The following is a 139648-nucleotide window of genomic DNA, read 5'->3' on the forward strand; positions in this document are numbered from 1 at the left end:
CAGCATCTTCTCCAGGGTATCCTGTCGTCTCATGATGTGGCCAAAGTACTTCAGTTTTGCCTTTAATATCATTCCCTCAAGTGCGCAATCTGGCTTTATTTCCTGGAGTATGGACTGGTTTGATCTTCTTGCAGTCCAAGGCACTCTCAGAATTTTCCTCCAGCACCACAGTTCAAAAGCATCTATCTTCCTTGGCTCAGCCTTCCTTATGGTCCAGCTCTCGCAGCCATAGGTTACTACGGGGAAGACCATTGCTTTAACTATGCGGACCTTTGTTGTCAGTGTGATGTCTCTGCTCTTCACTATTTTATCAAGCAAGAGAAAACATAGGGATATATTTATTACATAAATTATATTTAATATAAAATGTATGAAATATATCCACCACTCAGAAGTAAATCCCACTTAGCTCATCTGGTCCTACTCCCACACTACAGGCTTGCAGTCTTAATTAAGCCAACGTAGCTCCCCTAAGTATTGATAAACGGGATTTAAAAACAGCCACCGACCCAGCGCTCCATTTGACCTGCCAGCGTCATGACGCACGAATCGCGCCCGGCCAATCGGCGCACGCGGGAGGGCAAGGCGGGCGTCGGCCGGTTGAAAACGCCAGGGGGCGGCGCTTCGAGGCTGATCCGTTCATGCGTCCTGGCAGGGACCCGGGCGTGCGTGAGCACGCTGTCTACGCACGAACGTTTGCGTGCCTGAAGGCGGGCTGGGGCCTGGCAGGCCTGACCCGTCCAGTCAGTGAATGAGGAGCAGGGAAGCGAGTTGGCTTCCCCTCAGGACGGCTGCGTGGGGAGGGGGCGCGCACGCGGGCGCGCTCTTTTGTCCCCCTCCTCCTCCATCTCCTCCTCCTCCTCCGTTTCGCTCGCACTGACTGGACTGCCTGCGCTTCACGTCGCTGCGCGCGCTCTTTTTTCTTCTCCTTCCTCTCCCCCTCCTCTCCCCTCATTCTCTTCCGCCGCCACAAGGAGTTATGTGTGGGGAGGGGGAGGGGAAGTAGTAGCGGAGAGGAGAGTCGCTTCCGCCGGGGGTGGGGCCGCCCCGCAGCTGAGGGAGAAGTAAAGAGCGCGCGAAGGGAGAGACCGGCCGGCCGAGCGAGCAGCGAGGCGGCGGCCGCCACCACCACCACCACCACCAACTCCGGCCCTCGCTTTCCTCTTCCCTTTCCCTCCCCCTCCCCCCCTTCCTTCCCGGTTTAACCTCACGCCGCCGCCATGGAGCTCATTACTATCTTGGAGAAGACGGTCTCGCCAGGTAAAGGGGAAGGGTTGGCTGAGGTAGGGAGGAGATCCTACAACCCCCCCCCCCCGGTCCGTGTAGATGCAAGGGAGAGGCTGGTGTCTGGGGAGAAAGAACCGTCTCCCCAATGTGGGGAAGGGGACAGTGGGCTTAGGGGGTCGAGGAGGGGGGACCCCCCGAGGCGTGGATGTGGGGACGGGGATAGTGGGGTATCCGCGGCTGGGGGGATATGGATGTAGTAGGGGTCGATGAGAGGGATCCCCCCCAAGGCGTGGATGTGGGGAAGGGGATAGTGGGGGTATCCGCGGCTGGGGGGATATGGATGTAGTAGGGGGTCGAGGAGAGGGACCCCCCAAGGCGTGGATGTGGGGAAGGGGATAGTGGGGGTGGCTGTGGCTGGGGGGATATGGATGTAGTAGGGGTCGATGAGAGGGATCCCCCCCAAGGCGTGGATGTGGGGAAGGGGATAGTGGGGGTATCCGTGGCTGGGGGGATATGGATGTAGTAGGGGGTCGAGGAGAGGGACCCCCCAAGGCGTGGATGTGGGGAAGGGGATAGTGGGGGTGGCTGTGGCTGGGTGGATATGGATGTAGTAGGGGTCGAGGAGAGGGGACCCCCCGAGGCGTGGATGTGGGGAAGGGGATAGTGGGGGTGGCTGTGGCTGGGGGGATATGGATGTAGTAGGAGGACGAGGAGAGGGACCCCCCAAGGCGTGGATGTGGGGAAGGGGATAGTGGGAGTGTCTGTGGCTGGGGGGATATGGATGTAGTAGGGGTCGAGGAGAGGGGACCCCCAAGGTGTGGATGTGGGGAAGGGGATAGTGGGGGTATCCACGGCTGGGGGGATATGGATGCAGTAGGGGGGTCAAGGAGATGGACCCCCCCAAGGCGTGGATGTGGGGAAGGGGTTAGTACAGGGGGCGACATGTGGGAGTGGGTATGGGGAAGGGGGAGGTAAGGGTACTCAAGTGTGTGTGTGTTTGGTCCCACCCCCCCACCCCCGGATGCGGGACGGTTGGAAAAAAGCGGGACTCTTCCTCTAATGTGGGGAGATAGGAGGTACCACTGAAGGCCGGGCAAGCGTGAATTGAGATAACTTGGGGTGGGGTGGGGACGATCCTCTCAGCCCCTGTGTGGTCTTACGCGGTGGGTCAGGAAGGAGGTGGTGGTCAGGCATAAAGCGGCCTCCTTCCTAGGTCTGTATTGGTAGGAGTCAATCGGGGAGTGTAGTGATCACACGTGTGGTGGAAGGTAGCTGGCGATAGGAGTAAATGGTCTCCTATCGCAAAAGTGGGGTGGGGTGGGGTGGGGTGGGGTGGGGTAGGGAGAAGAAAACGGGGGAGGAAAGTCGTGGGGTCCTGCTAAGGGTGGGGATGGAGTCGCCGCTCGAGGCATGACGAAAAGGGTGGGGTGAAGATCGTCCCTGCGGTGGCGCTTGGCATATGGCTGCGGGGCAAGGCTTCTAGTACTTGTGCCGGAAGGGTGAGGAGTTTCTCCGGCGATGTGCTTGCCTGCGTGGGGGAGAGGGAAACTGAGGGGAGGGCTATGGGGTCACGTAGGGGTGCCTAAGGCCAGGGTCTCCGTGCACGGGAAGACGGGTCTGGCGCGCGGAATGCGAGCGCGCGCCAGGAATGCGCGCATGTCCACAGGAGCGTGTTTATTTAGGGGCCCGGCGTTTGTCTACGCCCCAGTCGGTGGGGTGGGTGGCAGTGGTTTGTAACCGATTGTCAAGAGTTGTGTTAGCAGCGAGGTTGCGGGGAGGGGGGGTGTAGGCATGTTTCAACACAAGCTGATGGAAGTTTAGTGCATCTCTCCCCCCACCTCCCCAAAAGTATGTTTAAGGGTGGGGGGGCGGGGGCGTTTTCTATTCGCTGTAAAATAAGACTAGCTGTGGAGTGCTGCACCGGCTAACCAGGCAAGGTGGGTTAGGGAAGACCCCTCCCTTCCATCCGCCCTCAAAAAGAGCATGGTTCTCTTTTTGCCTCCCCCTTCAACACTTCTGAGCGAAAGTGACAACCCCCCTCCCCCGATCTTCGTGTGCTTCTTGCTGGTAGAAACGAAGTTTGACTGGACGCTGAGGCCCTCTGTGTCTGGAGGGGTTTGGGCTTGGACGCCTTGTGGGAATGTGGGTATGAGAATCCTCATGCGGGCGTGAGGGGTGGGTGTCGGTGCCCCGATTTAGGCGGTTGTGGAGCTGGGGAAGAGGGGCGAGGGGATGCGGGGTTAATGCTGGGCTGAGCCGGGGGCAGCCATTGACACCCCCTCGTGTATCTTTTCTCCCCAACCCCATCTGCTGCAGACTGCACCGAGCTCGAGGCGGCTCAGAAGTTCCTGGAACAGGCAGCCATCGAGAACCTGGTAAGAGAAAAACCGGGCTTGGGCTGGCCTTGGGTGGGGTTGGAAAAGCGGGATCCCCTCCCTGTGTGTGTGGTTTAAAAAAAAAAAAAACCCATAGCAGGCCGAACCGCCATAGAGGGGCGCAGCCTAACCGAAGGTGTTTTTTTCTCTCTCTCTCTCTCTCTCCTTTTTTCGGGGAGGGGGAGAATGAAAGAAGCAGCCAATGGCAAAGCTCTCGGGAGTCGCGCCACCCAATCCTGAAGGCGAGCCGGGCCCGCGGGAGGGAAAAGGAAGGGGAGGGCAGTTTAGCTCGGCCGCGCTGCATGCATGGAGGGAAAGTGGGGGAGGTGGTTAGATGGGGCCTGCGGGGGCCGGCCATGTGGGGAAGCCGGCATGAGTAGTTATCTAGACGCACCCGGAGGAGGAGACTGCCTGCAACGGGCCTTTCCGCCTATGTGCTCGTAGGCGGGCCTACTTTAGGTTTCGTTTTTCCCTGCTGCGTCCCCCCCCCCCTTAAGGCTTGCCATGCTGTGCCTCCGGAGGCTCACCCAGCTGCTTCACTGTTCTCTTCCATTTTCGTCCAGCACCCCCCGCCCTGCCTTTCCTACTTTCCCGGTGTTCTTCGCTTTCAATCGGTTTTACTCAAGCCTTCCATGTACTTTCATCTTGTATCTCGTTGCTCTAAAACGAATGTTTCCCCTGGGTGTTTTTTTCGGGGGGGGGGTGGCCAGGCGAGGCCACATTTTGAAATTGGTCTTTTACAACCTCTCAAACATGTTCTACCTCTTAATGCTTTGTGAAATAACCATCCCTGCTTCCAAAAAGCTTGCTTTAGAGTAAGATTGGTAGGGATGAAGGGCAGAAGGGGCCACATCCAAGTGGGAGTCCGGGGTGTGTAACTGACTAAACTAATGTAGAAGCATGGTAGCTTAAATGTACCTAAAATGAAAGTACATAAAATATAGTGACAGTATAGATCACTGTGTATTTCAGAATGTATGAGAGGAGAAATGGGCAGCTTATACCTTTTATTGAATAAATTTAATATTAGTGTATATTGAGTTTAATGGCTGGATCTCCTCAAGTGGAACAGAAAGGTTAATTGAATGCAGTCTAGCTTGTTCATAAAGGTGGCTGAATCTGTGTTGATAATGGGCTGCTTAGACCTTTAGGAAGGATTGTACAGCATATGTTGAAAACACCAACAGCATGTCCCAGACAACTATTAAAATGATGTTACTGAGGATGAATTGTTGCACATAGCATTCATCTCTTGAGAGGCTCTCTCAGTGGCTCATCATAACTAACTGACTTCTCAGATTCCAGGGACGTTCCTTTAAAGACTATGGGATTCCTTGAGGCTTTGGGTTGACTCTGGCAATCCTGGAGGGAGAAAAAACCTGTCAGTTGCACATTGTGGGTTGCATTAGTGTTGTCGGCTGAGCGTATACAACAGACACTTTGATATCTTAGTCTTCATACAGGTGCTTAGAATATTTCTCCTCCCATCCCTCACTGGTGTTTAATTTGCAGGGCCATATTCTGTGGGTGGGTTTGCTTTGAAATATTTTGACACTCACACAAACTTGTTACTTATAAAGGTCTCGGTGTAGTTTTTCTACACTGTAAATAAAAGTGGGATAAAAATATGAGGAATAAAGATGGTTGCAGCAATTAGCTTTGCTGCTGAAAAATTCATGTTACCAAAGCAGTGGCCTCCCCGCCCATGTTTCTGCCTATAGGGTGTGATTTGCTTCTGTAGAAAGCTAAGCAGTACTTTGGGATGTTCTCATATGACTTCACATGCTCTTCTAGGGATGGGTGGACAGTGTTCTTGGGGTTAAAGCTTATTGATAGAGAAGTAAACATACTCGGGTGTCAGGGAATCTTATCGGCACAAGTGCCTTGCTAAGAGTGTGTGTGGTGCCATGCTAGTCTACTTCAAGCACTGTATTGCTGTGAGAAATGCTTTTGGCTCTAAAGAGCTCACCTGTTCAGTTCTAAGTGTTAAAAGCAGCATAAGCTAATACTGAAAGGCCTAGTGCCTGGCTGTCTTACTGCCTACCCAATAAATGTTTTGGCTAAGGGATTCCCCTTAGTACACCGCTCACCCTCCCAATTGGCAGGGTGAATGGTGCACTAAGTGCTTCATCTGCCCAACATTTTCTAATGGGGAAAGCCCACACACAGTGAAACTGGGTCCCAGACCAAGGCGCCAGCTGGAGGAGCGCTCCTCCAGCTGGCGCTTCAGCCAGGGCTGAAGCGCCTAGTCTGGGAAAGCCCCTGTCTAGTGAAGCCAGGTCCCTGAGTGAAGTTCTGTCTGGAGGAGCTCTACATGGTGCTTTGACCTGGGACTAGATGATATGGGTGTGGTACCACGCCCTGATGTCATCCGGTCCATGGAGGGTTTGGTTGGACATCATCCACCCCCCAGATACAATTACCCACCCCTGCCCTTAGTGACTAGGAGCCAGCCATGCACACAGATAGAAAAAAGTCAGTAATTGGGTACTTTCTCAAAAGTGTTAGTCATCAGAGATTCCTTTTAAATACCCTTAAAACTGAGTGAGTGGAGGGGGGTGGAGGAAGCAGAGCAGAACCACACACTATAAGGCAAATACTGGGTTTCCAGTAATTTTTATTTATTTATTAAATGTATTGATGTAATTAATTAATTTTGCTCACATATGGCCTTCAGATTATGTTTAGCCGGTTTCACTCTCAGTGTTTCTGAGACAGGTAAACCTGTCTGAGAGTTGAGTTGCAGAAGAGAATTAGGGAAATGAGCTCCCCCCTCATGCACTAATTCACCCCTGCTGACACTACTACATTACTCTGACAGATAATGGTTTCAAATTATGCTTCACCAGGGTAATATGTAGCTCTACCTGTAGTCCCTTATCGGCATAGTAGACATGGCAGCAGATTAACTTTGTGAGATAGGACTGGCTGCAAATGGGATGTGTAACATGATGTTGAACTCATAAGTTATAGGATTTGGGATCTTGACCATTTTTTCCTCTTTATGAGCTGCCATTTACCCTTACAACATTCGCTGTCCCTTAAATCCAGAGTTCCATATGTATTTAAAAGCTATGTATAATACATACAATATTCACAAAATACATACTTATTAGACAGGAAAATAAAGAGGGTTTGGGGGAAGGATCTGAAAGTAGCCTAGTGTAACTCTAAGGCAAGGCTCAGCTTGGCCCTGGATGCTTCAAATTGCGTTCCCACCTTAATTGGCCACCCTACAGATCAGCTTCACCATCACAGAAACATAACCATCTCTTTCCTCCTCAACTCCCTAAGTGCATCCCTTTCATCCATATAAATATTTTTCCAAGCCCACTTCACACTTCCAACTGCTCAAAGGTTTAAGAACTGTGGGGGATAGAAGTTGAACGTAATAAACATTCCTTAACCCTCTGTGTTCTAAATCAGATAGGTAAGTTGGTACCCTCCAGATGTCTTGGACTTCAGCTCCCATAACCTCGCCATTGGCCATGCTGGCTGAGGCTTATGAGAGTTGTAATCCAAAATACCTGGAGGGCACCAGGTTGCCTACCTCGGATTTAAATGGTGGTGCATGGGTCTCTTCTCACCTGCTTGTCCAGACTCTCTTCTTGTGCCCCTTAGGCTAAGGAAGAAAGTTCATCCATGTCTCAGTCCTGGGTAAAAGCAGGAATAAGATATTGGGATATCCCAAACTGTGTGGGCATTATGAGGAAAAACAATTTGATAGACACAGACACAGATAGACATGGGGGGGGGGAGTTGGGAGAGGACTTTGCAGGGAGGCTGATAAAATAGTTAATATTCTAGTATCGGATTGTTCAGGCACCAGCCCTGGATAGCACTGGGTGGGTGGGAAGCTGGGATCCAAAGAACTGCACAATTCCACATGCACAGGGAACTTTGGTGTGTGCTTCTTAAACAGCAGCTGTCTATCTGAGGGGACTTTCAATAGCAGCTTGTGATAGGGCATGAGAGACTGAGCTGTTCAAGAAAAGGTAAAAAAAATCTCACTAGGCAAGCCTAATTCATTTGAACTCCTCTAAATACTGACCAGTCTCTGGTTCTTATTCAGTAGTATCAGTCTTTTAGATGTTAGCATATTAAGATTTCTTTATACTTTTTTAATGCCTGGCTGTGTTGTGCACCTCTGTCAAATTGGCCTGTGGATGTGCCTTAAGTGAGCATCGAAGTCTGTGCTCTGAGAATGTTTGACAGTCTTGTCCTGTCCCACCCTTTGCACATCCAAACTTGGTAAATAAAACCTAGCCAAACTGAACACCCCACCTTTACCCTTTCTTGTTCGTGTCCCGTCCCCCTGACACATGCATACTTTTTCTGCACTTATCAGCAGTGGAACTTTACTCTGTGGCCAGCCTGCCAGTGCACCCTGATGTAGCTAGAAATCTCGCCTTTTCCCAATACTGGGACTCAAGAAATAAAGAGGGACTTTAAATCAGATGGGTCCTTTTGAGCAAATTGTCCTTTGCACCCATGCTGGTATCTCTGGCTATATTTTTACAGAGCTGTCTTGGCTGAAAGTGGTGTGGTTTGGCTAAGAATTTCCCAGTTCGTTGCAGTAATCACAGACCATAGGGTGACCTTACTAAGTTTCTTTATTAGAAGGTTATATTGTAACACATGAACAACTCCCATATTGTTGGTCAAACAGCCTGCTTTAAAAACCACTGCTAGTGACTTCAAGGCTTTTGAAGTCAAATTTTAATTTTTTATAGCTGGATAGCTTATTCAATGCTGATGTTTCCATGAAATTTTATGATCCAAAGGGATACAACTAATTAGCATTTTTGTGAATTTAACTTAATTTGCATACTGTGAAGATTGTGAGGCAAACCACAGTTGATGGATGCGATGTATTCTGTGACTGGCCCTTTGATGCCATGATAATGCACACTTGAGGAATGAGTCTAAAGTAATTTTGGTTTTTCTTAGTTGGTATGTAGGAACATAGCTCCTTCTCTCTTTCCCTCCCCATCCTGCAATTCTGTTAGAATCCTGAGGTGCTGTTTTGGGGGGCTGCATAAGTCCTGTCTTGCTTGCCTTTATAGTAAATTGTGCACATTTGGACTGGATTTTGATAGTCCTTAAGAGTAAGTATATGTTACCTTCCAAACAAGTTAAAGGAAGATTTCATTGCATGCAATGGAATATGAGAAGGGAGCTAAATGGGAGGGAGAGTAATTGGGAGTTGAACACTGGAATGTAAAGATCTGGAATCAGTGTAGAGACTTGAGGAAAGAGCTGCTATCTGGGCTTATACTGCCATGCAGCAGGGTGAAGCAACCTGCTTCAGGTGGCACCATGAAAGGGGATAGATGAAGGCAGAAATCAATGTCTGAATAATGTAGCAAAACTTTTTAAAGAGTTGGCCCTAGCATGTGTGTGCCATTTGCTGCCTGAAGCAGAGCCCAAAATGTCTTGGGCTAGAATGATCATAGATGTACAATCTCTGGATTGACTGAGGTAGTGAGAAAAAGTCAGTTTTGCAGTTTTGGTGCAATGGACTAGGGTTTTTGAGAGATGGGTTCAAGTGTGAGCTTGGACATGAATCCAAGTCACTGAATGACTTTGAGTAAATCACGGTGTCTCATTTCTTGGAGTGTGATATAAAATACATGCATGCGGATACTCAACTTGAGTTGTTGCGATTATTCACTAGTTCATTAGTTATTTGGGGCCCTTAGGTTCAGTTGAAAATACTGTCAGTTAAACTCTTCTAAAGCTTGGAGTTCAGGCATGATTTCTTCCCTAGTGGGAAGGCTGTAGTTGGTTTCATTTATTGAAGTGTCTTCACCTCTTTTCTTGGCCAGCCTACTTTCCTTGTGGAACTGTCCAGAGTGCTGGCAAACCCCGGAAACAGCCAGGTTGCCAGAGTTGCAGCTGGTTTGCAGATCAAAAATTCTCTGACATCAAAAGATCCTGACGTAAAGGCCCAGCATCAGCAGAGATGGCTTGCAATCGATGCCAACGCTCGCCGAGAAGTCAAGAATTATGTACGTAAAACTCCAGCATTTTTACTTCCTAATCTTGATAGTTTGTTCAAATAGTCACCTTGTCTTTCTATAGTGAATACACAATATGCTTTTACATCTTTTTTTATGAGGTATTGCTCTTCAATGTACTTTTCTCATCCTCCCAAGTCAAGAAAAGCATCTGTTCAACCTCCAGAGGTTGATATTGCTTTCTTGATTTCAGGAGGCATCTTATGATGATCTTTGAGAAGCTGTAGTATTATTGAAAGTGCCACTGTATAGTCCTGCTGTCTAGTGCCAACAGTATTCTAAGTGGTAGACTCATTGCTGGTATGATGACCCCTTCCCCTCTCTCTTACAGGTTTTGCAGACCTTGGGTACAGAAACCTACAGGCCCAGCTCAGCATCACAGTGCGTTGCTGGCATCGCCTGTGCAGAGATCCCCATGAATCAGTGGCCTGAACTTATTCCTCAGCTGGTAGCCAATGTTACAAATCAACACAGTACAGAGCACATGAAAGAGTCAACATTGGAGGCCATTGGCTACATTTGTCAGGATATTGTAAGTGCTGCCCTCTGTGTCTGCAGTGCTAAGTCTTCTGCTTTTCTACATGTATCTGTTCTCCTGCTCTTGATGGGTTATTTTGAATCAGAAATGCAACCCAGTGGGCTCTTTTCCCAAATTTATGAAGTGTCAGGGCTCAACCCTGCTATGCATAACAAAACAATACTGCCTCTGAGCATGTGCTAAGTCTTTCCAACACCATAGTCTTAACTACCTCCAAACTTGAGGAGTGAAGGCCTGGACTTTCAAGCTAGCTGGAGATTTCAGCTTCAGGCATGATAGCAATGAAAAATGAGAAGTACAGGTGTTTGGGACTGTCTTTTTCATCCACCTTGACTGAGATAGATGCAAGCTATTCCATCATCAGGAATTGTGCATCTACCCACTGGGGAGAGATTCAGAAGTTCTGTTTTGGGTGAGATAGAAGTATGGACAAAGTGTAAGGCACTTGTGCTTTCTTCATCTGTCTCCATCATGTTTGAACGTGGTCTGAATCTTACAGGTCTGTAGACTGTTATGCCTGTTTGTCTGCCACTTCAACAAAGTATAAGATCTCTGAGGCATGGCATCCTTAGAGTATGACTTGCAGTCCCCTCTGTTATGAAGGAAAGATCACTCAGAAAGTAGGTAGGGATGTTCCACTTTAAGAAGGATGCAGACAAAATGGAGAGAGTTCAGAGGAGGGCAACAAAGATGATCAGGGGACTGGAAACAAAGCCCTATGAGGAGAGACTGAAAGAACTGGGCATGTTTAGCCTTGAGAAGAGAAGACTGAGGGGAGATATGATAGCGCTCTTCAAGGACTTGAAAGGTTGTCACAGAGAGGAAGGCCAGGATCTCTTCTCAATCATCCCAGAGTGCAGGACACGGAATAATGGGCTCAAGTGACAGGAAGCCAGATTCTGGCTGAACATCAGGAAAAACTTCCTGAGTGTCAGAGCAACATGACAATGGAACCAATTCCCTTGGGAGGTGGTGGGCTCTCCCACACTGGAGGCATTCAAGAAAAGGCTGGACAGCCATCTGTCAGGGATGCTCTGACTTGGATTCCTGCATTGAGCAGGGGGTTGGACTCGATGGCCTTGTAGGCCCCTTCCAACCCTACTATTCTATGATTCTATGTGTGTATATTTTCTCCAAAACAGTTTAGTAGGAGTCTGAAGCTGGTTCCTTCTGCTTCACTTCCCATCTATCTACCATGTCCACTATTATACAGGTCCTTTTGCCATAAATCCCCGTTAGTTCTTTCTCTGCCCCACTATTCAAGCAAAATACTTTTCTGGGAACATAAATATTGAAGTACTATCATTTGTGTTCTCTACAAAGCCTGGCATGCTGCTGGCCTGAAGAAACATTTCTGAATGATGTATAAATTATGTGCTTGTATGGAGTATGCACAGTTGTAGACTTGAACTTTTAAGTGAGTTGAGTGTTCAGCCATTGTGTGAGACAACTCCATGCTTGTGATGCTCTGGCAAAGAATCCCCTTTTGCAAAATATAATGCAAAGCTACTGCTCACATAGCTCACTGTGTTCTGATACCTGTTTCAGGAGCCTGAACAGCTTCAAGATAAGTCCAATGAGATCTTGACAGCAATTATCCAGGGCATGAGGAAAGAAGAGCCAAGTAATAACGTGAAGCTAGCGGCTACCAATGCACTCCTGAACTCTTTGGAATTCACCAAAGCAAACTTTGACAAAGAGGTAAGTGGGCAGATTGTGTGGGGTGGAGGGCAGAGAGTGACTTAAAAGGGAATCCATCAGGGACCTGAAACATAATCCACGGTCTGTGATGAGAAACCATGCACCACGCTGAATTCTGATGGACTCCCATTTCTGCTGAGACTTGGATTTGTGTGTTAGAAGCTGGCTGTGAAAAGCCTACTTCTACTGTATCATTTTAAAGAATATTAAATAAAACAAAATGGAGCACCATTAAAAAAAAATAATCCCCAGGCTTTTAACTGACAGTTGTGGCTACTGGAGAGACTCTAGCAACTCTCTAGTAGGAATGCTTTGTAGTTGTGAGCTAGCATAGAGGGCACCTCTTTGCATGCCCTTGTTGGAGATCACTTTGGTACATTGGGAACAAGGCAATCTCTTGGGTATGCAGGGCCTGCAATTTGCTGTCTAAGCAGTCTGTACTCTGAAGCCTGGTTTGCATGTTTTTCCCCATCATAGGGTGTGATACTGCCAGTGGTTGAGTTCCTGCCTCTGAATATACACACACAACCTATTGAATTTGCTGCATGCTATTTTTCCAACATTGCCAGTATACTGGCAAACAGGAGCTCATGTGCTTTAATGTCTTTGAGAGTCACTTGCACAATATTTGCCCACGTTTCCAAGCTGAGCAGTTGATGGTAGTGATCCTTTGTCTTGAAAGTGTAATGTAGACCAGATCTTAAGAGCCAATATGGACAATGTTGCCCCTGTCCTGAACCCTTGAAATACCTTGGAAATTATTAAAGATCTGGTATCCAGATTTTAATACTGCCTCTGAAATGCTGATGTTAGGGGCCAGATCTTTTTTCCTCTAATTGGTCTAGGCATTAAAGAGGCTCTCTGTTAGCCTAATGCAAGTCCTTGGTCCTTACCTTTTTTGTATTTTTCAAAAGAAAAGAGTTTTCAAAAGAAATTCAGGTACCTGTTCAGTTGGTATTATAATGGGCACAGTTATTTCTTCTCAGTTCCTTTGGTGAAGGAGTCTACCCTGTTAAGATTGCTCTTCTCGGTTATTCAAGGCCCAAGTATCCTGCACATGAAAATGGAAGTGCTGAAGTAATCTCTCTCCTTCCTATTGTATCTAACCCTCCCAGAAAATTTAGAGATGGCCCTACTTGGGTTCCGAAAAGATTTAAATAGCTGCAATATTCTGAGGAGACAATAAGTGATTCGTAAATCTTCTTGCAGAGTCAGCTAGGATTTAGTACTGTAGTTGGTTTCTCATCTGTGAAAATTAGAGCTCTTGTGTTTAAGTAGATATATTTTTAGTAAAATTTTATATCCTGCTTTATCTTCAAAACAAAACCAAGAGTTAACTGAAAAAAGAAATTAAAGTGTCCAAATCATAGAATCATAGAATAGTAGGGTTGGAAGGGGCCTACAAGGCCATCGAGTCCAACCCCCTGCTCAATGCAGGAATCCAAGTCAGAGCATCTCTGACAGTCTACTAAGTGCATTCAGTAAATGTCCAAATGTTCTCCTTTCCAGATATTCTCCTAATGTCATGTGTAAATGTTAAGATTCATTACACAGTTTTCTGATGCTTTCTACTGGGCCTTGTAGAATACTAAGAATTATTGGTGAATATCAGCTTTTATCATAGTGCATATTATACTGATGAGCCGTTGCTAATTCCTGTAAAGTTCATATCTAGCAATGGGTGACCTATTCAGTGCTAAGGGTTATATCAGAAGTATTACAAGCTGGAGAGTGATGCAAAATCATGCATATTGGCTGCATTCGCATGTCATGATAAACCATGCTTTATGATATGCACAAGATAAAGCAAGCCTCAGGCTTGCATGCTCTCTCTCCTCCTGCATGACTGGGAGGAGTTTAGGAGCTTTTATTTTAGGATTTAGTTAGCCACAGCTTCCCATCTCGTCTGACCCAGGTGCCGTGGTGTGAAAGCTTGAGGCCTACAGAGGCAAGGAAAAGAAAAAAGTCAGACCTAGAGGCCTGCAGGTTTTGTTGTTGTTGTTGGGAGAGGGTAACTCTGAGAAGAGTAGTTTCATTTCCATGGTTTAATTTCATTTTCCTGAGTTAGGTTTCACTTCTCCAGGTTTGAAACAGTACTTCTGGTTTTGGGGAAGGAGGGGATAAAAAGGGAGGGAGAGAGACAGGGAGACCAGAGAGTACAAGTGCAGCTAAGGTAGAGGAACATGCATTTTTGCAGCCTTTATTTTCTCAATGCCTTTTGTATTACTCAGCTCTGTTGAGAAAATTGTGATTTGCTTTAGTTGTGACTTGCGTACTTTAATTTACCAGTAGACTGTTCAATTTACCAGTAGACTGTTGTGGTTAAACCCCAAGTGTCTGAAGTGCCAATTGCCCCATGTCTATAGGCTCTCCCCTATGTTATTGGGAAGGGGAAGTTTAAAGGAAGGAAGGTGGGACTCTTAAGAGATCCTTAAGTGGTTCGGGGTCCAGGTCATAAGGGGAACCCTGACACATGGTCAGTTTCAAAAGAAGCCAACTCATACCATGAGTTATGAAGCTGGTTTGTTTTAACTATAGTTAGTTGTAAACCATGATCTCTGGTTTGGTCAAAATGTGAAGCTGTGGCTAATCAAGAGGGGAGGGAGGGAGCACATGAGCCCAGTGGTCACTGCAAGTTGTGTATGTCGCTATTAACCATGGCTTACCATGATGAGTTAATTGCCTATCATTTTTCTGAAAACAGCACTTGTCTGACTATATGTTATACTTGGTGGACAACATCCAAAACTTGTTGCCTTCTAGCTTGATCTTGCAACCCAGCTTTTGAAAAATCTTAAGATGCTGAATATTTCTTCAGTGGAATTGTATTTACTGAAATACTTTGTTCCACCTTTGCATCTAAGCTGAGGGCAGCTTACAACAAAACAAAATAATGTGAAAAACAATTAGAGACCAAGTGACAGTAGATAATTAATTAAAAGGTCATATTGTGGGGAGTATAAAGCAATCACCAATTTGAGAGGCCAAACGCATGTCTTGAGGGAGTGGTTTTCACAAGATGGCAGAAAACCATCCAAGAGTGGGCAAGGTTGGCCTGTCCATCAGGGAGTTTGAGAGCCACGGAGAAGGCCCTCTTCTGAACGCCAACTAGCCACTGCTCAAACAACTGGATAATGTATCAGAGAGCCTTTCAAGATCTTACTTGAGTGGGCTGGCTCACATAGGAGGCGGTTCCTTACATATCCTGGCCCCAAGCTGCTTAGCACTTTGAAGTGGACTAGAAAGTAGGAAGCTGAAAAGAGCGTCTCATACTCCTAGTAACTGGCTTCAGTCAAAACTCTTAGCTTCTACATTCTCAATCAGGTGAAGTCTCCAGTCTCTGATGTTAAACTGGAGTCATTTTAAAATCATTCATTAATGTTTTTGTATGTTGAACTAGGACTCTCAAAGGGAGTCCATTGGACCCCAATATCAAATTGGTACTATTTTTAAAAAAAAGTTTGGAAAAGTGGCAAATTGCTAATGGGTGGTAGTAATGGCTGCCCCACTACTGTCAACCCTGGCAATAAGTGGTGGCACACATTTATGTCCCAAGCAAACAGAAGTTTGAGTCTTTTCTGACAATGTCCAAGTGAAGTCTGTCCCTGCATATTGACAACCACAGTTTGAAATAAAATTGTCAGGGTTCTAGCACGAGTATGTAGACTGTATTTGCAACTTCCAGACCTAATTCTGTATATTTTTCTCTTCTCCCCTTCCAAATTTCCAGTCTGAAAGGCACTTTATTATGCAAGTAGTCTGTGAAGCGACACAGTGTCCAGATACAAGGGTAAGTTAAGTCCTAAACTGTTGTTTAGAAGAAGTGGCAGCTAATACGGTCTCAGCGTATGGAACAGGCCAAAGCATGAGACCTGCCTTTCAAAAACCAGGATGAGAAACTTCTTAAGATGATCCTTTTATTAACAGTACTTTATACATGACCATCATCAGCATATTTGGTACTTTACAGAGTTTTGTAAACAAAAAAGACAGGTAACTGACCCAGAGGAGCTTAACATCTGAAATTGACCATGGGGTAGGGATGTATGGATTCCCCACCTTGCGTTCCGGTGGGGAATCCACCCAGGGGGGAGGCAGTCCATTCCTCCCCACCCCGGGAATCCTCTGGAGCGGCTCCGCTCCACGAGGATTCCGCAGAGCCGCACTCCGGCTCCGTACCGCTGCATTTACCTCGGCTCTATCTAAGAGGATTCAGGCCGGAACAGCACTAGGGCTCCGGAGTGCTGGCGATACGGTAATGGCAGCCACCATTAGTGTATCGCCAGCACTCCGGAGCCCTAGTGCTGTTCCGGCCTGAACCTTCCTAGAGCCAAGATAAGTGGAGCCGTTCTGCGGCGGATTGTGGAGGCCAGATTCCAAAGGATCCAGCCTCATTTGAGTCTGCAGCGGATTTCTCTGACATCCCTACCATGGAGTAGACAAGAAGTGTGAGGGGGAGATACGGGTAGGCAAGGGTATGAATGTGAGCAAATTCAGTAGTATGTTCTTAAGCTTGTTCACACTTAGGGGTGAAGACTAAAAGATTAGCCAAAGGCTTCACAGAGAGCAGAGGCTTGAGAAGAGCTTCGGTGGAAGAGGAAGGGGTGGCATCATGTTCAGGGATGACTTCTAGCTAGGGCAGTGAAGGAAAATGGGGAAAGTCCATCAAGAGCTGAGTCTTTAGGGCTACTGAGAAAGAGAGGATCAAAGGTAATGGACTCGGATATAAAGTGGAGTAAGTGCATAGGGCTGGACAAGCAATGCCAAGGAGAGCAAGTGGTGAAATTTTTGCAGTGCTGTACAAGGAGCAGCAATACGATTTGACAATGTATTGAATTTGGAGAGAAAAGAAGAGGGAGGTCTTGTGTTCTTGTTATCAGTGTTATTGTTTGCAGTCCCCCCTTGTTTTGTTTTGCTATAATTGCAAATAAACATTTTTTTAAAAGAAAGAAGAGGGAGGAGTCAATATAAAGCTGGGGCTACATGTTGCTGCAGAGATGATGCTTGCCAGTTGTTACTAAAGGTCTGTCTAGTCCAGTGTTCTGTCTCCAACAGTCACAGCCAGACACTGCCTGGATGCTGGCAAGTAGGTTAAGAAAGACGTGGCAGTGTCACTTGTTTTGTCTCCAGCATCTGGTAATCCAGATCATGCTTCCATTTTCTTGCAGTGGAGAAGGATATCCTTGGATGGGCTGCTCCTCCCACTTTTTCCAATAGGCAGGCATATGCAGATTAGGCTTGAAGTGCACTCCCTAGGGGAGGAGCGATCTACTTCCAGTTTTGTTCCTGCCTAGCTTCAAGGCAGATGTTTCTAGGCCAGATCCTGAGATCTGTATCTAAAAAACACGTTTCTGATGAGAGTGTAGCTACTTCATTACAGTGATGACGTTCTGCAGCTTTTTGGTGTTAAAACCACCTCTGCTGCTATTATAAAACATAGTGAATCAAGACAACCATTCCCCATGGTAACATACTTATTTACATCAAATGATCCTCAAGGTAGCTCACAACAGATTGCGTACATACCATTTAACAACTGTGTAGTAAGCTATCATTCTAGTAAATGGTGAAGAGTTCTGCACCTGATTGGAAATTGGAAGCACCAGGGTGGTGCATTTATCCTTACCACTTGGCAGGATCACTAGCTTATCACAAGGTTACTGGAAAGTGTCAAGATTCTACTTGGGAAATTATTGTATTGTATACTGTCCTTTGAAAAATTGCTGTGTGTTTTGACAAAGTAATGTCTTGAAAGATGGTAGGAAATGAGCCTTTCAAGAAGTGATAACTGAGCCACATGGGTATTTTATAAGAGCTGATGCTTTAGAGTAAGACAATGGATAGGATTGGTTACTTCTTTCCAAGCCCTTCAATATGCTCTTAAACAATCCTGGGAAAATGGCAGACTTGGAGCTATTATTGCTTTTTTGGTGTCCGGGCTCTCTGCACTTTTATGCCTCCTCCTATGGATATTTTTCATAGCTAGTAAGGCACATTTTTGTGACATTTACAGAAACGCTACATGCACTTTTCCCCCATTTCTGAAGCACCTGTCATCTTGTTCCTTTCTTTGTCTTTAGGTGCGTGTAGCTGCCTTACAAAACTTGGTGAAAATAATGTCCCTTTATTATCAGTACATGGAGACGTATATGGGTCCTGCACTTTTCGCTGTGAGTATTCAAGACAGGGAGTTCAGAATGGAAATGTAGCTGCTTAATGAGTGTATTGTCTTGGTGGAGCATAAATGATGGTCACTCTGAAACACCTTTTGTTCCTCTAAAGATCACAATTGAAGCCATGAAAAGTGACATTGATGAAGTGGCTCTGCAAGGAATAGAGTTCTGGTCAAATGTCTGCGATGAAGAAATGGACCTAGCTATTGAGGCATCAGAAGTGAGTTGAGGACTCTCCAACTGTGTGTTCTCCAAATTGTGATTGACCAGAGATTACAGTTCTGACGTCCAGCAGCCTTTGGTCCATGATGAGACACCATGCACCACTCTGACTTAAGTGATGCATACATCTCCTATGAATGCTGAGACCGAACCTTGCTAACAGTAGAAGTAACTGTATTTTTGTTGCTCTGGAATGTGTATTTGCCTGAAGGGTTCTAAGTGAGTTACTGCATGTGTGTCTGCTATGGCAGAATACATGTGAAAATAGGTTACAAAGAACAACATACATTCTCCTTTGTAACGATCCTGTGATGGTTGGTTACTCATATTTTACAGGTTAGGGAACTGAGGGTGAATGAGAATTCCTTGATCAGAGCCCATAATTATAAAGCTCATAGTTGAGCTGGGACTTGCATCTCCTTTCCAAGTTTCTTTCCTAGTTGTGTACAAATTGTCTGGTACTTAAAAGCCACAAATGAAATTGGATTAGAAATCTGGTTGCAGTTGTCAGCATTTGCATCTATTCAGAACCACTTGGGCACTTTAAAATAACATTTTGATGTCTTTCCAAAGTGTCTAGTACTTCAGTGTGAAATAGGTAGACCTATTTCAGGTGCTTGGATAGTTGGAACTGATGGCGATTTGTGTGAATTTTTCTTCTAGGCAGCCGAGCAAGGAAGGCCTCCAGAGCATACCAGCAAATTCTATGCCAAGGGTGCACTTCAGTATCTTGTCCCAATTCTCACACAGACACTGACCAAGCAGGTAAGTGGTGGATATGTCTGTGGCACTCCAGAGTAGCAGGTTTCAAGGCCTACATTAATTCCTGTGAGAAGTTGGAAGGCAATGCTGAAATATATGCAGCCCTCCTAAAAAAATAAATGGCATGTTCTTAGCAAAATAATGTACCCTTTTCAGGTGTCTGAGTGTTCCTGTGACTCACTGCTGGACAAGAGGTCTGATACCCATGGCAGTCCTTCGTCTTTGAGACTGCATTCACCCTACTGATCAGCAATCCACCATTCTCGTTACTTATCCAGAACACTTAGATGCTCTCTGCTCCATCCACTAGGAAGCAGGCTCTTTAAAGAAAGACTTCGTTCAGGGGAGATTTAGGAGGCACCTCCCACTTCTGCTGTGAAGCTGGTCTTTTTCCTGCCTCCACAGTGAACAGCCAAGTGAAGCACCATTTTGGTGACCTGAGACTGTCCTCAATAGGATTTGCTACTCCTGTTGTATCAAGTTGTTGCATCTGTATTTCTAATTGTAAACTACAGAACTGGAGCTTCAGAAGGATTGGGTCAGTTGTTTATATGTAGTGGAGCCTTTTGATTCAGTTTAAACCTCACCTGCATTTGCATTGCTGGTGCTCAAAACACGTGTTCTGTGTGTGTGTCTGTCCTTGCCCTGCACCAAAGTAGCACCCATTTCCACTGTATGAAGTGTTGGGCTCAGAGTCAATGCATCATGGTTCTGCACTACCCTTAGAGGAACCATTCATCCTACTACCGTTCTCTAGGTCTTTGCTGTCAGCTCTACTTCATAAACAATGGGACTTCATCATTTTAAAAACATCACTTTTGTTCTGTATAGCAGCTACCGCAAGAGAGTGCTCCAAGCTTAAAAAATAATTCACCCACTTATACTGGACAAGTAGTGAATACAAAGCTCCATTCATGTGGAGCACAGGAAGCTGCCTTATAGTGAGTTAGGTGATTGGTCCATCTGGCCCAGTATTGTCAACACTGACTGGCAGTGGCTCTCCAGGGTTTCAGGCAGGAATTTTTCCAGCCCTACCTGGAGATGCCAGAGACTGAACTTGAGATCTTCTGCATGCACAGCATGTGCTTTACCACTGAGTCATGGCCTTCCCACATGTTTTACTTGAGCTGTGAGGTAGTCTTTGGGGGCTTGGATTATCAGTCCTGACTATTGCTTGAGATGGTTCTAAAATGTATAGTTCAGCAGAGTAGCTGTATTTCCATGGCAGCAGAATAAAAGGATCCTGATTGTGTTTTTAAAAAGGGGGTAATTTGCCTAGAGAGAGATTTACTTGGGTGCTGTCCCTCTCCCTCTTCACCCCACTTAGGATGAGAATGATGACGACGATGACTGGAACCCCTGCAAAGCTGCCGGGGTCTGCCTCATGCTTCTGGCAACCTGTTGTGAAGATGACATTGTCCCTCATGTTCTACCCTTTATCAAAGACAACATAAAGAACCCTGACTGGCGATATCGAGACGCAGCTGTCATGGCATTTGGATGCATTTTGGAAGGACCAGAGCCCAACCAGCTCAAACCCCTTGTCATTCAGGTGAGATACTCTAGTGTTTATATGTATTTCCGCTGGATCCTCAGAGCCATGATGGCATCCATTTTGTAGGTATGGCCTTGCTAGTGTATTCAGTTGAGTGTTTCCTTTTGAGCAGAAATCCTTTATTACACCCTGGCAAGTAGGAGATTTGGGAGTCCTTGTATGCATTTGTGGTCATGTTAGGTGCAGACCTTTAGAATGGTGCTGCTTCACTTTAAATGTTTTGGGCACTTTTTGTCTAGCCATTCCTGAGATCAAGACTCATGCATGGGCTGGCACAGCGATAGAATATAGTGTATGTGTTGTCTTTTGTTTTTGGTAGAAAGTCTAAAGCCTTCCAATTTGTAAAGTTCATTTCTTACCCTGGGACTGAAGAGGGACAAGAGCCACTGGGATATTGCACCTCCCAGAAAAGAACACCAAGACTAGTCAGTTGCAGAAGCGAGGAGGGGAATATCTTGGCCTCTGCCACTGGTCAGAGGCTTGATTGATAGGGTTATATCTTACAATTTTAAGAGCTTTACACAAGAAAAATGAGACCTGATTACATCATTTCAGATGGTACGAAGAGGTAAGTCTAAGAAAAGGGAATGGGGAAGAAAGAAAATTCTAGGCAGGGTAGAGAGACATGGAGGTAGAGCAGCTGCTTGAGATGTTGTACAGTATCATGCTGTTCATGCAGTTCAACAGGTTGTTCCCAGACCACCTCAAATATATTAGTTCTCCATTTATTGTAAACCACTTAGCCTGTCCTCTGTGTACTTGAGTTTTTTGTTTCTAGTTTTATATTTTGCTCTTCCTCCAAGGAGCTAAGGTCAGCATACATGGTCCTTCTCCCCCACCGTCACAGCAACCCTATGAGTTAGGCTGAGAGAGGGATTGGCACATCACACCCATTTTATGAAAGCTGCACTGGCTAGCAATTCATTTCCATGCACATTTCAAGGTGTTGGTGGTTACCTTTAAATGGAGTGAGTCCAAGCTGCCTAAGGGCCTGTGTCTTCCCTTGTTCTGTCCGTTGCATAAACTCTTCTCCGTGGTCACACCCAAACTGGCTGCCCCTTTTCTGATGGCCTGTTTGGCTGCTTCCCCTACTTCCTGTCTTTTGTCATCTAGTTTAGACTTTTAAAGTTCAGACTAGCTTTAAGTCGGTTCCTAATGGCTGATCCCAGTATCTTAGTTGGCTTTTATCTCCTGCTGTTTAATGTTATGAAATATTTGTATGTGTTTTTAAATGATGTAAGCCACCTTGAGTGCTATTTTTACTATGGAAGGGCGGGGGGCATATAGGAATGTCCTTATATAAATTTCCCCAAGGTCATCCAGTAAGCTTCCGTGGCTGAGTAGGGAGTTGAACTTGTTTTCTGAGCCTAGTCCAATACTTTAACTGCTGCACGGTCAGCACATTGAACCCATTTTCCATATGGTTTGTAGGGACGTGTGAGTTAGGAATACACCTCCCCATACAGTGGACCTGGGAATCTAACAGAGCCCCCTTGGGCCAGCAGGCCAACTGTAGTGTTTTTTTAAAAATTTTGTAAGCCACCTTGAAAGGTTTCTAAAAGGTAGGATGTAAACCTATTTAGTGCATTGTTTAACTTCTTAATTGCTTGCTTTTCTCTTAGGCTATGCCTACCCTAATAGAGTTAATGAAGGACCCCAGTGTAGTGGTCAGAGACACAACTGCGTGGACTGTGGGTCGGATCTGTGAGCTGCTCCCTGAAGCGGCTATAAACGATATTTACCTTGCTCCACTGTTGCAATGTCTAATTGAAGGCTTGAGTGCAGAGCCAAGAGTGGCCTCCAATGTATGCTGGGTAAGACTTGATCCTTTTTCTGGAGTGAGACTTGACTGGTTGGGTTCAACAAAAAAAATGTGGCTAGTGTTTCAGTCCATATGCCTCCTGTTCCTAAGCTGGGGGGGCAGGTGGTGGTGGTGTTACTGGTGAAATATCAGGGAGTGATGTAGTCAGCACAAAGATGCAAAATGTTTGTGGTGACAGTGTTGTAATTCAGTTTATGTAATAGTGGGGAGGGGATCAGAGAAGTTATGGAGAGGTCAGAGGAGTCAGGCTTGGACTTCAACACTAGGGAGTTGATGGTTCAAGCTGAAAATGATTGCATATTAACAGGACAAGTTTTCCTGAAATGAGTTCCTTCTACGCTGACTTCTGCTGTCTTTCAGGCTTTCTCTAGTTTGGCAGAAGCTGCTTATGAAGCTGCTGATGTGGCTGATGATCAGGAGGAGCCTGCAACATACTGCTTATCCTCGTCATTTGAACTAATAGTTCAGAAACTCTTAGAGACGACAGACAGGTAACTAAGCCATCCCCTCTCTAGTAGACCCTGAGCTGTTGCCTTCTTATAGTGAGTGAGCTTCTCTAAAGGATACTCCTGTTGTGAGGTTTAGACTTCATTAGGGGTAAGGCAGCATACCACTAACTTCATTAGAGACTGGGCTCCACTTGTGTTGGGATTCAGCAGGAGTGGAGAAAAGCCACAAAATGCAGCTTCCCAAGAATATCAGCATGTATTTTTAAAAAATCCTAGTTCATATTGTTGCAAAGATGCGCTCACGGGTGTGCGAACAGTGTCTACTGAAAATCTCAGAAGCCCGAAGAGTGGCTAAATAAGAGTTCCAGTGGTGCCGTGTCAAGCTCTTACTCATGACTAGCAGAGGCAGCATAGATCATGTAAAATAGTAAAATGTGCAGAATTATGCCTAATTATGCAGGTTTACTTAACTTGCATTACTTAATGCAGCCTGCAGAATTTAAACACCTTCTGACAGAAAAGCATTTCTTTAGCTTTTTCTACCACTTTGGGGACCACAGTTTGAGTGTGGGGAAATCAGTGCCTTGGTGAAATATTTACTCTATGTGTGGTGCTTGGAGCAATCTGTATTCTCGCCATCAATATGAACTTGTTTGTAAGCCCCTCTATTGAGTACAGCCTGTGATTTAGGACAGCAGGAATTGAAGCACGCTTGGCACATTTTCCGTTAGCTTTTTCAGGCTAACTAGGTGTTCTCATAAAAGGCCTGGGCAGTAGCCTGCCATGTCCATTGCCAGAGCGACTTTTGAAGCCATTATATATCTGGTATTACCAGTGCCATTAGCTGGGAAGCTGGGTGAGCTCCAGATGTTGCTGAACCCCATCACCCAGAAGCTCCAGCAAGCGTGGTTAATGATCAGTAGTGATCGGAGTTACAATCCACCAACATTTGGAGAGCCACAGGTTCTCCAGCCATGTATTAGTCTGAAAGGTGTTTGAGATGCTCATCACCTTTCAGACTTTCTCAATCGCATTTTGTCTCAGTGCAAAGCTAATGAAGTTGCCAGCTATTGTAAATGTCACTGGGGAGATCTTCTTGCATGTCCAAATTCTAATTGCCCAACTGGATTATTTTCCATGAAGTAGCAACTGCCCCCAAGTGAAGCATGATCTGCTCCTGACCTTCTAAGTGTGTCTGGCAGAGACATAGACATAGAATCATAGGGTTGGAAGGGGCCTACAAGACCATTGAGTCCAATCCCCTGCTCACTGCAGGAAGCCTAATTCCCAGGCGGTCTCCCATCCGAGTACTAACCATGTTTAGCTTCCGAGATCAGGCAAGATCAGGCACATCAAGTTCATGTTTTCTCATCTTTGATGGGCTGCCATCAAAATAACATTTTTGAAATACTAGATCTTGTTCTGATCTAGTCATCAGCCCATTGCTGTGACGTTCTGTTGAGGAACATAGGGTCATTTCCTTCTTGGTCTTATTCCTTGAATGTCATGTCTGTGTTGTTGAATCTACGGTGTAGTCTGTTATAAACTGGATTATGGTTCTATGATGTACAATACCATTGACCCTGAGGAAACTGGACCAAATCTATCAGGAAATTACTCTGGCCAGTAGAGCATGTTTCTCCCTCCATGAAGAATCATTTGAATGACCACTGAGCAAATGTCATGTGCAACTCTGCCTGGCCTTGTTAACCTGCCTGACCAACTCTCTTGGGACAGTGTGTTCATGTCCTAATGGGGAGAACATGTGAAGATCTTTGATTCCCACTTCTCACCTACTTTCAGTTGTAAGAATGTTTTAATTCTACTGCTAAATAACTTTGTTTTTGCAATATCACAACCTCTACCCTAGACCAGGACATTTTTTTGGAACCTGCCATTTATCCAGCTTCCACAAGCTGAGATACCCTCTGAACAGTGCTAGCAATTATAACATGTACACTATCCAATAATGGTAAATATAACAGCTCTGCTGCAGCTTTTACAGACAGCTAAGTTCTAAAGCCACATGAGTGCAGCATTTATCCATAGCACCAAACTGTAGCAAGAATGCTTCCACTGGAAGCAATCTATTTACTGCAGAACTCTTTGCAATCTGGACCTTTATTTCCATAGTCCATTGCTGGCCTTTAACTTGTTCAGCTGCAGTTTGCATCCGTTGCATTGTCCTCCTTCCCCATTGGAGGCTCCTCATGGTCTAGAAGAGTATTATGCTTTCTGGTTGGGGTCCTAGATAAATTGGTATTAAAAGCAATTAGGCTAAGCTGCCAGTATGGCAACTTGAATGGGAATACTGGGATCTTGTTTAGTAACGTTATCCCATCTTCAAACCTAAACTGTTTGAAAATGGGATAAACGCTGGCAAGAATTTTGGGAAAACCAGAACAATACTCTTTGTGCACAAACCAATACTTTGATTGTTGACTAATACATTCCAAAACAACTATAGGCAAGAAGCTGTTCTGGCTCAGCCAAAACGGGATGGGGGGGCACTCTACCTGTGAGTGTGTGTGACTGTGTTAAATATGTGTTGCTTGTGTCCATGTTTTTCAATTTTGCATGCCAGCTGCGCACCCAGCTATCCCAACTGAGCCTGTGGGCCTTCATCTTATTTCTGAATGAACCAATTAACATGCTTTACAATTTTAAAAAGAATTGGCAGACTAGATTATCGCTACTTCCATTGAGAACTGTGTTTCGAACCAGTAGTTGCCCTGGGATTTCAGAAGTGAGGAGAAGGGCACTTGGACCTCTGCTGCTTGTTAGTGGAACCTGGGCCATTGGGAAGTTGCAAACCCTTCCTGAAAAAAAGACTGTGGCAAGGGAAAGATTGGCCACTGGCCAGGGAACGAACAGCTGCAGTCATCGCGTTTTACCCTTACCCTGACAAAAAACACTGGTTCAACTAGCAGTTGACCTGGGACTACCAAAGCAAAGGAAAGGACATTATGGTCTCCTGCCATGTGAGAAGAACTAAGGGTGCTATGTAGAGTATTTTTGTATTGTGTTAATGTGTGTGAAGCCACCTTGGAGATCATCTGATCCAAAGGTGGGTTATAAATAAACTATTATGACTAGGTTACTGGCAGAAGAAAGCTTTATACATAAACAATGAACAAAAATGTGAAGATAACTGCTTGAAACATTTTAATGGTGCATTATGGCCTTGATAACCCATGTACTGTGAGAGTTCTAATCTCAACTTCTTGGCTTTTCTCACCCTTTAAGAACATAAAAGCCCTGCAAGATCAGACCAGAATTCTAGTCCAGCATTCTGTTCCCACAGAGACAAACCTATGGGAAGCTCACAACCAGGACATGAGTGCAATAGCACCTTCCCTGTCATGTCCCCTAGCAACTGGTATTCAGCGGCATACTACCTCTAATACTAGAAGTAATATATAGTCATTATGACTAGTAGCCATTGATGGCCTTAGCCTCCATGAATTTGTCTAATTGCCTTTTAAAGCCATCCATGTAGGCAACCATCACTACGTCTTGTGAAAGCGATTTTTGTAGTTTGCTGTGTGAATTACTTCCTTTTGTCTGTCCTTTTAAATCTCTCATTTAGATTTGAGAGATGGCCTCATGTTCTAATATTATGAGAGGGAGAAATCCTTCTTTCCACTTTTTCCGCACCATGCATAATTTTATACACCTCTATCAAGTTCCCCCTTACTTGCCTTTTTTCTAAGCTAAAAAGCACCAAACAGTGCAATCTTTCCTCATAGAGAAGTTGATCCAGAACTGTACACAGTATTCCAAATGTGATTACGCTATAGATCTTTAATCAGTTACTGATCCATAAGAGGACTTCCCCTCTTAGCGCATGACTGCTAACTTAGCTCAGGAGACTTTGGTGAGGGACACCATCGAAAACTCTTTGAATGTCCAAGTAAACAATGTCTGCTGGATCATCCTTATTCACATGCTTGTTGACTCTCTTTCAAAGAACTGTAGGTTCCATTTGCAGAAGCCATGTTGATACTTCTTCAAGACTTGATCTTCTACATACTTCATGATTTTTCCTTTCAATGAAGCTTTCCACAAATTTATGTGGAACAGACATTGGGCTAACCTGCATGTAATATCCTGGAAGCCCCTGAGATAATCTCCTCTTTAAAACAGTTGCCCAGTTTTCCAGTCCAGTACAGAGCCCAATCTTAAGTGACATACTACATATTTTTATTAGAAGATCAGCAATTTCACATTTGAGTTCTTCAATCACTCTCAGATGGATAGCATTCGTGATTTGTGTATTTGTAATTTGTCAATAAGATCTAGAACTTAATTTTTTTTGTCACCACTATTTGCTTCTCAGTTCCTCAGGCTCCCTGAAAATGTCTATTCAGGCATGGGTATTTTCTACAGTGAAGACAGAATGAAGAATTCCTTCAGCTTCTCTGCAATCTTCTTAACCTCCATTAGTACTCTAACTCCCTTGACATCCAGTGGCCCAACCACATCCCTATCAGTTTCCTGCTCTTGATGTATTTAAAGAATATTTTATTGTTAATGTTATAAGTGATCTTCAGAATCCTTTTTTGCATCCTTTGTCTCCTTTGATTTCTTTTGTGCAAGTTTCCCTTTTTGTTCACATTTGGGCAAGACTTCCATTTTCTGAAACAAGTTGCCTTTTCTCTTAATAGCTTCCTTGACACTGCTTGTTAACCACGCTGGTGACATCTTGGTCTTAGTGGTACTTTTCCTCACCTACATTCTCCCTGAGCTTCTGTGGTTTTAAGTAACCACCAAGTGCAACTTCCTTTTTACCAGCCCCCTTTTTTGAAAATTTTCTTTTGAAGTCAAATGTGACTATGTTGGACTTGGCAATTTCCCACTTACATTGTTTGATAGCACTGTGGTCACTATTTCCAGTCGGTCCAACATCACTTAACACCTTGCATTAGGTTTTGGATGCCACAGGATTAAATCCAGGATCGTGTCCCATCTGGTGTCTGTTTGAACTGTTCTTACGGATATTGTTACCCTCATATCTCACTGTCATGGTAGAGGGGTGAACAGACACTACAAAGGGGTTAAAATAAACTATGATGGCTGCAATTTAATTGTAGCTGTTTTCTAAGAAACTTCTAAAATGTCTTTCCTTTTTTTTGCTTCAGGCCTGATGGACACCAGAATAACCTGAGGAGTGCTGCATATGAAGCTCTAATGGAGATTGTGAAAAACAGCGCCAAGGACTGTTACCCTGCTGTCCAGAAGACAACTTTAGTCATTATGGAACGACTGCAACAAGTGCTGCAGATGGAGGTTGGCTGAATGGCAAAAATGTGTTCATGTTGGAGATATGGGTGCCCAGTGGTGTAGTACATAATCCTCCCCTCCCACACACAACATTTGTTTATTCTTTTATGCTTTCCACAATTTCTTGCCAGATTCACCTAAAGGGGGTGGGGGACAATGGGGAGGAATTGCTAAGTACTAAGATAGAGGTTTGTTACCTTCATTCATTGCCTATTCTGAGATTTATCAAGTGCACATATGTGACCATGATACAGTTATCGCAGTTGTCACTATTGTGCCCCATTTAAATGTGTTTAGCTGCTTCTAACCACCAACTTCACCCGTAGCCCTCTGGAAGATGGCCATGTAAACTTTGGTTTGCTCTATTCACATGTACAATTGTAAATGAGGGATTTGGTGCCAGAGTTCGTTCTAGCTGTAGAACTACCAATACACTCTGCTATTTCTAATCATGACTTAGATGGGGATTATGGTTTTTAAACATTTTAAACCTCCTTTTGAATGCTAAAGAATATCATCTTTCCAGTCCCATATCCAGAGCACATCTGACAGAATCCAGTTCAACGATCTTCAGTCATTGCTGTGTGCCACTTTACAGGTAAATACTTGTTCTTTAACAACTGTTTGCACTGGGAGGACATACTAAAAGTGCTGAGCGTGAGGAGTGTTCAAGGGGAAACGGATTTGAATTGGACTTGTTCACAAGAGGCCAGGGAATACTTCTTTGGCTTGAATATGGATTTTTTTTTCCTTTCAAACTTGTGAAAAAGGCTGATGCCTAGAAGAATCTTAAGGAACTTATACAACACAAGTGTCACAGTTAAGATCATGAGCAGTAAGTTGGGTGCTTGGGACCCTTGTCCAAAAATCAGGTCATCCATGAATTGACGGGGACTCAAAGGAAGGGTGGTGGGGCCTAAGAGGTAATAAACTTACAAATATTATTCCAGCCCACTCACTTGGACAACCAAGTTGGCAAATTATTATTCTTTCTATTGAATGGTATTATGAGGTCCAATATTAAACCAGCCACAGCCCCCTTCCACTCTAAAATCAGTTCCTCAGAGAGAAGCTTCTACATTGGGGGAAGGCTAAATTGTCAGTCTGAAAACTGTCGACTGAGTAACAGATCCCCATCATTACAGGCTTATTTGTAGATCAGTTTCAGCTGCAGATTTCATGGCTGTGCAGGGGTGTCTGGGTGTCGGGTGGGAAGCGGGGGCTGACTAAAAGGAAAAAAGGTGCTCTGAGGCACAAGCCGCCTTCTCATTATTCCCCTTTACTCTCAAAATCTCAGAATGTCCTTCGTAAAGTGCAGCACCAGGATGCTTTGCAAATCTCAGATGTGGTGATGGCATCTCTCCTGAGGATGTTCCAGAGCACAGCAGGATCAGGAGGTGTCCAAGAGGATGCCCTCATGGCTGTCAGCACCCTAGTAGAAGGTCAGTACTTCTATACAGGACGTCCTTTGAAGGAATGGTTCTTCACTTTGTAAAGTGTGTGGATGCATTCCATTGCCTCCTGACACTCCAAATGCTAATTTAATGCTGCAGTTTTATGTTTGATGGTTCTTTCTAAGTTTAGGATAGAAAAGGCTCTTGGGATGAAGGGTGGATGGGCTATGAGAGAACAACAGGTGGCTGCATCAGGAAACTGGAGGCATTTGAATGCGTTGGATTGCTGTCTTGGTCATCAAACGATAATGGTTTGGTGATCTAGAATAAGCAAGAAGGGAATTCCATCTTGCTTAAGAGCAGGAAGTATTTGCATAGGAAGCGTACATAGTGCTTAGGAAAGAGTGTGAGGGTGTGGATGTGCACAGGATCTGACTGTACAGCCTGTATACTCTCAGACCAAGTTGGTTGAAAGAATAATCATCTTTCCCCTTTTTGGTTTTGAGTTGACTTTTATGGTTCGTTAACTGGTCAAACATCGCTTGGTCAGTAGACTAGTCAGATATTGTGAAATGTTTAACGAAACACTGATTTTAGAATCGTAACAGAATTTCGTTTACTTTAAAGACAAATTGCCAGTTGATTGAAATTGAAATTCTCAACAGTTGTGAACCCTGGGTTGGATCCAGATTTAGTCATACACAGAGATGTAAAATTTCCAGAAATTTCAAAGCCATGGGAAAAAACGGAAATTGTGGGAAAATTGAAAAATAAGCAATACTTGTTTTTTAGCAGTCTTTACAGTTCACTTTATTGCTTTAGGACAGCCTTCCCCAACCTCATGTCCTCCAAATATTTTGGACTTCAGCTCCCATCAGCCTCAGGCAATGGTCAGGAATGCTGGACATTGTAGAGCGCCAGGTTGAGGAAGCTGCTTTAGGAACATAAAGCAGTGTTTATGTTCCTCAGGTTATATCATGTATCACTTGGTTTGCACATAAAATTATCATTACATTTAAAAACGTTTAAAAGTAAACTCAGTACTCTTCTAATTGTCCGAATAAACTATAGTTTTAAATTTGGTATTCCAAACTTAATCATTTTATGAGCAAACCAAGTTATACATAATATATTTTAGAGGCAGCCAGTTTCCTTTTCTTTTTGTTGGTTTGGCAACAGCTGAGCACAACATGGTGACGGCAGTGGCGACACAGGAGCTCGCTGGCCACACCAGCCTAGGCTTGGGGCTTGGACTCCTGCCCCTCTCAGCGCCCTGCAGTGTCCACGAGTGCCTGGCCAGCCCGTGTGACCTGGTGAAGCCCTCTGTGACAGAGCTCTCACGGGCCATCTGGAGCAACACCCTGTGCACGGTGCCCGGCTGAGCATACACCTCAGCAAGGCTCACTGTGTGCAGCAGGATGGAAAAATAAATTTTGCAATAAGGAAAGACTTAAACACCACAGAAATACTACTGCTGTCCTATTGAAGGTTGTCCTAGAGGGCCAGGAAGGCCTTTTTCACAATTTTCCCTTGTAAGGCAGCATTTTATGAAAATGCATGCCAAAAAGAAGCATAAATGTGATAAATGTAGCAATTCCTATGGCACCATATGGGATGTAAAGCAACATATTGAGGATTGCAGCAAGACTTTCCAGTATACTTGTGGACGCCCCTATGCCAGCAGGACAGCATTATTGTCTCATATTTATAGGACACAGCATGAGATCCCTGTTGAACACAGTTGCGTGGCTGTGGGAGAACATGGAGACAGTTTCAGTTGAAGTGCTGCCCCCTTCCTCAATTCTCTTGACTGCAGTTGCTTCATTATTTGAAGGGGGCTCCAGATGCAAGTTGATTATACCACCATCATCTGATCTAAAGACCAACAACACGTTTAAGGTTATACAGTTCAAGCTGTTGGGAGGAATATATTTTAGGTTCCTATTTTATGTCTGACCAGAGGGAACTTCAAGTAGTCCCTGAAACATCTAAATCATCCTAGAAGCCAGAAGAAGCAGGAAGAACTGGAGGCAGAGGAAGACTGGTATACAGCATCTGTTCCTATTCATAAGGAAGTTTAGGGAAATTTCTAAGCCTCTTCCTGTTTGTAGGGTTTAGGAATGGTAAGCAATCAAATTTAATTTAAGAACCTTTAAGCAATTTCATCCTATTATGTGAAGAGTGACATTCTATTCACTACTGAAAATAAATTCCATTAATGAACCCCTTTTTTTTTTGTTGATTTTGAAAGGCTGTCTCTAGTGGTGGTGTCAATCCCATGCCTACACAGTAGGAACCAAAGTACTGAGTTTCTTTTAGATAGAGAGGGTTTATTCTAGTAGCAGTTAAAAGGTTTTATAGCCGAGGCACTGTTCAATTAGTGGTGAGGCCTAATTGATAACTTTATTAAAAACTCTGGCAATGAATTCTATAGACCCAAGCCTCAACATTATTTATTTATTTATTTATTAAAAGAAACATAGGTGGGATAACTCACATGCTGTTCGATATCATCTGGTGACAGTGGCAGGACAGCCTACAGTGTTTTTTTCACATGTGGTTTTTAGATTAGAACTGCATTCATCAACTGCTACAGCATCTAACTAAAACAAGCCCAGAAACACAGGACTTTTTAGAGCAAAACCCAAACTGTCACGAATGCGTATTTTCTTCCATATTATGATATGGCGACTCTGCTCACATGTTGGGAAACTGAGCATGACTTGAAGCATCCCTAAATGTCTCTCAGTAAAAAAGATACTTAGGTCAATTTTAGTAAGGAGTAGAAGCAATAACTATGCTGGGAGACTTACAGAAAGGATTAAAAAAAATTTCCCCCATGGCTTCATTATTTCCAGACATTTTACATCCCTAGTCATTTTGTAAAGATCTTATTACATAGTTCTTAGAAATCCTTTGCAGGGAGTAAAGGCTGGGTAACAATATATAAAAAACTTATCTTAAATTCTAAAAAAATCTTTCATAATCCAAAGCTGTTCAATTTTTCCATTCTTTTGGGGGAAATGTTTTTCCAGTTTTTTCCTGTGCCTTCACATCTCTAGTCATATGTAAAGAGACCTGTTCAAGTCTATGGGACTTTGGTTAGTCAGTGCCCATTGAAATCAGTTAGTCTCATCTGGATCCAGCCCACTTGGGGCACATAAATGTGCACATATAAAGAAATTCAGTAGTAGTTTCTTCCCAGAACCCAAGCGATAGTCCCAAAGAACAACTTCTTAAACGAAATGAAATAGGCATTGCAAGTGTGAAAAAGTAGCTATGGCTTATAGTGTAGCCTAAATGATACCAGTTTCCAAACTATGTTTGAGTGGATGCTTTGACTATGGGATGATACTTTGGTAGGAACAGCTTCATAAAAATTTGTCAATTTGCCCTGTCAGTGAGGTGGTGCCTCAATGTTACCCTTTGAACAATAGCAACATCAGGCCAGAATGTTAAAAGTGTTTTCTTAGGAGCTGATGCTCATGTGTCTGTGTCTCTCTCTCTCTCTCTCTCTCTCTCTCTCTCTCTCTCTCTCTCTTGCAAGTCCAGGCGATATTTTAAAAAGTAAAGCAGCTTTGGGTGGCAAGAATTTCAACAGGGAAGCATTTTGTTTGTGAATCTTGGGGGACAGGGATCTTAACCACTCTCACTGCCTGCAGCTTATCTTTGCCAAATCTCTCCCCAAACTGTTTACCTCTCAGGGTTTCAAAACAAGGGCATACATGCCTCTTTGAACCATGCATAAAGGAAAGTAGCTTGCAGGGGGGAGAGCTGCAGCCAGGGAAAGAGTGAGGTGGAGAAGCTGAAGCTAGGGAGAGTTCAGCAGCTCCTTTCTGCTTCCCCACTCAAAATTCCCACTGCCTGAAGCTGTTGGGTTGGGTTTTTTTTAAATAGCATCAAGGTTACCTTATGCATGCTTGGCTTGCACATTACGTATAGTTAGACCCTCAGCTACACACAATAAAGCCCAGTTTATGGATGCAACTGAATCCAGCGATAAAACATTTCTTGGGTTTGTATCACTTGAGGCTGCCGGCTTAAAAAAATAAAATTCTCTGTTGCATCTAGTAAGTATGTCAGGAAAAATATAATAGTTCAGCCTAGACTTCTACTTGACATGATTTTTTGTGTGTGCATTAAGCAATACTGAAACTTCCATCTGCACTCCAAAGCAAATGCAGTTTCTATGCAGCTGGCTGGGGAATGCTGTGAGTTATAGGACTTTTTCTGTCTAAACATGCATAGGATTGCTCCCTAAGCTAGTTACGTAATGTGGGAATGGCTTTGAGGCTGCTTGGGAATGAACAAGGAATTTGATTCAGAAGAGGGCATTGGCCACCACACTAGTTTCTATACATTCGGTGGCTTCCTGCTGCTTGATTTGTTGCATATTGAGTGCTTGATTGCACTGAGGTCTCCCCTCCCGTTTTTGAAGCTCATAATAACCACACAGTAGCCAAAAAATTATCCTGAAGTTTAGGCTGCAACATTTGACTGTCTCTTTGTGTGGCATGTGCGTACTGTCATACCACAGTTGGAAGTTGTGTGTTTTTTTTAAAGAATATTGTTGCGATAGCTGGCAACATAGACTGCTTGTTTTCCTTTCAGAGATGGCTGCTGAAAGCTCACTTTGAACAAGAAACTGGGAAATCAGAAATTAGACAGTTAGTTGAGTCAGGTGTTGCTTCTGCATGTAGAATACCGGGGTTCAAATCTCACTCAGCTCAAAGCAGGTGTAACATAACACAGGCCTGCCCCCCCCACCCTTCAGTTTTGAAGTTAGCTGTGATTCGTATTGAGGTCTGTACCACCATTTTCACTGACCGGGATTGTGATCTGTGGCTTGCTGCTAGTTATGGTCCACAAAAATACCATACCAATGTAACACTAAACATAATTAGCCCTGAAATGCAAAGAAATGGGGGAATTGCCTGTGGGCAGGAAGAGAAGCACATGAGCCTGTGGGATGCTCCCAGTTTCCTAACAATGTTTAGAAAATTGGGCAGTGGCTTGACATCTACAAGAAGCCTCAGCTTGGCCTTGGAAGGTCTCTTCTCAGCCTTGGATCCCCAACTGTAAAATGAGGGTGGGGTGTTGAGTTCTGTTGAGGCTAGGCCAACAGATTATAACAGCCTTTGTAACAGTAGATATGCCATATAGGTAACCATGGATGCACTATTTGCCTTATCTTAGGGCTAACTGCTTTAACGTAGTTCTTCCGATTGGAAACATATGAGGGACTGGTATGCTACCATTTGGTATGAGAGCAGCATAGTTGCTCCACTTTTTTGCACAAATGAGAAGTCTGCTTGCCTCCACAAGAGCCAATTTTATCGTATTCCTTAATGTATTTTTCTGCAAGTCTCAATTCTCTATAAAATTGAGCAGCAAAAATTAAATTTGCTGCCTGCTTAATGAAGAGAGATTTTTTGTGTGGAACCCAGCCTATATGTTGCTACAGTCTTACTTACGTCTGGCAAGATTCTAGGCTATGGACTTCAGGCTTTTCGTATTATATGTCTGATCCCTGTTTCTTCCCCCTTCCATTCTGCACAGTGTTGGGAGGAGAATTTCTCAAGTACATGGATGCCTTCAAACCTTTCCTGAGCATTGGATTGAAGAACTATGCTGAATACCAGGTAAGGTTGTCTTCCTGGTCTCATACAACACTTTTGTTTTGGTAGTTGGAATCCTCGTAGGAGGGGGGAAGTTCTTAAATAAGCATGGAATCAATATTATAATAAGCCTAGGAACAGTGCATAGGACATATTTGTTTATACATTGGAAATGCCTGTTCAGTAATGGAAGAGTTCCTGGATCTGTTTTCAATATGGAGGTCTTCTGAGAATCTGATATTGTAGATTTGAATGTAAATTTCAGCTACACAATTGTAATACATCTCTGAAAGCTCCCTTAGTGTTTATCCAAATGAAAAGCTATACAGAGATACTGCGTTTTGAATCAGACTAGAGCACCGGTGGCGGAAGTCTCGCTCCAAAGACGATCAGACACGGGCTAGAGCTGTATCTTCAGCCTATCACGTGGCGGTGAAGGCAGCAAAAAAGGAATATTATGCTGCCTCCATCGCGTCTGCAGAGTGCTGTCCCAGGAGGCTGTTCCAAGTGGTCCGGAGCCTGGTCAGTCCTGTGGCTCCAGAACCACTGGAGCATTCTAAGGCCTCCTGTGAGGCCTTGGCAAGGCACTTTGCAGATAAAATTGATCAGATTAGGTGTGTTACTCTGCACGCTGTGGATCCAGTTAGTGAGCAAGAGGCGGCCTGTGGTAAACCGGTTTTGTGAGATCGGTTCCAGCTTCTTCCTCCTGATGAAGTGGACAAGGTGCTTTCATCTGTAAGGCCGACCACCTGCTTACTTGATCCTTGCCCATCTTGGCTCATTATGGGCTGCAGAGAGAGACTGGGTGAGGGGATCAGGGCGGTGGTGAATGCCTCCCTTGAGGAGGGAGTGATGCCATCAGCCCTCAAGGAGGCAGTGATAAGACCGCTCTTAAAGAAGCCCTCCTTGGATCCCCAAGTTCTGAACAACTTCCGCCTAGTCTCAAATCTGCCATTTTGGGGCAAGGTGATTGAGCAGGTGGTGGCAGTGCAGTTGAAGGCACACTTGGAAGAAACTGATTATCTAGACCCATTTCAGTCGGGCTTCAGGCTTGGGCATGGGACAGAAACGGCCTTGGTCGCCTTGGTAGATGATATGAGGAGGGCTCTGGATAAGGGTGAATGCTCCTTCCTTGTTCTCCTCGACCTCTTTGATACCGTTGACCACGGTATCCTCCTGGACCGCCTGGAGGGGTTGGGCATTGGAGACACCGTATTACAGTGGTTCCGGTCCTTCCTCTCTGGCAGGTACCAGAGGGTAGCACTGGGAGAGGAGATTTCGGACACGTGGTCACTCACTTATGGGGGCTATCATCAGGAGGTTTGGGGTGCGGTGTCATCAATATGCGGATGATACGCAGCTCTGCCTCTCGTTCAGATCTTCACCAAGGTTGGCCATAGAATGCCTGTCCAAATGTCTGGAGACGGGGAGTGGCTGGATGGGGAGGAATAGGCTGAAGCTGAACCCTGACAAGACCGAGGTACTTTTGGTGGGAGACAAGAGGAGGCTGGGGGATGTTGACCTGGTGTTGAATGGGGTACGGCTACCCTTGAAAGACCAGGTCCGCAGCCTGGGGGTCATTTTGGACTCCCAGCTCTCCATGGAGGCTCAGGTGTCAGCTGTGAGCCGGACGGCGCTGTATCAACTCCATCTGATACGGCGGCTGCGCCCCTTCCTTCCCGACCATCTGCTCCCATCTTCTCCCATCGGTAGTACATGCCCTGGTCTCCTCTCGTTTAGACTACTGTAATGCACTCTACGTGGGGTTACCCTTGAAGACGGTTCAGAAGCTGCAGCTGGTACAGAACGCGGCAGCTCGCCTGATTAAAGGCAGCTGCCGGCGAGATCACATCACTCCAGTGCTGAAGGAGTTGCACTGGTTACCAGTTGTTTTCCTGGCCAAATTCAAGGTGTTGGTTTTGACCTTTAAAACCCTATATGGTTCCGGCCCAGCCTATCTTAAGGAGCGCCTTCAGCAGCACCAGACAGGCCGCTCAACAAGATCAGCCTCGGATGGCCTTCTCTCTGTCCCATCAGCCAGGACAGCTAGACTGGTGGGGACGAGGGAGAGGGCCTTTTCTGTGGACGATCCCACTCTGTGGAACTCCCTCCCTAGGGAACTCCGTCATGCCCCCTCTTTAATGAGCTTCCGTTGTGCATTAAAAATGTGGTTGTTCAGGCAGGCATTTGGGGTGGGTTAGGGTATTTTAGAAAATGTTTTTATTGTAGAATTTTATTGTTTTAAACTGTTTTATTGTATGCTGTACATCGCCCAGAGTGGTTGGGTGACCAGCCAGATGGGCGATTAATAAATTTAATAATAAATAATAAATAAATAAAGACTATATTGGAATGTAGAGAGACCTAACTAGATGTGGCTGGATGACCAGAGAGCACTGTGCACAGTGTGGGAATATCCACTTCCTAAGTCCTGGAAATGTGGGCTAGGCAGGGCCTGAGCTTCTGAAAGGAGAGGAAATTGGAAAACTCCTGGCTGTCGATACTTGCTGTAGCAAAGGGATGGGGAACCTCTGTGGACCAGATGTCACCCTTGGAGAATTCCCACCCGACCTCTCGCCCTCAGCCCTGCCCCCTCGTTCTCTGCTCCAATGCTGACTTCAGAGGGAGGTACTTCGTTTCCTCCCCACTGGCGGTCTAATCCAGATTGGTTCCCTGGTGTAGGAGTTAGGGAGGCTTTATCTTTTTGCCCCATGCTGGGATCCCAGTCTGGATCAGGCCTCTCATGCCTGCTATTTGAGTTAGCAGGCATGCTAGTCTGGGCATGCAGACCACAGGTTGTGCACCCTTGTAGCAGACCATTGGGAAGCCAATTCCCAAGCATTGTTTCTAGCCAGCAGACTGGTCTGTTAATCGTTAAATGGTTAACAAAAGCTATGACTCTTCTAAGCCTGTCACAATTGAGCCATTGCTGGCTTTATTTAGCGTTTTAATAGGGCACAGATGAAATGATCAGCGCTGGCAGGGGAGAGGGGAGGGTGAAAAGTGACTCATGACTTGGGTGGGTGTATAACTTATTGCATTTCTCTCCACAGGTCTGTTTGGCTGCAGTGGGCCTAGTGGGTGACTTGTGCCGGGCTCTGCAACCCAACATCCTGCCTTTTTGTGATGAGGTTATGCAGCTGCTCTTAGAAAACTTGGGGGTGAGTGCTCTTTCAGAATGAACTGTCTGAACAAGGTAGCTGGCAGAGATGAGCTAGAAACGAGAGAAGGAAAGTTCCACATGGAACTTTGAAAAAGCCCTTAATACATTGGAAGACCCACCAGGGTAACCATTAAGTTGGTATGATGGCTAGGTTTTTGGCTAAGGAAGGGGGTAAGGAGTGTAAACAGGAGATATACTTCATCAAGGCAAGAAGCTCTTACCTTGTGAAAGTTCCCTTTGAAAGTTCTCAATGTGTACATGGCGTTTTACTCTACCCTCCCCTTCGCCATTGTAGTTTTCATTAGAAATAGGCTGATAGATTTTATGCGGGTCGAAAGTCACAACAGGTTGGGTTTTTTTTTAAGTAAGCTTGTTATCCAGTAATGGATAGTACTGCAGTCACTGGGAGCATTGTTCTTAGAGTGCCAAAACTGGGAAGGCAAATAGCAAGAGGCAAGGATAAAACTTGTACTTTCATTAAGAGGAATTGCTGGACCTTTTCACTTCTCCCTAAGGTTATGTGCAGCTTGCTTGGTAAATGGAAAAATAACCTGCCAGGCTGGATTAAAAATGCAACATCTGACAGCCTGTAAAAGAATTTTGCATCCTTACCTATCAAGCACCAGGTGGCTTGAGCTAGTTAGTCCTTGGGGAGCGGCAAATAAAAAAAACTAATCCCAGCATGATGTTGTGGATAGTGATGGACTTGGGGGAGATGGGTTCAAATCCTGCTCAGCCGTGAAGCTCATTGGATGGCCTTAGGCCCATCTCTATCTTGCAGCCTAGGACTGCGATCCGATACACACTTACTGGGGACTGAATCCTGTTGAATTGTTAGGACTTGTTCTGAGTGAACATCCGTAGGACTGAAGAGCCTTACAAGGTTGTTATGATAAAAAGGGATAACTCCTGAGCACTTTGAGGGGAGGGTATGATAGGACTGAAGATGTCCAAGTTTTCAGACTTGTACTGGAATTGCTAATGGTTAATCACATGCTCTGAAAAGCTATTTGTCTTTACAGAATGAAAATGTGCATCGGTCTGTGAAGCCCCAGATTCTCTCGGTTTTTGGAGACATCGCTCTAGCAGTTGGAGGAGAATTTAAGAAATACTTAGAGGTTGTACTGAATACTCTACAGCAAGCTTCTCAAGCCCAGGTTGATAAGGTAAGGCCTAGAAATCCGGGCTGTTGTGTAGACATATCGTGCTGGTGTAACAATCCCAGACTGATTTCTATTTGTGTTTGGCCTTAGTCTGACTTTGACATGGTGGACTACCTGAATGAATTGCGAGAAGGCTGTCTGGAAGCATATACAGGCATCATCCAGGGACTGAAAGGAGATCAAGAAAATGTGCATCGTGAGTCTTTCAAGTTCCCCAAATCACTCAGCTCTGACCTTCAATTCCTACCAAGTTGGATGCTGCCTTTCGTCAGAGTGGGGATAAAGGCCCTCCGTAGGATGTGGGAAATGTTTGGCTGTTTAAGGTAGAGCTAAGCTTAAGTGACCTACGATCCCCGGTCTGGGGTCAGTCACCAGATGGCCTTGGAGCCAGTTTCTCACCACCTCTGTTGTTAAGGGCTGCCTTCCAGGGTCACTATGAAGTCCTTCGCATTGTTTCATAGTGAAGCGGAGCGGAGGCTGTCTTGCCCTGTAATCTGTTTGCCTGGGTCAATCGCCAGTCGTTCCTGTTTGCTCTGCTCAGGGATCACTGGCTGCTTTGGCTTTGATACATTTACACACATGCATTTCTCAAGAGAAGGAAAGCTAGTAAATGTTTACCTTGGATACCCATGGGTGCCATGTGTGTGGTGGCCTTTAACATTGCAGGCATAATATCAGTATGCATAACATAGTAATGAGTTTCAGAGAGCCAGCAGCCACAAGGGAGGTGTGGGGGAATGGCAAGGGGAAGAGGATAGAAGCTTTGTAGGCCTCACCTGGACCATAGGCTGCCTATTGTGAACTGCCCAGACAGCTTAGGCTATTGGGTGGTATAGAAGTGCAATAAATAAATATCGTGGGAAAGGCCTCTAAAAGGAATGTTTAACTACAGTAATACAGAATTTAGGGATTTTAATATTGGTAGGCAGAAAATGGCTATGCAGCCAACCGATAAAACTAAATCGTGCTTCCTTTTCAGCGGATGTGATGCTGGTCCAGCCCAGAGTAGAATTCATCTTGTCTTTCATTGACCATATTGCTGCAGATGAAGATCATACTGATGGGGTCGTAGCTTGTGCAGCTGGGCTGATAGGGTAACTCCTAAAGACTTCTTCATGCTTGGGGAGGTGCGGGTAGTTTAGAAGTACCACAGTGACACTCAGGCCTTCTGTGAATCACACCTCCCATAAAGGCCAGATGAGGTGTTTAATCATGGATTTCCCCCGTCCCCGTTAAACTTTTGAAACCAGAGTTTGTATGAGGAGTTTAAGAACATATTTAAACTTGGAATTGATGTTGAGCAACCTGAGTAGTCCATTGAATGTCATAAGACAACCAAAGCTGCTCTGTTTGAACTTCTTTTGCAAAGGCAGACTTTAGGCATCTGCTGACTAATCCAAAAACAGTTCCTCTTTGTGGTACTTCATTGTTGGAGGGATGATGCTGTGATTCACAGTGTTTTCCTGCCTCTTATCTACACTTGGGGCAGCTCACAGTAGAATAAGAATTTAAAAAGTGTCTTAAACAATGGCCAAAAACAGCAGCGCTAAACCATCAAAATAGCCCATGAACCCTCAGTAGAAAGGGCACTAATAATGTCCAGCAGGAGCATCCCAAGTTTCCAAAAACATTTAGAGATGAGCTTTTCCCTTCTTAAATGTACATGGCCATACTTCTATGGAGAGCTCCTTCCACAGTCCTGGGACTACAGCAGAAAGGGCCCTGCTCACAGCTGTCCTGAGATGCTGGACCATCCTTACAGAGCTTCAGTCAGGGAGGGGTGAGTTCTTACAGGCAGAGGTATTGAAATGCAGGTCCCAGATGCTATGAAGATCCTTACACAGTCAAAGCCAGCACTTTTTGTATTGAAACCGAAAACTCACTGGAAGTCCTTGAAGCTGCAGCAGGCTCAGTTCAGTCTGCTTGTGCCTTTCCACTCTGTGAGGGACAGAAACCTATAAATGCCACACAGAGTATGCTACAGTGGTCCTTGAGATTAGGAGGAACCTTCCTGAGCATAGGCACATACAAAAAAGATTTCTCTCTGTACTCTCGTTTTCCCATAGGGATTTGTGCACAGCATTTGGGAAAGATGTCCTTAAGTTGGTAGAAGCTAGGCCCATGATACATGAACTGCTAACTGAAGGAAGAAAGTCAAAGACGAACAAAACAAAAACTCTTGCTACCTGGGCCACTAAAGAGCTGAGAAAACTGAAGAATCAAGCTTGGTAAGGAGGCTGCTATTTATCTTCCTCAAAACAGCTGAGTTGCTCTTAGACAGTTCGCATTAGAAGTTCAGAGAACTAATGTCAGATGGAGACATTTCTTTTCTCAGTGGAAATCTCTTCTTGGCTATAACAAATATGTAGCAGGTGACCTTGCACCTACTAGACCATGGCCCTTGCCTCTAAGGTCCTCCCGTTCCAAATATCTACTTCGTCTCATTTTCCCAGTACTTGCTGAAAAATTCCATCAGAATAAATTATGGAAAATAATAAGGTCTGTTTAATTCTGATTGTTTAACAGAGTCTTTTGGTCCTCGGCATATAACCCTGCCTGTAAGTGTGCAGTTGGTGCAGCTTACTGGAAGCTGGTGTGCTGTAGTGTAGCGTAGTGCATGAGCTGCATGTCCCCAGTTTAAATCTTGGCATGTGTGAACTTGGCAGCTTTCCACCTGTGTCCGGGGGGACCCTTGGGCTCCTTGGAAGCCTGTTGGCGATCCCTCAGTGAGAAGATCAATAATGGCAATAAGTTTACTTGAAAGAGAGCTTTCCTGCCACTACAGACTGTCCTGGAATGCACTCCCAGTTCACATAAAGTGACAGTGAAGCCCAGCAGATAGGCAACAAGCCTTAGACAATTCTTTAGAACGCTACACAGTGGCAACAGACAAACTTCCAAGTGGAAAGGGTTCCCTGCAAAAAGAAAATCCATGGCATTAATTAAGTGATCTTGTATTTGTTGCTAGAGTCTGCAATTTTTCTTCTTTGTCTGGCTTTGTTCTCTCACCATTTCCCTTTTCTTACAGATCTGTTACCATTGGGATGACACATGAGACCCCCACTGGAAATCTCCAATCTATTGAGAAAAAAACCCAACCCGGAAGTGAGGCGTGTGCACGGATGCTGAGTGTTTGGGAATGAGAGGATGAGTGAGTGAGAGGCTTAAAACACACCACGGTGAAAATCCAGCCACGGCAAACAGCAGCAGCGCTGTTAATGGAGCTAATCACTGACTTGCGTAGCAACAAAACCTTGTCATCGCTTGCCTCCAGGAAGTGGAAAACGATTGATTTCCGTACTTCATTGCAGTCTCTTCTGACAAGACACAAGGACTAACTTCTGTGTCTTTTGGCCAGTGAAGAGGGAGATGATGGAAAGAGGAAAGCTAGCTTCAGGCTCAATGTGAATGCTCATATAATAAGGTCTGGCTTTCGTTGCTGGAGAGAGAGGAGGAGGTGGGATCCCCAGCCCACCTCAGTCACCTTTTTAGGGGGGAGGGGAGTTTTTGGCTGCACAACGCTGTCAGTGCACGAGAGAAACGGGAAGGGTGAAGGATTTTCTTTCAAGAGTGAGTGTGTGTGAATGAGGCGGTATCTACATTCTCAACTTTAAGTCATTGCAGTTAATCTTTCCCAAAAGAAATACTGAAGAGATTAGCAGTTGCATTTCATAAACTAACAAGTTCAGTCTACTTGAAGCAGCAGAAGAGTAAGAGAGTTTAAGGGGGGAGGGGGGAAGAGAAGTTGCTCAGTATAGGGCTTCTTTAGGGAATCGCTGGTGGGATGTTCAAAGCTCCCGTCGTGACACTTTTTCACGATCTTGTTTCATTAAAAAGCGCCTTTCCTTCCTTATTTTGTTCAACTGTGAATGTAGAAACCAGGGGTGGGGTGGGGTGGGTGTCCAGAAAAACTCTCGCGTGTTAGTAGAGAGATTAGGATCCAATTTCTCCAAACGGGATGTGAGGCTTTGAAACAAAACACAACTCTGCTATGATTTGGCAACAAAAAAATAAACCCAAAGGGACAAAGCCCCTCTCTTGGCGTGAACAAAGTAGCCCGAACCACACACAACTGTGCCAAAGAGTTAAAAAGGAAATGAAGTCCAAACAAGAAAAACAAAACCTTCAGGAAATATTTTGGATTGCAAAAATGAGGTTGAAATTCAAATGTTCAAACAAAGCAAAAAGATAAAAGTACGATTTGGAAACCGCTTGGCCTATTTGTTCTCTTTATTTGATTCTGATACGGTATTAGTCTTGCTGCACTTCAAAAAGGAAAAATTTATATAAATATATATATACTGACTTGAGCTTACACAGGATGGCACTTGTAAAAGGTTATATTTTTCCACTGCAGTTGAAGATTAATAAAATGGTGTCAAACATTCCCCCCAGTACTACTTTTATTTTCTATTGGTCTTTCAAGTAAACAGGAAATCCTTTTTTCTTTTTTTACAAAAAAAGAAAGCTAGATGGGTAACTGTGTGCTAGGGTCTACAGTGTACCTGTTAAACTCCATACAATTTCATAACTTTTTTAAATAACCCTTTTCTTAAATTTCTTACAGTGTATGGGGAGAGGCAACAGTTCTGTAGCTGTTCAAAATTCTTAAAAGAAGGCAGAGGGGGTGAGAGACACCTGCTTCTAACTATGCAGCTATCGATGCTTAGGGGCTTTTAAAATTTGGGTGCTTTTCAAGCTTACCTTGTTAGGTAGGGAATCTAATGCCTTCCAAGAAGCATTTTTTTTAAAGAACCTATCTCTCGCATCCCTTCTCTGCCTCCGCACTTTTCTCAGGCTCATCCTGGGATCCTCTTCAGTTTCCCATCCTCATTGGAAAGCAAGCATGCCAGTTTCTTGTACAGGGTATCTGACGCGTGCCTTTCAGTGCCAGGTCCAGAATTGCAGCCCCAAGTGCCGACTTCTTGAATCAGTGTACAAAAAAAGACCAGGTGGCTAAGCAGGAAGTTCCAGCATGAGTCTGAAAGATGGGCTTTTTACAAACCTGGGTCCACCTTTTCTTAATGCCTTTTTTCTTTGGGGTGGGGTTTTCTTTGAAAGTTGCCCACAAAAACGAAAGCCATTCCTGAATTGGGGAGAGGGGTGTGCGGAGGGGAGATCTGATCATTCCTCAGTGCTACTGAACTCTGTCCAGTGTTGGCTGTTCAGCTGTAGGCTGCAGGTGAATAAAGTACACTGAGTTAGTAGTGGAAACCAAAAACCGTGTCTTACTTTTTTTTCTCTTGCCAGTCAGTGTTTGATTCCTAAAATGGCAGAGGCTGGAGCTAAGGTCAGCCTCTGTCTTGAAAGCACCTTTTCCCTGAGCATAGACTTCTGTAAGCCATTCCCTATTTAGCAAGGGCCACTCTGTACATGCTCCAAGAGGGAACCTGTCAAGTTAGTGCTGTTACCAGTTCTCATACTTAATTCTTTGGCTTAGTACAACAACAAGCTGCTGTACTTTAAAAAATATGCACACACCCCAAAATCCTTCTTGGGGGAGGAGCAATGGAATTAGGTTTCTCTGGGAGGCTTCAAAGTTAAGGGAATGCATCTGGAAGCTTGCAGATTTCAACTGCATCCCTGCTGTACCTTAAGGTACAACAGCTTGTGTGGATAAGAGGAAATATTTCATGGCTGGAAATAGCGAAGTGATCCAAATTAATGTGTGTATCAAAATGTCTTTATTGCACAGCCAACCGGAGGGTTGCCACTCTCTATAAAGGGGTGGGGAACTGGATTGATCCTGGAGGTGGATTGTCTCCTGGGACCAACCGAGTGGGTGGGTGATGCCAAGGGGCTTTTCCCTTAAGCCCCGTCCCCTGAAGCCCCGTCCCCTGATGTCATCCATCCCCATTCTTTGGGCAGAAAGAGGCATTTAGCAGTTGCTCTTTTTTCTGCACTGAGAAATGGACTGCCCTTTTCTCCATGCGGAGAGAAGCATGGAGCTATCATACCATGCTTCTCCGTATGACAAAGACGGCAGCCAGCTACTGTAGACTCTACAAAGTCATATGAAAGGAATTAGGTGTGCAGTTCAGGTTGTCCTGGAGCAGGCCTTGCATGCCTTGTGACCCTCCAAAATGAATGCGGCCCATCAGCCGTGAATTTTGGCATGCCAGGTGCTTTGAGATTGAGGTGAGCTTGTGAACTGCATCTGGCTTTATAGGGCAGAGGTTGTGCAGGTCTGTCTCTAGAAGGTTTTGGGATATAGACACACATGCTTCCTTTACAGCATTCATGTATTTTCACAGACCTTTTAAAGGCAAACCTATTTCTTGTGAGTGGCTTCCAATTGTGTCATCTTTGTGCTTCATTCATGTTTAGTGTAGGAACTAGGAATGAAGAAATGCAGCCTGCTAATTAAAAGATCTGTAAAAATATTACAATTAACATTAAAATCTCCATGAATGTAACTGTATTTAAGCACTCGCCTGGCAGCCATAGGTGATCAGGAATAGCATGCAGGCAACTGAGCAGGCTGGTAGAGGAGGTTTGGGTTTCTATGCACCCACTATGGAAACCACATGGGCTTCCAGGGGAGGGAAGCAACTTCATGCCCAACGTAGAAATGCAGCATAAAGCTCTTGTCTTCATCTGCCAGCTCCCAGCAAGCTAGTACTATTTTTTTGCAGGCTACTAACTCTTGTGGGCTTATTTACAAGGCTGCATTCACATTAAATTACTAAGCAGTGTTCCTGGTAAGAGCCCTTGGATTGTGAAGCTTAGCAGAAGCTGAGTACAGCTTTGCAGCTTTTTTATTTAATTTTGTGTCCACAAGGCCTAGGAATGTCCTTTTTTCCCCCAATATAAAAAGCAGCTTTGTTCGTGTTCTTTCAGACTTCTGCAGCCTGATGGCCTTGCAGATTCCTAGCAGTGTGAAAAGGGTCTGCACCAATTCATGACCAAGCAAATTATCTTGAAATAAGCTTTAGCAAATGTCTGAGTAAAAAATGCATTTTATTAAGTGAATGTTAAATTCAAGCCAAAGAAGGCATTTTGGCCCAGTGAATCAAGATAAACTCCCAGCAATATCAAATGCTACTGGACCTATGTGGCTCTATAGAAATCCATTATAGGATTTCTATAGAGCTGCAAACACATTCAGATAGCGTCTCTCACCTTACAAAAAGCTTTTTCCCTTCACACTTTCCTGTGCTCCTATCCACTTCGTGTGTCTGGCCAAGTGTGTTTCAGCATGTGAAAGCTGATGCCACAAAATACTAATCTTTTAAGGTCACACGACTCTTGTATTTGTTCAGTTCCAGCAGAGTAGCTATTTAGTCTGTTGTACTAATTTTGTGGCATATTAAATTAATGTGACAAGCTTTCAGAGCTGGAGCCTAGTTCATTATATGAAGTGTATAATTAGCTGGCAAATACAGACATGCATGGCGTATGGGGTGGGGGTGGAGGGTTGTAAATGGGGTCAAAAGGCCATAAAATGCAAGAGGCAGCAAAAATGCTCTTGGAGTGAGATGTAACATGGCTGCAAGCTGCTATAGATGGAATTATTTCCATTCTCTGCATACAGCAGGCTGTTTTGGGACTCCTTTGTTCTTTCCCATCACCCCAGCATAGCAAGTTGCCTGTGGAAGGCTGTTTCCATGCATGGATATATTTATTGCTGAAACAGGGCAAGTGATGTTTTGCTTAAGGAGGAAGAGTGTTCAGCCCAAATTGAAGCCGCCATTGCTTAATTTCTTAAAAGAAAAGTACTGGGGCTCAGGTCTGCCTGGGATCTTTACTAAATGTCTTGGGAACAGTGCTGCTCAAATCTTGGGAGTATATGGAGGGTGTGCTGTGATTATGAAGTGGTGAGGTAGAGGTACTCTGCACATACTCAGGCACTTGAATTTTTGCTTCCCAAATTCCAGGTTTCAGACGCCAAATTGAGCTTTCTACCGTCAGTGATGAGGCCTGGGCCTGATGAAACAGGCTTAATCTGTAGTGCCATTTCTGGCACTACAGATTTCTGGCAGTTTTGTTCAGAAATAAAGCTGATGGTTCTTTTCCTGCTTTAGAATTACTTAAGATGCTCCTTGGGCATGTTATAAAATCAAATTTATGGCCTTGGCAGTCCCTAACCCTTTTTAGCGTAAATCTCTGTATAGGAAATCTATAGTTTGTTTTGTAAGAGGTTTATTCTCCCTACTGCACCGCTGAAGGGTTTTTTGTTTTGTTTTTGGGAGAACCTATTGATGATTGCTTTGTTAAGCAGATGAAATTCAAACTTTCACTCTGGTCTTTACTTCTCTTGTATGTCACCCTTCCTCCACCTCATGCTGAGCCTTGGCTACAGAAGAGTGACTGACCCAAGATCCACCGAGCTTTATTTATTGTTACTCACATTTTGTATTCTGTATTTCTGCCAAGGAGCTCAAGGTGGTATACATGATATTTTTTCCACCCCTCATTTTTTCCTTACAATAATCCTGTGAGGTAGGGTAGGCTGAGAGACAGTGAAGATTGATTGATTGTATTTATTTACGTATTGCATTTATTTATTTATTGCATTTATGCCCCCCTTTTTTCCTCTTGCAAGGAACCCAAGGTGGTTTACATTATCCTCCTCTCCAGTTTATCCTCACAACAACAACCCTGTGAGGTGGGTTGGGCTGAGAGTCTGTGACTGGCCCAAAGTCACCCAGTGAGCTTCCATGACCGAGTGAGGACTAGAACCCGGATCTCCCAGTCCAACACTCTAGTCACTATACCACCCTGGCTGTCTTTATTAGACTTTTTCTATATATAAACATATCCCAATTGTGTTAGGACAAATATGAGATAATATGTGTACTGTGATAACCCCCTTTTAATCATGCGGGGTTTTTTTAAAAAAACAAAACAAAACACCACATGGTTTATCTTTATTCTGAATGCATTAGTACAGAAGTGGGAACATCAGAAGGAGCCTGTGATTTGATGCACTGTACAGTCCCCAGGTAGATGCACTGGCCAGTCACGAAGGACAAGAGGGTCAGGGAACTTTCTTGTCTGCAGCTTCTAGCCCAACACTCTCGCCACTACACCACACTGGCTCTCAGCGAATGCCCCAAAGTCACCTACCTTGAGCTTCATGCTAGACTGGGGGTTTGAATCTCTGCAGTACCAGTCTTGACACTAACCTCTACATCACACTGCCTCTATTCATGAATGAGTGGAGATTCAAAGCCAGGTTCAGGGTCGAGACCATTATCTGCGACAGTCCTGTGGCATGGTTAACTGCTGCGTGAATCTACTCAATGGGTCTACTCCAGCCTGAATCCAACTTAGTACAATCTGAAAAATAAAATAGTGCCAACAAATCCCAGAACCAGCAAAAGCACAATTCCAAAATCCCTCCCTTTAAGATAATGCAAAAGGTTGGCAAAGCAGAAAAGTCTTCACCAGATGCTGAAAAGCCAAAGTGTGTGTGGGGGGGTCTGGGTTTCCCTAGGACAGGACACTGGGGCAGAAGTGCAGGATCCCACCCGGCAGAAGGCTTATAATAAATTAGCAGGGTTGGTGTATTGCATCTTGAAGCAAGTAGAGTAATGCACACCAATCGCTGTCTAAAATAGTGGCGCAGAACCTCTTGGCTGAAGGGCTGAATTCCATTTCCAAGAAGCTCTTGGGGGCTGCATTCCAGCAGTAGGCAGGACCAAAGGCAAAAAGGGTGGGTCCAAAAACCCAAAATTACCTGCATATTTTATCTCTTCCTGCAAGTAACTAAGGTTCAGGGTAGACATTTCAACCTTTTAGAAGAGGGGAAACTGCACAAAAGCCAGGAAACTATCCAGTGATCAGTAGCTTGGGGAAAGGGGATGGGGCCATGGTGTCTGGGGAACCCCAGAGAGCTAGATTTGGCCACTGGGCCTGAGTTACCCATCCCTGCTCGTTGGAGGTGGAGAGTAAGACCATGAAGTCCAGTGTCTAAAATTACCTAACTGCATTACTAGTTCCCAAGTAGGAAGTTCCGCAATTTGGGTTCTGGATACCTGATCCTCGGATCACAGTGGGATATGGAGAAAGGCCTCCAATGAATAGCCAGGCAGGTGGACTCATGCGAGAGAAGGCAGTTCTTCAAGTATCCTAGTTGCAAATAGTAAGCCTACCAACATCAATAAGTGCTTAGAAAGTGAGTAACCAGTGTTGGCATGTGAAAAGCAGGCAGCACTCGTCCCAGATCAATTGTATGTAGGCTGACAAAGGAGGTGTGGATGGATGCCGCTGCCAAAAATCATCCTGGGGGTTATTTTTAAGGTCCCATATCCCAGCGAAGCATGGATTAGGCTACTTTGGCGGAAATTTGCAGCTCCAAAAGCAATGAACTGCTTCAGATATACTAGACACCAAATGAAATTAAGGCGATGTGCGGCCAAACATATAATACCAGTGGAAATGTATCTTTGACAGGTGATGTGCCATAAGGGCTTGAGTGACCAAAACACCAGAAATTATGGCAGAAACTATGATTTTGAACTGCTGTACTGTTTTAACTATTCCATGCAGCTATTTCAAGGCCATTACAGATTAGTTAGACAACTCATTTCCTATAATTTGATGCATGGAATGAACAAATTCTTTGAATTGTTTACAAAGTTATGACCATAAATACAACCTCCGATATGCAGACGATACCACCCTAATGGCAGAAAGCGAAGAGGATCTCAAGAGCCTCTTGTTGAGGGTGAAAGAGGAGAGTGCAAAAGCTGGTTTGAAACTTAACATTAAAAAAACGAAGATCATGGCATCTGGCCCCATCACTTCCTGGCATATAGAAGGGGAAGAAATGGAAGCAGTGACAGATTTTACTTTCTTGGGCTCCAAGATCACCGCAGACGGTGACTGTAGCCATGAAATTAAAAGACGCTTGCTCCTTGGGAGGAAAGCTATGGCCAACCTAGACAGCATAGTAAGAAGCAGAGACATCACCTTGCTGACAAAGGTCCGTCTAATCAAAGCTATGGTTTTCCCAGTAGTAATGTATGGCTGTGAGAGCTGGACTATAAGGAAGGCTGAACGCCAAAGAATTGATGCTTTGGAACTGTGGTGCTGGAGAAGACTCTTACGAGTCCCCTGGACTGCAAGGAGGTCCAATCAGTCCATCCTAAAGGAAATCAACCCTGACTGCTCATTGGAAGGACAGATACTGAAGCTGAAGCTCCAATATTTTGGCCACCTAATGCGAAGAGAAAACTCTCTGGAAAAGACCCTGATGCTGGGAAAGACTGAAGGCAAAAGGAGAAGGGGACGGCAGAGGATGAGATGGCTAGATAGCATCACCAGTGCAATGAATATGAACTTGAGCACACTCCGGGAGAGAGCGCAGGACAGGAAGGCCTGGCGTGCTATGGTCCATGGGGTCACGAAGAGTCGGACACGACTGAACGACTGAACAACAACAACAACAACATACCCTTTAAAGCAGGTACAAGATAAAAGCATGTGCATGTAGATGCAAAATGTCCAATGTAAGTTGCTTGCAAGCAATTATGTTCAATAATGCGAAGGTAGAAGGTTTACAGAATGTCAGCAGCTTGTAATTACTTGCCTAAAGAGTGTGAGGAGGTTGTTAAGCAACAGGGCTGGAATAAATGGTGGCACTGCAGACACTCCTAGGAAGCCAGAATCCTAAACCAAGACCAAACACTGGTTTATGATGCACGTTTGTTACAAGACTTAACAAGCCAAGGATCCCAGTTTGGACATCATGCTTACTAGGACAGAGCTTTCTTACTTCGTTTGACTACTCCTGCTGGCAGGAGAAGCCAAGCAGAAGCAATCACGCAGCATGTGCCCACACGTTTGCTAGTTCCTGACAAGCCAGAATCCTAAAGGAGACTACCAGATGTTGTTGTTCAGTCGTGTCCGACTCTTCGTGACCCCATGGACCATAACACGCCAGGCCTTCCTGTCCTGCGCTCTCTCCCGGAGCGTGCTCAAGTTCATATTGCATCGGTGATGCTATCTAGCCATCTCATCCTCTGCTGTCCCCTTCTCCTTTTGCCTTCAGTCTTTCCCAGCATCAGGGTCTTTTCCAGAGAGTTTTCTCTTCGCATTAGGTGGCCAAAATATTGGAGCTTCAGCTTCAGTATCTGTCCTTCCAGTGAGCACTCAGGGTTGATTTCCTTTAGGATTGACTGATTTGACCTCCTTGTAGTCCAGGGGACTCGTAAGAGTCTTCTCCAGCACCACAGTTTGAAAGCATCAATTCTTCGGCGCTCGGCCTTCCTTATAGTCCAGCTCTCACAGCCATACGTTGCTACTGGGAAAACCATAGCTTTGATTAGACGGACCTTTGTCGGCAAGTTGATGTCTCTGCTTCTTACTATGCTGTCTTGGTTTGCCATAGCTTTCCTCCCAAGAAGCAAGCGTCTTTTAATTTCATGGCTACAGTCACCGTCTGCAGTGATCTTGGAGCCCAAGAAAATAAAATCTGTCACAGCTTCCATTTCTTCCCCTTCTATATGCCAGGAAGCGATGGGGCCAGATGCCATGATCTTCGTTTTAGGTGAAAAGCAGCTCAACGCTATATCAAACTTCAGGGCTCGACACAGTGGCCTGGTTCCAATATAATGGTAAGTTAGATTCCTAAGTATTTTGGTTTACTGTTATGCCTGGATCAAGTTACTCTGTTGAGCACTGAAGTTTTCTTTGAGATCTTTGAGCTGCTTTTCACCTAAAACTAGTAACAGACTTTCTACCACACTGCAAAGGTTATCTCCATTGGCTAGACCTTTACACTGGAAAGTATCCACTACTTTGTGCCAGTCTTTTTTACTCCCCTATAGAGTTCATGATGATTGGTCACCACCCATGACTCCAACATGGGTCACTACTATATGTGCCACAGAGCTTTGTATGCCAATATATGCACATACATGGTGTGGTAATATGCTTTGCCCTCCATCACAGTGTGCATGCTGTTAGATACATCTGTATCCAATTCTGTCTACAGGTGATCCAAGCCAACATTTTCAGAGCTGCAACAGTTTCCCCCAAAGTAGCTTAACCCATGCCATGCAGTGATGTGTGACCTTGAACATGACCTTCAAGCTCATTTTTGAGGGTGGCATCCACCCACATCTTTGTCACCTCTGTCTTCAGTCAATCCGGCCTGGGTCCCTGCTTTGAACGTAGCTACATCAATGCAAGTAAACAAATGACTTTGCAGCTGACTTACTAAAAACCATTTCTGGTGCAATCCTATCCATGTTTAGACAGGCAAAAGTCTTAAAACTTCCAGCATTCCTCAGCCAGCATGGATGGCTGGGGAATGCTGGGAGTTGTAGGACTTTTTCCAGTCTAAATATGCATAGGGTTGCACCCTTCATTTTCATTTCATTTCTTATATTTCTCTACCGCCCCATAGCCGAAGGTCTCTGGGCAGTTTGCAAAAATTAAAGCCATTAAAATACATTATATAACGTGTAAAACCATTCACGTAATGACATAGAACAAATAGCACACACAACATATATCTTAAACAATGGAAACCCGCCAGAGACAAAGAGACTCCTTATATGCTGCCAAATATCTGAGAGAAGAGGGTAGTTTTAACCTGGCACTGAAAAGTTGACAATGTTGGTGCCAGGCAGGCTTCATCAGGGAGATCATTCCATAAATGGGGGGCCACCACCAAGAAGGCCCTCTCCTTTATGGTTTTATAGGGCATGACTAGCATTTTGAATTGTGCTCAAAAACAGACTGGCAGCAAATGGGGCCTTGAGCATGCATGCGCCTTCCAGGCTAGAACCTCTCGTTCTTGAAACGAGCTGAGCAATGTTTTGACCACTGTGTTTGAGGTTCCGGGCACCATGTTTTTCCACTATTAATTCAAGAAGCTGGTTTCTAATGAGAGAGTTGTCAAGAGTTTTGCATGGTTTGAAGGCTGTCCTCTCTAAGCAGGTAACTGCCCTAAAGCCTATATCAAGGGGCTGGAGCCCCTTATGAGAAGGTTACAACAGCTGGGATTGTTCAGCTTGGAAAAAAAGAGGGTAAGGGGAGACATGATAGAGGTGTACAAAATTATGCATGGTGTGGAGAATGTGGATAGGGAGACTTCCCCCCCCCCCTCATAATACTAGAACTCAAGGTCATCCCATGAAGCTGATTGGTGGGAGATTCAGGACCGAGAAAAGGAAGTATTTCTTTACACAGCACATACTAAAACTATGGAACTCGCCACCACAGCATGTAGTGATGGCCACCAATTTGGATGGCTTTCAAAGGGGGCTGGACAAATTCCTGGAGGAAAAGGCTATCAAGGGCTACTAGTCTTGATGGCTATGTGCTACCTCCAGTACCAGAAGCAGTGAGCCTATGTGCACCAGTTGCTGGGGGACATGGGTGGGAGGGTGCTGTGGCGCTCATGCCCGTCTTGCGGGTTCCTGGTTGACAGCTGTTGGCCACTGTGAACAGAATGCTGGACTAGATGGACCCTTGGTCTGATCCAGCAGGGCTCTTCTTATGTTCTTATCCCCAATATTGGAGAGTGATCACATCGTGGAGGGACACACACAGCTACTTTGTGCACACCAGGGCTGAACCCAAAGCACTGAAAAGAGTTTCCAGGGCTGAGCCCAAAACACTGAAAAGAGTTTCTAGAGCTGAGTCCAGACTGAAATAAAGCCTTGGCAACTTGTGGCCCTCCAGATATTTTGGCCTACAACCTGCATGAGCCTTAGACAGCATAGCCAGGAGTCATGGTAGGCCAAAGCCTCTGGAGGGCTACTAGTTACCACTGTCCTACAGACTTGCATTTGTTAAAATTTATTTATTTATTTATGGTATTTGTATACCGTTCCATGTCTAAAACAGATTTCGGAGTGGTGAACATAAGAGGTAAAATAGTAAAAGAATAAAAATGCTAAAATGCCATATTAAAATTATGCTTTTTAAAAACAATGCCAATAAAAGCCGTGGTTGGTCAGTAAGGGAATGCCTCCTGGAACAGTGCTGTTTTCAGGAGGCGCCAGAAACAACACAATGTTGGGGCCTCCCTGACCTCCAGGGCAGGGAGTTCCAAAGAGAAGGGGCCACCACACTGAACGCTGTTCTTCTGGTGGACTCCAATCGGGCCATAGGTCCATGTGGAACCACCACCAGCATGCCCTCTGATAACCTCAGTGACCAGGCAGGTTTGGTAAGGGAGGAGGCGCTCTCTCAGGTATCCTGTTTCCAAGTTGTTTAGGGCTTTGTACGCTAGTACCAAAACCTTAAACCTGCCCCGGTAGCAAATAGGGAACCAGTGCAGTTCCCTCACCAAAGGAATTACATGCTGAAAAGGGGCAGCTCCCGACAACAGCTGGGTGCTCTTTTGAACCATCAGCAGTTGAAGGACTGTGTGTTAAGGCTGATGACTAGTCAGCATTTTTTTTTACCGCTCTAAGCAGTATTTTTATTTATTTATTGAATTTCTTAATTGCCCATCTGGCTGGTCACCCAGCCACTCTGGACAATGACCAATAATACAACAGTTTAAAACAATAAAATTCCACATTAAAACATCGTATTTCTCAAAATACCTTAACCCACCCCAAATGCCTTCCTGAACAACAAAGTTTTCAACACGTGGCAGAAGCTCATTAAAGAGGGGGCATGGCAGAGTTCCCTAGGGAGGGAGTTCCACAGAGTGGGGGCCACCAAAGAGAAGGCCCTCTCCCTCGTCCTCACCAGTCCTCACTATCCTGGCTGATGGGACAGACAGAAGGCCATCTGAGGCTGATCTTGTTGAGCGGCCCGTCTGGTGTTGCTGTAGGCGCTCCTTGAAATAGGCTGGACCGGAACCATATAGGGTTTTAAAGGTCAAAACCAACACCTTGAATTTGGCCAGGAAAACAACTGGTAACCAGTGCAACTCGTTCAGCACCTGAGTAATGTGATCACATCGGCGGCTGTCTTTAATCAGGCAAGCTGCCGCGTTCTGCATCAGCTGCAGCTTTTGAACCATCTTCAAGGGTAACCTCACATAGAGTGCATTACAGTAGTCTAGATGAGAGGAGACCAGGGCATGTACCACTGATGGGAGCAGATGGTTGGGAAGGTAGGGGCGCAGCTGCCATATCAGATGGAGTTGGTACAGTGCTGTCTGGCTCACAGCTGACACCTGAGCCTCCATGGACAGCTGGGAGTCTAAAATGACCCCCAGGCTGTGGACCTGGTCCTTCAGGGGTAGCTGCACCCCATTCAACACCAGGTCAACCTCCCCCAACCTCCCCTTGTCTCTCACCAAAAGTACTTCAGTCTTGTCAGGGTTCAGTTTCAGCTTAGTCCTTTCCATCCAGCCACTCGCCATCTGCAGACATTTGGACAGGGATTCTACGGCCAACCCTGGTGAAGATTTGAACGAGAGGTAGAGCTGCGTGCCATCCACATATTGATGACACCGCACCCCAAACCTCCTGATGATAGCCCCCAGCGGCTTCACATAGATGTTAAATAGCATCGGGGAGTGGATGGAACCCTGTGGCACCCCACAAGTGAGCGGCCACAGGTCCAAAACCTCCTCTCCCAGTGCTACCCTCTGGCACCTGCCAGAGAGGAAGGACCAGAACCACCATAATACAGTGTCTCCAGTGCCCAACCCCTCCAGGAGGTCCAGAAGGATACCGTGGTCAACGGTATCAAAAGCCGCTGAGAGGTCGAGGAGAACAAGGAAGGAGCATTCACCCCTATCCAAAACCCTCCTCATATCATCCACCAAGGCGACCAAGGCCGTTTCTGTCCCATTCTCAGGCCTGAAGTCTGGCTGAAATGGATCTAGGTAATCAGCTTCTAAGTGTGCCTTCAACTGCATCGCCACCACCCGCTCAATCACCTTGCCCAAAAATGGCAGATTTGAAACTGGGCGAAAGTTGTTCAAGACTTGGGGATCCAAGGAGGGCTTTTTTAAAGAACGGTCTTATCACTGCCTCCTTTAGGGCTGATGGCATCACTCCCTCCTCAAGGGAGGCGTTCACCCTGATCCCCTTACCCAGCCTCTCTCTGCAGCTCATAATGAGCTAAGATGGGCAAGGATCAAGTAAGCAGGTAGTCGGCTTTACAGATGAAAGCACCTTGTCCACTTCATCAGAAGGAAGAAGCTGGAACCGATCCCACAAAACCGGTTTGCCACAGGCCGCCTATTGGGATCTGAAAAGCTGATAATGACGTCAAGATTCTGCCAGGGTTCACACGTCACCTGCTCTTCTAGATGCCAGCTTGATCCTGCTCTGTGATCCTCTAGGCCTTCCCCAAACTCCGGAAGAGTTGGACTACAACTCCGATCATCCCTACAACTCCATCAGTGGGGCATCCTGGCTGGGGATGGTGGGTGCTATAATCTGATCCATCTGGTGGACACCAGGTTAGGGAAGGCTGCGCTAGGCCTGTGGTCTGTTCAGCACTGATTGTGGCTCCACGCTGGTGTTGGTCACATAACAAGGTTACAGACGGAGGCTTCCGAGCAGTGGATGCTGTTGGCTCCAATGTCAGTGGGGCAGTGGATCCGCTCCAGGTTTCAGTCAGAACTCGAGGTGGGAGTGGGTTCATCCCCTTGGATAGCTCCTTTGGGATTCTGACTGAAACCCAGAGCCGATTCACTGCCCCAGTGACATCGGAGCCACCAGCCTCCAAGCATCTACAAACGTTAGGCCTGCAGCAGGGTTTCTATCTAGGCCGAGGGAAGGAAGAGAGTGGAGTGTCTGGGTCCAACGTAAGGAGATAGCGTGCCAGCGCACGAGGTTCTGCCCGAGGTTTGATCCTGGTGCCCCCCTGGCTCTGTCTGGCTCAGCTCCAGCCCTGCCTAGAGGGCCAGTATGTTCAAAATCCAAAGCTGACAACCCTGCTGTCTGTCCCCTGGAGAAAGACAGGAAATCTAACATGGAGCTGTGTCCCCTGTCTATGGCACCCTTAAGAGCTCTGTCTGGCCAATACAAGGCTTAGCTTCTCGTGACTGAGGCGGCACACTTGTATCTGGGCTGTACCACTTCAGAGTGCAGGTGGAGGCCCACGTGCTTCTCTATATAAAATACTCTTTGCACGTAGAAAACTAGCATGTCAGGAAGAAGGATAGTCTAGAACCTTTCTCCCTGACATGTTAGTTACCTAGCTAGTGCAATTTTTTTCCTATATGGAGAAACATTCAAACAGCTGACACCCCCCCCCTTCTAAAGTGATACAGCTCAAGCACAGCTTTGCCACCTCAGTGAGAAATGAGCCCAAGAAGGGGGGGCTTCCTCCCTTTGCTTCTTGACAGAAAAACGTTGATTTTCTTATCGCTCCAGATGTTACATTTTGCCTCTGAGTCACTTGCCTAGTCTCACACAATAAAGCTAGGCAGATGGGGGAAATGCATGCTAGCGCTCTCTCTCTCTCTCTCTCTCTCTCTCTCTCCCCCTCTCCCCCCCCCCCCCGCGTGTATGGTTTGTTTGTTCAATTTCTTTCTTTTTTTTGCTTCCCTTCCATCAACTTTAATATCAGAGCTGACGGTGAACCCTACTTTGTAGTTCAAAGCATTCGACAGCAAATCGGGAGAGAGGAGAAGGAGAAGGAGAAGAAACAAATCACCCTGGAAATGATGCCTGCCTCTCTCCTTCTTTCTCCTTTCTACTTCTATAGACCTATTTGTGAGCAAGGTGTTTTATTTTTGAATCCTAGGTGCAAAAAGGATTTTCCCATAGCCCACCACCTCCTTTGTCTTGCTTCCATATATAGTAGGGTACTATAGTGTATATATAGTTATATATATATATATATATATAGAGAGAGAGAGAGAGAGAGAGAGAGAGAGAGAGAGAGTAGGGTGACCATGTGTACTACATTACAGTCCTCTCTTTGAAGGACTGTCAAGACCACCTTTGGCTTAAAGATATACATCCGAAAGGAGGACAGGGACCTTGAAGCTGCCCATCCACAGCGAGCGCCTGGAGAGCAGCCTGAGCAGACGGCACACAGGTCACCTGGTCTTCCCCCCTATGGTGAGATGTATTGTATTTCTATTTAAATTATAGTGATTGTTTCCAAATTTGCACCTGTACATATAAATCAGCACACGCTGATTGTCCTCTTTTCTGGTGATGCGTAACTGGCCTCTCTTATATAGGCTGCAACAGGGTGCCTCCCTTACCGCTATGTAAGGCATTAAAGCTAAAACTGCACAATCCAGAAATCTAAATTCTGCAAAACCAGACTTAATCCTGGCCAGAATGCTATTTTTGCAATTGTTCATGCAAAAGTTGTCTGCTCTGTTTAAAATATGTCTCCTTCAGCACCTCCTCCTCACTTGTTCTTTATTCGGTGCATCGTCCTATAATGTAGGTTATAAGGTAGATCCCAGAGACAGAATCTTAGGTGGCATTCTTTTCTTTTTCTTTGCTCATGCTCAGATTCCAATTGAAAGCTCTTTTGGGGTTTGGCAAGGAATTTTCCTGGTACGTCAGGTTGGCTAATGCTGCAGTTTCTGCTTATCTCTACAACATGAGGCTTGGCGTGTTTGCATAAGCTCCACCTCAAGTGATTTGCTCTGCAAGGACCTTGCACTAGCAAGCCCCACTGCATCCTGGATTGTACAGAAGGGTGGGCAGAAAGTTGATCTCCAGATGTTTGGGACCAGGTCCCAGCATTTCTGACCATTGGCTGTGCTGGTAAGGGCTTCTGGGAGTTGAATCTCAAAACATCTGGAGATCTACCTTCTGCCCACCCCTAGGATAGAGGATGGTGTGTGACTGATGCTGCCTTTTGAGTCAAGGGTTTAAATAAATGGGCCTTCAATATCTGTGCTACCTCTCTAGGTTGCAGGCCATTTAATCCACACCAGCAAAAAGTTATAGAACAGTGATAGAGAGTGTGAGCGATGAGCTGGAAGGCCTGAGTTTAGTCAGCCCACTTCTGAACTCACTAGGTAGCCTTTGGCAAGCCACTTCCTGGCAATATGAAGGTACCGGCCTACCATACAGGGTTGTTGTAAGAATTGCTGAGAGAAGGCGTGTGAAGCACTTTATAGTGCATTATCTCAGTGCAGCTATGCAATATGCTCTATATTGCCTCTGTGTTATAATCATACGGGGTTGGATCCAGATTTAGTAATGTTTAGAATGGACCTGTTGACATCAATGGAATATCGGAACGTCGACCACGGTATCCTCCTGGAGGGGTAGGGCACAGGGGACACTGTATTATGGTGCTTCCATTCCTTCTACTCCGGCAGGTACCAGAAGGTAGCTCTGGGGGGAGGAGACTTCAGATCCTTGGCCGCTCACTTGTGGGGTGCCACAGGGTTTCATCCTCTCTCCGATGCTATTTAACATCTATGTGAAGCCGCTGGGGGCTGTCATCAGGAGGTTTGGGGTGCGGTGTCACCAGTATGCAGATGACACGCAACTCTGCCTCTCATTTAAATCCTCGCCAAGGTTGGCTGTAGAAACCCTGTCCAAGTGACTGGAGTCGGTGAGTGGCTGGATGGAAAGGACTAAGCTGAAACTGAACCTCAACAAAACTGAAGTACTTTTGGTGGGAGACAAGGGGAGGTTGAGAGATGTTGACCTGGTGTTCAATGGGGTGCGGCTGCCCCTGAAGGACCAGGTCCACAGCCTGGGGGTCATTTTAGACTCCCAGTTGTCCATGGAGGCTCAGATGTCAGCCATGAGCAGGGCAGCACTGTACCAACTCCATCTGATATGGTGGCTGCACCCCTACCTTCCCAACCATCTGCTCCCATCGGTAGTACATGCCCTGGTCTCCTCTCATCTAGACTACTGTAATGCGCTCTACATGGGGTTACCCTTGAAGATGGTTAGGAAGCTGCAGCTGGTGCAGAACGTGGCACCCTGCCTGATTAAAGGCAGCCAGGGCTGAAGGAGTTGCACTGGTTACCAGTTGTTTTCCGGGCCCAATTAAATGTGTTGGCATTGCCCTTTAAAACCCTATATAGTTCCAGCCCAGCCTATCTCAAGGAGTGCCTCCAACAACACTAGGGACGTGGCTCAACGAGATCGGCCTCGGATGGCCTTCTTCCTGTCCCATCAGCCAGGACAGCTAAGCTGGTGAGGACTAGGGAGAGGGCCTTTTCTGTGGTGGCCCCCACTCTGTGGAATTCCCTCCCTAATGACCTCCACTATGCCCCATCTTTGATGAGCTTCCGCCGGGCTTTAAAACCTGGCTGTTCAGGAGGGCGTTTGGGGTGGATTAGGGTTTTGTAGAGCAGTGTTGTTGTTTTATATTGTTTTGTTCAGTTGAGTATGTAAATTCGTTGTATTTCATCTTGTTATTAGTACTGTAAGCCGCCTAGAGTGGCCGGGTAGCCAGCCAGATGGGTGGCTAATAAATCTGATAAATAAATAAACAAACAAATTAATCATAACTGACCTAAGCCTCATAGATTTCAGTTAGTCTACTTTAAGCATTACTAAATCTGGATCCAAACCATATTTTGCTGGTAGTCTAAACTCAGAGAGGGATCTAGGTGAAATGCCTTACTGGGACTCGGTAACGCTTTTCAGATCTTCCTTACCTCTTAGTTCTTGCCCACTTTCAACACTGCAGTGAATAGGTCCAGCTGTTAGGTTCTGTTGAAACTTCTAATGATAAAGTTTACAGATGATGATGGTTATTATATTTTATAAAGCACCTAAAATTTACTAGATACTGTACAGAGATTAAAAAGAGAGACAGCCCCTGCCAGCAGGTTTACAATCTAATAGACATGACACCAAAGGAAAAAGGACTGGGGAGGGAAGAGGAAATTGAGCAAATTCCAATACCAGTTCTTCAAATTACATTATTCTTATATGACTGTCTTGAACAGAGACAGTTCAGGACCATGAGGAGCCAAATGGCAGCTGGTCCCTCAGCTGAGACCCATCCTCTCATCTCTCCCTTTGCCACAGCCAGGTGGGATGGCTGTTAATAGATGGCTTTGAATCCCAACATAGTAATTTCAATTACATTAAAGTCTTCTGATGCCAGTCTGCAACTACTCTGTCCTTATGAAACCCCCTCCCTTTTTTGTAATTAAAAGACCTGCAGGACAGGCCTTTTTTCTGGTTTCCTTTTGTTGGTGAAGCTGAGTTAAAGGAGACAAGAGAGGAGATGCAGAGTAGGGGCCCTTCTCTGGCAGCTCTCTTTTGGGACAGGTTTTTAGGAGCTGGGAAAAACATATTTAGTTAGATTGGGAATTGAGATACATTTTTTTTTTTAATTGCTGCCTTCAATAGTTTTTATGGTTTTAGTTTTGGTGTTACAATATTGCTGTTTTTAAAAAAATATGTATTGCCTTTTTATTAGAGAAATACAAAATATTATCACAAACATAATACTAAGGACATACTTACAAAAGAGAAAACATTTTTAAGACTATCTTGAAAATTAACATTCCAATAATTAATCAATACAACTGGCATCTGAGGTATCATCATCATTTTATTGCTGCCTTGAATAGTTTTAATTGTGGCTTTTGGCCCAAGAAACCACTGAATCTGCTAGGCATAAGGAACCACTGAATTCAGCAAACACCAGACCAGCCATGATGGACTATGATGGATGCTAGCAAAGGAAAAGTCCAGCTCCGTGCAAGCTGCTTGGAACTTTGGCTGAAGTGAAGGGGCAGCCTTGGCACCTGGGTGGAAGACACGGATGAGGGAAACATACCTGGTGAGAGGCGGAGAAGGTACGACCACCAGTGGGCAGCACAGAAGGTGGTGGACCCATAATAGACTTGGGTTGTTTTGAGGAGACGCTGATACGGAATGTGTCTACATGATGTGCATGACAGCAGAAGGTGATGGCGAAGGGAGGGACACTGGTTATCTTCCTCCCCACAGGGAGATTTTGGGCCCAGTTCCAAGATGACGTACGGGTCTGTCCCATCTCTGACCACTTTAAAGTGGGATTGACTCACTAGTCTTGTGTGGTTTCACCTTCCTTGTAGTATATGAGGGGCCCAAGGGTCTACACCCTATGAGCCTTCCCCAACCAGATGTTTTGGGTGGCACCTCGCATCACCCCCAGTGCCCATGCTGGCTGGGGATGGTGGGTGTTGTAGTCTAAAACATCTGGAGGGTTCCGGGTCAAGCAAGACTGATTTAAACTTTCCAGCCCTCCTGTGTGGAAAGGCGGTTGAAAACATCTGAGGCACAGACAGGGTCCCAGAGCGTGGTCTGAAGGAACTTGAGGTAGCCACTCGGTCGCAGCTAAGCTGGTCTGGGCTGGGTTGTTGTTTGCATGGGAGACTATTCAGGCAACCCACATTCCCTCCTTTAAGAAGGAAGGTGGGGCATAAATGAATGAAACGAATGAAGTCAAATATTATTTCTCACATGACTCTCTGAAGCCCAGTCAGAACAGTGGTCCGTTTAGCCCCGAATGGTCTGTTCCAGCCTCCCCAGCCTGACGTCGCCCCCAACACCTGGGGGCGAGCCCTGCCATGCCTGCCTGCTGACCATGCTTGTGGGGGCTGAAGGGAGTTGTGGCCTGAGGGCACCAGGTTCAGAAAGGCTTGCCTACTCGGACAGCCAGCGGTCCTCCAAGAAATCGAGGCGTGATTGCTTCTGTCCCTGCTACCCAAGATGGTTTTCGGCTTTTAGTTTATTCATTCCATTGGTATCCCACCTTTCCTAAGCAGCTCACAGCGGCATCTATGGTTCTCCACACAGTTTATCCTCACAACAAACTTGTAAGGCGGGTTAGGCGAAGAGACAGTGACTGACCAGAGGTCACCCGGTGAGCTGAGAGGGAGCTGAAGCTCGGGTAAAATCCTACATTGCTCCAACTTAGAGTAGACCCATTGAAATGGATGGGATTTAAGTTAACTTAAATCCCATTCATTTCAATGGGTCTGTTCTAAGTAGGACTTACGTTGGATTATCCTCGGTCTCCCTAGGACTGAGGAGACTGAGGATAATCCAACGTAAATCCTACTTAGAACAGACCCATTGAAATGAATGGGATTTAAGTTAACTTAAATCCCATTCATTTCAATGGGTCTACTCTAAGTAGGACTTACGTTGGATTATCCTCGGTCTCCCTAGGACTGAGGAGACTGAGGATAATCCAACGTAAGTCCTACTTAGAACAGACCCATTGAAATGAATGGGATTTAAGTTAACTTAAATCCCATTCATTTCAATGGGTCTGTTCTAAGTAGGACTTACGTTGGATTATCCTCGGTCTCCTAGGGAGACTAGAGAGCCAGTGTAGTGTAGTGTAGTGGTGAGAGTGACGGACTGGGAGCCAGGAGATCCGGGTTCTAGTCCCCACTTGGCCATGGAAGCTCGCTGGGTGACTTTGGGCCAGTCACAGACTCTCAGCCCAACCCACCTCACAGGGCTGTTGTTGTGAGGATAAAACGGAGAGGAGGAGGATAATGTAAGCCGCCTTGGGTTCCTTGCAAGAGGAAAACAGGCGGGGTATAAATGCAATAAATAAATACATAATACATAATACATAGTCCTTGATGGAGAACTTAACCCAGCGTCCCCCAATGCAGCGCCCTCCAGTTGTGCTGGACTGCAGCCCCCATCATTCTCAGCCACGGGGTGTGCTGAGGATGATGGGAGTTGTAGTCCAGCACATCTGGAGGGCGCTGCATTGGGGGACGCTGCTCCAGCCATAACACCACAAGAAGAACCTCGCCGGGTTCCATCCTTTGCTAGTAACAGGGGTTTGCCGTGCAGGGATCAGTGGGAGGAGCTTTTCATGGGGTGGAGCTGATATTCTCACCCACTAGGTTCCCCAGGCCAAGCTGCTGGGACAGGAGCAGGGGCTGTGCTCATCCGCTGGCAACCCTAGTGCTTGAGAACTGAACCTGGGATCATCAACTTGAGCACAAAACATGTGCCCTGAGCCATAGCACCCCCCCCCCGTCTCCTTCTCCCCACCCCACGACTAACATCTTCAGGACCCAAAGGTGCTGAAGTAGGAGCTTGTTCTTTCTGGGCCTTCAGCGGAGCTACATATAACCTGGCTGTGTATTCCTTTTAAAAAATGGGCCAAGAAAACAGAGAGCTGCACTGCCCACCTAACAGCCTGTCCTGCAAGCGCGGAGCGCAGAAATCTGCCTCCTCGCGAACAGCGGGCAGCAGAATGATTCGTCTTTGCCGCAGAAGGCAAGGGTGTCACATGAGAAGAGGTGCTGGCTTGGTCCATTTCAGGCCACATTGCTGCCCACAATAATGCAGCCCAGAGTTGTATCCTGGGTGGTCTTCAAGCGTTCCACCTTGTCTTCATGGAGAATGAGGCTACCATCATGACCATACTGCTACATATTACTTCCAGTTGCTGGGGAAAACCAGCGGGAGGCTGCTGTTGTCCTCATGTCCTGCTTGTGGGATTCCCATAACCATCTGATTGCCCACTGTCTGAACAGAAGGCCAGGCCAGAGAGGCCCTTGGTGAGATGTGGCATCAGAACAGAGCTCACGTGTTCCGATGTTGTTCTAATTCCTTTCCCCCATCTTCTTTAGTTCCTTCCCTCATTTTCTTGTCTTATTGTTTAGGGCACCATTAGAAGTGGAGTTGCTAAAAATGTCTGCACAAATTCTGCATCTGGGAATTCTCCATTTCCCCCGCCCCTTTAAAAACAAAAAAACAAGTTCCTGGTCCTTATGGTGGCAAAGGTAAGCTTGCAAGTAGACAGGCACTGCCTGCTTCAAATATTAGAAACCAATTGGAGAGCAGGAGCACAGTTTATCTCCCCCTGCCCAACATGGCATTTTTCTGATCACTGGTATTCCTTAGAACTATCTATACTTTTGGCTAACTCATCTTCAAAACACAACAGTCCTTCAAGGTAGGTTTGGATGAAAGCTTGTGAGTTCTGCAAGGCTACCATAGCTAGGCAAGGATTTGAATGATCCTTACACAAGCAGGTTCCACTCTGTGCAAGTAGTCACAGATCCCAGAGGGACAGCAGCAAAAAGACCAGAGAGTCCTTCATGGCCCAGAACCTGCTTGAAGTACACAGTATTTCCAACATTTTTATGTTCTTTGGGCCTTAACTTTGGAAGAATCATATTATTCGATTAATCATATTATTCAATAAATCATATTATAGAATCATAGAGTTGGAGGGTACCTCAGACATCATCTAATCCAACCCCTGCCAGGGCAGGAAATCCACTAATATGGTAGTCCTAATAAATGATGTGGATAAATCTGTAATTTTAAAAGTGACCCCATTTGCTGTTTTAGCAGCTAAATTTAGGATTTTACGGACAGGATTGCAGTAGATAGTAGGGATAATAACAAGAATATCTAAGTGCTGTTTCTCCCCTCCCACTTCTTCACACACTTGATATTAATTTGTCATGACTGAATGTAATGTTTATTTTATATGCTGCATGCCATCAAGGCTTCTATTTTTACAATAAGTTACTTACATACATATTTTATGCATTCTCTTTCATTTTTGTGGCATCAGGTACAACATATAGATGATTTTGTAGAGGGCATCTTGCAGATTTCTGCATACAGGAAATGTACCTATTCCTTTCAAAATAACTTTCCACTCTTCAATAGATCTATCATGCCTAATAATGTTATAGTTATACTATTGAATGTTACCCTTCAGCATGAGCCATATCCAATGAAGGGGGGGTAGAGGACAGGAAGGCCTGGCGTGCTCTGGTCCATGGGGTCACGAAGAGTCGGACACGACTGAACGACTGAACAACAACATGGCCTGTATCCAATAATATGCTGCATAATTGTTTGTGACATAATTTTCTTCTCGACATCTGCCATTAATATTTTGTCTACCTTTATAGGTTTTTATTGGACATTATAGTGTGTCTGTTCAGCATCTTCCATAAATATTTTCTTTATCTTCATAGGTTTATACCGGACATGTTATTTACGTGTGTGTGTGTTTAAAAATTGTAATAGGAGATGGAAAAATATATAAATTCTGCATGTATTCAAAATAAGGCAATTCGTTCAGAATTGCAGTTGGCTTTTTGCATTTTGGACGTTTTCACTTGCTTTGTTTTTTAAATACATCCTTATTCATGTTTTCAACTGTTGCCTTTCGAATGTCACTTTGACGGATCGTTTTACATCTGAAGCCTTGCTGACTAATCTAGATCAAATTTCCGAATTCGGTACTTTCGCATTTGTTTTCCCACCCTAATCCCAGAGCATTCAAAGCTGTAAATATAGGATTGGGTGTGTTGCGCGCGCGTGTGTAAAAGAGGGAGGGATGGCGCTTCCAAGGCAGGGACACTGTCTCATCACCTCTCATTTCAGAAAGTAACCGCTGGCTTGAAACCAAAGATGAAGGAATAAATAATCCCAAAAGAAAGGGTGCCCCAACTCCTCTGTGAGTCGCATCAACTTGGCTTGTCTGGTTGTGCTGTGATCAGTTTCATAGGCAGGAGGGGGAGGGGGCGTTGTTGTTGCAGGTTCTCTTTAAAATAAAAAAACCCAGTAGGCACCTCTTTTGCTCTGTGACTGTTTCCTGCTTCTGGGGTGTGTGTGTATGCGCGTGTGTGTACGGTCAGGAGCAGGAAACAGGAGCTGGGAGAGCAAGTAAAGAGAGAGAGAGAGAGAGGGAGAGAGGCTATACCAGGCCAGCCGGCGAAGGCGAAGGAGGGAGAGGAATCCTCGCAAACATTTCCTCTCCTTCCAGCACCGCGATCGTCGCCGTCCCCCGCGCCCCTCTTTATTTTTGGCAATGGGGAGGTGTGGCAGAGCCGCCCTAGGCCACAAAAGGTGATGCCACCACGTGGGTCGCGTTGTGGTTCTGCCAGCCGGATGATGGCACACTTTGTGGCGTGAGCCTGGGGGAGGGGGAGCGTGCCGCTGGAGACCGAGGAGGGGCCGGGGGCCGGAGAAGCAAGGAAAACAAAAAGGGGGGAGCCACTGAAGGCAGCCCCCCTCCCCCCAGGCCCCCAGCAAGCACCTCCCCAAAGCAGCCCGCTCGCACCATCTTCAGCGCCTCAGGATGGAGGATCGTTCTCAACCAAGCTGGGAGGTGATGTAAGTCCACCCCCCCTTAGTCGCACCCCCCCCCCGCGCAATAATCCCCCTGGCGAAAAAGGAGAAAGACGGGCGGGGGAAGCCTTTGTGGGGGCAGCCAAGGTGGCGCCTCGGCCACGAATGCGCTCCGATCGCTGCGCCCTGGGGGAGGTGACGATGCTGCTCCCGGGAGAGGGGAGGTCCACCCACATGGCTCCCCCCGGAGGCGCTCCAGGGCAGCCAGCTGGGTGCTCCGTGGCCGCGGCCCAGCGCCTCGCTGTGGGAGGGGGAGGCGGCTTCTTAAGCACACGGCCGGGCTTCCCCCCCCCCAGTTATTTGCCTGCTCTCCCTCCCCATTTAATTGTATGGCTGCTGAACCCCCATCTCTCCTCTCCCTAAGGCTGCACTCCTTAGCAGCCGCCCTCGCCCCCCATCGCTTTCGTTGTCTCTCTTCCCAGTTGCATGCTCCCCCCCCCCGTGAAGACATATGCCTCTCCCCATCTGATTTTTATGCTGCCCCCCTCCAGGTCTGCTTGCCGCTCCCACAATTCCCCAGATGCCTTGACCACCCCACCCCCAGTTCCATGCTGCCCCTTCAACTTTGCTCGCCATCGGATTTTTAAGCTGCTGTCCATCAAATCCACCCCCCACTCTCTTCTCCCCATGTGCACCCCCTCAGCCCCCATGCCCCACCCGAGCGAATTGCATGCCACCCCCAGGCCCAGTTCTACATTGTCCCCACTTTGAAGGTTCATCCCAACTAATTTCTGTGGTTTCTCTCCCCCACACATCTCAGTGCACGGTGCTAATTGCATGGTGCCAATAAACTGCAACCAGTACCCCACTTACTGTTTTCCCATCCTGTTCCTGACGCTCAGGATCCATGCCTTCCCCTCTCCCTCCCTGACTTTCCATTCCATTTGCACTTCTGGTCCTTGGATCTGTGCACTCCCCCCCACCCCCCCAGTAATCTTTCCCCCCATCTTGTACCAGCCGACTGCTAGGAGCTGTGCTCCCGTATTCCCACTGTTATTTCTTGGCCTTTCCGTCCTTCTGCTCCCATTTCCTCTGCTCCTACCCTGTGTACATTATGTACAGCATCTCGCACCATCTTGGCTCAGTGCCTCCAACAATTCTCCCTGTTCCCCTCTGCTTTCCATTCTATTGCACTTCTCTTCCCTGGATATGGTTCCCCCCTCCCCCTCCCAATCTGATTGCATTTTGGAGTGCCCCGCTGCACTTTCTGTGTTTGTTGCTGTCCCACTGTATAGCATAAACAACCACACTGTATGTTGACCCTGATCCCAGGGTTTCTCCTTGCTGGTTTAATTGATCAGTGCATGGATGGGAGACTGCTTGGGAACCCCCATGAATTCCATGACAGAAGCGAGGTGGGATAGATATGTACTAAACAGGTAATGAATAAAGAGTTGTACCCTAATCTCCTTGCCCCATAGATTTTTACAACACGGTTCCAGTCCCTTTGGATTCCAGAGACCTTGCGTCCCCCCCTAACATATAATCGCATGATGGGTGCCTGTCTGACTGCTCCCATTCTCCCCTCTGTCCCCTTCTGGGCTGCTTTGCCCTACCCCCAGCAACTTCCTACAACTCTTCCCTTTTTTTATATTGTCCCCCACCCCTGCCTAATCAGTTTGTACAAATCTGAGTCCAGGCTTACCCTTCAGAACCGGATTCGTGAAGCAATCATAGAGGAAGGGTGCCTCTGAGCACATGCAGAGTGCACTTTCCTCACCAGTGAGTGAGCACTGCTCGCTCCTGAGCATCTGGGATGGTGAAAAGTGTGGCTCCCTTCCCAGCCCAACGGCTGACTTGTGATATCCATGATGCAGAGGCTGCCTCTTCCGTTTCCCTGTGCTTTTGTATCTGATTCTGTTGCATCCTGTTGATTATATAGCCTTGCAACCGAAGAGGGAATGGAGAGGATGTGATGGAGGCCTTGGTGTTTTGCGTTTGAAACCCTGATCCCCGTTTTCTCTCTCCTCCCCCGCCCGCCCCTGCCCAGAGTTGTCCGGCATCCCACTCATACTAGGCTTCAATCTAAGGCTTCTGTGATCCCCCCCTCCAAACACACGCCTCTGCACCCTGATCCTGTGGCAACCGTAATCCCTTGCCAGGGCTCCCTTCTCCGGAGATGGCTTTCGTATAAGGTAGTGGTGGTTCCAGGTTCTTGTGGGCCCTTGAGCAAGACAACTCTATGGCCCCCCTCTGCTCAGCGGGTCTCCCTCCTCACCACCGTTGTCACCAGCTGTTGTGGCTCCGTTCCCTCTTCCTTCCTCCTGATTGCTTCCCCTTGCTTGCTTGACAGGCGTGGAGCCAGTGAGCAGATAGGCCGTGGCATCTCCTGCTCCTCCTCCTTGCCGCCACCGCTGCCTGGGCCAGAGCGAGAAGCAGGTGAACTCTCGGGTTTCCATGGTGAGGAGGAGGAGCAACTCCAGGGGGCTCTTGTCAGTGGGCCCCTGCTGGCGTGCAGGACCTCGGCGGGTGCCCAGCCATGCCTACCCTTGACACGAGCTCTGGTTGTAGGGGGCAAATTTTCAGCGTCATAAAGGGTGACAGAGTAGGAGGCAGACGTGTCTGACTCTGGGGGCCCAATCCAAGGGGAATTTCTTCAGCACAAGCCCCGTTGACATGAACGGGAGCTGTGCAAGAGCATCCCTTGGGATCCCTTGGGATGTTTTCAGTGCTGGGACGTGCAAAGTAGCAGCTGAGAATGCATCTTCACATGTGCAGAGTGCCCAGGGTAGGCCCTATTATCAGGTCAAGTAAGGGGACGTTCTCCATGCACCTGCAGTTAGAGGACACAGCAGTCCTAAACCTCCCTCCTCCATTTTCATCCTCCCCCCTTCGTACATGTGAGTGGGTTCTTACTAGTTCAGTGCTTCTCAAATGGTGGTCTCAAGTCACCAGGGGTCTCTGGAGCTCTTTCAGGTGGCCCTGAGACCGTGGTGTAAATCAGGGTCAAAAGTCTCGTTTTGAATGTTTCTATCGCACGCTTAAGAGGAAACCCACTTCTCAGTTTAAATGTGATCATTTTAAAGTGAAAAGCAGCTTGCCTGTTCAGCAGTGAAATGGTTGTACTGGAATGGTCAAGAAAGCCCCTCGCTATGTCGATGGTTCTTTCCCATGCGCACATTCTAGCACTTCATTGATCCTGGCCCAGGGGGGAAATGAAGCAGGTATGGTTTAGTACAGAATCATTTCAAGCATCTCTCCACTTAGTGGGGCTACAAGTGGGATCTACAACAGAAAGTTGCAGCATAACATCACCCCCTAACAGGAGTGCTCCTATTTTGGGTACCAGCCAGCCATGCCCTCCTCCAGGATATTATAAGCTGGAAAGGACTCAGGTAGGCTATACCCTGTCCCCGTACTCCCCTCTTAGTTTGTCGTTTCTCTTTTTCAGCGAACACTCAATATTTCATTGGTCCTGGCGATCAATGAGCACCCTTGGTCCTTGTTGGCCTTGGGCAGGGCGGCGGGGAAGGTTGCCCCTCTGGGTTGAAAAAAAATTCTGCTTCTGCAGAATTTGTGGCTACCCCATGCATGCCCTCTTAATTCACATTTTGGATCCATTCCTGTTGCCACAGGGGCACAGGGGTTGCTATTACAGGGAGAGCTAGCAAGAAGCAAAGCAGAATAGCGGTCTATCAGCGTAGCAAAGTTTAAGTGCCTCTGAGCGATGCAAAGAGGCAGCTGTGTTGCGTGCTTTCAGGTCATCTCCTCTCCTCTGTCCCAGCATGATCCCAAATCTCAACCTTTTGACTGTGCTGTCTGCATGCTCCGTCTGTACAAGGGTACGCAGAAGAGGAATTCTCAGCAGCTACCCTTAGAGTTGTGGAACTCCACACATTATACAGCAGCAAATGCATATTTGGTGCTGTTTAGACATGTGGTGGGGAACCCTGGCCAATCCATACTCCCGTGTACGTGTGTATACTGTGGCTTTGCAAATGGATATTTCTGGCATGCATACATTTCATATTTACATAGAAAGCACATTCTTTGTACATAATGTTTGCAAGTGTCCCTTAGCAAAGGTCTGTGTGGATTCTTCCAGCACATCGTGCAAACTAAACATTAGCATTCAGATTTCTCCTCTCCTGCTTATTAATTGCAAAAATCCAGCATTTCTAGCTCTTGTGCCTGTCAAGATAAACTTGAACGAGCAAAGCCTAGTGAATTCATAGAGGTATAAAAAGAGGGCGTGTGGTTGGGGGTAGTTGTTATCAGCGACCGGTATAATTCTTTGCCTCTCTTCCTGACATGTGGAATAAATTCTGGGGGGAAATGTGCAAATATATGCAAATGTGCTATTTTGCATGCTTTGCTAAAGGATTTAGAATTTAGGTTTGTTTGTTTTTGGGTGCAGAAGTTGGCTATGCCAAATTCCTGTGTACAGGAGACCCTGTCTGGGCAGGGATGCGGGATTAGATAAATGGCCCCATGGGATCTTTCCCAGTTGGATGAGTCTAGGTAACTTTGCATACCAGCTGCTGTCTAGCAAGCAGTGTCCATTTTGGCTCTCTTTCTTTCTAAGGGGACGATCGCCTCTCTTTCCCTGCTGCCACTTACTTGGCTGTGATGAGGAAGATTTTTGCCTAATTGCTTTCAATTCCCTGGCCACCTTTCTTTTCCATCCTGTTACTGAAACAGCGTCAGGTAGGCGGGATGGTTTGTGTTCCATGGGGCAAGAAAGACAGAACAACGCCAGAGGAATTCACAACTTCTTGGTGCCACAATCAAATGTACAGGCCTGCTACAGGAGGATTTGCAGGCCACAACATCCAGCCTTCCCCAACCAGGCATCCTCCAGATGTTGTTGGACTGCAACTCCCATCATTCCCAGTGGCTGGGAATAAACGAAAGAAGCTGAGCCGTAGCAGTTCAGAGTCTGTGTCCTGCTTGCCTAGTCTTGTCTTCTCCCATCACCCGCTACTGGATCCATCTAACTGGAGGTGGCAAGGATTGAACCTAGGGCCTTCTGCCTGCAAAGCACATCCTCAGCCGCTGATCTGTGGTCCCTTCCTTGATGTAACGTTCTGAAACAGACTGGTGGTGTTCTGTGCCTGTCCCAGTTTCCTAGAGCCTTTCCTAGAGTCCTTTGTTCCATACTCCCAACCCAACAGCACCCCCCCTTCTTGTGCAAAAGTGCATGGGTCAGATCCAGACTTAGCCATACTTTGATGAGACCCACTGAAGTCATGACTAATTTGAGCCCCATTGATTTCAGTGGCTCTCCTCTGAAGTATGACTAAGTCTGGAAGCAACCACATGCCCTGAACTGATAGCAAGTTATGCACCAAACACAGGGTGCCTATGTGTTCATGCACATCCATTTACATGGGCCGAGAACTTCAGAGGTTTAACCAGAGGAAGGGGCTAAAACCTGCAGAGTGGTAACAACCTTTTAAAAAGGTGTCCCCCAAAAGGTAAAATCAGGACAGTAATTTACCAGGAACAGGTATCAAAATTTTAGTGCTGTTCCTGATAAACATTGACTACTGGAAAATATGAAGTTGCCTTATATTGGGCCAGTTTGCACATCATGCTAAGCCATGGTTTGCAGGAGTGCATGAGTAGGAATGAACTACAGTGAGCCTTTGGCTCGCACACTTCCTACACCCACTTCTCCTGCACAGACTAGGCAAGCAGGACACAGATTCTGATCTGCTGCAGCTCAGCTTTTGTTTATTCCCATTTTGGTGGGAATGTAAATCCACTCTGGGGTTTAGTCAGAAGCAGCCAGAACTCTAAAGGAGCTATCCAAGGTGCTGAACCCTATCCCCAAAATAGATTCAGCACCTTGGATATAGCTCCTTTAGAGTTCTGGCTGCTTCTGACTAAAACCCAGAGTGGTTTCTATTCTCTTTGAGAAATCATGGAGGACGGGTGAAATGCCAGATGACTGGAGGAGGGCTAATGTTGTCCCTATCTTCAAAAAGGGTAAGAAGGAGGAACCTGGGAACTAGAGGCCAGTCAGTCTGACATCAATCCCTGGGAAAATTCTGGAGCAGATGATAAAGCAATCCATCTGTAAGCACCTTGAAAACAATGCAGTGATTACTTGAAGCCAATATGGATTTGTCAAGAACAAATCCTGCCAGAAGAATCTGATCTCATTTTTTGATCAAGTAACCTCCCTTGTGGACTGTGGGAATGCTGTAGACATAATATACCTCGACTTCAGCAAAGCTTTCGACAAAGTGCCCCATGATATCCTGATGAGCAAACTAGCTAAAAGTGGCCTAGATGAAACAACGATCCAGTGGATCCACAGTTGGCTACAGAATCGGACTCAAAGAGTGCTTATCATTGGGACCTTCTCAAACTGGGGAGTGGTAACGAGTGGGGTACTGCAGGGCTCAGTCCTGGGCCCAGTGCTCTTCAATATTTTTATTAATGACTTGGAGGAGGAGGTGCAGGGAATGCTCATCAAATTTGCAGATGACACAAAATTGGGAGCGACAGCTAATACCTTGGAAGACAGAAACAAAATTCAAAGTGATCTTGATAGACTGGAGCGCTGGGCAGAAAACAACAGAATGACATTTAATAGGGATAAATGCCAAGTTCTGCACCTAGGAAAAAGAAACCAAATGCACAGTTACAAGATGGGGGATACGTGGCTCAACAACACTACAAGCGAGAAGGATCTTGGAATTGTTGTCAGTCACAAGCTGAATATGAGCCAACAATGTGATGTGGCTGCAAAAAAAGCAAATGCTCTTTTGGGCTGCATTAATAGAAGCATCGCTTCCAAATCCCGGGAAGTACTAGTTCCCCTCTACTCAGCACTGGTTAGACCTCATCTGGAGTACTGTGTCCAGTTCTGGGCACCACATTTTAAGAAGGATGCAGACAAAATGGAGAGAGTTCAGAGGAGGGCAACAAAGTTGATCAGGGGACTGGAAACAAAGCCCTATGAGGAGAGACTGAAAGAACTGGCATGTTTAGCCTTGAGAAGAGAAGACTGAGGGGAGATATGATAGCGCTCTTCAAGGACTTGAAAGGTTGTCACAGAGAGGAAGGCCAGGATCTCTTCTCAATCATCCCAGAGTGCAGGACACGGAATAATGGGCTCAAGTTACAGGAAGCCAGATTCTGGCTGAACATCAGGAAAAACTTCCTGACAGTTAGAGCAACACGACAATGGAACCAATTCCCTCGGGAGGTGGTGGGCTCTCCCACACTGGAGGCATTCAAGAAAAGGCTGGACAGCCATCTGTCAGGGATGCTCTGACTTGGATTCCTGCATTGAGCAGGGGGTTGGACTCGATGGCCTTGTAGGCCCCTTCCAACCTTACTATTCTATGATTCTGTGATTCACAGCCCCACTGAAATTGGAGCCACCGGCCTCCACTGGGCTGTTTAACCCTTTACCGCCAATGCTGTCCCAATTGTAGTTGAGGCTGTGCGTGTGTCTGCTATGCATAACGGGAAGAAAGCTTGAGAGCCAGTGTGGTGTAGTGGCTAGAGTGTTAGACTGGGAGCCAGGAGATCCAGGTTCTAGTCTCCACTCAGCCATGGAAACTCACTTTGGGCTAGTCACAGACTCTCAGCCAACCTACCTCACAGGGTTGTTGTTGTGAGGATTAAATGGAGAGGAGGAGGGTTATGTACGTCGCCTTGGGTTCCTTAAGGAAGAAAGAAGGTGGGATATAAATGTAATGAATGAATAGATAGATAGATAGATAGATAGATAGATAGATAGATAGATAAAGCTCCCATTGGCCCCAGTGAGCATCTTTATAGGTGGTTTTACACTGATACATTAAGTATCCAGAATATTTTGCGTTATAGGTTTGTAGCTCCTAAAGAAGGCTCTGGATATGTTGTGTCCCTTTTGAAATCTCCCCTTTCCTTCCCTGGTGCTCTTCCATAGGTCCAAAGGAAGCTGCCTTACACCAGGTCAGACTCTGTATCTTCCTAGCCTGGCATTTGTGTATTCTGACGGGCAGTAGTTCCTCAAAATCCTCAGCTCCCCATCAGCTACCTGATCCTTTTAACCACGGTTGATGAAGCTGGGACTTTCTGCATGTAAAGTTTGTGGGATCTCGCTACAGATGGACGGATCGGTCTCTTTCCAGTCCATGTGGCTTTTTCATGTGGTCATTCATAAGTCCGTTCTGTCCCATTTCCACATTGATCAGCACGCATGCACGCACGTGCGCGCACACACACGCGCGTGCGCGCACATGAAAGATAGAAAGACTAACAACAGAGTATTCAAAAATATATTTAAGCGAAATGTTTTGGTTTCTGCCCTCATCAGTAGCTGCACTGTTAAATGGATATCAGGAGTGGCAGTTTGGAATGCTAGGAGAAGAAAGCTCCTTAGGAGAAGAAAACAGAAGTATGAATGGTATAATGCCTATGAATTGGCCTCCAGATTAAGGGCATTGGGACTAATAGTTTTCAGTCTATAGATTCAGAATTCTTCCCTTTTGTCAAGCACATCATTGTCTTTTGTTTGCTTAAAAATATTTGAACATATTTTTCTCTTAAAATGCACATTTACAAATGTTTTTTATCTCAAAATGCACATTTTTGAATGCATTTTGATACGTTTTGGGCCCCCTGAGAACGGTGTTCTAACATTTGGAGAAGTGAGAAATCTGATAAATAGCCACACTGTAATCCACACATTTATCTGGGAGGTGCAGAGCAGGTCAGTTCACACCAGAATTTGGGAAGATGGAATTCCTCAAGCATCCCTATCTTCCACTGAGCTGTGGTTTGTTTGTTTATTACTACATTTATATCCCGCCTTTTTACCTCTTGCAAGGAACCCACGGCAGCTCACATGGCCTTCTCCTCTCCATTTTATCCTCACAACAACCCTGTGAGGTAGGCTAGGCTGAGAGTTAGTGACTGGCCAAAAGTTACCCAGTGGTTCCTTCCTTCCTTCCTTCCTTCCTTCCTTCCTTCCTTCCTTCCTTCCGAACCAACATCTTCTTCTGCTTCATTGCTTTTCTCATTTTTAAAAAAAAATGTTTTGTCTTCCAGGCATGGGTGGTGCTCTTTTTCATCTTAATGATGTGTTTCTCACGGATGTGTGTGGGCTTTTATTTAACTGAATGCATTTAAATACTAATTCCTTTAGTAACCACAACTCTTCCCCCCTCAGGGAAAAAAATCATTCCAGCAAAAACAAAACAATGGAACGTAGAGGGGAAATAACATGTTATCTACAGCAAGAAATGGTGTAGGGAGCAAAAACATCACAAATGGACTTTTAAGGGTGTTGCTTACTGAAGCTGTAGCTTTACTTCCTGCCTGGAGTTAGCTTGGAAATGTAGCCCATTATGGCGCTGGCTCGTTAAACATGCTCAAGCTACTCAGCCATGGATGGGCAGTTGAATAAATTTGGACAGGTTCAGTTTTTAGCATTAATTCTTCTTATAGGGCCGCAGTGGCTTAGTGGTTAAGACGCTGAACTGCAGACTGGAAGGTCGGCAGGTCAGGAGTTCGAGACCCGAGTGCCGCGTGACGGAGTGAGCTCCCGTCTTCAGTCCCAGCTCCTGCCAACCTAGCAGTTCGAAAGCAAGAAATTGCAAGTAGATAAATAGGTACCACCTCGGCGGGAAAGGTAACAGTGTTCCGTGCACCTCATGACCACGGAAGCGTCTTCGGACAGCGCTGGCTCTTCGGCTTAGAAACGGGGATGAGCACCGCACCCTAGAGTCGGACACGACTGGTTGGGGACTCCTTTACCTTTACCTTCTCGCTCTTCCCTCATCTACACCACTTATTGGATTGTGCACATAACCAGCATAGGAAGTAGTCCAGATTTCCCCATCATGGTGCCCCCCCAGATGTGTTGGACTACAATTCCCACAGTTCCCAGCCAGGTGGCTGGGGGATTATGGGAGTTGCAGTCCAACACATCTTGAGGAAGGCTGGGCTGCACTCTTAGCTGCTCAGGAGCTGGGCTGAGATCTAGAAGACCTGCATTCAAGTCCCACCTCTGCCACAGAGTTGCTGGAGGGCCTTGGGCAAGTCGCTTGGCCTCAGTTCTCCATTTGTGAAGGAGTCATAATAGCAAACCCTCACAAGTTTTAATAAGAGGTGTGGGCCATTGAATTATCTGACTTTTCCAAAGGATAAATGAAGTGGTCAAATTTAAAGAAATATGCAGAGAAGGAGATCTACATATGCCTTTGAAATACTGAAAGAGGTGTAAGAGAATTTATGATTCAACAAACAAAAGGTAGAAAGGCCACCTTGACTTTTTCTTGTTCATTCCCTGTTACTACACAGCTTGGGAGTCTCCTCCTCGTCCTCCTTTTTTTTTTTTTAAGTCACAGCAGCCTTGAGGAACTGTGGCGGTGGGGTGGGGTTTTTTGGTCATTCTGTTTTCCCGCTGCAAATCCCTCCCGAAGCTGCTATTAGTGGCAAAATGCAGCCCCTGTCGAGTTGCAACCCAAAGAACATGCCTTTAGCTTTAACCATACCGATATAAAGGGAGGCGAAGGTTGGTGCTTCCACCCATTCCACCTTTGGACCTTTTATCGGCCCTCTTCCCCCTCCTAGAGCCGTGAGCAGGACTCTAGATTTGCCCATACTGCAGTTGGGAGCAGGGTGGCCACTTTAATTTGCCAAAAACGTGGAAAGAGAGGACACCTATTTCCATAAAATTTGGATATGCCAATTTATATGTATAGATGCCAATTTAGAGATAATTAGAAATATAGTACATCTCACCGTACAGTGTGGAAGATTGACCACGTGACCTGTGTCTCTTGCTCGGTCTGCTGTGCTGTTGCTCCTTCCTAGAATCATAGAATAGTAGGGTTGGAAGGAGCTTACAAGACCAATGAGTCCACCCCCCTGCTCACTGCATCATCCTTGCTGACGATGGCAACTTCAAGGCCCCTGGGTGCTCTCCCTTCTGATGGATTGTTATCGCTAAACCAGACTTGGACTGGACAGCCCTTCAAACGGAGGATGCCTTCAAAATAGGGGCCAAGCTTCTAGCTGCCCTTCAAATAGAGCTTCAGATAATTAAACCATAGTGCAGGGTTCACATGTAATGTCAGCCCATGATTCACCGACAAGCCAGACTCAACCTGTATGTAACCTGTACTCAGCCTGTACTCTGAGTTGTCGTCACGTGTGAGCCAGGCCTAAGAATTAAGGTTTGGGTGCCTCTGTGTGCATGCTCAGCCCAGGACAAAAATCCACTCCCGGTTTCCCTCCAAGCTTTGTTTCGACAATCTAATTTAGGGTGGTTTGGGGGCCTTTTAGTTCTTGCTGTTGTTAGACAATTGGGAGTCAAAAGGCCTTGCTGGTCTACTGCAACTGATCTATTTATTTATTTGTGATATTTATATACCACTAAATATAATAAAATCCTACAGCAGTTGACATATAAATATTACAATCACATTTAAAATACAATATTAAAAACACAACATTAAAAATAATTCCAGTGACAATAAAAGCGATACAAGGAGCAGTACAACAGAGCAGCGTGATTAATTTAATTACAGCCCAGGGAAAGCCTGGGTGAACAAATGTGTTTTCAGGAGGCGTTTAAAAGACGCCGCATTTTCTGCCCCCCAAACTGCATGAGGGAGGGTTTTCCAGAGGGTGGGTGCCGCTACTGAAAAGGCCCACCCTCGGGATATTGCATGGTGACATTCTGTTAGTTTCAGAATGACTAGCAAGGCCTCCTCTGGTGATCTTAAAGGTCACCTGGGTATGTATGATCTACTGCAAATCACCCAGAGACCTACCAGTAGATCCTAATGTATTTTCTCCCACCCCTGGTGTAGACAGTACTGAACTAGATGAGCCAGTGGTCTGACTTAGGATAAGGCAGTGAGCTTCCTATGTTCCTAGCTGTCTTAATGGTGGTGAGTACAGATCAGTTACTCCAGTTTTTTTTTTTTTTTAAATCACAGAGAACGAGGGGGTGTTCTTGTGTACCTGGCATCAGATTCATTCATTCATCGTTGATTGCAAAAATGTTTCAGCCTTTTTTTGGGGGGGGGGGATGGTGTCTGCAGCCTCATTTCTGTGACAAATACACCCACATCAACCACCTTAAAAAAAACGCAGCTACGCCATCCAAGTAGCTGCGACACAATTTGGACTCCCACCTTTTCCTGTGTTTTGTGCTTTTCCTTAATACCAGATTTCTCCCCTGTTCGCTCTTGAGGTTTTTCTTTGCTGTTTTTTCCCCCCCTTCTCCTTTAATGTTTGCATGGTGTTTTCACATTCTGAGGCCATGACTGTTAAGTTCTACAGTTGTCTGAGCTCGCCATCTGTGCGTTGGGTTGATTGATCCACCTTCTCCCTCAACTGACTGAGAGCTGAAAATTCTCACTCAGCATTTAAGTCCCAGATTTCCCTTTCATTTTAGCAGGGAGGCATTCGAAACAGACGGTGAAAGGATGTGTGTATTTGTGTGTGTGTGTGTGTGTGTGTGTGTGTGTAAGGAAGTATGCAGAGACAGTTCCGTCATGAAATTAAGCCATGTGGCCAGCTCAGATGCCAGATTTGGGTGCCAGTATAGTGGGGATTCAGTCAAATCTGACCCGTGGAGCACAAGGTACCAGAAAGTTCTGGTGCACAAGCCCCATTGAAATGAATGAGAGATGCACACAAACAGTCCTCACCAGGAGGGGGGGTGTTCTGCCAACTCCCTCTCACACTGAAACTGGGGGTGAGTTCACACAACATGACCATCCACCCTGTGAATAAGCTATGCAGTGTAGGTTGTTTGCAGATCAACCCACAGTGCTTCTGACAGATTATCAGGCTTACCATAGGTTGTTTTCTCCCTCTCCACCTCTGTCCTCCAGTGGTATCCCAGGGTCCTGTGTGGCAGAACCTGTCTTGTCCATCGTGTGCCCCTCCCCACCGTGATCGTGGCCCCTTTTCATTCCCTGACTTCTTAAAAATGATTTGGCCCCTGAAATTTGCACAAATGGGGCCCTAATATATGATTGGTTTTTGGGCCTCCATATTTGCGTAGACAGGGCCATAATGTATATACTTTTAATTTTTTCGGCCCCAGGAATTTGCACAAATAGGTTTATAATTCTTTTATTGTTATTTTTTGTCGGTCTTTGACAATTGCGTAAGTGTACACTTGCAGCTGTCAAATATATATAGCCCTGCCTTGTTATTGCCCTTGTAGGTGCCCTGCTTCCATTCCACACTTCTCTGAGTCTCCAGCAAGTCCTTTAAAGAGAGATTTAGCGTCCACTTGCATTTTAGGGCTCCCATTCAGAGCGGTTACTGCCGTGGCCCATCACTTAAAACCCCGGGGAACACCTTGCTAAGTGGGCAATCTTGTCCCCTTTTCCCGACCTGTCATTGTCAATGGCTGTCAAAGTTTATCCTATATGCAGTCTCCTCTTGTCAATTTCCTTGTATGTTTCATACTGCATTTTGTTCCCTTTGACAGATGAAACATACAAGGGTATTGATGAGACAAAGCTATATATATTTGACAGCCGCAAGTGCACGCTTGCACGACTGTGGAAGACTGACAACAACAACAACAATAATAGATTACAAACATATTTGTGCAAATTCCTGGGGCCAAAAAAGAAAATAAAAAAATATTATGGCCCTTTTAGCACAAATTTCAGGGGCTGGACTTTTTTTTTTTTAAGGGATTGGTGAACATGTAACAGCCCCTCCAAGATGCCATTTGGGCATTGTTGAAAGGGCTGTCACTGGCAAGGGAGGTTTGAGGATGCTTAGGTGGGCATAATCGGGAAGAGTAACAGGAGTTTTTGCCACTCTGGCTGAGCAGCTCTGCACCTGATCGCCACAACCCATGATGGGTTGGCTCTACCGGATTTGGACAACACGCCAACCCATCATGGGTAACGAGCCATGGGTTGTCAGGGTGGCTTGTTGCCCCCCAACAAGCCAGCCTGTGGGAAGTGGCCCAGGTTTGAATGACACGACAACCCACTGTGGCTTGTTTCAAATGGCAACCCACAATGGGTTGTCATGTTGTGCAAACCCAGTCCGTGTGTGAGGGAGTTGCAGATGCACAGGCTAGCCATGTGCTCTCCTGTGTGAGGGGCCCTTGTGTGGATATTGACATGTGTGTGAAGAGAGCCTTCATGCAAGGAGGTCTCCTGATTGGCCCAGGACACACACACCCTTTATAATATAAAAAGGTCAGAACAAAAACGCCAAAGGTACTGGAAAAATTGAAACATTTATTTATACACAGAATAGTAGAATATAATGTCTGTCTGTCTGTCTGTCTATCATCTATCACAGCTACTGATGAAGGTGGAAACCAACATGTTTAGCTCTAAATATATTTTTAAGAGAGCAATCCTGTGGCCCCTAGACAGTGTCTGGGGAGCCATAGGATTCTTTGGATTCCCAGCTCTGAGCTCGGAGACAGCTAGGAATCCGTGCTCCCCCCTCCCCCTTGCAGCCAGCATGGAAAGAACCATGCCTCTGCATCTCCGAGGTCAGGACGATGACCTTGGAGAGGGGGCAAAGGGGGGCATTTGGGGGGAGAGGAGAGGGGACTGGAGAAGCTGGGATACAAGCTATCCTGAGGCCTCTCCAGCCTCCTTCCCTCCCCCTTCGATGGGCCCCAGCTAGATGGGCAATAAAGCCTTTCTAGCTGAAATGTAGAGTGGGAGGAGCAGCAGAGACAATGATCTCCTCTGCAGCTCCTCGAGCTCTGCACTGGATGCTCATAAGCCTCTGGGTTCGGAAGCTCAGGAGCATCAGGCGAGGAAGTAGTAGGACTGCACCCTAAATCTTTCTCATATATATATATATATATATATATATAGAGAGAGAGAGAGAGAGAGAGAGAGAGAGAGAGAGAATATCTATCTATCTATCTATCTATCTTTATTTATGTATTTCATTTTTATACCACCCAATAGCTGAAGCTCTCTGGGAGGTTCACAAAAATTAATATTATTTATTTATTTATTCATTTCATTTCATTTCTATCCTGCCCAGTAGCCAAACCTCTCTCTGTACTTCCTTCGGCAGCCTTTGCCATTTTCATTCTGACCTTCACATATTGAAGTCTGAGTTTGTGTGGTGGGGATGCTGTTCCTCTTTCTTTGACACCAGGATTCACCCTCACAAGGAGCTGCCGGGGACACCAAGGGCCTCTTCACATGGTCGCCAAATGCATGATTGGCAGGGAATGTGGCTGGCACATTCAGCGGGTGGGACCAGCTGGCACAAACGCCGCACATGCTTTCAGGCCGTAGGGGTGGGTCTCGTCTGTCTGGGGCAGAGAGATGAGGGATTGGAAGCATGGATTTATACTGTAGTGTAACAGGTAGCTTGTGTGAGGACTTGAGCAGAAAGATAATGCTAAGGTCGGAGGTACATCTGGAGGAGGTCCAGATGGGTTTGGCCGTGGTATCCCTAGCTGACTGGAGAGGGGAGATAATGAGAGCATGGAGAAAGGTCTTGATGTGATGATTTCCAGAGGGGCAGCCCTGTTAATCTGTTGCATCAAAGACAACAAAGAGTCTTGTGGCACCTTAAAGACTTAACAAAGACATTGCCGGTCTTTAAAGTGCTGCAAGATTCTTTGATGTTTTTGATACAATGATGCATTCTTCTTAGATTACCAGATATTAATTACCAAGCTGCATTTCCCCCTTTTCTTTTCTTTTCTTTTCTTTTCTTTTCTTTTCTTTTCTTTTCTTTTCTTGTATCTTCATCCCACATTACAGGCAAAAATTGTGTCCCAGAGTGGCTCAAAGCAATTAAAAATCTGCTCACAATGCCACTGGCAGATGCAGTATATAGATGAAAATAAGACACAGGTCTTTCCCTCAGGCTTTCGAACTAAAAAAAAAAGGAAAGAAAAAAAAGACACTTGAAGGAAGGGTGTGGAGGAAAAAAAGGCAGAGGAGGGGACCTTACCGTTCTGCTTCTCACTGCTGTCCCTTGTCCTGTCCTCCAGTTGGAGTTTGCCATGTGTTGGTGTTTCCTGCTAAATGCCTACCTGTTCCGGACTGTGCCATGGACTCCATGTTTGAAGATGACATCAGCATCCTTACCCAAGATGCCCTGGTCCAGGATGATGAGTGGCTGGACAGCCCCAACACTGACCTCTCCAGTGAGATGTGCTCTGCCTCTCACTTTGCCCTCATCACGGCCTACGATGACATCAAGAACCGCCTGACGGGGCTTGAGCGAGAGAACAGCAGCCTCAAGCGGAAGCTGAAGATGTACGAGATCAAGGTGAGTGGCAGGCATGAAGATAGGTCCATGAGCTTGCGGGAACCCTGTGTACTAGGATCAGACTGTATTTTTTGTCACTGGTCCATGGTGAGGCTGGTAAAACCCAATAAATAGCAGAAGTGGCTATCTAAGGTGTCCAAATTCAAGGACTTCTCCCTCTGTCTTCGGAGGGGAAGATTTGCCTTTTCCGAAGGCCCCTGGGATGCTCTCTCAGGGACCATAGGATTACTTGCTTTATCAGTCTTATTAGTGTTAATTTGTTTTTTTAAACCATTTCTGTACTGCCTTTCATCAAATCAGATCCCAGAGCAGCGTACAACAATATAGATACATTATTTAAGACCCAATAAAGTGTTATAAACCACTGACAGTAACAACCGCCATAAAAGACAGCAAATAAAAATTACAAGGCAGACTAAGGATTATACAAATTAAAAAGTTTTGATAAATAAAAATGTCTTAGGGCACAATCCTATGCATGTGTAGACAGAAGAAAATCCTACACCTCCAAGCATGCCCCAGCCAGCTGTGCTGCCCAGGTACTAACTGTTGATGGGCAACTTCAAGCCCCCTGCTGGCTTTCCCCGTCTTATGGTTCTTTTTTTTAAAACCTGACTTGGACTGGACAGCCCTGCAAATAGAGGACACCTTCAAACAGAGGACAGTCCTCTTTAAAGTAGGGCACTTGGCCACCCTGGCCACCACCACAAGCGCCCTCTCCTTTGTGATCCCACAACACACTTCCGAGGCAGACGCTTGGAGCAGGGCCTCAGCAGAATATTGTAAGGCACGGGCAGGCTACTGGGAAAGGAAACACCACGTTAATTGATGCGGTTGTATTTTAAAATTGGGTACATTTTTGTTCTGAGAGATGGGCTCTGGACCACAAAAGCTTGTTCCACAATACATCTATCAATCAGTGGAAGCTGGTGGCTCCGATGTCAGTGGGGCGGCGAATCTGCTCCAAGTTTCTATCAGAACTAGTCTGAACTCTGAAAGGGTTTAGAGTTCCGCACCTTGGATAGTTCCTTTAGAGTTCTGACTGAAACCCGGAGCGGATTCACCACCCCACTGACATCGGAGCCACCAGCCTCCACTGCTGTTAGTCGTTCAGCTGTCACAACCCTCCCTTTTGTGACAGTTCTGTGACTGTTTTGTGACTGTTCTGCTGCAACAGTCTAACAGAGCTACCCCCCCCGACATTGAAGACTAGTACTGTAAACTTTGTATACTGACTTCTTATAACTCCCCACTTTGTGCAAATAATTGGAGGAGCCAGTTATGCATGTTCATAATTTCAAAAAATCAGTACATCAATATTTGCTTGGTTTTGGAGAATATTTGGAGAAGCTGGTTCTTGGAGAATATTTATGGGAGAATATTATTGGAGAATATTCTCCTTTATTCAGTATAGTTGAATCAAGACTGAATACTGAATACAATATTCAGTATTCTCCAATATTCCGCTATAGTTATTGGATAATATTCTCTGGATTTGGAGAATATTTGGAGAAGCCGGTTATGCATTTTCGTAATTTCAGAAAACCAATACATCAATATTTGCTTGGTTTTGGAGAATATTTGGAGAAGCCGGTTCTTGGAGAATATTTATGGGAGAATATTATTGGAGAATATTCTCCTATATTCAGTATAGTTGAATCAAGATTGAATATTGACTTCAATATTGAATACTGAATACAATATTCAGTATTCTCCAATATTCCGCTATAATTATTGGGGAATATTCTCTGGATTTGGAGAATATTTGGAGAAGCCGGTTATGCATTTTCGTAATTTCAGAAAACCAATACATCAATATTTGCTTGGTTTTGGAGAATATTTGGAGAAGCCGGTTCTTGGAGAATATTTATGGGAGAATATTATTGGAGAATATTCTCCTATATTCAATATAGTTGACTCAAGATTGAATATTGACTTCAATATTGAATACTGAATACAATATTCAGTATTCTCCAATATTCCGCTATAGTTATTGGAGAATATTCTCTGGATTTGGAGAATATTTGGAGAAGCCGGTTATGCATTTTCGTAATTTCAGAAAACCAATACATCAATATTTGCCTGGTTTTCTTGTGCTCCCGGCCTGCAGTTCCCGCTGATCAGTGAGTTTGGAGAGGAACATATCTTCCCGTCCTATGACTCCAAGGAGACCTCTCTTCTGAAGAGCGAGAAGGCCAACCTCCAGCAACAGCTGAATCAATTCCAGCGCGAGGTGAGCCTGACTTCCTGACATGCTTGGAAGGGACTTTTAAGGAGCGAAGCCTTGGTCATAGAATCATAGAGTAGTAGGGTTGGAAGGGGCCTATAAGACCATCGAGTCCAACCCCTGCTCAATGCAGGAGTACAGGTCAGAGCAGCTCTGACAGATGGCTGTCCAGCTTCGTCTTGAATGCCTCCAGTGTGGGGGACCCCACCACCTCCCTAGGTCATTGGTTCCATTGTCATATTGCTCTAACAGTCAGGAAGTTTTTCCTGAAGTTCAGCCGGAATCTGGCTTTCTGTAACTTGAGCCCATTATTCCGTGTCCCGCACTCTGGGATGATCGAGAAGAGATCCTGGCCTTCCTCTCTGTGACAGCCTTTCAAGTCCTTGAAGAGCGCTACCATATCTCCCCTCAGTCTTCTCTTCTCAAGGCTAAACATGCCCAGTTCTTTCAGTCTCTCCTCATCGGGCTTTGTTTCAAGATCATCTTTGTTGCCCTCCTCTGAACCCTCTCCAGCTTGTCTGCATCCTTCTTAAAGTGCGGTGCCCAGAGCTGGACACAGTACTCCAGATGAGGCCGAACCAGTGCTGAGTAGAGGGGAACTAGTACTTCCCGGGATTTGGAAGCTATGTTCATCTTAGCTTGTGGGGCTTGCCTGTCGTACGGTGTGTGAGTTACCCCTACCTCATGAGTGGTGGTGTGTGCTGCTCAAGAGCAGGGATCTACCATTTTCGGATGAGCTTGGTCACTCAGCCCAAATGGTGGTGGTCTGGTTTCTGCTCCTGCCCCCTACCAAGCAGCAACAGTGCCCAGGGAAGCCCCCTAGCTTTTATGGAGTAAAGGCTGCCCACTCTGGCACGGGTGCACAGAATTACCCAGTTCCTCCCCACAGCAATGGCCAAGGAAGCCCTTCAGCTCCCTTCCCCGCTTTGGAGCAGGAAATTGGGGGTGTGCCAGTTTGGGCCAGCATGACAGAGGTGTCCTAGGTGCTTTGGCCTTTGGCAGCCCTAGCCTTTCTCCCAAGCTTGGAGCTGGGGAGGGAGAAGGGATCGTTGGCAGGGCTGGCATCAAGGGTGGGCATGCTTGGGCACCTGCCAAAGGCCCACACCCCAGCAGGGGCCTACTGACAAGAGCCCCCTGGAGTGGCTCCTTCTCCTCACCATGGCAACCTGGGAGTTCACCTGCCTCTCACTCTGGACCAGGCAACGGTGGTGGTGTGGAGCAGGAGATGCCCTGGCCTGCTTGCTCACGCCTGACAAGCAAGCAAGGGGAAGCAATAATGAGGATGAGGATGAGGAGCAATAGCAGCAGGTGAGTGAGAAAGTGGTGAGAAAGTGGACTCACTGAGGGAGGGGGGCCTATTGGGAGCGTCCTGCCCAAGGGCCATCAAAAATGTGGAGCTGGCACTGACTGTCAGACAACAACTGGACAATCCCTGCCCATTTCTGCAGCTTCACGCTTGGAAGGATTCGTCATGCTTACCAGGCGGCCGCAGACTACTCGCCATGGCGAGTGAAATTGTCGGAGCTTGCCCGAGAGTAACGTTAATCATGGAAAACCTGCTGTTGCCGCTGCTAGGGGGATTTCACTTGCCCGCTTCTTCGCGCTTTTCTGCAGGAAGAGCTCCTGCTGCCACTACCACGGCTGCGGCTTCAAGGAGCGGGAGTTTACTGGAGCCTGTATTTACACACCAGCGCTGGAGCGGGGCAGCGGACAATCCATAGGCTACTTTTTTTTAATGGTAAAATTGATGAGACTTTCCCTGCTGCAGCTCTGCAGTTCCATTACAGTTCCAAGACAGGATGAGGTGAAAAGGAGATGCTCCACAGTTTCTGCTGTAGCATGGGGCGGGGGGCGGGGATGTTCTACAGTTTCCACTGTAGCACCGGGGGGGGGGGGCACTCTACATTTTCTGCTGTAGCACAGAAGTGGGGGACGCTCTACACTTTCCGCTGTAGCACGGGGGGTGACGCTCTACACTTTCTGCTGTAGCACAGAGGAGGGGCGGTACACTTTCCACTTTCCACTGTAGCACAGAGGAGGGGGGGATGCTCTACAGTTTCCGCTGTAGCATGGGTGGGGGACGCTCTACAGTTTCCGCTGTAGCACAGAGGAGGGGGGGATGCTCTACAGTTTCCGCTGTAGCATGGGTGGGGGACGCTCCACACTTTCCTCTGTAGCACAGAGGAGGAGAGGGAATTCTATACTTTCTGCTGTAGCGGGTGGGGTGGGGTGGGGGGGAATGCTCTACTGCTTCCGCTGTAGCACAGAGGAGGAAGGGTTGCTCTGCAGTATCTGTTGTAGCACAGAGGAGGGGGAGATGCTCTACAGTTTCCACTGTAGCACAGAGAGGAGGACATTCTACAATTTCCATAGCATGGAGCTGGCACTGTAGAGCAGGGAATGGTAGCAAAGGGCAGGCAGGAAGATCGGCTTACACATGTCCCAAATCACACCTTCAGACTGGGTGAGGACGCAATGCTATACCAGTTTCGATCTCAAATGGGAGATGGATCTCAAATCCCAGTGCTGCATTTGCACTGGGAGCTCCAAAAATGGCAAAACAAACAAACAAACAAATTGCAATTTGCAACACCCACACACCAGAACAAGGGGAAAAAAGGGAATGTGGTGGGTTGAGAGAAATGCCATCTGAATGTTCAGGAATAAATGAGTGAGCAAATTGAATTAACACCACTGACCATGGGCTACTACAGAAGCACTCTTAACACTATGAGAGGCAGTGTAGTGTAGTGGATAGAGCAGTCTTCCCCAACCTGGCACCCTCCAGATGTGCTGTACTTTCTGTAAGGCATCCCCAGGTAATGACTATGTGTTTCTTCCTGAGTGTTAATTTACACATGAGCGTATAAAGTCAGCTCTGACCATTGGTCCATCTCGCTTCAGGAACTTCCTGTTTATACTGACATGTTTCGTTTTAGGAATAAGTGCGGGATAAATCCTCACCTCACTCCCTCAACATTTTGGAACATTCCAGTAAGGGCTGAGATAGTCAGCATTTTTGTTGCCGTTAAATTAATATCATTTTTTAACCAGACAAGACTCAGAGAGCAAACCCAAGTGTGTGCTTGTGTGTGTGGAGGGGGAAATAAAGTGACAGAAGGTCAGCCACGTCCAAGCCCTACTGGCGATCTAGCCAGGGAGGGAGGTGCAGAGGGTGGTTTTGGGCCTGCTACTTCCTTAGCAGATCTTTAAAAATTCCCCTCCATTCATTCATTCATTCATTTATTTATTATTGCATTTATATCTCGCCTTTTTCCCTCCAAGGAACGCAAGGCGGCGTACATAACCCTCCTCCTCTCCATTTTATCTTCACAACAACAACTCTGTTCCGGCCCAGCCTATCTCAAGGTGCACCTCCAGCAACACCAGGGAGGCTACTCAACAAGACCAGCCTTGGATGGCCTTCTCTCTCTCCCATCAGCCAGGACAGCTAGGCTGGTGAGGATGAGGGAGAGGGCCTTCTCTGTCGTGGCCCCCACTCTGTGGAACTCCCTCCCTAGGGAACTCTGCCATGCCCCCTCTTTAATGAGCTTCCGCCACGCGTTGAAAAATTGGTTGTTCCGGCAGGCATTTGGGGTGGGTTAGGGTATTTTGAGAAATACAATGTTTTAATGTGGGATTTTATTGTTTTAAACTGTTGTATTATTGGACATTGCCCAGAGTGGCTGGGTGACTGGCCAGATGGGTGATTATGAAATTTAATAAATAAATACATAAATACATAAATAAATAAATAAATAATAATAAAAAAATACCTCGGGCTGAGAGTCTGTGACTGGCCCAAAGTCACCCAGTGAGCTTCTGTGGCCAAGTGGGGACTAGAACCCAGATCTCCCAACTCCCAGTCCGACACTTTAGCCACTACACCACACTGGCTCTGGTTCCAATGGCAGGGAAAACACCTATGCCAGCTTCAGGCTACGTAGGTACAGGGCAGTGACAGGGGAGCGAGGGGGCTTTGGATCCAAATTTCAGAAATGCCATTCCTTGGCAGAAATCATAACTGCTTTGGAATTTTAAGGGAGGGCAGAGGAGAATATTTGGCTGCAGACCAGCAATAGCTGTGTTTTTCACGGAGCTGAAGACAGTTTGAAAGAGGTGTTGTTGCTTGTATTTTATTGTGTCAAAAACCAGCCACACCTGTTTGACCAGAGGCAACAGTGAGACAACAGCCCCCCATTTCACTCCTCAAATGACACCAATTCACAAATACGCTGTGGATTGATGCTCCTTGGCTGTCTGGTTTTGTTTTGTTTTGTTTTACAGCTGCCCACATGATTATCTGCTCACACGTTTGTAAGGCACTTTATTTATTTTACAATTTCTTAAAACCTGAAAAGCTACTCTGAGAAAGGGGATGCATGGCTTTGTGATTTACACAAAGGCCAGCCAATCAGGGCTATGCGTATCTGGCTTCTGATCCAGACCAGCAAAACAGGTTTTCTCCTAATTTAGTTTGGGGGAGAAGATGGTATGAGAATCTAAAATGCAGTGAGTCTGCTATTTTCTGTCTGCAGCCGTTGCGATTGGGCGATCCTAGAGTCAGATAGTGCTCGCTTGCTGCTGAACCATGATTTTTGGGTTTTGCCTTTTTTTTTCCCCAGCTGCAGAAAAGCAAGGAGAGGGAAGAACAGCTGGCTGAGATGATCCAAGCCTATGAAAAGCTGTGTGTGGAGAAGACTGACCTTGAGTCAGAGCTGGGGCAGATGGTGGGTTTCACCTAGCCTTCTTGCAGTGAGGCTGCAAGGCGTGCTGGGCCCTCTTTTGCATGTACCTGTTTGCATGTAAAGCGAGATGATGGCTGTGTCTGCAGCTGCCCTGTCTGCAGCTTTGCTCTGCTTTGCTGCAGAAACACACCTTGGTCTAAAACGCATATGTGGAGAACCGCCGAAGGTCTCGCCCAATAGGCCTTTCCGAATCGTGCAGAACATTTGTCTTGTTCAGGCTACGCTGGTGTTAGGTGATAAGGTTAAAGCTTCTCATGGAGGGTTTTATGATTGAGAAGAAAATTTGTGGAGATCAATATGGTGAACTGTAAAGATATAGTTTAGCTTGAAGATGTTAATCTAATAGTAGTTTTAACTCATATATAGGCTGACCACACGTACCGTTTTAAACGGGACATTACCGGTTTTTCCATATTTCCCGATCGTCCCGTCGTTTTAATATAAGTGTCAATTTTGTCCCGTTTTTAATTTTTTGTAAAAAACTGAACGCGTTTCTCATAAGGCTCTATGCTAATCAATGCGTGCAGCAAAACTACTAGTGTGACGAAAGAGGAACTTCCATTTCTTTTACCCAGTCAGGGCCAGGCTTCTTGAGCTAGCGACGATCAGACACCACCCCCTGGCTTGTCTGCAGTGGTGGGGAATTCAAGAGGCAGTTGCTAAGCCCCATTCAGCATGTGGGAGCCAGGAGGGTGAGGCTTACTGTTATTTCTACCATCATTCCGCCCATAGAGATTCTTTCTGCCCTACATTCAGTTTGATTAGGACTTTTCAGACTCATATTTCGGTTCTACAGGCTGTTAGCTATTTTTTTATTACAGCGGAACTCTCCGATGGGACATTAGCACTGCTTGTGATAACAGTCGGGGTGTTAATTCCTTTTTTTTTTCTTTTTGGTTTATGTTTTTGGTGTATGTTTATGATTTTTTTTGCAGTCTGGCCACTGCAGTCCTGCATTAGATTGTTCAGTGTGGTATGCCATACAGATTTGTTTACTGCTCATGTGATATTTTATAAGTATTTTATATATGTATATTTATGAGTGGGGTTTTTTGTGTATATGCAATAAATTAGTGTTATTCATTTGCGCCCCTTTCCATGTTCTTTTGCAGTGAGTTTAGGTTGTTTTTTAGGTCTCTTATAGCCTGAGAGACCACAAAGGGAGCTGCAGTTGTTTTGTTACACTGTGGTTTTTCATGAATACGGAATAGTACATAACCCCGTCCCGGTTTTGTCATCCCAATACCCCGTTTGTGTCTCAAGGAAATATGGTCAGCCTACTTGTATACCTATGGGTATCTCTTAATGTAAAGTTTCATTCATGTCTTTTTTATTATTTTAAAATATTTGTATTGCAGAGTTTGTGAATGTGTATCAGTATTTATATATTTTTGGTGTATGCATCTGCAGTTCATATGACCATGGTGGTTGAAACAACAAATAAAATTCAAATATACTCAACAGAATGAGCAGGAAGGTCCCCAAACTCAGCAAGAGCTGGCTTAGCACACTTTGAATTAAGTGCAGTACACATTGCCATCTAGAGAGCGGGGCCCTTATAGGACCATAAAGTCAAGAATCTAAAATTACCTAACTGCACAACAGGTCAGAGACATACTGCCTCTGAATAAGGAGATTAAATGTTTACTGATCATGACCCAGGAATGTGTCTTGTTTACTAGCCTCTGTACAGTGGTAAAAATCAAGATTTGAGAAAAATCAAGAAGGTACTTGATATACAATCTATTGAAGTAGGAAGCAAAAGGAAAAAGAGGAATAGGGGAGGGAAATTAAAAAAGTAGACAAGAAGAAGAAAAGAAGATTTGAGAACATGAATCGTGAAAAAAAAGAGAATCCGGTTAAACAGAATGACTGGAGAGAAGAAAGGAGAGGTTGGAAGAGAAGAAAGGAGAGGGTGGGAAAGAGAAAGGCAACATAACAGAGAAAGGCAACATAACAGAAAAACAAGAGAAAAGATTTAGGTTTTTGCTTTGATCTGATTAGTTGTGTTTTTTCAAAAGCAGCAACATTGTTCAGGAAAGCAAAATGAAGGAAAAGCTGATCAGAATCAAAGCAGGACTGGGACCAAAGATTTCAGAGTAGGAGGATGGGAGATTAGCCTTTAAATCAGAGGCCTTCTGATTTAAAGTCCTTTTCTTCTTGCTGGTTTAATGGCAGCCTCTTGTCAAAAATACAGTGCAGAGACATTACAGACTTCTCGCTGTCTCTCTTCTCTCTCTCTCTCTCTCTCCCTGCTTTCCTGTCCTGATCCCTCTGCAGAGAGCGCTGGTTGAGACACATTTGAATCGGATCCGAAGCCTGGAGCAGCAGCTGAGGCAGAGAGATGGCAGCTCCTTCCAGAACCTCAACTCTCAGCTTCAAAATCAGGAAGTCCAATACCTGTCGCTTCATGGCAGCCATGGTGAATATTTTGATTTCTGCTCTGGGGAAAGCGGTGGGCTTTTGTTTTACTTTTTTTTTTTCTCTACGGAGTGTTCTCCCTGATCCAATTGTGGCAGAATGATTGTGCCACGTATTGTCTAGACCGGGAGGAGAGGTCGCAACTTTCACCATGAGAAATGAACTGACGACCTGGTGTCAAATGGGGACCAAGATCGTGAGCTAGGAGGTCTCTGAGTCAAATCTCTCTCCAGCCGTGAATGTACTGGATGGCTTTAGGGAAGGCTTAATCTGTCAGTCTCAGTTCCTCATGTGCAAAATGAGTAATAAATAATAGGAGCTACGGCTGTAATGCTTAGGGAGAAATCCTGTGACCCCTAGACAGCGTCTGGGGGACAAAGGATATTTCAGTTTCCTGGATCCGAGCTCAGAGACAGGGCTCCGAGCTCCAAGCTAGGAAACCGTGCTCCCCTCCCCCTCACAGCCAGCATAGAGAGAACCGCGCTGGCTGCTGTTACGAGCTTGCAAATGCAAGTTCGTAGGAAGGGAAAGAGGGCATTCCCGGGGTGGGGAGGGGACTGGAGACACAGGAATACGAAGTATCTCCAGCTGTCCCCAGCCTCCTTCCCTCCTCCTCCCTGAAGCCTCCGCTAGATCGGCAAAATCTCCCACCTAGCTAAAACGCACGAGGTGCCTCCCGCTCTGCATAGCATACTCATAAGCCTCTGAGTTCAACTTCTGCTAAAATTTTGCCTACGGTGACTGTCAGGCCTCAGCCCAGGAGTGGGCAACTTGTAGCCTTCCAGATGTTTTGATCTACAACTCACCCTAGGGCTTCTAGGCCAAAACATCTGGAGAGCCATAAATTGTCCTTCCCTGTCTTAGCCAAACTTTGAGATAGGATGCAGTTGCCGGGTCCAGTTCTGGCACTTGCAACCAAGGATCCAAAGGACCAGAGGCAGGTGACAAGGCTGGTGCCCAACGTTCAGAGGAGGGGGCAAACCAAGCCAGATGATTTGCTCACACTGAGAACGGCTTGGATGGGAGGGCCTTATATACAGTCTGGTGTATCCCCATTGGCCTGTGAAGTCAGCTGATGAGCTGACTCTATTCAGACTGGAACTTCAGCCTAGATTGTCCACAGAGCATAATCTACCCCAGCCTTCTCCAATCCGGTGCCTTCCAGATATGTTGGACTACGACTCCCATCTTCCCCATCCAGCATGACCAAAGGCACCAGGTTGGGGAAAACTGATTTACCTGGTTTGCTAAGGAACCAGAATGCTGGAGGCGTGGGTTTAAGCCTTCCCACCCCTGGCGGCTTACAATGCCACACCCATGCACCTCATCTACAAACAAAACAAGGATGCTTTTTGCCTGGTTTTACTTATATGCAAATGGATATAGGTTTAATTTATTAATTTATCTATGTATTTATTTACTATTGATTTAAAGTAGTTTGATCCCGCTCCTTAGCCAAAAAAAAAAAGGCTCCTGGATTGGCTTACAATAAATCAAGAAAAAAGACAGCTCCTCCTTACAGGCTTACAATCTAAAAAAGACACAACACGCTAGGAAAAAAGGGATGGAGTGGAAGAGTGGAAAAATGGTTCAACTAATCAACTAAATGGGTTGATTAAAACTTTTTCTTCGCTTGATAATCCCAGTAAGAATACTGTTCTACCTTAAAAGGATGCTGTAAAGATTTACAGAGGATGAAATCCTGTACAAAGTTAAGCTGGTAGTAAGTGCTGTTGAACTCAGTGGGACTTACTTCCGAATAGCCGGCGTAGTTTTGTGCTGTGAGATGATAACTGCGAAATGTTTTGAACACTTGAAATATGAAATGTAATAATAAGGGTAGCTGTTATGTTACGCTAAAACACACACCACACCTCAAGTCAGTTTTGGAAGTATATGATGGACATAGAAGCAGGCTACCATACAAATATCCCTGACTGAATGGGAAATGGTGTGAGCAAATAGGTGGTCTGTGCACAATTCCTCTCTTGGATTCAGGAGCTGGGCTTGTCCATGCATAGCCTAGTGAAAAAGAAAAACAGAACTAAACTGCCTGTTAGCAGTAAAACACAATCCCTAAATAGGGACCCTGGGTGGATGAAATATGGACTGCATCAGCTGTTCCCAGGGTGTCCTGGGGTATATTTCCAGGGGCCTGGGAAAACAGTTGGTGCAGTCACATCCATAGGCAAGAGCCTAATTAATCAGACTAGCATAATCCAGTTTGTCGATTTTCTGGGTGTGAATGGGGATAATTAAGGTTGAGGCACAGTGTTTTCTGGCCAGTAGATGGTGCTGTGATTCCTTGATTTTTGAACATGGGGTTTTCAAAAGATAGCAGAAAAGCTCTTTCACCCTCACTCAGCTCACCTAGATTTCCTAGAGAAATTGTCAAATACATCCCCCCCCCAAAAAAAAAAGCCTGGGGTGGGGAGAGGAGGAGATTAAAACTGAATTTGACTTTTACAAGGCTATTATGTAATGAAGCGAGTGGTCTTACAAAAAGGCTCCCACGTTTGCTAAGATGGCAGCTGACCGCCTCCAGGGAGATCTGAAATGCACATGGACCCAGGAGGTGAGGATTCATGATCTTGGAGGTGCATCAGATGGATCTGGATGGCTTTAAAAGGAGGTTGGGCAAATTCTCGGAGGAGAAGGCTATCGATGGCTACTAGTCCTGATGGCTATGTGCTGCCTCCAGAACCAGAGGCAGCAAGCCTATGTAACCAGTTGCTGGGGAACATGGGTGGGAGGGTGCGGTTGCACTCCTGCCCTGCTTGTGGGTTCCTGGTCAACAGCTGGTGTGAACAGAGTGCTGGACTAGATGGACCATTGGCTGATCCAGCAGGGCTCTTCTTATGTTCTTATGTTGAGTTTGTTAAATTAAGGGCACTGGAGCTCACACCTGCTTCAGCAGTGACACACTCTGACCTGAATGCCCCTCTCTCTAATCCAGGGCTGCTGAACCTCTTTCAGCCCAAAGGCCAAATTCCATTTTGGAGAAACCCCTGGGGGCTACATGCCAAAGGCAAAAGGGGTGGAGCCCAAAATACCAAAACACCAACATGTGACCTTAATGCTTTTACAACCAGTAGCTAAACCTTAGGAGAAACATTTCAGCCATTTAAAGTGGGGAAAAAAACTGCACAAAAGCCAGGCGGTCATAGAGAAGGGGATGAGGCCAGGGAAAAGGGTGTTGCCCTCTGGGGGATCCCAGAGGGATGGATTGCTCTAATCCCATATATGAGGTCTTGTCAGTGGTTGGGGCACCTTTCAGGGACAGCAGGGCACAACCTTGCGCAATGCGCCTTGTGTAATTCCACCAATCACCTCCGCACACAGGGCTGGCATCAGCACCTGGCTTCCTTGGGCAGCTGCAAGGGGCCCAGTGCCCTGGCAAGGCCCACTGTTGATGCTTGTCCTGGGGCACCCCTTAACTATTTCCCCCCTGGTGCAGCATTCTGAGCAGAGACAGATGGCTGGATTTAGGCACCCTTTTAATTTCCCACAATGTGCCTGTCCTAGTGTCATTCTGGGGTGTAGTGGGAAATCAAGAAGATGGCTAGGTTTACAATAGGCTCCTTTAGATGGCAATCACGTGATTTGGAACTGAAAACTTCCCTTTTCAGCAATGCTCTATATGTTCAATGAAGCAGCAGCATCTAGTGGCTGAATTATAGGGCAATTATGACATTTCACACTGCCGATATGCACCATAAAGGTTTATTACAGCTTATCTCCGATCTTTTTGAAAGTGGGATAAAGAGGGGAAAGCACGGGAGATATCCTGGAGGTTGACAATGTTGTGTAAAGAACCCGCAAACTTCCATGAATGGTCAATCATGACTCACGAGTGTGCATAAAAGCCTCATGTAGAAACGCTCATAAGGCAGCACAACCAGATATGCCTGCCAGGGCCACTGACAGAGGAGGGGCCCACCAGAGAGCACTTTGCCCATAGCCCCCTCAAATTTGGAAGCAGCCCTGGCCACACTGATCTTAATGTGATGGAATAATGTGCAAGCTACACTACAAATGTAGTTTGTTTACTATATTTTTAAACTGCCCAGTAACTGAAGTTCTCTGGGCAGTGTACAATCCATTAAAAACAAGGTATAAACATTAAAGCAAAATAAAAGCAGTGCAGAATAAAACCAAGATCAAACTAGCAGCAAAGAATAAAGCCATTACGGTTCCTTCCCCTCATCACCACATGATGTGGCAATAGGCTTGGGTCTACTGTGGCAGTTCCTGCACTTAATACTAAAAACCTTTATTATGTGCCCTTTTTCTTCTCATTTCATATCCTCTCAATTCTGACTGCAGGCCCAGAGGTTACAAAAATCTGCTCGGGACAGAGTTCTGGACAGGTGGTGACCGTACCTCTAGCTTGCTTACCATTCCTGATGTCAGGATTGATTCTGAGTGCATGGAGATAGTTAGCAGTTCAGATTCAGAATGGGAACAGCCAGAACCGGGGGAGGCATCTTCCCGAGCGAGTTCAGATATGGATAGGTGTGCTTCTCAGGATACTAACACACAGATGGCTGGGCCTGAAGCCCCCCCCCCCTTTCCCTCCTCCATGAGAACCCAGGAGGAGGAGGAGGAAAGTGCAGGGTGTGAGCTGAGGGATGCTAGACTGTGGCGCAGAGCGAAGAGGGAAAAGTTAGAGGCGGAGCTCAGACCGTAGACCCGGTTGGCGAAGCGTGAGGGTCGACGTAGGGGAGCATCACTGGAAGGGAGGGGCATCCCTCCCTAAGTTATTCTAGCCAGCAAGTTCTTGTTTCAGACTGCTGGCAACGCCATATCTCCCATTTGGATCCCCTGTAGACATTCGTAAATGTATGAAGCAGCTGTATTCCTTTGTAGCCTGAGTCTTCGAGGATTTGCATCTGTAATGAACCTGACTGATAGTGAATTAAAGGCGTGAGACTGAAGCCTCTCTTCTTGTGTGTGTGCATGAGGAAGGAGGGGCCCAAGGGAACGTGACAGCTATGGTGTGCTGTAGCATACACTGCCTGTTTTCCTGGTAGATAGTTCCATTGCTAGTTCCATTGCTTTAAAATATGAGTTAAGGCTTTATTCGGTGAGGAGTTGTCAACAACATGGCCGCTTTGTCATTTTCAAAACAGCAACTTAGCCCTGCAAGTCTGTCCTCTGCTCTGCACTTGCGCCTCAACTCCCTTCTCCCTCCTTGTCTCTCTGTTCCTAGTACTGGACCGCTCGATGAATTGGCAGAGCCCCCGGAGCCAGGTGGAAAGTTTGCAGGTGCAGCGGTTGGAAGTGGAGCTGGAAGAGACCAGGCAGGAAGTCCAGAAGTCACAGCACCGGGAGGAGCAGCTGAAGGTGGAGTGTGAGAGGCTGCAGGCCGAAGTGAAGCAACTACAAGAGACCCGGGCTCAGGTAACTTTAAAGCCGGTTTACTGGGCGGTCCCAGTGCAGTGGGTCACTGACAGGGAAGTGGGGAGGTTCTTACTGAAAACATTATGTCACTTTCCCATGAAACCAAGGGTGCTTCCAGACGACGCTTTTATTTTGCCATCATCCTGACTCAAACACAGAATTATATGGGGGGTCCAGACAACATCATCTTCCGTTCATAACCCTCCTATATTTATTTATTTATTTTATTTTATTTCTATACCGCCCAATAGCCGAAGCTCTCTGGGTGGCTCACAAAAATTAAAACCAAGGAGCGCACAAAAAAACCAATATAAATATATATAAAATATTAAAACCACAGTATAACAATACAACCAGAATAAAACCTAGCAGCAGTGCAGGGATTTAAAATACAGCTTTAAAACAGCAAAGCTAAAAGTCTAGAAAGCTGAAATGCTAAAATGCCTGGGAAAATAAAAAGGTCTTCACCTGGCGCTGGAAGGAATACAATGTAGGTGCCAGGCGAACCTCAGTAGGGAGCTCATTCCACAGCTGGGGCGCCACAGCAGAAAAGGCCCTCCTCCTAGTACCACCTGCCTCACTTCATTTGGCAGGGGCTCATGGAGAAGGGCCGCTGAGGATGATCTTAAGGTCCGGGCAGGCATATATGGGAGGAGGCGATCCTTCAGATAACCTGGCCCCAAGCCGTTGAGGGCTTTGAATGTTAATGCCAGCACTTTGAATTGGGCCCTATATTTTCCTACCACTTCTTCTGTCTTTTTTTCTTACCAGAAAAAAATCTGTTAATGTGGAAGAGGTGGACTGGATGCGCAATATCTTTTGATTGGTAGCATTAAGGAGCTCTCCAACTGGAAGCACCCCAAGGCAGCTTGGAGTAAAAAAAACAAGCGATGGAAATTCTATAATAAAATGCTGCCCCCAGTTCTGTAGCTTCTTGTTTGAACCATGAGGGGCTGTAGGAAACTAAGGAGCTGCGAAGAATTTTGGAATATTTTCCTGGGTGTGATTATGATAGCTTTCCTAGCTTCAAGAAGTGTAGAATCTTGGGGCACATCTACACTACTGACTTAGCAGAGGTGGCCCGAGACATTTTGCTGCTTGAGGCAAAGGATAAGATGTCAACCTTTCCCATTCCATGTACAAAATCCGACTGGACTGGCAGATGAATCTGCCTCCAACCTGAATCTCAAGTGAAGCTGATTGGTGAGAGATTCAGGACAGATAAAAAGCAGTACTTCTTCACACAGCGCATAGTTAAACTATGGAACTCACTTCCACAAGATGTAGTGATGGCCACCAATTTGGATGGCTTTAAAAGGGGACTGGACAAATTCCTGGAGCAGAAGGCTATCAATGGCTACTAGTCCTGATGGCTATATGCTACCTCCAGTATCAGAGGCAATATGCCTATGTACACCTATTGCTGGGGAACATGGGTGGGAGGGTGCTGTTGCACTCATGTCCTGCTTGTGGGTTTCCTATGGGCAGGTGGTTGGCCACTGTGTGAACAGAATGCTGGACTAGATGGATTCTTGGTCTAATTCGGCAGGGCTCTTCTTATGTTCTTATGTTCAACACTGACGATGGCATCCTTCACTGCACCTTAAGGCAGCATGGCAGGCTGCATGCCACACAGGTCTCTCCTCCAACACCTTACTGCCGCCTCCCCACATTTGCCGCCTGCGGTCGCTGCTTCACCCTGCCTCATGGTAGGGCTGGCCCCACAACTTAGGCATGTTTTTGGATTGAATCCTATGGATGGTAGTTTTCTGAGGGTGCTGTGATTTTTCTGTTGGAAAAGTTCAAGCTTAGGGATGTATGGATTTTGTTAAATCCATTCCACCTGTATTTAGCTGATTGTCAGATATCTTTTGTTCCGTCGTCCATTCATAGACGGAATCAGATTTTTTTGGGGATGTACAAGAATTTTGTTCCTCTTGCGGTAATGTACATCACAGCAAGTGCACACTTATTTATTTAAAACATTTCTTGGCCGCCTTTCAGGGCAGAAGCCCTCCCAAGGCGGCTTACACTGATAAGATACATAAAAACAGTAAAAATATGAAAAGTGATAAAAACATAAAAACAATAAAAAACAACAATAAAAGCCAACAATAAAACCAGCAACAATGTTAACAGCAGTAACAGCAACAATAGCAGTCATTAGGGTAAGTGCAAATTTGCACACACACCCCCAAGTTAAAAAAAAGGGTCTGCAACTACGCAGAATCTGCATGATTCGGAAAAAGTGGGTCTGCTGCGGAATCCATAGGTCAGGTTATAGAATTCTGAACTTATTTGAATCAAGATGTGAATTTCTCTGATATCTCTGATAAAACCACACATCCCATGGTGCTGTTAGGAACATCAAAACCAGATAACTTAGTTTAAGTCTGTAGTGTAGGTGTGGTTTTAGAGGAGGCTGGGAGACCAACAATATCAGAAGGCTACTTTTACACCTTTCAGTTATATATGCAGTTTGCTAGCTGATGATAAAGATCAGTTTGTAGCTAGCAGCTTAGTGTTTTTCCGTTATGTATATATTTGTATACATAAATATACAAGAATTATTAAGAATGCAAGGTAACCGATGGTGGTATCAAGAGTGAAAAAACATTGATCTGACCATAAAACAAGAATGAGCTAAGTATTAATTGGGAGAGACTGTCATTTAACAGATTCCAAAAATGAGATTATTGTAAGGTAGGTTATGTGACCACTAACACAGAAATGTGCGTGCCAAGTTGAAAGGGGGAATTGATGAATGTGAATGAAGTAAATGCTCTGGTAAAGCTGTGTATTGTTTCTGGGTTAACTGCATAATACTCATGGAAAACAAGTGATTGGTAAAATTAAAGCTGTCTTTGCCAGACAAGAGACTCCCATGTATAGTGAGGGAAGATGATAGGCCCCGGTTTGAGTATAGGAACTTTTATTTGTTTTATAAAATTAATGCATGCTACATTTAATTTAAGGTATCAGCAAGCAAATGGTTTGTTGGAAAATGGCATACTGTAAAGGATACAAGGCAGATTGTGAAGAAAGGCAAACAGTATCAATACTGTAGGCTAGGCTGAAGGAGAATATGGATACAAAAGCTCATAGCTACAACCTGGCCAAGGACAAATTTAGGTTGAAATCAGAATAAGATCTAATTAAGGGTTAAATTATGGAATTGTCTCTGAGCAGGTTTCTGGTTTATACCAGGCTCTTTGTCAGGAAGAACCGAAAAGTAGCAAATTAATTACACAGAAGCATGACCATCAGTATAGTGTCCTTGGAGAAAAAAAAAGGCTCTCTGAGGTTGAAGACATTTCAGTCAATTGATGAAGGATATCTTATAATTTTTATTTGTGCAGCTGAAGTCTGGCTCACATAGTCAAAATTACCTCCACTCAATGTGTTCTGTCCATTGCAGGGAAACCATTCACGTGAAGGATGTACCATGTGACTGGTTTGTCTATGACTTCTACTAAACCACACATGGTAGCTTAAAATATGCTATTGTAATTGAGGAAACAGCTGTCAGATCAGATCACTGTGGCTGTATCCATGGAAGACCCAGGTCACAGCTGACTTCTTCCACGTGACCACAGGCACGTATGTGGCTGAGCATGGCTAAGGGGCAATTATAACCACATGAACTGTTGTGGCTCAACTCCAGCTGACAACAGATTACAGTTAGGGTCTGTGTGTGTGCGTGCACGCGCGCGTGTGCTGGTGTGGTGTGTTTGTGTGTTCCTCAAGGTCGTTTGAAAGAGGGATTCGTGCTCATGGGGTATGCTCATTCCACTTTCACCTCTGGTGAACAGGACTTGCAGGTTCTTTTTTATTTTTTAAACCTGCATATCCTGCTTCACTAATGGCGACTCTGGGACCAAAAAAAAAAAAGTGTGCGTGTATACCTGGGAAGCAAACCCTCTCTCAAATGGCTTTGAACTTTATTGCCGGTCTCCAGCCAAAGATGGTTTTCGTTCTTTGTCTCTTCACTTCCTCTGGGATTCTGTCACAATTTAAGACAGGATAAGCCGTGGTTTCCACCCTTTTGGGACCAGGGGGCACATTTGGAGTTTTGAGGAATTATCATGGGTGCCGTCACAAAATTGCTGCCAAGGGGGCATGCCCATTTATAGAATGGCTGCCATGTTGGGCACAACCAGTCACAAACACCCATTTCACAGAAAGGCAACCTAGTGAGACAAGGAACTTGCCCAAGAACCTGAATACATAGCAGAGGTGGGGTCTGAGCCTCAAAACACAAACCCACTCCTTTGAATTCACAGTTCTCTCATTCAGGATACCCCCTAAACGCTCTCCCTTTCTCTCTTTCTCACCCCCAGCAAACAAGATCCACGCAGCTCAGTGACTAATTTCTCTCTCTTTTTCAGGATCGTTGCCCCCCCCCCATTAAACTCACTCTCCTTCACATACACATGCTCATGGACACACACATGCTATACACACAAACTGCACACACACCCTTCCTCACTTTCTCCCCCTCCCCATTGGGTCATCCCACAGGCCTCTCCACCCCAGCCACTTCCTCTTCCCATTTCATCTGGTCACCCGCAGTTCTCCCCTGGTTCTTCCACTGCCATCCGTAAGCTTCCCTCCTTACCAGGCAGCAGCTATGGGTTCCTCCCTCCCTTCCCCCCCCCCCGGTGGCCTGGAGACTTTCGAAGCAAAGCCCTGGCCTCTAACCACCTGCCATCTTTACTTCTTAAGAATGTCTCTGGATCCATGGGGGCCCCAGAAGCATTCAGCGGAATCAAGATGGCAGGCGGGTAGAGGCCAGTGCTTTATTTTGAGCACTCCCAGCCACCAATGCTGTTTTTAATTAAATTTGAAAAGACACTGCAGGAATCAGAAGGGTGCTTCATGGGCTCTGGGAAAGTTGTCCGCAGGGTCAGTGGTGCCTGCAGGCACCATGTTGCCTACCTCAGGGATTTGGGGATGATGTTGACTCATGCTCCTGTAAAAGTTCCAGGTAGGTTTGTGTACCCTCTGGGTCAGACTGAGCCCTGTATGTGGAGTCAGGAATGAATCGCCCCACCACACCTCCTGTTCTCAACTCTGGGAAGTTCTGTTATTGACTTGAGGCATTTGGATAGTGCAGGACCAGTTCCTGTGCCTTAGTGCATCCGTTTTGTGCTCATTACACACAGTACTCTGGGTCTAGTGGATTAATCAATAGGGGGCTGGTGTGGATAGACCTGATTGGGGCCTTGGAGGTTGTGCTGGACGGCCTTTTGGTGCTTTTTTGACTGCATTTTTTTAACTGCATTTTTTTTTTACTGCATTTTTGAACGAACCACATGGCGTTATCTCATACACTGCATACATTTGCATAACACATCCAGCTGCCATCATCAGTTGAGGCCTTCCTCCACGTCCCATTTCCTTCCAATGTTTGGTTTGCTGGGCATGGGACAGGGTCATTTCAGTGGTGGCACCTAAATTGTGGAACTCTCTCCTTAGGGAGGCTCAGTAGGCTTCCTCCCTGCTGGCTTTTAGGCAAATTGTGAAAATGTTTTTATTTTGCCAAGGCTTTGATCTGATCTGGTTGTTTTTACTATCTGCTGTTGGACTACTTTTATCTGGCTGAGTTTGCTTTTATGCTCATTTTAGATGTTTTTTTAATGTTGTGTATGGTGATTTGTATTTTAATTATTGTTACGAGCTGCCTTGGGGCCAAAAAGTGGGGTAGAAATGAATGAAAGAAATAAAATTTCCTTCTCGTGGAGTTTGGGTCTCCCTGCTTGTTGAATTGTGAGTGTATGGAAGAATGGGATTTTGCTTGCCTCTCTCTCTCTCTCTCTCCTCTCCTCCCTCCATTATAACAGGGCTTGTCTTAATGTCCCATAGGACCTCGCAACTGGTCAGTCGGAGAGGGACATGGCATGGGTGAAGAAGGTTGGAGATGACCAGTAAGTGCCCATTCTTTTTAGTGGATGTTTATGTTTCTTGGGGTTGAATTCCTTGGGTGTGGCTATGGCTGTGCAGAACTCTGAGCCTCAGGGACGCTGTGCAGCGAGATATTGTGGAGGTGATGGACCTGCGGTAAAAGATAACCTGAGAAGGTGCAAAAGGACCTCTTATGAAGTGTGTGTCATCTAACCTGTGGTGTAGCAATGTGGTGTGAGGATACCCAAACAAATGGGAATTGTGTTGTAGGAATACTTGGGGAGGGTGAGATAAGGTGGAAGAACTCGCATATCAAGACAACCTGTGGTGTAACAATGGAGTATGGCTGAAGGATACCTCATAGAACATGGGGTCCTTCCAGATGGAGGGCTCCTAGCGTTAACAATCAGATGGTATCGTGCAGCTATTCCATCTTTTTTTCCTTAATGGATTTTTTTTCTGGTAAGAAAGAAGACGGAAGACATGGTGGAGCGCTACAAATGGAAAGCAGCATTGTCTGGATCTCCAGTAAAACAGGATGCTTGGGAAGAGTAGGTTTTGGTTGGGATGGGTTGTCATCTCACCTGTGGAGTAAAAGATACCTTGGAAGGATGGGATGTGGCAGAAGGAGACCTCACCATTGAAGGACGGTAGTGCGATCTGTGGTGTAACATAGGGGATACTTAGAAAAGCTGTGAACTTTTGTGGGTAAAAGATCATAGCTGGGGAGGATATCATCCAACTTTCCCTAGCCTGGCTCCCTCCGGATGTGTCAGACTACAACTCCCACCACCCCCAGCCAGCATGCTGGGAATGATGGGAGCTGAAGTCTGACACACCCAGAGGGTGCCAGGCTGAGGAAGGCTGATATAATGGGTCGAAGTTTCAGACACTCAGAAGTCATGCACATGTGACAATGACGTGCTGTGACAGAGGCCCAGTTCATATGCCCCTCTTAAAGAGCTGCCCTCGGGGCGGTTGGGTGCTCTCTCGTTCAGTTGAGAGTAGGGGTGCACGAAAGTCACTTACCTGGTCTCGCAGCTTGCTTTGCGGTGGGGGGGAGGCGCTTCGCTGCTCCCCCCGAAGTTCAGGCCAGGGTGGGGAGGCTTCCCTCCTCGCCTGGCCGAAATTCAGGCTGGGGGGGAGGCTTCCCGCCTCGCCCGGCCGAAATTCAGGCCAGGGAGGAGGCGCCTCGCCTCGCCTGGCCACGAAATAAAAAGTTAAAAAAAAAAACGCCCCTGTGATAGGCTACGTGACGATTTACGTAGCCTATCACGGCTAGATCTGCAAAGTCAGCCGTGATAGGCTACGTTAATCGTCACGTAGCCTATCATGGGTGACTTAAAAAAAAAAAAAAAAGCGCGTACGCAAATGGCGGCCCCCATAGGGAGCCGCCATTCGCGTTCCCTATTTGGTCGCTGTAGTCTACGTAAATCTTTACGTAGACTACGGCGACCAAATAAGGAGCGCGAATGGCGGCTCTCTATGGGGGCCGCCATTAGCCGTACGCGCTTTTTTTTTTTTAAGTCACCTGTGATAGGCTACGTGACAATTTACATAGCCTATCACGGCTGACTTTGCAAATCTAGCCGTGATAGGCTACGTTAATCGTCACGTAGCCTATCACGGGGGCGTTGTTTTTTTTTTACTTTTCTTGGAATGGCGGCGGCGGCAGCCGGTCAAAAGACCGGCTGCCGCCCCTGCCCCTGTCGAAGACCTGCCGAACCGCCGCCGGGACCCGCCGCCAGGAGGGACATTCGTGAAAGGTAAGTCCCATCCTGGGGGGGGGGTGCGGAGTGCGGGGGGGTGCGGAGAATTTCTCCCCGAAACTACTTCGGGGGGCCGAATACGTTGGCACTCGGCCCCCCGAAGTTTCGGGGAGAAATTTTCCCCCATTCCTAGGAGAGTGCAGCAAAGTACCAGAGGAGATGTTTGTACCTTGACAAAGAGCGTCCCATGAAGAGCCAGCTGCATCAGTCCATATATATGTATTTGGAACATTTATTCAATCATCAAAAAATCTGCCGGTTTAAAAGACCAGACAATAAGGCTATCTCACTCAGTTAGCTGCTGCTCCTGCTCCTGTGTTTTCTTTACACAGCAATTATTCTCCTCCCCACCCCCAACATTCCAAGTGCCGCCTTATGAAATCTCATAGGGATTCATTATACCAATAAAAATTATTTTAAAAATAAGTTATTTGCATTTTTAAAAAATAAATTCCATTCCACCAACTACAATAGAAAGGGAATAGGAAAACATATACAGCTGTGCCTCCAATAATATCCCACCTTTCCACCTTACAACATGCCTCAAGGTGATTCGCAATAAGCAAATATTAATGCGCAATTAAGATTTTTTAAAAAAAAAATGCAGTGAAGACTAATGAAGGTTCAGGAGGGTGTGTATGAAAAGTGTCCACTCACCAGGCCTTAGCAAGTGCTGCCTCTGTGACTGTTCCTACTGCTGCTCTTCGAATGTTCCAGGGTTGCCATAAAAGAGAATATCCCCCCTGAGCAACTATGGACAGGTTGCTCCAGATGTTTTTGTTCCAGCAGTGGAGGCTGGTGGCTCTGATTTTGGGGGGCTGTGAATCCATTCTGGGTTTTAGTCAGAAGAACCAGCCAGAACTCTAAAAGACCTATCCAAAGTGCTGAACCCTTGCCCCAAAAAGGCATCAGCACCTTGGATACCTCCATTAGAGTTCTGGCTGGTTCTGACTAAAACCCAGAATGGACACACAGCCCCACCAAAATCGGAGCCACCAGCCTTCTCTGGCTTCCAGGGAGTGGAGGGCATTTGGACAGTTGAGACCTCCTTGCTGTTCCTTATGGCAGCAGTGACCGATGAAAGCTCGGGGGGTGGGGGCAAAGGACTGCAAAGCCCACCCAAAGCCCACCAGTTTCTGTCAGACTTCCCCATATGTCCCGCGTGTGGGACTTAGAAGCACTGAAACAGTGTCCTGCGCTCCCCCAAATGAGATCTGCTTGGGTGAGTTGTAGCAAAAACAAAAGAGTCCTGTAGCACCTTAAAAATGAATGGGTTGATTATGGCCTACGCTTTCGTCAGCTAGAGACGTCTTCATCAGATGCATCTGATGAAACAGACTCTAGTCCACAAAAGCGTTTTGCCATAACGAATTCATTCAAGATCACTAGTGCAGTGGCAAATTCAGAAGTGCAAGGTCCCTTCGTGACAGTCACAGCCATGTCCCCTACGCCCCCTTCTAAGATTATACAACCTTGTAAGATATATAGCCTTCAACTGGGATCCAAAAACAGTGCAGCTGAGAGTAAGGCACGGGTATTTCAATTGGATGTCTGAGGAAAAATGGAGGGGTGTTAAAATCCTTTTCACCCACTCAGTCCCACATGAACATTTTAGATTTTCAAAATATGATGTGGAAGCTTCACCCTCTCAACTCAGCCCTCATGGACAGATCCCTTCTCATTTAAACAGCCCCCTTTCACACTCCCGTAGTGCCCCAACATTACACATTAGCCTTCCCTAAGCTCCTTCATTATATCCCCCCTCCCCCTCCAACAGAAACGTCCACACACCCAGCTGGATTGAACTACACACACATACACACACACAGTGGTGTAGTGGTACATTTGGAAACGCAGGAGCTCACTGTGACAGTCTTCAAGGGCAGTCCGAAAATTCCAGGCAGCTGTGTCGATCCATATCAACAAACCAGTTCTAGGAGTTTTCATCTCCACCAGAAGCACGTTTTTGGCAAAGCGAATCGGTCTTCTTTGCCTGTTCCAGACCAAGTCATCCCAAATACTTTGCATTCCAACATGGAAGAATATGTTGTTGCTTGGAAAATTCATTCCCCCCACAGCTACAGTGAGGATTGCAGCTAAGCTCAGAGGGAACAGGGAATTCTGAGGGGGGTGGCAGATGACATCAGAGTCCCTGCTAATGAAAAAGTGCCGGGGCTGCGTCCCTGCGAGCCCTGCCTCCATGACACCACTGTTCAAGGTGCTACAGGACTCTTCATTGTTTTTGCTGCAACAGACTGAAATGTTCAAACTTCCAGAGAGGTGGCCAAGTTGTACGAGTGGTTTTAATTAGCTAGACCACGGTCCTCTATTAGATACTACCTTTTGTGGCTTGAGAAAAGGGCGTCCATGCAAAATGAAAAAGAGGGATGCCTATTTGATAGGTGAAAGAACCGTTTGTTTTGTGGTTTTTTGTTTTTAACAAGGCATACACTTTGGCAGGGTGTATGATGAACCCTGGTGGAGGAGGTTTTGAAAGATGAGGTTTTGCCTTTTGCTTATTTTTTTTTAAATCTGGCATTTTGATTTGCATGTTCTTTTTAATTAATCGAGGTTTGAAGAGAGAAGGGGAAGAGGGATTATAGAAAGGGGGTGTGAAGTGTGAATTTAAAATGTGTCAAAGGGAGCTGATGTGACACCTACCTCGCTCTTTACTTGTGCTGAGTGAGAAAAGAGGCCTCTGAGCCATAGATCTTTGAACTCTGCATGGAGGCATGAAGGGAGAAAAGGGACTGTGGTTTTGAATGAACAGTAAGTATTTTGCTTCTGCTGATCACCTCCTCTGTAAAATAGGAATGCTTAGTCATCATCCTGACTCAGCTGAAATTCAGAGAAGACGGCTACCTAGTGGCTAAATGCGCTCTCCATCCTTCTCCCTTCCCTGCTCATTTCCGCCCACTGGGTCCTGAAGTGGATCGTGATCCACTTCATATGGTTCCCTTCGAGCATTAGTAGATGTGACCTCTGCCTTGCTAACAAGTGCATTAGTGGATAATTCGGTTGACGGTACTTAAATTTGCCATGTCATGAGCTTGCTGTCTCAGAATTAATGTAGCAGTCAAAGGGTGCACCCCAGATAACCTCTTGCCCCCCGCAACCAGTTGCTGGCAAGACCTGCATTGTGCGGTTAGGGTCGAATCCCCTGCACTCTGCCACTACTCCATGCTTTCACCAGTGTCCTTCCACTGCTGCAGCTTCCTCTTTCCCTCAAAACAAAGCAGTAGAGATGGGGCAGAGCAGCTCGAATGGCAGCGTTTTTTGCTCTATGGTGGTATAATTTTGGCAGTCAGGAATATGGTGAATGATGGGAGAAGGCAAGGAGGCAGGGGAACACGGGGTTTCTCTGTATGTGTTTGAGAGAGAATGAGAGAGAGATGGGGGCGGGAAGGACGTACGTATGTATGTGGGAGCTTAGTGCAGAAGGCTGACAGGCAGGGTGATATGAGGGGAAGGGGGAATGAGGGAAAGGGATGAGGGGAAAACAATGGTGCCCTTTCCTGCCCATGTGAAATTTCACAGGCCCTTCATCTAGTAAATATAAGACGACTCTTTATATAGCTCTTTTTGTAAATGTGCTAAGTGCTTCGCACATATTACCTCAGTAATCCTTACAACAGCCTTCTGAAGTGAAAGTATTATTAGTCCTTTCTTATGGATGTTGGAGGTGTGCCAGAGGGAAAAAGAGAGCTGAAGCTGAGAACACAGTTTGTTACCTGGTGAGTTCTTGATGAAGACGTGAACTGGGGACTTGCAACCCAACAGTACACATGTTTACCCACATATAAAAGGCCTTTATACGACTATGTGGGCACATTCTAATTCTTCTCATATGACCTGATTTCATCTTTCCCCTCATTTTTTCCAAATTATTTATTAAACTCTACAGATGACTTGAATAATAACATATTTGTTGGAAATGTATATTCACAAGATGGAAAAGGTGTCGGTTATCCAGTAGCCTGTTTGTTCAAGCTTCATTCTACTATTTGGCAAAGAGAGATCATTTAACTTTACAAAGTCATCCATAAAACTTGCCTCATACTCTGTTTCTTCCCTTCCTTCACTATCTATAGTCTTTTTAAACCAGTCTAAAAATAGACAGTGAACTTGCAGATGTCCCGTGCTTTACTAGAATAATTCTGAGCAGTTAAAGCATTTTTTTTAAACAACATATCTAATCTTTTAATCTAACCTCTAAGCCAGTCTAAAATGATATAGGGATTTAAAAAAAACGTGTGGCAAACTGCTATTTTGGTTTGCTTGTTCTTTGCAGACCCTGTTCCTTTCATTAACATAAACATATAAGAAGAGCTGTACTGGATCAGACCAAAGGTTTGTCCACTCCAGCATTCTGTTCACACAGTGGCCAACCAGATGACCATGAGAAGTCCATAAATAGGACATGAATGCACTAGCACCCTCCCACTGCTGTTTTTCAGCAACTGGTATACAGAGACCCAGCACCTCTGATACTGCAGGTTATATATAGCCATCACGACTAGTAGCCACTGATAGCCTTATCCATCCTTAGTCTAATCTCCTTTTAAAACCATCCAAGTTGGCGGCCATCATTGCATATTGTGGTTGCGAGTTCCATAATGTAACTCTGCGCTGTGTGAAGAAGTACTTCCTTTTATTTGCCCGTACTTGACAGGCTGCTTGGTAAGGCCTCTGAATGGAAACACTAATTCCTTCCATGCTCTGGTGCAGCAGTACCAGACTCATCGGTGAAAGCAAAGTGGAGGTCTTGCCAGGCATCAGGTAGTTATGAATAGTTTTGTTCTCTCCATGTCACTGAGAACAGTGAAAGACACTACTTTTCAGGGAGAGAGTGCTTCAGCTGACAAATATCTTTGTGACATGGCAATGCAGTACCCGCTTCCCCTTCCCTTCTGTGTGTTTAGTACAGCTACATCTAAAAACCAAAGGAGCTGGGCAGAGCGTTTGTTCAAGGCCTTCAGTGTTTTCTTCTTTTCCTTTCTTTGTGACCGTGGGGACTACCTGAAACCACACTGCAGATCAATGGTATTAAAGTGATTACGTTAATTAGTTATGTATAACCCTTCAAATGAATTCCCAGGGCTGCTTACAATACCTAATTAAAGAATATAATAAAAAGCATTTAAAAAACCCTATGACAGACTAAAATTCTATTCTATTCTATTCTATTCTATTCTAAAATTCAACTCTATTCTTAAAAGAGTAATGTAAGAAGAACCCCATGAAGATAAAAAATTGTTTAGATTGAAGGGCTTGGTAAAAAGTAAAAATGACATCAGTGTAGGCCCATGTAGGCCTCCTGGGAGACCATTCCACACTAGAGGCACGGCTACTAAGAAAGCCCTTTCCCTGTAACCACTGCACTTCAGATGCAGGGAACCTGGTAAAGGGCCTTTGGTCCTGTGGATCACGTTTAATGATTCTAGAAAAACACATAGGGTCATTTTATTAGGTATCCAGCAATCCAATTTAATTCAGGTGACCATCATATCTACTATTCTGGGCAAGAATCCCTTAGAAGAAATGGAGTAGCACTCATAGTCAACAAAAGGGTGGGAAAAGCAGTACTGGGGTACAATCTTAAAAATGATAGAATGATCTCAGTACGAATCCAAGGCAAACCATTCAACATCACAGTAATTCAAGTCTATGCCCCAACCACTGGGGCCAAAGAAGCTGAGGTTGATCGGTTCTATGAAGACCTACAACACCTTCTAGAACTAACACCAAAAAAAGATGTCCTCTTCATCATAGGGGATTGGAATGCTAAAGTAGGAAGTCAAGAAATCACCGGGATAACAGGCAGGCATGGCCTTGGTGTACAAAATGAAGCAGGACAAAAGCTAATAGAGTTTTGCCAAGAGAACATGCTGATCATAGCAAACACTCTTTTCCAACAGCACAAGAGGCGACTCTACACATGGACATCACCAGATGGTCAATATCGAAATCAGATTGATTATGTCCTTTGCAGCCAAAGATGGAGAAGCTCCATACAGTCAGTAAAAACAAGACCTGGAGCTGACTGTGGCTCAGATCATGAGCTGCTGCTTGCAAAATTTCGGCTTAAATTGAAGAACGTCGGGAAAACCACTAAACCGTTCAGGTATGACCTAAATCATATCCCTGATGAATATACAGTGGAGGTGAGGAATAGATTTAAGGGATTAGACCTGATAGACAGAGTGCCTGAGGAACTATGGACGGAGGTCCGTAACATTGTTCAGGAGGCAGCAACGAAATCCATCCCAAAGAAAAAGAAATGCAAGAAAGCAAAGTGGCTGTCTGATGAGGCTTTACAAGTAGCTCACGAAAGAAGGGAAGCGAAAAGCAAGGGAGAAAGGGGAAGATATAGCCAACTGAATGCAGAGTTCCAGAGAATAGCAAGGAGAGACAAGAAGGCCTTCTTAAATGAACAATGCAAAGAAATCGAGGAAAACAACAGAATGGGAAAGACTAGAGATCTCTTCAAGAAAATTGGAGATCTCAAGGGAATGTTTTGTGCAAAGACGGGCATGATCAAGGACAAAGAAGGCAGGGACCTAACAGAAGCAGATGAGATTTAGAAGAGGTGGCAAGAATACACAGAAGAACTATACAGGAAAGATCTGAATGTCCCTGATAGCCATGATAGTGCGGTCACTGAACTTGAGCCGGACATCCTCGAGAGTGAAGTCAAGTGGGCCTTAGGAAGCATTAGTAACAACAAAGCTAGCGGAGATGACAGTATTCCAGCCGAGCTATTTAAAATCCTAAAAGATGATGCTGTTAAAGTGCTGCATTCAATATGCCAACAAATCTGGAACACTCAACAGTGGCCACAAGACTGGAAAAGGTCAGTTTACATTCCAATTCCAAAGAAGGGCAACGCCAAAGAGTGTTCAAACTACCGCACAATTGCGCTCATTTCACATGCCAGCAAGGTGATGCTCAAAATCCTACAAGCTAGGCTTCAGCAGTATGCGAACCGAGAACTACCGGAAGTACAAGCTGGGTTTAGAAGAGGCAGAGGAACTAGAGATCAAATCGCCAACATTCGCTGCATCATGGAGAAAGCAAGAGAATTCCAGAAAAACGTCTATTTCTGCTTCATTGACTACGCTAAAGCCTTTGATTGTGTGGATCACAACAAACTGTGGCAAATTCTTAAAGTGATGGGAGTACCAGACCACCTTACCTGTCTCCTGAGAAACCTGTACGAGGGTCAAGAAGCAACAGTAAGAACCGGACATGGAACAACTGATTGGTTCAAAATTGGGAAAGGAGTACGACAAGGCTGCATATTGTCACCCTGCTTATTTAACTTATATGCAGAGTACATCATGAGAAATGCCGGGTTGGATGAATCAGAGGTCGGAATTAAGATTGCTGGGAGAATTATCAACAACCTCCGATACGCAGACGATACCACCCTAATGGCAGAAAGCGAAGAGGATCTAAAGAGCCTCTTGTTGAGGGTGAAAGAGGAGAGTGCAAAAGCTGGTTTGAAACTCAACATTAAAAAAACGAAGATCATGGCATCTGGCCCCATCACTTCCTGGCATATAGAAGGGGAAGAAATGGAAGCAGTGACAGATTTTACTTTCTTGGGCTCCAAGATCACCGCAGACGGTGACTGTAGCCATGAAATTAAAAGACGCTTGCTCCTGAGGAGGAAAGCTATGGCCAACCTAGACAGCATAGTAAGAAGCAGAGACATCACCTTGCCGACAAAGGTCCGTCTAATCAAAGCTATGGTTTTCCCAGTAGTAATGTATGGCTGTGAGAGCTGGACTATAAGGAAGGCTGAGCGCCGAAGAATTGATGCTTTCGAACTGTGGTGCTGGAGAAGACTCTTACGAGTGCCCTGGACTGCAAGGAGGTCAAATCAGTCCATCCTAAAGGAAATCAACCCTGAGTGCTCATTGGAAGGACAGATAATGAAGCTGAAGCTCCAATATTTTGGCCACCTAATGCAAAGAGAAAACTCCCTGGAAAAGACCCTGATGCTGGGAAAGACTGAAGGCAAAAGGAGAAGGGGACGGCAGAGGATGAGATGGCTAGATAGCATCACGGATGCAATGAATATGAACTTGAGCACGCTCCGGGAGAGAGCGCAGGACAGGAAGGCCTGGCGTGCTATGGTCCATGGGGTCACGAAGAGTCGGACACGACTGAACGACTGAACAACAACAATCCAATGCAGCCTTCAACTCACTAGTTTCAGTTCTGCACGGGGGTGGGCAGACTTCAGGCTTGCGAGATCTACTTTGTTTTTACTAGAACCCCATGACCCACCAACTGAGACTGGTGCAAAAGACTTAGAATTAAAGAATTCTGTAAAAAAAAAAGTTTTATTAGTTTTTCAAAACAAAATTAAACAAACCAACAGAAAGAAAAAAAAGAAACACATTGGATTTAAATCTACTTATTGACAGAGACTACTATGGAATGCTTCAGCTATTGGGTGGTATAGAAATAAATAAATAAAATACATTTGGGGCACAGTCCTATCAAGATAGGCGGCCGCCTCCAAACTTGGAGGCGACCGCCTATCCAAAGCAAGGTAGGAGAGGCATGGGGGGGATTGTTCCCTCGGCGCCTCTCCTGCCCTGCTATTTTCTGCTAGACAGCCGGTTTCACCCGTGGGGAGGTGGGGGATGTCAACCGGGAGAGGAGGCTGCTGTACGCTCTCCCCACCCCCGAATGCCCCCAGCACCGCCCCTTTTCAGTCACTCCGCACTCCTCTTCCAAGTACAGAGGACAGGGCTTCTCCGTGCTGCCTCTGAGGCAGCATGGATATGCGGGGAGGTGGTTTTCCAGGAACTGACCTCGAGATCAGTTCCTGGAAAACAGCATATCCTATGGCCTTCTAGACAGTGTCTAGTGGCCATAGGATTGCTCTCTTAATGTATAAATATATTTCCCCCTTTACCTTACAAACCAAAATTTAGATAGAATCCATAGTAGGCTGTTTGGAGTGCTTCTTTATAATTCTTTACCTTAACAGATTAAATTTAGTCTCTTTTCCGTAGTCTGAGGAAAGGCTTTGATAAATATTGCTGTGTATATCCCTGATTAGTATATAAAATAAAATCCTGCCATATTTTATGAAAGTCAGATGTTTTGCCTTTGCCTTTAACTAGTTTCAGTTGGTACGTCAGTTTTTCTGCCATGGCTATTTGCCACAGTTCTGCATACCAAGATTTCAGTGTTAGAAGTTCTGCAGTTTTCCAACTTTTAGCTATGACTCTTCAGGCTGCCATCAGCATGAACGCAATTAAGTGGCAATTTGCCACTTTTGAGAATACAATGTTCCAAAACTGTGACACAACAGTACATGCCCACCGTATATGGATATACAATCCTTGCTGATTACAATTTCTCCAACATTTTGTGTTGTTTGTGTTAGCTGCTCTTGCCAGAATTACTGCCATGATATACCATCAGTGTAACAATTTCAACACATTCTCCCTGAGAAAAGTTGATAGTTTTCTTTGATTGTTTCGTCCATACTTTATCCCATACCTTTTATTCTATTGTTATCCCAATATCATCTTCCCATATTGTTTTCAGTCCATCTGACATATTTGTATGTATTTCGATAAAATGTGAATACATTTTAGAAACTAATCCTTTTGTATTGACCATATGTTCTAATAATGTACCTTCAAATTTTGTCATATTTCTAGTCACGCTTTTTTTAACTCAAGGATTTGTAATAAGATAATGCATTTGATGAAGAAACATCCAGTTCATTTGCATTCCCTGAAGAATTAAATAATTCTGAGCCCAGGAATTTGTTTTTGAGTACCTGAACTGAGCTCGCGGTCCTTCCGTACAAAAATCCGTTGCTGTTTATCCCAAGCTTTTTTCATTTCAGCAGTATAATGTAAGAGCAGGAGGGAAATCATTTTGTTATTGCCATTGTTAAAGAAATGGGAGTCAGAAATCATTTCCAGTCTATTTCAGATCACCCAGAAATCTGCCGGTAGATCCTGATCTACCTTCTGCGCACCTTTGATCAAACTTACACTGGGAGAATGTAATGGTTATATGTGTTGTCATTCCTCCCCCACCCCCTTTGAACTTGCATACAGAAAGGATCCTGTCAGTCTTAACTCAAGCCAAGTTGTGCTTCTTGTTTTGTGTCTGGATTTTTATCTGTTTTGCTTCTTTATTGCTGGCATGTCAAATTCAACCTTGTCCAGATTACCCATGCCTCACGAGGTGCGACAGGGTCCTTGACAATGATGCATTATTCAAAGAGAACACAGTGATGACTTTCCATAAGCTGGATCGAATGTGCCACACTGCATGGAGCCAAACAAAAATCGGGGAGACAAAGCTGTCTCCCAGACTGTGGACAGATAGAGAATGGCATCATGTGGAGGGGCTAATGCAGAAGTGTTGGAGTGCAGATGGCAGAGAGGTGCTAGAGGGCTCCAGGGGGTCCTGTTTCCCTTTGTTTCTGTTTTCACAATCGAACAATCCATGTGGATATTCGTTGATTTAATTGAGGTTTACAAAAGGAAGACAGCTGTAGGGTCAAATACATGCAGTCTGCATTAATGTGGACTACAAAACTTAGGGGGATAAGGTCACTTGCTGAATTTCATATTGTTGTAAGTCAGCCTTCCTCAACCTGGCGCCCTCCAGATGTGTTGGACTACAACTCCCATAATCCTGGCTGGGAATGGTGGGAGTTGTAGTCCAACACATTTGGGGTGGGTTAGGGTATTTTTAGAAATGTTAGGGTATTTTTAGAAACAAACAAACAAACAAACAAACAAACAAACACATCTGGTGGGTATCAGGTTGAGGAAGGCTGTTTTAATAACTAGATTCATCCGTTGAAAGAACAATGGTCCATCCACAGTTGCATTTAGATATTCCAGCAGTAGCCAACCAGAGGAAGTGGGGCAAGGCTTATTTTTGAGACAGGGCTCAAAAAGTGCATACCCTAGAATCTGTTTGGATGCCAAGGATTGGCCCTGGGCACATGGGAAGTAATAATATAATTTTTCTTGGAGCATGAGCAGAGTACGTTTTCCCTCACTAGCCACAGCCTGTCTGTCCTATACTATGGGACATCTATAATTGAAGTATATAATAGACAGATGTGTGTCTGTCTGTACATAAGAACATAAGAAGAGCCATGCTGGATCAGACCAAGTGTCCTTCTAGTCCAGCACTCTGTTCACACAGTGGCCAACCAACTGTTGACCAGGAACCCACAAGCAGGGCATGAGCACAACAGCACCCTCCCACCCATGTTCCCCAGCAACTGGAGTATATAGGCTCACTGCCTCTGGTACTGGCACATAGCCATCAGGACTAGTAGCCGTTGATAGCCTTTTCCTCCAGGAGGAGGTCCATCAATCTGTCCATCCATCCATCCATCCATCCATCAGCACCTTATCGCCAAGACTGTAAAATGTAGACACCTGAAACTTGGCATGCATACTAAGGGGGACCCTAGGCATGTGGACCTCAGGATTATTTATTTTAAAAACAGGTTAAATAATTGTAATTAATTTTAATGTGTCTATGTGGTTGAACCCTACAGTAACATCTTCAGGCAGAATTCCTTGCAAAGCCTTACAGAGCTTTACTGTTGATACAGTTTGAAGCCAGGGGAGACAGAGTTATGTGGCTTCTCCCTTCCCCCTACTGTGGGGCAGCACTCCCTAGGGAAAAGGTGTCGAGGGACTTCTCCCTCAGGGGGCTATGGGGGTGCAGCATTGCAGGAGCTGTCCCTAGGAGTGCCAGCAGGCATGGCTTAACTCAGATTGGGTAGGCAAAGTGTGTCCAACTCTGACAGTGGTGTAAATTTTCTTGAAGCCTTCACTGTATCAAACAAGGGGCTATTCCAACCTGTACAAAGCTGGGTCTCTTCACTAATTACATAATGAAAGACAGATATGCATGGATTTTTGTGGTTCTGTTCCCTAAGTACTGCAAGTGAAAATGCAAACAATATAACAGACCCCCGAGCCTGCTTAGAGGTTGGCATACGGATTCTTGCTGACATTAAAAAGCAGAGTATCTAACTGGTGGGACAATATCAGGTACCAGTTACATACAACTAGCACATACATAATTTCAGTTTATTGGACTTTTGGTGTGATAGATCATTCAGGGTGGATAAAAATCCATATTACAAAAAACGTGATTTTAAAAATCTAAATAGGATTAAAAAAATAAATCTATGTTTCTATTTTTTAAAAAATCATAAATATGATTATTTATTTAAATATGAATACTGAAATTGCTCTGTCACTTAAAAAATAATGTATCTACAACTTTTGTAGTTGTACAGTTTACCAGTTGTTTTCCGGGCCAAATTCAAGGTGTTGGTTTTGACCTTTAAAACCCTACATGGTTCCGGCCCAGCCTATCTTAAGGAGCACCTCCAGCAACACCAGACAGGCTGCTTAACAAGATCAGCCTCGGATGGCCTTCTCTTTGTCCCATCAGCCAGGACAGCTAGACTGGTGGGGACGAGGGAGAGGGCCTTTTCTGTGGTGGCCCCCACTTTGTAGAACTCCCTCCCTAGGGAACTCCGCCATGCCCCTTCTTTAATGAGCTTCCATCACGTGTTGAAAACGTGGTTGTTCAGGCAGGCATTTGGGGTGGGTTAGGGTATTTTAGAAAATGTTTTTATTGTAGAATTTTATTGTTTTAAACTGTTTTATTATATGCTTGTACATCGCCCAGAGTGGCTGAGTGACCAGCCAGATGGGCGATTAATAAATTTAATAATAATAATAATAATAATAATAACTGAATCTCATCATAAACATGCTAAACCTACAGTCGCATAAAAATGAAGTTACCTACCTAGCAAACATGGACATTCATTTCAGTTTTTCCTCTTATGAAAATGGCCTTTGATGTTGTTGTATAGGCCCTAACGGACTTTAGGTATTTTAGAAACAATGATGAAGTCCCTGGTTTGAATCTTGACTCTGTCATGAACTCACTTGGCCTTAGCCAAGCCACACTTTCTCAGCCTCACCCCCTTCTTATGCAACAAGGGGATAATAATACTGACCTACCTCACAGAGGTGATGCCAGGTCTCATGGGAAGTGCTTTGAACGCTTGAAAGTGCAATATACATTCTAAGTATTATTATGATGAACTTCCAGCCTCACTTATTAAAATTGCCTCCCTCTGATTAATCTACTGAAGCTTTAAGATTACTCATCTGCCCCCTAAACTGCTTAAATGTTACAGCTCTAGTTTTGATATGTATTTGTTTTAGCTGATTAGTTTTGATAGAGGACTCATGGAGTACACTGGATTTCACAGTTTTCAGGGTGGGGGGTGGGTTTCTGCAGACCTCGATGGCTGCTCAGTAGATAAGCAGTGGAAAATCAGATTTAACTAGGGCCATTGAAACAGTAGCTCACCCACAGTGTTCTTGTTTTCGTCTATCTCGGGTCCCAAATTCTTGGTGGTTAGCCAGAGTCTAACCATGATAGGAAATGGGATAGGATTGAGAGGTCATCATCTTATGGTTTCATTGCTCCTTCTCAGTGGGTATATGGTGTGCTTTGATTCAGCATGACTGATAAGCCACAAAAACTTTCATCATGTTGCACAATTGTCCGGGGTGGGGCGGTGGGCTATGTAATGCATGCAGGTAGGTGCTAATTAAATGGAAGGAACTTATCTTCCCATATTTACCTATCTGGATATTAAGATCATTGTTTGAGGCCCTCCTCCAGGTGCCTGTTAAATGAGGTGAGGTGTGTGGCTACAAGAGAGAGGGCCTTTTCAGTGGAATGCTCTCTCCAGACTATGTTATGGTCTTTTGGGCACCAGGTGAAGATCTTTTTATTCCCCCAGGCATTTTAAGACCTGTTTTTAGTTCTTTTAGTACTCTATTTTGCTGCTGGTTTTAATCGGGTTTTATGATGTTCTAATGGTTTTATTCTTTGTTGGTGGTTTTCTCTGTGTTTGATTCTGTGTTGTTTTTCTTTTTTTGTTTTAATATTTGCACTGTATGCTTTTAATGTATTGTACACCACCCAGAGAACTTGGGTTATTGGGCAGTTTAAAAGTACAGCAAACAAATAAGTAGTAAAAGATATTTATTTCTGTGTTTATTTGTTTCTTATTGCATTTGTTTCTAAAGTACTTAAACTCTGTTAGGCACTATACAGTAATAACATCAAAAGCCAGCCCTACCCTCACATGTACAACTGAAATAATATTTCACACGTATGGAAGGTGCCACATTGGGGAAGGCTGTTATACTATGTCAGTTCTGTATTCTGCACCACAGATCCTAGTCCAGTGTTGGTACGAGATACCCGTTTGCATTTTTAGAATGCGTAGTTGGCACATCTCTGTGCAGTTTTCCAAAACTGGCTACTGATAGAGACTGTATGCTTCCCTTCATTACCCATCGCTTTCGTCTTCAAAATGGGATGCCTGTGAATTGAATGTGTGAACACTGGCTCAGTCAAAAAAGTTTGTATTTGAAGTTAGATTGTGTGCAGTGAAAATTATATCTGTTGTGGTCTCTCTACAATAGCTCATTCATAAATGCCTCTGCTGCTTTTAATTGATTTCTGTTTTAGTTCCTTGTTTTTCACTGCTGGTTTTATCCTTTGATTTGACTTATATGGATTTTGTTTGTGTTGTACATTGCCCTGAGAGCTATTGGTTACAGGGCGATAAATAAATCTGAGAAATTAATAAATGTCATCGCTTGATGTTGCAGTCATCAACAGATGAACATTCGTTTATGCTAGTTTAGACTCTGTGATCTAATACATGAGGCCAAATAAATGTAGAGTAAATCAGTGGGCTTTAATTCTGAAGAAATCCTTTGCAGGGCAAAGGAAGGTAGATAGGAACAAAAATGCCCATCATAAGGCATTGCAGCCATGTCAGTCTTTGGGAAGGAAAAAAAGAACCCAGGGTTTTTGGTTTTCTTGTAATTGGTTTTCTTATAACTGCAGTTCCGTTTTTTGTAAACTTTGCTTTCCCATTACTTGGCAGTATGGAGTGTATGAGAGAGAGAGAGAGAGAGAGAGAGGTGTGTGTGTGTGTATATGTGTGTGTGTGTGCATGTGTGTGTGTGTGTGTGTGTATATATATATATATATATATATCTCATGCCTTTTCTTTCCTTTGGTCTTGTAAACTTCCTGACCTAGTCACTTCTCCCCCAAACCTTACCCACAAAAAGGTGGCAGGAATCGTGCATTTTAATAACATTCTCCTCATTCATTATTTCCCTCCCTCCTTTCATTTCTCTCTTGTTGGAAAATGAAACCGTAAAGTGAAGAGAGAGGGAGGGAGTCTCATTACACATACTTGATACGAACAGGCAACATTAACTGTGTCAGCCTCAAGTCAAAGCACTTGTGTAGCTTCTTTACACACTAGCGGAAGAAGTCCGCAGACAGTATTTCCATTTACTTTTATTTACTTGAAGGTGTAAATCATAGAAGGCTGTTGTTATCGTTTCAGGCATTCTTGAGCTGTATTCTCCATCAGAAGAAACGGCAAGTCACTGTACAATAAAACAGCATGGAATAATAATAATACAAAACACATAAAACATTAAGACCTCAAAAGCCAAAAGAGCAAGCTAGACCAAACCAGCAATAGGCTGAAAGCATTACAAAGCACCCATGCCAGCCAGAAGGAAATGTCTTTCAAAGCAGAAAAGTTTCCACCTGTCAGTGGAATGACCGAAAAGAGGGAACCCATCAGGTCACAAGAGGAAGTGTGTCCCACAAAGTGGGTGCCAGTGCTCAGAGAGGTGCTCTTTTGTTCTATAAGGGCAACCATTTGCACTTGTGATAGTAAGAATCCAGATAAATGCCTACTTTATTTATTTTGCTAATCAAGAAGTTGTAGCTGAAGAAGATCTAGAGGGGGTTTACAACCAGTCTGAGCAATAACAGTGAGTTGGCACAGTGAGTTCCATCTTCCCCCAGATGTCCACTTAATAATCTGATGAGGTTGGCCTTTGCATATAAAAACACCTCAGGCTTGGCCTTTTAAGTCATTTTTACCATCTTGTTTAGCAGCAACCAGCCAAGTTTTATTGCTGGGTTGGGAGTCATTATTGTTCCCATTTTACAGATCAGGAGCCAAGCCTGAGCGATAATAACTTGGCCAAGACCTTTCAGTAAAACTGAGTAGAAGAGATTAGATTAGTTTAGATTAGATTAGATTAGATTAGATTAAACAACTGCATCTGCCAAATGCCAGAGCGGAAAGCAAAAATACATAAAAGATGACACAAAACAAAAGTGTAAAATAAGATAAAAAAGGCTATATTACTAGAAAGACCAGATATCAATCTCTCAATTCAACCTACTTTAATCTATGCCAGTTCCCAACATTCTGCCACACTCTAGTGTGACCAAGAAACATAACCCAGTTTGGGGCTACACAGAGGGAGGGAAGCTGGATATGTGGCTGGATTCAGTGGCAGCAACAGTGCAGCCTTTTAATTTATTTACTAGATTAACATACTGCTTTTCACCTAAGTGATTTACAGTAAAATAAAACAACAAAAAGTACAACTAAAACAGCCCATATAGAACTCTTGACAGAAACACAACCCAATAAACAACAGAAAACAGTAGCAAGCAAATCCAAAACATAAGAACTAGCAGTGATAAAAGCATACCGAAACAAAAATGTCTTAAGAGTGAAATCCTGTGCATGTTTAGACAGAAAAAAACCTCCTACAACTCCCACCATGCTCCAGCCAGGACTTCTTGTAGGCCTGTTTTCTGTCTAAACATGCAGAGGATTGCACCTTTAACCTGCTGACGTGAAAAGGCTGTAGAAGGTTGTTCTACAGGAGTCTCAACGTACAAGGCCCTTTTAATTTCTTCCATATAAAGGATTGGTTGCCATTTGTTCCCAACAGTGAAATATAAATTGTAATCTGAAAATATTGTAGTTTGGTGAAAGTTAGCAGTTATTTAATTTTTATGTATGTATTTATTCCTTTTGCAATCCGTAGCATCCCAATGGCTTAGGCAAAGCACCAGCATCTTAAAAACAGAAAGTCCTTACGAATATTAAAACGGGACTCTCATATCACCCAATCCTTGACTTAAAACAACACTCATCATTTTTTTAAAGTGTTATGCCACATTTGGAAGATGCTCTAAGCAACTTTGCATGTTGCCAGGAAGCACAAGTGAGTCACAATTTCTCTGTCTTGCATTTCTTGGGTAATGTTCTGGGATGATGCTTTTATTTAATATGTTTGTTGAATTGTCTTTAATATTTTTACTGAATATCATAGAATCACAGAATAGTAGGGTTGGAAGGGGCCTATAAGACTATCAAGTCCAACCACCAATATGTACCTATCGATTTTATTGTATTCAATTTATATGTGTTTTTATTATCTTGTATGCCGCCTTGAGAGGGTTGCACCTTTAAAGGCGGCCTAAAAATAATTCTAAATAAGTAAATAAATAAATATACTGTGAGGGGTAAAAATAAATAAAAGAATAATGTTTGATGTGTGAAATTGCACTTCTCCAAGGAGCTTCAAAGACCTAGCCCAAGACATTTTGACCCCTAAAATGTATAAAAACCCAGATGACGTGTCCACCTCCCACTAATCACCATAGGGCACGAACTGCCAGGAAATGCACCTGCAGAAGCCCCACTGAAATTAATGGGGGGCCGTGCAAAAGACACCTGTTAATTTTAGTGGGGCTTTTTGCTGGAAAATTTCCTGGTGGTTTGTACCCGGTGGGTCTAAACGTAGCTCACTCTGATGCCTGTGATGGCTTTCTCTGGAGACACACAAATTCCCCCCTTCACACATTACCTCGTAACTGCCAAAAAAGGAGACATGACTTATATATGCTTCCTCTTTCAATGCTTCCCTTAGGCTTGGGTTTTAGAGTCCAAGGGGAATAATAATCCACAGTTGAAGGGCAACCGCTGAAACTCTCCACTGTGCATCCCCACAGTCCAACCTTCGTGTGTAAATGGTAAACTCAAGAGGGTGTGCTTGGTTTACGTTGTGGTGGAACATAGGAATGGAGATTTCCAACGTGGTGCTTCCAGACACCTCTCTTGGTGCCTGCCAAGATCCCTTCTGATTTTTATTTTATTCTGTAAGATTTGTTTATAAATTAAGAGGCTGATATGCTGCAAAGTGAAGTGCTGCCCTCCAGCACCATCTTTATTTGGGTTCAGAAGAGTGGTTTTGTGTTTTAGAGCTCAGACCTCACCTTTAGCTTGTGTTTTGTTTTTTTGGGCAAGTTACTTTTCTTTAAGTTTGCCTTCTGAGAAATGAGTGTTTTGTGACCGGCTCTGCCCACCATGGCAACCATTTGATGAATGAACACCCCTCCCCCATGGTGGCCATTTTGTGAGAGCAACCATGACACACTCTCAAAATCCCAGATGTGCCCACGGACTCAAAAAGATTGGGGACCCGTGGTATATTGACATCCTAGGCAAGATTAGGACATCTCTGGGGAGAACTTTGAGTGAGTCTGGGACCCAGTCAGTCAGCCAGCAATAAAATCAACTGACACACTGACTGAGTCTCAGAAATCCGCATATAATCACACAGTATTCTGAGACATGCTCACTTTGTACAGGGTCAAACTGGGTTCAAAGGGATGGTGCCTGGCTGATCAGAGGGTGGAGCCTGTTGGGATAGGGTGGGGCCTAGTAGGGCCTGTTTGGATGAGGCAGAGCCTAGTGGAGCCTGTAGGGATAGGGTGGGGCCTAGTGGGGCCTGTTGGGATAGGGTGGGGCCTAGTGGGGCCTGTTGGGATAGGGTGGGGCCTAGTGGGGCCTGTTTGGATGAGGCGGAGCCTAGTGGAGCCTGTAGGGATAGGGTGGGGCCTAGTGGGTCCTGTTGGGATAGGGTGGGGCCTAGTGGGGCCTGTTTCGATGAGGCAGAGCCTAGTGGAGCCTGTTGGGATAGGGTGGGGCCTAGTGGGGCCTGTTGGGATAGGGTGGGGCCTAGTGGGGCCTGTTTGGATGAGGCGGAGCCTAGTGGAGCCTGTTGGGATAGGGTGGGGCCTAGTGGGGCCTGTTGGGATAGGGTGGGGCCTAGTGGGGCCTGTTTGGATGAGGCAGAGCCTAGTGGAGCCTGTAGGGATAGGGTGGGGCCTAGTGGGGCCTGTTGGGATAGGGTGGGGCCTAGTGGGGCCTGTTGGGATAGGGTGGGGCCTAGTGGGGCCTGTTTGGATGAGGCGGAGCCTAGTGGAGCCTGTAGGGATAGGGTGGGGCCTAGTGGGGCCTGTTGGGATAGGGTGGGGCCTAGTGGGGCCTGTTTGGATGAGGCGGAGCCTAGTGGAGCCTGTTGGGATAGGGTGGGGCCTAGTGGGTCCTGTTGGGATAGGGTGGGGCCTAGTGGGGCCTGTTTGGATGAGGCGGAGCCTAGTGGAGCCTGTTGGGATAGGGGCAGAGCCTAGTGGAGCCTGTTGGGATAGGGTGGGGCCTAGTGGGTCCTGTTGGGATAGGGTGGGGCCTAGTGGGGCCTGTTTGGATGAGGCGGAGCCTAGTGGAGCCTGTAGGGATAGGGTGGGGCCTAGTGGGTCCTGTTGGGATAGGGTGGGGCCTAGTGGGGCCTGTTTGGATGAGGCGGAGCCTAGTGGAGCCTGTAGGGATAGGGTGGGGCCTAGTGGGTCCTGTTGGGATAGGGTGGGGCCTAGTGGGGCCTGTTTGGATGAGGCAGAGCCTAGTGGAGCCTGTTGGGATAGGGTGGGGCCTAGTGGGTCCTGTTGGGATAGGGTGGGGCCTAGTGGGGCCTGTTTGGATGAGGCGGAGCCTAGTGGAGCCTGTTGGGATAGGGTGGGGCCTAGTGGGTCCTGTTGGGATAGGGTGGGGCCTAGTGGGGCCTGTTTGGATGAGGCGGAGCCTAGTGGAGCCTGTTGGGATAGGGGCAGAGCCTAGTGGAGCCTGTTGGGATAGGGTGGGGCCTAGTGGGTCCTGTTGGGATAGGGTGGGGCCTAGTGGGGCCTGTTTGGATGAGGCGGAGCCTAGTGGAGCCTGTTGGGATAGGGTGGGGCCTAGTGGGTCCTGTTGGGATAGGGTGGGGCCTAGTGGGGCCTGTTTGGATGAGGCAGAGCCTAGTGGAGCCTGTAGGGATAGGGTGGGGCCTAGTGGGGCCTGTTGGGATAGGGTGGGGCCTAGTGGGGCCTGTTTGGATGAGGCGGAGCCTAGTGGAGCCTGTTGGGATAGGGTGGGGCCTAGTGGGGCCTGTTGGGATAGGGTGGGGCCTAGTGGGGCCTGTTGGGATAGGGTGGGGCCTAGTGGGGCCTGTTTGGATGAGGCGGAGCCTAGTGGAGCCTGTAGGGATAGGGTGGGGCCTAGTGGGTCCTGTTGGGATAGGGTGGGGCCTAGTGGGGCCTGTTTGGATGAGGCAGAGCCTAGTGGAGCCTGTTGGGATAGGGTGGGGCCTAGTGGGGCCTGTTTGGATGAGGCGGAGCCTAGTGGAGCCTGTTGGGATAGGGTGGGGCCTAGTGGGTCCTGTTGGGATAGGGTGGGGCCTAGTGGGGCCTGTTTGGATGAGGCGGAGCCTAGTGGAGCCTGTTGGGATAGGGGCAGAGCCTAGTGGAGCCTGTTGGGATAGGGTGGGGCCTAGTGGGTCCTGTTGGGATAGGGTGGGGCCTAGTGGGGCCTGTTTGGATGAGGCGGAGCCTAGTGGAGCCTGTTGGGATAGGGTGGGGCCTAGTGGGTCCTGTTGGGATAGGGTGGGGCCTAGTGGGGCCTGTTTGGATGAGGCGGAGCCTAGTGGAGCCTGTTGGGATAGGGGCAGAGCCTAGTGGAGCCTGTTGGGATAGGGTGGGGCCTAGTGGGTCCTGTTGGGATAGGGCGGGGCCTAGTGGGGCCTGTTGGGATGGGGCGGAGCCTAGTGGGGCCTGTTGGGATGGGGCGGAACCTAGTGGGGCCTGTTGGGATGGGGCGGAGCCTAGTGGGGCCTGTTGGGATGGGGCGGGGACTACTGGGGCCTGTTGGGATAGGGGCGGAGCCTGGAGGAGCCTGTTGGGATAGGGTGGGGCCTAGTGGGGCCTGTTGGGATGGGGCGGAGCCTAGTGGGGCCTGTTGGGATAGGGGCGGGACCTAGTGGAACCTGTTGGGGTAGGATGGGGCCTAGTGGGGCCTGTTGGGATAGGGGTGGAGCCTAGTGGGGCCTGTTGGGATAGGGGCGGGACCTAGTGGAACCTGTTGGGGTAGGATGGGGCCTAATGGGGCCTGTTGGGATAGGGGCGGGACCTAGTAGAACCTGTTGGGGTAGGATGGGGCCTAGTGGGGCCTGTTGGGATAGGGGTGGAGCCTAGTGGGGCCTGTTGGGATAGGGGTGGGACCTAGTGGAACCTGTTGGGGTAGGATGGGGCCTAGTGGGGCCTGTTGGGATGGGGCGGAGACCATTGGGATGGGGTGGAGCCTAGTGGGGCCTGTTGGGGTCAAAGGATAGCATCTAGCTTGACTTGGAAAGAGCCTGGCTGGTGTGACTCAGGGCAGAACCTGATGGAGATGGGGGGATGGAGCGAATAAGTGGCGCTTTGCCGTGGGAAACTCTTCCTTCTTTTGGAGCCCCTGAGAAGAAGGGTAAACTCCTGAAACTTCAGGTCAAATCCTGAATGCAGTTTCCACAGCAGCAACCTCCATATGTGAATGGAGAAGATCCCCAGACGCTTTTCAGTTTATGTTGGGAGCCCTGCCATGCAACAAGTGGCTACACCTGTGCACTGATTCAGACACAGCCCTCACAAGCCCCTCAAATTATTCCTGGCCAGGTGAATGTAGAGAGCCAGTGTGGTGTAGTGGCGAGAGTGTTGGATTGGGAGTTGGGAGATCCGGGTTCTAGTCCCACTTGGCCATAGAAGCTCACTGGGTGACTTTGGGCCAGTCACAGACTCTCAGCCCAACCTACCTCACAGGGCTGTTGTTGTGAGGATAAAATGGAGAGGAGGAGGAATATGTATGCCGCCTTGGGTTCCTTAAGGAGGGGAAAAGGCGGGATATAAATGCAATAAATAAATACATAAATAAATTGCACCATGCCAGGCAGCTGCCTAGACCACATGTATGGTAGCGACAGCTCTGTAAGCACATTCAGCCCAGGCCATTTAAGTAGCATAAGAATTACATGTATCTTTTAAAATTATGTTTCCTCTTCAACCTGTTCTGCATAGATTGGTTAGAGGTCACATTCTCCCAGTGGGAAGAGCACTACTTTATTTGGGAGAACAGAAGCAATAGTCTTGTGACACCTTTAAAGGCAAATAGATTTATTGTGGCTGAAACATTGGAGGACTAGAGCCCGTTCCACCAGATGCATGAATTGTTAACCTTTGGTTGGCACGTGTGTGTGTGTGTGTGTGCGCGTGTATTGCTAAACTCTGGAGGCCAAGAAAAGACATGGAATGCAGGCTCTACTCCACCATCCCTTGTGCCACAATTAATCTATTGGTTTTTATTTTAGTTTTCTTTTAAATTTAATTTCTATACCACTCAATAGCTGAAGCAGAAGCACCACCACAGTACTTTTCTGTGTGTGTTTGCTGTAACAGACTAACACGTCTATTCCTCTGGGATTTTTTTTTTCATAGAAGCCTGTTTGCATTTTGCAACCCTGTTTTGCTGCTCTGAGCTCCTCAAGGCAATCCTGTTTCTTGGAAACAAAACAACGCATAGCAAGGCTGCATAAACTACTGCTGGGGATTTCTTATCCACCCTTACTTGCATTTGGGAGACGAAGCTGTGGTTGAATTTCCAAAGCCTGGTGGAAAACAACAGAGACCCTATCCTTAGTATGAGAGCGGGCTCACCAAAACCTCTTCCAGAGGAGCTGAGCTTCAGAACATGGGAAGCAGTAATAAAAAAGAGTTTACCTCTGACCATAAGTAGGGGCGGGACAGGGAGCTTTCCTTACCTGCTTCCTCACCCCAAACAAGTACAGTTCCCACATATGCCGGCTTAGGACAGGGATGGGGAATGTGTGGCCCTCCAGATGTTGTTGGACTACAACTCCCATTAGCCTTCACCATTTGCTACACTGGCTAAAGCTGATGGGAGTGGCAATCCGACAGTAGCTAACTGGGGTGCTTGCAGACAGCATTACCAATCCAAAAGCATTGGGCAGTTATTCTGTCTTTTCCTTCTTAATGGATTTTTTTCTGGTAAGAAAAAGAGTGGAAGAAGCAGTGGGGAAACTCCAGGGGGGTTACAAATGGAAGGTGCCATCATCTGGAGCTCTGAAAACTTCTGTGAATGTGGCGGGGCGATTCCACCATAAAACCCCCATCTGGAAACACCCTTGGTAAGGAAAAGGCTCTCTGCTCGCTTTCAGAGGCAATCGCCTGTTTTATTACTGCTCTTGCTTTGGAAAGGGATTCTGGTGAGCTCTCTTGCCTTAGTTCTTGTGCTCCTGTGGGCTCACTAAGCCACCAAATCTCAGAAATTCAGTCAAAGCTTTCCCAAAATGGCATACTCTGGTTTTTCTTGTGTCTCTGCTCTTCCAATTTTTATTTATTTATTTATTTATTTATTACATTTATATCCCACCTTTCTTCTAGATGGCTACGTATGGTTCCCACGTGGTCTCCCCTCCAAGCACTGACTAGACCCAAACCTGCTTAGCTTCAGTAAGGTGGCTGCCTCGTGCCTTCAGACTATGCCCTGGAACCTGGGAAATGTAAATGAGGCTGTCCTTGACAAGCTTCGTCTTGGGGACCTTAATAAACCCAGCAGTTCCCTCCTCTCTCAGTTGGTTAATGTGTAATATGTATGTAAGTGCTGAAGCTTAATTAAAAAACCAACAGTGGGACTATCTGTGGCTAGTAGGGGTATTGTGTCCCCAATCATTCTCTTGTATACTTTTTTTTTTTTTTAATGGGTGGTGTGATAGTTTTGCTTGGCTATTTCCTCTCCCTTCACAGCTCTGCTCCTCTGCCCACTCAGCCGTGCCGAGATGGTAGATAGTGCTGTGGTTTTCTGCTCTATTGTTTGGTTGTGTTGGGCTGATCCTGTTTACAAGGCGTGCTCTTCGTTCTCTCCACCTGCAGTGGCTATAGATTCAGTCCCCCCCCACCACCACCACCACACTCAAACCACACAGAGAACCCTCTGTTCCATTACACTGTTGGCGAGAATGGAGGGGGCCTTAGGAAGGAGCAAAGGTGTGTGTGGGCATAATTTTGCTCAGTCTTTTCTTGTAAAGAAGGAGATATGTGCTCCTCACTTCCCTGGAAGTTCCAGGGCCAGCAATGCAAGGTTTAGGATGCAATCCCATACTCACTTACCTGGAAGTAAGCCCCACTGAATTCAGTGGGACTTACTTCTGAGTAGACATGTATGGGATTGTGCTGTTGGTGTCCTTTTCATTGGTGATTTTGATAAAAGTTTGTAAACAAACAGATATGCTGAGCATAAAAGATCAATGCTAGTCTGTAAAACTGTAGTAACAGCTTCCTCCCCCACAAAAGCAGGTAGCATCCACTTGCTACCCCTCCCTCCACGCTCCTTCCAGTCAGCGGCAAAATTTAGACCCCGCACCCACCCACTTTCTGACCACATTGCATCTCCACAGCCTATTTTCTCCTTGACAGTCAGGCACAGGTTCAGAACATGGGTCTTGGCCTCATCCGGACTGGTTGGAGTGTCTGTTTCTGCCCAGAAATAGAACAGTTGTTAAGATCTTCATCAGAGGCACTGGTCTGAATTTAGGCACGTAGTTACCAATGCCAACACGTTTTCTGTGGTTGCCCCTCTGTTTGGAACTCCCCTCCCCATATCTGTTAGCCTGGCACAAACCTTGATGGCATTTACGTGCCAAATAAAAACTGTTCTATTTACGCAATCATTTAATGGCATTTGGTAGGCTTTGATTAATGGCATTTTGCTTATGATTTTTTCTGTGATTGGGATGGTTGTTTTGTTGAGTTTTAATAGCGATCGCTTTTATGATGGTATTGTTTAAAATAATTGTTGTGTGGAATTCCTGGAGGACTATTGCCTAGAGGCAGGGTAGGATAAGTACCCATACCCTTCGTCAGCCCTTGAACAAACATCTTCCAGCTGTTACTGCCTGTTGAGAAAATGGCCACTGATCATCAGCAATGATGTACTCAAAAAAGATAAGGTGCAATCCTATGAATGTTTAGACAGCAATAAGTTTTACAACTCCCAGCATGCCCCAGCCAGACTTTTTTTGTCTAAACATACATAGGATTGTGCCCTTAACAGTTGTCACAGTACTTAAACAAGTTTCTGCACTAATAAAATCAGGACAGCTATTGGTATCATTATAAGCTGTGTTGGCTATCAAACATGTAAGAATACCTTTACAGCTCTAAATATATCTTTCTTCTTCTTCTTCTTCTTCTTCTTCTTCTTCTTCTTCTTCTTCTTCTTCTTCCCTTCTTCTATCTATCTATCTATCTATCTATCTGGAAATGTTTGTCCATATGTCCTCATATATCTGATTGTTATGAAACTTTCAGGATTTGTTTTACCTCTATCTGGGGTGGTTCTATCCATAATGAATTTTTTCTCCACCTATATTTGTCAACCTATATTATCAGGTACAGCAGGGGGTGGGGGAAGGGCGCAAGTTGCCCAGGTAATGGGAGAAGGATGGTGGCAGTTGATGTGGTGGGAGGGGGAGAGAAGGAAGAGCAGAGAAGGGAGTCATGGCTGACAGAGAGGGAAGCTCAAGTCAGTCTCCAGGAGATGGAGAACAAAGTGCATTAATTATACTTACTTTAAATGTGTCTGTGACGTTGAAGCCTGAAATACCATATTCAGTCACTACATGGCAGATTTTCTTAACCAGGGGATAGTTTTGCAGTTCAGATGTGTAAGGCTTTGTTGTATCAAACTAAGGGCTCTTCCCAAACCATGCGAAGCCAGGTCCGGTTGCTAGTATATATATAAAAGGAAGTCTTTGTTTGTATGTCCTCGATGACTCGAAAACTGTATTTATTGCTATGAAACTTTTAGGATTTGTTCTACCTCTGTCTGGGATGGTCTTAGGCATAGTGAAAATTTCATCCACTGTCTTGAAACAAAATGGCGGCCAAACAAAATTTTGACAGATTTACTGCTTCAGTACCATTTGATGGATTACAACCACACTTCACATCATGATTCAGCACTGCAGCGAGCAAAAATCAAAATTGTAAATATTTATAGCTTCAGTATTTGATCAATTTCAACCAAACTTGGCATGACAATTCAGCACTGCAGTGAGCAAATTTTAACCATGCAAAAAGCACTATAAAATTAATAGTAATTAGTAAACAAAAACTGAAAATGGCTGAAAAGTAATATAAATTCACAGGTAAGGTCCGTCTAATTAAAGCTATGGTTTTCCCAGTAGTAATGTATGGCTGTGAGAGCTGGACTACAAGGAAGGCTGAGCGCCGAAGAATTGATGCTTTCGAACTGTGGTGCTGGAGAAGACTCTTACGAGTCCCCTGGACTGCAAGGAGGTCAAATCAGTCCATCCTAAAGGAAATCAACCCTGAGTGCTCATTGGAAGGACAGATACTGAAGCTGAAGCTCAAATATTTTGGCCACCTAATGCGAAGAGAAAACTCTCTGGAAAAGACCCTGATGCTGGGAAAGACTGAGGGCAAAAGGAGAAGGGGACGGCAGAGGATGAGATGGCTAGATAGCATCACCGATGCAATGAATATGAACTTGAGCACACTCCGGGAGAGAGCGCAGGACAGGAAGGCCTGGCGTGCTATGGTCCATGGGGTCATGAAGAGTCGGACACGACTGAACGACTGAACAACAACAAAACGTTTTGCACTTCAACTTATAATCCTTTAATATTGTACATCCATCTCCAAATTCACCATTTAGTGCACAAATCCAGGAAGAAAGGGAGCATTTGAATCACCTGCCCTCCCACCAACCCCCGCTATGTGGAAGCCTGAGTTGTGACCCCTGTAAATTGGATGCTGTAATTCATTTAAATGTGTCCACATGGTTGAAGCCTGCAGTAACAACTTCAGCCACTAAGGGCACACTACCTCAACCAGCACATTGCTTTGCAGTCCACACAGTTTGAAGTCTGGGGAGATTAGTAGGCCGAGGAGCAGAATTGTAGGCCTGCCCTTGACCCACAGGGCATTGGGCAAAAGGTTAAAGCCCCTTAACTCCCATTCTAGGGTCCCAATCCAGATTGGGTCCCCTCATTACATCTGAGTATAACACACACACACCCCGGTTAGCTGCATGCTACATATATTAAAGGTTATGTATAAACAACAGAGGGAAAGGGAGGCAGGAGAGAAACAGGGAAGAGTATGTGTTTATTTCAGTTACACGTATTTAAGTTTCGTTATAATAGGGTATAGGGGCTAGGGGATTGTGCCAAAGGCTTCAGAGAAAAATTGGGATTTTAGGAGGGATTTAAAGGAAGAGCAAGGTTCAGTTGTGAAGGTTGTGTGTCCAACTCTACAGAGGACAGCCATCTGTTTGAAGGACTGTCCAGTCCAACTCCACTTTAGAGATGAAGATCCATAAGAAGGGAGAGCAGGCAACAGAGGCCTTGAAGTTGCCCATCAACTTTGAGCACCTGAACAGTGGACTGAGCAAGATGCACAGGTTGCCTGGTCACAATCTTCCCCACGATGGGGTAACGCATTGGATTTCTGTTTAAATTGTAGTCATTATTTCGAAATTTGCACCTATATCTATAAATTAGTATGGGCAAATTTTATGCAAATCCATACCCTCTTTTGTCCTCTTTTTTGGCGATACATTTCCTGTTTTTTGGCGAACTCTGTGGCTACCCTGCTTGCAGGTGTTCTGTGAGGCTATTTCTAAGCATGAGGGGCAGCAAGGGAGAAAGGGATGAATCATCAGAGAGCAGGACATCCTAATTTAGTTTCAAGTCTTGCCTCTTAGATGCTGATTTAATTTTGTTTTATTTCTGTTGGGGGGTTTTCTTTTGCAATGTGAACTGCTCAGAGAGCATTGCTATAGAGCAGTATAAACACTTTGCTAAGTAAATAAAATTTGCACTTTATATACATTAAGCACATTAAGTCAACATTATGCATATTTGCTTAATTTGACATAATTCATCCCACTTCTGCTAGTCATAGGGAGGGGCAAGCTATTATGCAGGTTATTGCTAAACCTACTTAGTGCCCCCCCCCCCCAGATTTCACCAGGTCTGGTATAAACACTTTCAAAACCTTTTCATGGCCAGCAGCAATGCATGCTGGGGATGATAGGAGTTGCAGTTCATTCAACATATCTGGAGGGCACCTGGTTGGGAAAGGGTGCTGTAGTGAGTATGGGCAAAAAGATTGGCAAAGCCCTAGAAGGAGCATGCCACAGTCTCCAGAGTCGTAAGGACTAGAAATATTTCTTTCTTTAAAAAGAAAGAAAGAAAGGTGAGATTCTCCAAATACTAAATTCTGAAGTTGGATGGTACTTGAATTTTGGGCTTTCCTGGTGTTTATGTATGTGTTATTTCCTTTTGAGACAGTTCTTGAGATCCAGTTAATAAAAAAAATGCAAAATACGCAAATGGGCAACTTTGCTGGGGGTGTTTAAAACAAACAAACACACCATGGAAAGCCTATTGTTCAAAATGCAATGTTAAACAATAGAGGGGGCAATTTAAAGTCTGGCAGATTTCAGTTATGGAAAAATTGTCTCTCCAGCTGAAACTTAATAGCGGTCAAGGAAGACCTGAAGAGTTTCTTACAATTTGGTTTCCTTTCATTTCTTTTCTAGAGCGCAACCCTGAGAATGGAATACATAAACCAGAAATATTTGGTCCATATACATTTATTGAAAACATTTTAAGCAACAGATTCAGTACATGCCAGGAGAGTTGAGTGTTTTTATGTGTGTGATCTCCACCACTGTTACCCCTCCACCAGTAAAGTCCCCAGCGATTCAGGGACTAACCAACTTGTTTCCCAGAAGACGTGGGCTCCCTATGGCCTGCCAAACAGTCTGTAGCAGCAAAAGCAACCAAGAGTCTTATGCTATAAGGCATTACAGATGTACTGTGGCATAAGCTCTCATGGACTAGCATCCAATTCATCATATGCCATCCTAAGTATATTTGCTTAGAACCAAGTCTTACGGCCAATCTACGCTAGTGTTTTAGCCCAATACTGTAATGCCCGGCTCACTTATGTGCCAAATAATGCACTCCCCAACCTGTTGTCTTGGCACTATTTCTACCTCAAAATTTCGGTTTTCCCCAATTTACTTTCATGAGGTTTTTCCAGTGACTGCGGTTTTCATGCACTACCGAATCAAGTGTGTTCCAATCTCGTGGTATTATAACTGTTACTGATGGGAGTGGCTTTAAAACTATTGAACTTATTTTGCAACATTTCCTCTCTCAGCTTTCTGCTCCAACTTCCCTTCCCTGCTCTTTTCTCGCATGGATTTTTATAGGATTTGGGGGCAAGAAATCCATGACTTTTTTTAAGCGGTCAAATTCCATCACATGTTGATAAATGATGGTTTTATTTATGTCATAATGGGTTGGATCCAGACATAGTCATGCTTAGAGTAGATCCATTTAAATCAATAGGACTCACTGAAATCAGTGGGTCTCCTTCTCCACAGGCAGCTTTAAGAGAAACCAGGTAAAATCACTCTCCACAGATGATGCAGAATTAAAACAACAACAACACTGCTCTCCCAAAAATGTAAATGGAGCCTGACAAGTCTCCTTAGAGCAAAGGTGTTGAGAGAAGGTTACAACAGCTGGGATTGTTTCGCTTGGAAAAAAGGAGGGTAAGGGGAGACATGATAGAGGTCTACAAAATTATGTATGATGTGGAAAATGTGGAGAGGGAGACATTCTTCTCCCTCTCTCAAAATGCTAGAACCTAGGGTCATCCTATGAAACTGATTGGTGGGAGATTCAGGACAGAGAAAAGGAAGGACTTATTCACACAGGACATAGTCAAACTATGGAATTCACTACCACAGGATGTAGTGATGGCCACCAACTTGGATGGCTTTAAAAGCGGGTTGGACAAATTCATGGAGAAAAAGGCTATCAATGGCTGCTAGCCTTGATAGCTATGTGCTACCTCCAGTACCAGAGGCAGTGAGCCTATGTGCACCAGTTGCTGGGGAACATGGGTGGGAGGGTGCTGTTGTGCTCATGCCCTGCTTGTGGGTTCCTGGTCAACAGCTGTTGGCCACTGTGAACAGAATGCTGGACTAGATGGACCCTTGGTTTGATCCAGCAGGGCTCTTCTTATGTTCTCTTTCAGCCCAAGGGCCAAATTCAGTTTCAGAGAAACTCATGGAGGCTGCATTCCGGTGATAGGTAGGACCAAAAACCAAAGGGTCTGGGGTGAAAATGTTAGCATATTTTAGCTTAAAGCTCTGGCAACTATGCATTAGAAGAGATATTTAAACCTTTTAGAATGGAGGAAAAAACAGCACAAAAGCCAGGAAACCATCAAACAATTGGTGATTGGGGGAAAGGGGTGTGGGGCTGTCTGGGGAACTCTGGAGGGCTGGATTGGGACCACAAGCAGGCTGGATTTGGCTCCTGGGCCAGAGGATCTTCACCCTTGCCTTAGAGAGAATGATGGCCACTGTAACTGCTTGTTGGTTGCAGTGATATTCTGGAACGTACTTGTGGAAAAACACCACTGATGTGAGCAACCGCGTGACTGTCTGCTCATGTGAGCCATGGAGATGTCAGGAATGAATCTGAGTGTGTGGAGATGTCTGGCGGCTCAGATTCGGAATTAGAATGGAAACAGCAAGAACAGAGAGAGGCACTCTCCCTAGTGAGCCCAGATATGGTGAGACTTTCTTCCCAAGACCTTGCCACACAGTTGGCCCAGCCTGAATGGCTCTTCCATTCCTCCACCATGAGAACTCAAGTTTCAGAGGGAGAGGAAGAGTAGTGCGAGGGGAGTGACTTGAGGGATGCTAGGGTCTGTCACAGAGCGAAGCGGGAAAAGTTAGGGGCAGGGGTCAGACACTCCGCCAGGTTGGCCACTCGTGGAAGCCAATGTAGGAGAGAGCCACCCTCTATGTAGTTCCCTCTATGTGGTAGGATGCCTATGGGAGAGGCATCCCTGCAAAGCAAGCCTGGCCGTGAAGTTAATGGCCAACTGCTGGCAACTTCCACTTCCACTAGATGTGTGGATTAGCTGGTTCTATACAGTCTGAGAGTTTCCTAGCATCTGCATTTGTAAAGAAGACAGTCATTAACTAATAGAGTCACCCTGAAGCCTTGTTTCCTGGAGTGTGCTGATTATGAAGGGAGAGGACAGGAGCAGCTAACTCATGCGAACTTGCCCCTTCCCCTCCGTGAACTGGAAAATCGCCAGATGCAATTTTCCAATTAATAGAACGGTTCAGAAAAAGTCCTGCTCCTCAGAACCATCAGTCTGGCCCTGGAAGACATAAACACTCAGAGCAGGGCTAAGACCATTAGAGGCGCAGCACAACAAGAGCATTGTGCCTGACTGTCCCGCATCACCCCAAACAATCTCGGAATAGTAAACTCATTATTTCTGTGTCTGTTTCAAGGTTTGTTTGCGTTTGAAAGACTGATTCAAGTTCATTCTCATTTGGAAGCAACAAATCCAAATGAAGAGTGTGTGTGTGCGCGCGCATGCACGCATGCATATCCATCTTCTTATAGGCATGCATTTTTAAACTTGCCCACTCTAAGCCTCTGGGAAGGGCAAGCTGGAGATTTCAATATTTTATTAACAAATTAATTTGTCTCTCTGCACCTTATAAAAATAAAAAATGACTGCCAATTAAAATAATTAAATGACAGGCACAAACAAATTAATATTTTTAGAGAAGGATGCTGTATAGCTTGTAGATTTTTGGTGGGTTTTCTTAAAAGGAACTAGTATTTTTAAGCTGGTTCTATGACAGGGTGTTTTGTCTGTTTTTTAAAAAATCGTGAATGCCTATAAGTGTGGAGATTGTCAAGTGTAAGTATATAGCAATCTGTGCCATGATTTTAATTTGTATTTAATTTGGAAAGCCCAGTTATAATGTAATCCTATGTATGTCTACTCAGAAGTAAGTGTATTTAGGGTTGCATCCTTAGCCTTCTCCATATTGGGTTTTTGACATCCAGTAGAAACTTTTTTGTTTTATCAAGGATTTGGACTGTCTTCAGGTTTTTATTTTGGTTTGGTTTTATTGCCTTTGCGGTACAATTGCATTTTAGATGGCTCTGCTTTTTACCTCTTTGTTCCTTTTAATATATTAAGTTTCTTAACTGAGGATGTAAACCACCTTGGGGGTTGCGTGAAATCATAAAAAACTATCCACAATTACTTTAGAAATCTAATGTCTGAAAACGCATGCTGGCGTTACTATTTATTTATTTTATTTCTATATGGCCCAATAGCCAAAGCTCTCTGCAACACGATCCTGTACATGTCTGCTCAGAAGTCGTGACCCATTGGGTCCAATGAGACTTACTACCAAGTATGTGGGTATAGGATTGCAGCCAAAAGATTTCAGGAAGGAATTGTAGCTGCAGAATTCAGTAACTAAACATTCTGGAGGTTGAAAACCTCTGTAATGGGACCGTCCCTCAGCCTGAAGCCTCCTTCACACACCCATGCATCATCTTCATCTGTTGATGATTTCATGATCCAGTGATGTATATACCATGTGTGAATGGATAATCAAAGAGAGAGTGTTCTCATTGCTTCACATTGTGGCATCAGTTCACACATTCACCTGTTAGCCAAGTGGTAAAGAGTGGTAAAGATGCATGTGTGAATCTGTCCCCAGTCTGATCCTCATCCCAGAGGTCTAGGCCTCATATATCCCAAAACAATTTTTTGGAAAATTTGGTTCAGTGTTGGCTCATACAGCAACCAAAATGTTTTTCCTCTTAAGAAAGCCCCCCCCCCCGCCCCTCCTACCCCCCCCCCCACAGATCTATTTGAGCCCTTGCTTCAATTATTATTTTTTAAATCTAACTTTCTGCAATTTCCCCTTTACCCTAATCAGGAACATCACACCACCACTTTATGAAAAGCTCTTGTTCTGTTTTTGAAACTAATTGCAAAAGGTACATTTGTTTTGCTCTAGTTTCCTGCAAGGGAGCAAAATATCTGGGGTGTGAAACACAAAAGCATCTTCTGCCCCGGCTGCACATTTTCACACTATTCTCTCTCCTCCACTTCTGTTCTTGTGACTAGCTCTTTGCTCTTTGCTAGCAATAACGCATACATCTGGGGTTGTGATCAGAAATAAGCCCATCTCTTCTAGTTTACCATATGTTTAATAAAGGGTGGTCTGGCTTAAAGGGCTCAAAACTCACAGAAGGCAATGGAGGAATCTGGTGTGAAACTTTAAAATTGAAAGTCTACAAACTGAACTGAAAAGGAAAACAGGGTACAGTATTTTGGATTTCTTATTCTTGCTTTTTAATTTTTAAGTGCTGGGGCTCAGATCAGCATGTGCACCATATGAACGGCACAGGTAGCTCATGTTCTTAATTCTACATGTGTGGAGAGGCTATGGCTCCTTGAGAGGAGAGGGGAAGAGGATGAAAATTCATTCTACACATGCTCAGATGCATCCGTATTCCT

The 139648-nt window shown here is 45.6% G+C and overlaps 2 protein-coding genes and 1 long non-coding RNA gene across 7 annotated transcripts; 2 read left to right on the top strand and 1 right to left on the bottom strand.

Annotated features, from left to right (window-relative positions):
* Nucleotides 1-1044: 1044 nt before the first annotated feature.
* Nucleotides 1045-44682, top strand: KPNB1 (karyopherin subunit beta 1). 3 transcript variants are annotated; one of them, XM_084804734.1, is made up of 22 exons: nt 1045-1260; nt 3544-3602; nt 9431-9613; nt 9954-10154; nt 11709-11861; nt 15592-15651; nt 17942-18031; nt 18144-18254; nt 18920-19021; nt 20346-20570; nt 22196-22387; nt 22756-22886; nt 27986-28133; nt 28654-28725; nt 29425-29569; nt 35081-35163; nt 38193-38300; nt 39325-39468; nt 39556-39661; nt 40445-40559; nt 41532-41693; nt 42494-44682. In XM_084804734.1, coding segments are annotated over exons 1-22 (2631 nt in total). In that variant the 5' UTR covers nt 1045-1220; the 3' UTR covers nt 42495-44682. The 3 variants fall into 3 exon arrangements, with proteins under 3 accessions (XP_084660860.1, XP_084660859.1, XP_084660861.1); XM_084804733.1 differs by lacking the exon at nt 42494-44682 and having other exon boundaries at nt 41532-41697; XM_084804735.1 differs by lacking the exons at nt 1045-1260; nt 3544-3602 and adding an exon at nt 8553-8710.
* Nucleotides 43669-69267, bottom strand: LOC146341092 (uncharacterized). Its single transcript, XR_014783824.1, has 3 exons — nt 69061-69267; nt 48594-48747; nt 43669-44641 (listed from the first exon to the last, which is right to left on the bottom strand). It is a non-coding gene; the product is annotated as an uncharacterized LOC146341092 (long non-coding RNA).
* LOC146341093 (TANK-binding kinase 1-binding protein 1-like) lies at nt 66921-115875 on the top strand. 3 transcript variants are annotated; one of them, XM_084804737.1, is made up of 8 exons: nt 66921-67400; nt 83332-83612; nt 85723-85845; nt 90465-90569; nt 92868-93009; nt 98221-98411; nt 104277-104338; nt 112003-115875. In XM_084804737.1, the coding sequence occupies exons 2-8, from the start codon at nt 83391-83393 to the stop codon at nt 112106-112108; spliced, it is 951 nt and encodes a 316-aa protein (XP_084660863.1). In that variant the 5' UTR covers nt 66921-67400; nt 83332-83390; the 3' UTR covers nt 112109-115875. The 3 variants fall into 3 exon arrangements, with proteins under 3 accessions (XP_084660863.1, XP_084660864.1, XP_084660865.1); XM_084804738.1 differs by lacking the exon at nt 90465-90569 and having other exon boundaries at nt 66984-67400; nt 112003-112352; XM_084804739.1 differs by lacking the exon at nt 66921-67400 and having other exon boundaries at nt 83258-83612.
* Nucleotides 115876-139648: the final 23773 nt, after the last annotated feature.

The sequence above is a fragment of the Heloderma suspectum genome, chromosome 6 (assembly GCF_057233095.1).
Source record: "Heloderma suspectum isolate Gila_16-S chromosome 6, 16-S_ref, whole genome shotgun sequence".
Taxonomy (NCBI): Eukaryota; Metazoa; Chordata; class Lepidosauria; order Squamata; family Helodermatidae; genus Heloderma; species Heloderma suspectum.

Bases quoted from the DNA above. Each gene is read 5' to 3' on its own strand.
- LOC146341093 (XM_084804737.1), top strand. From the start codon at position 83,391: ATGGACTCCATGTTTGAAGATGACATCAGCATCCTTACCCAAGATGCC. The intron at 83,613-85,722 runs GTGAGTGGCAGG...CCCGGCCTGCAG, and splicing joins TGAAGATGTACGAGATCAAG to TTCCCGCTGATCAGTGAGTT. The intron at 93,010-98,220 runs GTGAATATTTTG...CTCTGTTCCTAG, and splicing joins GTCGCTTCATGGCAGCCATG to TACTGGACCGCTCGATGAAT.
- KPNB1 (XM_084804733.1), top strand. From the start codon at position 1,221: ATGGAGCTCATTACTATCTTGGAGAAGACGGTCTCGCCAG. The intron at 19,022-20,345 runs GTAAGTGGTGGA...CACCCCACTTAG, and splicing joins CACAGACACTGACCAAGCAG to GATGAGAATGATGACGACGA. The intron at 40,560-41,531 runs GTAACTCCTAAA...GTTTTCCCATAG, and splicing joins TGTGCAGCTGGGCTGATAGG to GGATTTGTGCACAGCATTTG.